The 125,436-nt window shown below is 41.6% G+C and overlaps 26 protein-coding genes and 2 long non-coding RNA genes across 41 annotated transcripts; 12 read left to right on the plus strand and 16 right to left on the minus strand.

Moving 5' to 3' along the window:
- Nucleotides 1-425: 425 nt before the first annotated feature.
- On the plus strand, nucleotides 426-1,404 carry LOC6495902. Its single transcript, XM_001959786.4, has one exon. It carries the CDS (start codon nucleotides 557-559, stop codon nucleotides 1,130-1,132), a length of 576 nt encoding a protein of 191 aa, XP_001959822.2. The 5' UTR covers nucleotides 426-556; the 3' UTR covers nucleotides 1,133-1,404.
- Nucleotides 1,405-11,319: 9,915 nt separating this feature from the next.
- Nucleotides 11,320-12,235, minus strand: LOC6494705. The gene is made up of 2 exons (XM_032451059.2): nucleotides 11,578-12,235; nucleotides 11,320-11,487 (listed from the first exon to the last, which is right to left on the minus strand). Exons 1-2 carry the CDS (start codon nucleotides 12,178-12,180, stop codon nucleotides 11,389-11,391), a joined length of 702 nt encoding a protein of 233 aa, XP_032306950.1. The 5' UTR covers nucleotides 12,181-12,235; the 3' UTR covers nucleotides 11,320-11,388.
- A 7,875-nt stretch (nucleotides 12,236-20,110) lies between these two features.
- LOC6494704 (ras-related protein RHN1) lies at nucleotides 20,111-23,845 on the minus strand. Of its 2 annotated transcripts, XM_001959788.4 has the most exons (3): nucleotides 23,455-23,845; nucleotides 22,390-22,523; nucleotides 20,111-21,242 (listed from the first exon to the last, which is right to left on the minus strand). In XM_001959788.4, exons 1-3 carry the CDS (start codon nucleotides 23,495-23,497, stop codon nucleotides 20,634-20,636), a joined length of 786 nt encoding a protein of 261 aa, XP_001959824.1. In that variant the 5' UTR covers nucleotides 23,498-23,845; the 3' UTR covers nucleotides 20,111-20,633. The 2 variants fall into 2 exon arrangements, with proteins under 2 accessions (XP_001959824.1, XP_014762925.1); XM_014907439.3 differs by lacking the exon at nucleotides 22,390-22,523.
- On the plus strand, nucleotides 22,863-23,415 carry LOC123257193. Its single transcript, XR_006507193.1, has 3 exons — nucleotides 22,863-22,990; nucleotides 23,098-23,129; nucleotides 23,202-23,415. It is a non-coding gene; the product is annotated as an uncharacterized LOC123257193 (long non-coding RNA).
- Nucleotides 23,846-24,077: 232 nt separating the features above from the next.
- LOC6495903 lies at nucleotides 24,078-28,478 on the plus strand. Its single transcript, XM_001959789.4, has 9 exons — nucleotides 24,078-24,396; nucleotides 24,597-24,669; nucleotides 24,725-25,767; nucleotides 25,830-25,964; nucleotides 26,025-26,159; nucleotides 26,223-26,284; nucleotides 26,341-26,951; nucleotides 27,101-27,261; nucleotides 27,324-28,478. The coding sequence occupies exons 2-9, from the start codon at nucleotides 24,598-24,600 to the stop codon at nucleotides 27,925-27,927; spliced, it is 2,823 nt and encodes a 940-aa protein (XP_001959825.1). The 5' UTR covers nucleotides 24,078-24,396; nucleotide 24,597; the 3' UTR covers nucleotides 27,928-28,478.
- LOC6494703 (protein brown) lies at nucleotides 28,262-31,143 on the minus strand. The gene is made up of 7 exons (XM_001959790.4): nucleotides 30,704-31,143; nucleotides 30,388-30,620; nucleotides 29,743-30,323; nucleotides 29,496-29,690; nucleotides 29,329-29,434; nucleotides 28,716-29,274; nucleotides 28,262-28,662 (listed from the first exon to the last, which is right to left on the minus strand). The coding sequence occupies exons 1-7, from the start codon at nucleotides 30,861-30,863 to the stop codon at nucleotides 28,475-28,477; spliced, it is 2,022 nt and encodes a 673-aa protein (XP_001959826.1). The 5' UTR covers nucleotides 30,864-31,143; the 3' UTR covers nucleotides 28,262-28,474.
- A 116-nt stretch (nucleotides 31,144-31,259) lies between these two features.
- Nucleotides 31,260-33,521, minus strand: LOC6494702 (sodium channel protein Nach). Its single transcript, XM_001959791.2, has 6 exons — nucleotides 32,830-33,521; nucleotides 32,667-32,763; nucleotides 32,499-32,602; nucleotides 32,341-32,419; nucleotides 31,620-31,974; nucleotides 31,260-31,558 (listed from the first exon to the last, which is right to left on the minus strand). Exons 1-6 carry the CDS (start codon nucleotides 33,519-33,521, stop codon nucleotides 31,278-31,280), a joined length of 1,608 nt encoding a protein of 535 aa, XP_001959827.1. The 3' UTR covers nucleotides 31,260-31,277.
- Nucleotides 33,522-33,696: 175 nt separating this feature from the next.
- LOC6494701 (putative gustatory receptor 59e) lies at nucleotides 33,697-35,009 on the minus strand. The gene is made up of 3 exons (XM_001959792.4): nucleotides 34,083-35,009; nucleotides 33,875-34,030; nucleotides 33,697-33,804 (listed from the first exon to the last, which is right to left on the minus strand). The coding sequence occupies exons 1-3, from the start codon at nucleotides 35,007-35,009 to the stop codon at nucleotides 33,697-33,699; spliced, it is 1,191 nt and encodes a 396-aa protein (XP_001959828.1).
- LOC6495904 (putative gustatory receptor 59f) lies at nucleotides 33,834-37,591 on the plus strand. 2 transcript variants are annotated; one of them, XM_001959793.4, is made up of 4 exons: nucleotides 33,834-35,204; nucleotides 35,258-36,167; nucleotides 36,222-36,374; nucleotides 37,464-37,591. In XM_001959793.4, the coding sequence occupies exons 1-4, from the start codon at nucleotides 35,140-35,142 to the stop codon at nucleotides 37,563-37,565; spliced, it is 1,230 nt and encodes a 409-aa protein (XP_001959829.2). In that variant the 5' UTR covers nucleotides 33,834-35,139; the 3' UTR covers nucleotides 37,566-37,591. The 2 variants fall into 2 exon arrangements, with proteins under 2 accessions (XP_001959829.2, XP_044571148.1); XM_044715213.1 differs by lacking the exon at nucleotides 37,464-37,591 and having other exon boundaries at nucleotides 33,834-35,034; nucleotides 35,089-35,204; nucleotides 36,222-36,622.
- Nucleotides 37,592-37,712: 121 nt separating this feature from the next.
- On the plus strand, nucleotides 37,713-38,993 carry LOC6495905 (eukaryotic translation elongation factor 1 epsilon-1). The gene is made up of 3 exons (XM_001959794.4): nucleotides 37,713-37,870; nucleotides 37,943-38,248; nucleotides 38,310-38,993. The coding sequence occupies exons 1-3, from the start codon at nucleotides 37,790-37,792 to the stop codon at nucleotides 38,460-38,462; spliced, it is 540 nt and encodes a 179-aa protein (XP_001959830.1). The 5' UTR covers nucleotides 37,713-37,789; the 3' UTR covers nucleotides 38,463-38,993.
- LOC6494700 (serine-threonine kinase receptor-associated protein) lies at nucleotides 38,504-41,805 on the minus strand. Its single transcript, XM_001959795.4, has 3 exons — nucleotides 41,239-41,805; nucleotides 39,004-39,669; nucleotides 38,504-38,942 (listed from the first exon to the last, which is right to left on the minus strand). The coding sequence occupies exons 1-3, from the start codon at nucleotides 41,357-41,359 to the stop codon at nucleotides 38,743-38,745; spliced, it is 987 nt and encodes a 328-aa protein (XP_001959831.1). The 5' UTR covers nucleotides 41,360-41,805; the 3' UTR covers nucleotides 38,504-38,742.
- Nucleotides 41,806-41,885: 80 nt separating this feature from the next.
- Nucleotides 41,886-42,731, plus strand: LOC6495906 (cytochrome c oxidase subunit 6A, mitochondrial). The gene is made up of 2 exons (XM_001959796.4): nucleotides 41,886-42,188; nucleotides 42,311-42,731. Exons 1-2 carry the CDS (start codon nucleotides 42,092-42,094, stop codon nucleotides 42,541-42,543), a joined length of 330 nt encoding a protein of 109 aa, XP_001959832.1. The 5' UTR covers nucleotides 41,886-42,091; the 3' UTR covers nucleotides 42,544-42,731.
- Nucleotides 42,732-42,923: 192 nt separating this feature from the next.
- On the minus strand, nucleotides 42,924-48,080 carry LOC6494699 (zinc finger protein 2). 2 transcript variants are annotated; one of them, XM_001959797.4, is made up of 3 exons: nucleotides 47,771-48,080; nucleotides 43,872-44,987; nucleotides 42,924-43,812 (listed from the first exon to the last, which is right to left on the minus strand). In XM_001959797.4, exons 1-3 carry the CDS (start codon nucleotides 47,930-47,932, stop codon nucleotides 42,991-42,993), a joined length of 2,100 nt encoding a protein of 699 aa, XP_001959833.1. In that variant the 5' UTR covers nucleotides 47,933-48,080; the 3' UTR covers nucleotides 42,924-42,990. The 2 variants fall into 2 exon arrangements, with proteins under 2 accessions (XP_001959833.1, XP_032306581.1); XM_032450690.1 differs by lacking the exon at nucleotides 47,771-48,080 and adding an exon at nucleotides 45,936-46,148.
- Nucleotides 45,124-47,412, plus strand: LOC6495907 (caspase-1). The gene is made up of 3 exons (XM_001959798.4): nucleotides 45,124-45,744; nucleotides 46,173-46,741; nucleotides 46,797-47,412. Exons 1-3 carry the CDS (start codon nucleotides 45,590-45,592, stop codon nucleotides 47,051-47,053), a joined length of 981 nt encoding a protein of 326 aa, XP_001959834.1. The 5' UTR covers nucleotides 45,124-45,589; the 3' UTR covers nucleotides 47,054-47,412.
- A 167-nt stretch (nucleotides 48,081-48,247) lies between the features above and the next one.
- On the minus strand, nucleotides 48,248-49,318 carry LOC6494698 (exosome complex component RRP4). Its single transcript, XM_001959799.4, has 2 exons — nucleotides 48,787-49,318; nucleotides 48,248-48,731 (listed from the first exon to the last, which is right to left on the minus strand). The coding sequence occupies exons 1-2, from the start codon at nucleotides 49,231-49,233 to the stop codon at nucleotides 48,282-48,284; spliced, it is 897 nt and encodes a 298-aa protein (XP_001959835.1). The 5' UTR covers nucleotides 49,234-49,318; the 3' UTR covers nucleotides 48,248-48,281.
- A 211-nt stretch (nucleotides 49,319-49,529) lies between these two features.
- LOC6495908 (phosphatidylinositol 3-kinase catalytic subunit type 3) lies at nucleotides 49,530-53,015 on the plus strand. Its single transcript, XM_001959800.4, has 7 exons — nucleotides 49,530-49,692; nucleotides 49,756-50,377; nucleotides 50,434-50,615; nucleotides 50,673-51,553; nucleotides 51,614-51,887; nucleotides 51,952-52,313; nucleotides 52,366-53,015. The coding sequence occupies exons 1-7, from the start codon at nucleotides 49,622-49,624 to the stop codon at nucleotides 52,809-52,811; spliced, it is 2,838 nt and encodes a 945-aa protein (XP_001959836.1). The 5' UTR covers nucleotides 49,530-49,621; the 3' UTR covers nucleotides 52,812-53,015.
- A 6-nt stretch (nucleotides 53,016-53,021) lies between these two features.
- Nucleotides 53,022-53,765, plus strand: LOC6495909. The gene has a single exon (XM_001959801.3). The coding sequence runs from the start codon at nucleotides 53,025-53,027 to the stop codon at nucleotides 53,709-53,711; it is 687 nt and encodes a 228-aa protein (XP_001959837.1). The 5' UTR covers nucleotides 53,022-53,024; the 3' UTR covers nucleotides 53,712-53,765.
- A 138-nt stretch (nucleotides 53,766-53,903) lies between these two features.
- On the plus strand, nucleotides 53,904-89,217 carry LOC6495910. Of its 4 annotated transcripts, none has more exons than XM_044715214.1 (5): nucleotides 53,904-54,068; nucleotides 86,744-86,849; nucleotides 86,916-87,176; nucleotides 87,243-87,489; nucleotides 87,552-89,217. In XM_044715214.1, exons 1-5 carry the CDS (start codon nucleotides 54,054-54,056, stop codon nucleotides 88,378-88,380), a joined length of 1,458 nt encoding a protein of 485 aa, XP_044571149.1. In that variant the 5' UTR covers nucleotides 53,904-54,053; the 3' UTR covers nucleotides 88,381-89,217. The 4 variants fall into 4 exon arrangements, with proteins under 4 accessions (XP_044571149.1, XP_044571150.1, XP_014763530.1 ...); XM_044715215.1 differs by lacking the exon at nucleotides 53,904-54,068 and adding an exon at nucleotides 58,015-58,142; XM_014908044.3 differs by lacking the exon at nucleotides 53,904-54,068 and adding an exon at nucleotides 70,539-70,912.
- A 170-nt stretch (nucleotides 89,218-89,387) lies between these two features.
- Nucleotides 89,388-89,898, minus strand: LOC6494696. The gene is made up of 3 exons (XM_014907437.2): nucleotides 89,793-89,898; nucleotides 89,677-89,740; nucleotides 89,388-89,620 (listed from the first exon to the last, which is right to left on the minus strand). Exons 1-3 carry the CDS (start codon nucleotides 89,861-89,863, stop codon nucleotides 89,489-89,491), a joined length of 267 nt encoding a protein of 88 aa, XP_014762923.1. The 5' UTR covers nucleotides 89,864-89,898; the 3' UTR covers nucleotides 89,388-89,488.
- On the minus strand, nucleotides 89,793-90,679 carry LOC26514755. Of its 2 annotated transcripts, XR_006507194.1 has the most exons (4): nucleotides 90,431-90,678; nucleotides 90,298-90,373; nucleotides 89,953-90,247; nucleotides 89,793-89,898 (listed from the first exon to the last, which is right to left on the minus strand). XR_006507194.1 is itself a non-coding variant. In XM_014908560.3 (3 exons), exons 1-3 carry the CDS (start codon nucleotides 90,628-90,630, stop codon nucleotides 90,035-90,037), a joined length of 489 nt encoding a protein of 162 aa, XP_014764046.1. In that variant the 5' UTR covers nucleotides 90,631-90,679; the 3' UTR covers nucleotides 89,793-90,034. The 2 variants fall into 2 exon arrangements, 1 of the variants encoding a protein (XP_014764046.1); XM_014908560.3 differs by having other exon boundaries at nucleotides 89,793-90,247; nucleotides 90,431-90,679.
- Nucleotides 90,680-90,754: 75 nt separating this feature from the next.
- On the minus strand, nucleotides 90,755-91,109 carry LOC123257194. Its single transcript, XM_044715216.1, has one exon. It carries the CDS (start codon nucleotides 91,107-91,109, stop codon nucleotides 90,921-90,923), a length of 189 nt encoding a protein of 62 aa, XP_044571151.1. The 3' UTR covers nucleotides 90,755-90,920.
- Nucleotides 90,755-91,845, minus strand: LOC6494695. Its single transcript, XM_001959804.4, has 3 exons — nucleotides 91,629-91,845; nucleotides 91,498-91,567; nucleotides 90,755-91,441 (listed from the first exon to the last, which is right to left on the minus strand). The coding sequence occupies exons 1-3, from the start codon at nucleotides 91,679-91,681 to the stop codon at nucleotides 91,190-91,192; spliced, it is 375 nt and encodes a 124-aa protein (XP_001959840.2). The 5' UTR covers nucleotides 91,682-91,845; the 3' UTR covers nucleotides 90,755-91,189.
- Nucleotides 91,846-91,993: 148 nt separating this feature from the next.
- Nucleotides 91,994-93,335, minus strand: LOC26514890. Of its 3 annotated transcripts, none has more exons than XM_032450331.1 (3): nucleotides 93,156-93,335; nucleotides 93,012-93,099; nucleotides 91,994-92,227 (listed from the first exon to the last, which is right to left on the minus strand). In XM_032450331.1, exons 1-3 carry the CDS (start codon nucleotides 93,215-93,217, stop codon nucleotides 92,033-92,035), a joined length of 345 nt encoding a protein of 114 aa, XP_032306222.1. In that variant the 5' UTR covers nucleotides 93,218-93,335; the 3' UTR covers nucleotides 91,994-92,032. The 3 variants fall into 3 exon arrangements, with proteins under 3 accessions (XP_032306222.1, XP_014764056.1, XP_014764057.1); XM_014908570.3 differs by lacking the exons at nucleotides 93,012-93,099; nucleotides 93,156-93,335 and adding exons at nucleotides 92,290-92,377; nucleotides 92,433-92,588; XM_014908571.3 differs by lacking the exon at nucleotides 91,994-92,227 and adding an exon at nucleotides 92,433-92,951 and having other exon boundaries at nucleotides 93,156-93,313.
- Nucleotides 93,336-93,417: 82 nt separating this feature from the next.
- On the plus strand, nucleotides 93,418-94,484 carry LOC6495911 (aquaporin-2). Its single transcript, XM_001959805.4, has 3 exons — nucleotides 93,418-93,720; nucleotides 93,776-94,178; nucleotides 94,232-94,484. Exons 1-3 carry the CDS (start codon nucleotides 93,596-93,598, stop codon nucleotides 94,430-94,432), a joined length of 729 nt encoding a protein of 242 aa, XP_001959841.1. The 5' UTR covers nucleotides 93,418-93,595; the 3' UTR covers nucleotides 94,433-94,484.
- A 161-nt stretch (nucleotides 94,485-94,645) lies between these two features.
- LOC6494694 (aquaporin) lies at nucleotides 94,646-108,379 on the minus strand. 2 transcript variants are annotated; one of them, XM_014907436.3, is made up of 3 exons: nucleotides 108,031-108,379; nucleotides 95,035-95,593; nucleotides 94,646-94,969 (listed from the first exon to the last, which is right to left on the minus strand). In XM_014907436.3, the coding sequence occupies exons 1-3, from the start codon at nucleotides 108,159-108,161 to the stop codon at nucleotides 94,745-94,747; spliced, it is 915 nt and encodes a 304-aa protein (XP_014762922.1). In that variant the 5' UTR covers nucleotides 108,162-108,379; the 3' UTR covers nucleotides 94,646-94,744. The 2 variants fall into 2 exon arrangements, with proteins under 2 accessions (XP_014762922.1, XP_001959842.1); XM_001959806.4 differs by lacking the exon at nucleotides 108,031-108,379 and adding an exon at nucleotides 95,791-95,934.
- LOC6494693 (aquaporin AQPcic) lies at nucleotides 96,076-98,108 on the minus strand. The gene is made up of 2 exons (XM_001959807.4): nucleotides 96,832-98,108; nucleotides 96,076-96,770 (listed from the first exon to the last, which is right to left on the minus strand). Exons 1-2 carry the CDS (start codon nucleotides 97,429-97,431, stop codon nucleotides 96,552-96,554), a joined length of 819 nt encoding a protein of 272 aa, XP_001959843.1. The 5' UTR covers nucleotides 97,432-98,108; the 3' UTR covers nucleotides 96,076-96,551.
- Nucleotides 98,235-105,893, minus strand: LOC6494692 (aquaporin AQPcic). Of its 4 annotated transcripts, none has more exons than XM_014907434.3 (3): nucleotides 105,763-105,893; nucleotides 98,699-99,248; nucleotides 98,235-98,640 (listed from the first exon to the last, which is right to left on the minus strand). In XM_014907434.3, the coding sequence occupies exons 2-3, from the start codon at nucleotides 99,227-99,229 to the stop codon at nucleotides 98,437-98,439; spliced, it is 735 nt and encodes a 244-aa protein (XP_014762920.1). In that variant the 5' UTR covers nucleotides 99,230-99,248; nucleotides 105,763-105,893; the 3' UTR covers nucleotides 98,235-98,436. The 4 variants fall into 4 exon arrangements, with proteins under 4 accessions (XP_014762920.1, XP_044571154.1, XP_044571153.1 ...); XM_044715219.1 differs by having other exon boundaries at nucleotides 105,730-105,774; XM_044715218.1 differs by lacking the exon at nucleotides 105,763-105,893 and adding an exon at nucleotides 100,085-100,235.
- A 6,192-nt stretch (nucleotides 108,380-114,571) lies between the features above and the next one.
- On the plus strand, nucleotides 114,572-116,515 carry LOC123257195. Its single transcript, XR_006507195.1, has 3 exons — nucleotides 114,572-114,754; nucleotides 115,700-115,933; nucleotides 116,009-116,515. It is a non-coding gene; the product is annotated as an uncharacterized LOC123257195 (long non-coding RNA).
- The last annotated feature ends 8,921 nt before the right edge of the window (nucleotides 116,516-125,436 follow it).

The following is a 125,436-nucleotide window of genomic DNA, read 5'->3' on the forward strand; positions in this document are numbered from 1 at the left end:
TATCTGCTATACCACCCTCCTGCCGACAAAGTAGAAACATTCAAATAAAATTAACCTTAATACGAAAATCGACAAAGTTTACTTTATTCATAAGCGTCAAGGGCTTGGGCAGTGCTTTTCTTTGGCAAATATTTGAACTTCAGCTTGAAAAACTATTCAGAAATCAGCGTAATTTCGAAATAGCTTATATACATAACTACTCCAAGTAGTTGATCCTAGTTAACTGACCGACTTCCATGAAGATCTTCGCTCCGATGCCCTCCGCAAATACCAATTTAAATTCAAATGCAGCCTCAAACTTCTGACACCGGCTGGTCAGAGATTTGCATTTTCCATATCTAAGATGTAATCACTTGTCCGGAATCCACAATCCGCTATCCGGTATCCAGATAGTTTTCAGTACCGCAGAGCAGGCGGCGATGCAAATATCCTCAACTCTCAAATAAAAGCAAACAAATTGACAGCCAGACGACAAACGAGCTGCAAAACTTTGATTGACGTTTCAATTAAATTATAGCCAAAGTCATTGCTATTTCATTTTCTGCGGCTGACGGGTATGTTTCGAGTGCAGAAAGTTTTGCTAGCCGAGTATGAGGAGATTTACGAGCCGGTCCTGGTGGAGAATCCCTTTACCATGGTGGACAACCGTGGCGAGGGACTGCGTCAATACCAGATAGGTCTCACCTGCAACCGGCTGCTCTTCGGCTGCGACAATTTCCGCAACTTCGAGGATAAACCGGACTTTTTGGGTCAAGGTGTGGATCCGGAGATCGAGTCCTTCGACTTGGTTAGCATGTTTCCACTGCAGTTCCTTCGCTTTCACTTCTACCGCAAAGGCACCCGATGCCTCATGATGCTAAGTGTGATCCAACCGCCGGGCCGACCCGTCCCCACCTCGGACAATCCAATGATCTTCGAGTTCGGTGGCGATGTCTACAGGCAGCACTTCTGGCACACCTGGCGTGAGCGGGTGGCCGCCATCCGGGTGATGCAGCCGCGTTACGGTCAGATTACAGGCTCCTCTCCCTTCTCCAGCACCGACGTCCAGCTGGATGATGAGCCCACAGTGGCTCAGGTCCATCAGCCGCCCAGGACTCCGTCCGTTTTCAGTTCATGCCATGCTGGTGTCTGAGATTCCGGCGAAAGTCTAAGTAGCTTTTGGGTTGAAACTTTTACTAATTCGGCCACAACTTTCATTTAGGCCAACCGACTGTTTATTTATTTATATTAAGAGGAAATGACTCTGGCCACCTTGAAAACGGATATTTTTTGCCAGTCCATCGAATCCTTTTAAGATATTTCTGGAAAATGTTTACAAAGTTAGTGGAATCTTTAAGGAAGGATGGTGTTGTCCTGTAATCATTAGCCTAATATTTCAATCATTTTAATTAAAGAATTATTTGGAACAAATCTAATTATTAATTTTAAGCTACATTACAATATTTACATTATTTTCCTTCGTGAGAAAGTAAACACTTGCCGTGTTAGGGTATTGACATTCAAGGATTCCACAGCTGTGACTGTGCTCTGATTTTTGTTATTGTTTAAGTCTATTTTTGTTGGTTAATGCAATCAGCCCAGAAGGACCCGAATCCAGACCCAGAAGGTGACCTAGCCCCTGGTTTCGGCGGCTTGTCCGCTTTGCTGTTTATTTGGGAATGGGTCTGGGGCGCCCATTCTGTGGCAGAAGAGAATAAACGGTAAAGAAACGGAAGCCGGAGGCAAAGGAATGTGGTATTGATGTGCCCAGGGTTTTTGGGCTATTTTTCCAACTCTCCACTTTCCGGTTGCGTTGCCCCCTCAACGTGGGCTTCGGTTGCCATTTCCACGGACAAGTTAACCAACAAAGTTTTCAATTTGCCGACAAACTTAAGCCGCAACCACAGAATTTGCGGGGGATCGGAAGTGGGCCTGGTCATGTCTGTCTCTGGCTGAGCGTGCAGCTGACACCAAAAATCAATTGCAATGAAATTCTGGGCAAATAAAAACAACAACCGGCCAGTCGAGGAATAAAATAGAGAACAAAACCAACAACCAAAAAAAAAAATAAAGGACCAAACATCAAGTCGTCATTGGCCGTATTTGGTTTAGGGCATTTAATGGTCAAAGTTTTTCAACTTGTCTGTAATTTATTTGATTTGCTTTTGGCTTGTGTTGTATGGTTGGGGGAGTCGCGTTGTCCCGCTTGGCTTTTGATAAATTACAATTTATTTAATGAAATGTGCTGAGCGCCGAGAGGCGCATTAATCATACGCCATGTGGTTCGCCCAAACAAATACAAACACATACACATAGCTAACATGGAATTACGGGAATTTAAAATTTGTTACCGCTTTAAACCCCTTTCATTTCCTTAAAATTCATTTCCCCGAAGCTATTCCGCGGTTTTTCCACACAAAATCCGTTTTCATGGCAACGCGGCATTGCGAAAAGTTAATTAAAGGCCATGGGGCTACGGTGGCAAGTCAATAAAAAGCATTTGTAGCACCCCATACAGGTTCATAAACATTAAGTATTGTCGGTGAGTTTCGTTTTTAACTTTATTATTGTTGTTGTTTTTTTTTTTTTTGTTTTTTTTTTTATATTAATTTTTAATACACCTGCTTGTGCTGGCAATTAAACGAGGACCTGTTCAATTTCATTTAATTAGCCATTAAGGCGCTTAAAAGGGGACAACCTTGACGGTGCTTCTTGGCGGCCAAACTGGCAATGTGGTAGATATTCAAAATGGAAATAGCTCCAAGAATTTTCGGGCAGGCTTTAAGTCTGCCTTTGCCTGCGTTCTGGACATTTTCTCTTTGTTATTTATTTAAATTTTTCTGTTTTTTTGTATTTTTTACATTGTATTTGATGAGTTCAAAGCTTCTAAGCAGCCACATCAAAGTCCCCAGCGCGTAATTGCTTCTGGAAAATTTGAATTTTTGGAGAAAGCGATGCGAACTGAACTGTCGGCGCCTTCAATTGGCCGAAAGAAAAATTTCAATTAAAGCGCTCGCCTACGAAATTCATTGACAGCATCGATAAGTAGATGGTACATATTTTGCACGGGCCCTCACTGCGTATACGCAATTTTGATGAGGGTTCTCTGTTTGTTTCGCTCTATATGGGTAGGTGGGGCTTTATTTCATTAGCACATCAGACACAAGCAAATACACCCACACATGCGGATATCTGGCATTTTATCCGAACTTTAAGCGCTGCGTTTACGGCGGATTTAAAGTGAGAGCTCCGGGTGCTTCGGGTGCAGCTTAAGCTGACAGTGATGAATGAGTTTCATATTTATTGAATACCGGCGGATGCCTCTTCAGTGTCGCCGGTCTGTCTCCGTGAGTCTGCATATATGCAAATTACAGAAGCTTAATAGCCAAAGCTGAATATCTACGCATAAATCGAATTTACACACTCGGGGAGTCTTCAGTCGGGATTTCCAGAGGATAAGAAGGTTTTCCAATGAATTGAATATTTCGTATGGATATTTTTTAATAAGAATTATGCCTTTAGTCCATTTATATTATTAAGCATGAATTGAATTCTTGATAAGTATTGTCTTTAACATTGCAATTAACTTAATAACTCCGCTCGATTACCCCGGGTCGAATAACGCCTGATATAACGTTTATAAAATAGTATTATAAGTACTTACTTTGTTTTTAAGTAACCTGCGAAGGAGTACGAGTTCAAAAGTTAACTAACCCATTTAGAAGTTTTCTCGACCAGTCGGTTGGAAAAATTGAAAATACCTGGAGCCCAGGCATTTCTTCTACACCGTCCACGTGTCGTGGGCTAATTGAATTTGATTTTTGCTTGCCGGTGCCTTGAAGTTTCAAACGAATCGAAACGTGCCGGGCATGTCGAGAGGTCGAGAGCGACCGCAAAGATGTTGGCCCAAGGACTTAACCCCGGGGCTGGCGCTTGAGGCTGATTTTTTGCGCTTTGTTTGTTTGCTTCGCAGCTTGGCTTTTATGTGGTTGCACTCGCCGAGCAGTTGAAAATAAACAGAGGCGCCCCGAAAGTGCGGCAGGAACTTATTAAGCAAACAGTTTGCGGCACTGTGGATGGATCCTATGAAAAATCGCAGTTTCCTAGATGCTCGTATTTGCTTTTGTGAAAAAGCGACTGCCGCGAAGTGAGTAAAAGCTGTTAATGTTTATGATAGAGATGACAGTGGATCCTTTCGTTTTATCCCCACTCACACACACAAGCGGACGCAGGGGCACAAGCAGGTATAGTGTTGCCAGGACACAGACACATTCCTCAAATTTATTGCATACTTTGCAGGGCGTGCATTAGCGTGGCAACTCGTCACGTCACGAATCTCCCTCAAAACCGGGGGAAAAACGAAAAAAAAATATATATATATAAGTACAGAGACATAGAGAGAGTGGGAAAAAAGAATCGTTGAGAAAGCCCAGAGAATCTAAGCGAGAACGTGACTTGGCGCCAGCATTGTGACAGGAGATCCTGACGAGGGTGCTCCTGATGATGGCCACACATCAAGCCAAATGGCTGAGTCATTAAAATTTAACCAAATAGCCGACTTTGTTGAAAGAGTTCTCCACAGCAATCATCGCACAATATATATGTATATATGTATGTTTATATGCTAGAACTATGATTGATGTGAATATAAACAAGAAACCCCGAAAATTAATTTGTTTCAATTATAAGCTTTTATGCAGATTGAAACGATTTTGCGGTTTAAATCAAAATGTCGGCACTGACGGGGTTTATAATTAAATTCAAATCCACGTCAAAAAATCAATCCAACACCAATTTACCAACAGACTCTGTGAGGTATCCCTAACAAGTTTCCACAATTCATCAGTATAGGACTTCTCGGAAATAGTAACCAATAGCTAGAAACAATTAAGTCAAGGATAAAATCGAAAGAGAGAATCTGCTGCAGATCTGTGGAGGAATTTTCCGGCTCATTGAACGCTTCTAAGTGCCTGGTCCGAACTGGTCGGAAAATTGGCCAACTTGAAATGCAATCGGATGCAAATCTCTGGGCGAAATGGAAGCCACACCTGGCCCAAGGGCACACTCCATTCCCCCGCACATCTGCTGCGGGCCAAATAAACAAATACAGGTCAAACGGTTGGAAGTTAGGAGCCTATTAAAATGCAAAACTTTAGACGTTGGACTGTTTGGGCGCAAATCTTTGGTCGCTTTCCGGTCAACTGACCCATTAAGTCGATTTCGGAGGCAGCTCGGAAACCGAGGAGAGATGGGAAACTGGTCAACAGGCTGCACTGTAAGTCCAAGATAAACTACCAACGAATGGAGAGCCATCCCGTCCTCCCTGGCACATGTTGGTATTTTCGATTCCCAGAATTGCATCCTCCTAGATGCCATTCTACGCACACATTTTTCTTCACAATGTGTTTGCAGTTGATGTTGCCCATTAAACGTCGACCAATCTGGATTCCTGGGAGGGCTAAGCCAGCACATGCAAAAATTATTAGAGTCTTTTCAACCAATAGTCTTTAAGGGTATTCTAATGCCTGGAGGGCCTTTAAAAATTTTAACTGAATGAAGCTTTAAACTGATTCTTTCCTAAAGAACTTGCTTAAAAAGTATATTCCTACAGTCAACTATTTTTTTCCAATGTATATGGATTGTGTGTGTGATTGGTTGACCTCCGGATGCGAAATCGTAAATGTTAATGGCTGCACGGATTTAATGTCCTAGGTTTCGGCTTGACTTTCGTTTATCCAAAAGGTTTGGAGCTCAATCGAAATATACCAGAGAGGCACAGGCTAAAGGCAAATGTTCGTTAATGCTCGCCTGGGATTTGGGACTTGGAGACCGGAGACCTGGGCTGGGGATTTGAATTCAAAGCAAGACGATGGGGTTGAGAGCTCTTGTTCGCCCCTCAGACAGTTGCAGCCGGCGGCATGCCTTAAAGCCACTCGACCATTTGCCTACTGGGCCTCAAAAGGGAAGATAATCAAACTTGAATTAGGATTTATGCCCCAACGATTGCAGTTTATTTGTCTTTCTTGTCGGAGATTTGGCCGAGATTTACAAGACACACATTCGTGCAGTACACACTCTCGAACATATTCGTCATAATTCATGCCGCTGGCCGACAGCGGTTGACACGATTGTTGCCATCACGTACACCAGGGCTAGATAAATCTCTCTTGGCCCAGTCCCTGGACCCTTTCGGCACTCAACGCCATTGTCGCCACCTTGTCCCTAGTACCATAAGCCCGCCCTGCCCCGCACAGCATCCTTCTTTTCTGGCAGCACGTGCACGCTTTTAACCTCAAAAATGCGCTACTAAAACATTTTTTAACACTCGCTGGCCGCTCGACACCTCGAAATACAATCCCTTTCCCGGTGCTTCTTTTTTTTGGCTAAAGCCAGACCAGACGGTCAACTTGGCTCAGTCCACAGAACATGACCGCAAGGGCGGAGCCAGGCCAGGCCACAACATCTAATCGCGCCGATGGCCAAGGACCAAGATCTGGGCGGCAAACTTGACCAAAAGCGTGGACAATCCTTTTCAGAGGACTGCCAGGCATACGTGTGTCCTGTACGTGAGTCGGATGACAAAGTGGTTCTGATAGTAAACGGATATACAGGGTATCTTAGCATCCTTGGGTATTAAGGGATAGAAAATTTGACTATAAAATACTTTAAAATTTTTTTATTTTTCGGAGAAAGTTTCTATTTGTGTCTCTTTTATCCATAAATGTTCCTAAAACCTTAATTGAAACGCACTAAACCTTAATCCTACCTCAATGACTTGAAAACCAGATCTAATCCCATTCTGGTCACCCTGTTACCGCTTTAGGGTCGTCAAAATATACGTGTGCGGTTTGGTGACGGAACGCCTGGCTCTACCCGACCCATCCCAGCCTGTCTTGGCCCCCAAACCCCCTGGTCAAACCCCAAACACACTTGCCTTCAAATTAATGACCAACAATGGAAAATGACCGTGGGTCCGCAGACGAAACGCGACGCGTGCCAAAGTCACGTAGCAACATATAAACGGGGCAAGAGTCCGAATAGGGCATCGTGGTCGAACGCCACGGGCCATGCTGCAAATTTTTAACGTTTTGCATGTAAAGTGCGGAAAAAAAAGCCAAACACTTTAAGGGGGCGCTGTGGCTTTAAGAGGACACTTTTAGGGAGCAGCGTGGATCTGGTGCCATTGTGAGCGGGCGGGACAGGGAAAACTGGCAGGGGCAGGGGAAGGGCACCCAAAACGACACACAAAGCTCCAGTTTATCTCGAGAACATTTATTTGCTTACCCTGTTCCCCATGGTTTCTTTTTTTTTAGTTTTTGTGCCATGGCCTGTAGGTTAAAATATTTGCGCTGGTTAGGAAAAGCAACGCCCGCATGGCTACTTTCCGAGATGGCCGGAGGGCAGGGAGGCAGGGAGATTGGGAAAACGAGGGGCAAGGCTTTTCCCAGAGAAAATAGTTAAGAGCCGAGGCAATGAGATAAGAGTCAACAGAAAAAATAATAATATTCCTGCTGGCAGGAGTTGCCAAACTTGAACTCATCTTACCAACTGTTCCGGGCCAAAACTATTTCAATGCCCCAATGAATAGGACTTTTTGTTTGTTGGCTTTGTGCTGGTGTTAGTGGTCGTTGCAGACGAAAAAAAGCAAAATAAAAACTGATAATTTCGGCCAAAAATTCCAATTTCATTATAATTACTTGTACATGTCCTTGTGCCAGAGGAAGTGTTCAAATCAGACTTTACAGTTTCCTCAAATTCCACACCATTGTCTCGGGCCTTTTAGCCGGCATCCTTCTCTTATGGCTTTTTTTGCGAAATTGTTCTGGCATGCTGCCAATTATTTGCCGTTGTTCTTGTTAAACATTTATGGAATTTAACCCGGCTATTAAGTTTGCTGCAAATTTAAGCTTCATAATAATTCATGTCTGGCGCAAATAACTGTTGGCACTTCACCTGCAGGTATCCCAGGGATTAAACACTTTTATAGGCTTTGCGTAAAACTTTACTCAATATTTTCAAAAAGTCGTTTTAGACCATAAAAGTTATCAACTGCACTTTGGACTTTAATCCTCTACATATATTTAAGTGAATTTTTAAGCGTATTTAATGATTTCTTGAATATGACCAACTCATTAATATCAAAATAGTGGGCGTGCATTGTTGGTCGCTTGAAAAAAAAAAAATTTCAGCGAACGACATATTTATGTATCCTGCCAGGATTTTTATCCATTTCCTTCACATACCACCATGTGGAGCCCATTAATTTATACATTATTGCCAGTCACTTAAAGCATTCTCGTTAAGAGTGCGAAACCGATTGAATGGCCACTTGGATTGGAATCTTGTCCTGAAATTTATAATTTATCAGCGACAGAATATGGCACTTGGGTTGGCCAATCGACAACTACAGATAAGCTGATTTTCGGTTGGATTCGGTTTCGGTTTCTGTTCCAACTGGACTTGTACAGCGCCAAAGGACCCCGCCAAAGGAGCCGGCGAGTGTCCGTGTAATGAGATTTGCTAGCCGATACTACGACGAAAAATTTATTTATGGCCAGTGGCCCGTGCAGTTTCACTTACCGATTCCGCCGAAGGGAACTTATTGGAGCACTGATAGCTGGGACCATAAATCTGAACTGTTATGAGAGCATTGAGGGGGAAAAGTTTTATCAACGAAACACATTATTTCAGCACATTTCAGCACAGATCGAATTCCCAATACTTACATCTACCCAAAGTGAGTAATAGAAATCGAAAAGTAGTTATGAGCAGATTGTGGATCAGCCTGCGGATATCCTTAAAATATTTCGCATTCGACGTGCAGGAAGCAACTCTGAATTATTTTCCCATTTGTTGCATTTTTCGAAGTCCTGAGCAACTTGCACTTGTTGGTGAAAGAAATCAATCAACTTAAATTGCATTTATTTCAAGAGAATCCGTTCGTTACTGTTATGGAATTTTGAAACAAATCTGGCCAACAATTTGCAGAGATCCATGATGCAATTTACCTCTTCCCCTGGCAATGAGGCATTTGTAGTCAATTTGTGCAAAATCTATTTTATATTTCTAATAAAAAAATTTTCAAAAGCCTAGTTCAAACTATAATTGATTTTTCAAATTATGTTAATCGTATAAAGTCAATTACTTGGTAGTGATGATTTTTAATTCGGTGAACCACAGCCATTTTCCTTAATTAAGATGATTCAATTTAGCTCTATAAATGATTCAATGTAAGCTTAATTATATTCAATTGAATTTTGATTGAGAGATTATTATTTCATCTATACTATATAATTAAAAGCTTGTTCAATTATTTCAGCTTATGAAGAACACTTTGTAAGCTCTAAATGAAAAAATGTGCAAATTTTTAAACTATTTTGACTTATTGATAAATTTAAGTAAATACTATTATACAAATAGAAATTCACGTTAATTAACTATTTCATTTCTGAATGCAAATTGTATGCTTGTTCATGAGGTATTTTTTATTTATTTTTGTTTGGCTTTTCTGGCGGTTTAATCTACTACATCGTCCAACAAGCCAGCTGACAGCGTAATGAATTCAATGACACGTAGAGCCCGCATTTATCCCCGTAAAAATCACAATGTACATACATATACATATTCTATATATACAGCTTTTGCAGAAGCTGAAATGGCTGGCGCACGTAAATATGCAACGATTTGTTTCGTCCCCCAGGACGAACCGAAAAAAAACAAAACGTCAGATAGGTAGACGTTCGGGCTCACAAGTAGATGGCCAAACATTTCACCATTTTGACCATCACAGAATGTAAGTGGTGTGCCAGAGAGTTTCGACTTGGAAAATACCCACAAAAATGGACAATAATATTTAATTCCTTATTAAAGGATATAAGATTTACAGAACTCTACTAAAAAAACTTGTAAAATGGTAATAACCTTCTCACACTGCAAATTTTAATCCTCTTTATAAAAAAGCAGAGTGACAAGTGACCCTCCTGGACCAGGCCCACCCTGCAGGATCAGGATATTAATTCCAAAAAAACCACAAGAAGCAGCAACCGTCGGCCTAAGTGTGTTAAAGGCAAAACAACTTGTCGGCATCATTCGCTTTCGTCCTGTCAGCATGTCCTTGTTCGGATGCCGAGTAATTCATTAACATTTAACTTGATTGACACACGAGCCGGGGGAGTCGTGGGCCGAGGAATTGGTTTTTTTTTCACTTCTCCTGTTATCCTGCCGAGGAGGCACGTATTTTGGGGAGGCGGTGGCACGCACAGGATTTGTTTATACAGTTATAATGCATAATGGCATCGGTTTTGGCCTGCTAAGGATAAGCTCGCACTAACACACACACAAACACCCACAGAGCAGTGGGGTTGTTACTTTGTTAATTTAATAAGAGGAAAGGCGACAACAGGTGCGGTACCGCATACTCCTGGCTGCGAGTCCTACGAATCCTGCTACGAAATGAAGTCACGTCGCAGGCATAAATCAATTGCTATGAGCAGGCATTTGTGCCGTTCAAATTGCACGATTGCATAGGTAAGGTACACAAAACAAGAGAGAGCGAGTCCTTGCTAAAGGTGGCAGTGGCAGTCCTTATGGCAGGAGCTTCCCAACGACAGCTGCCAGCTCGTAAATTGAGCGCAAGCAATGAAAGTGTAACGAGTCTTAATTCGTTTGCCAAGTGCCGCCAAGCGGCCAGAAATTTTGTGATAACCATTCAATAAGCCACTCCCCCTCAAAAAGACCAAAAATATGCTCCAAAGATAGATGGCAAATCAAATACCCAGCTGGGACTTGCCAGAAATGAGTATTTAGGGCAAAAGTGGAAGCTTCTATCCATGAAATGATTCAAAAATTGACAAATGGAAAATATATTACCATTTGAGGAAAGCATTTGTTTCAATTAGCTTTTAAATTTAATAAGATTCTTAGGAAATCTGTTACGCACACTTTGAAATGCCTCACAGGACTTTCCAGGAAATCAATTTAAACTCAAAGCTTTATTCCAAGAACACATGGAAATCCTTTGAGAGTTCGTCTGATAAAAGTCAGTTGACCTTAAAATAACCAACTGTAAGTATTCAGGAAGCAAAGAGAAAGTCGATTAAACATCTCCAACACGAGTCCCTCCTTCCGTTTCCCTCCGACACTTCCGCTGCAGTTACAAATTGATGACAATTATAAACGAAGCGAGCTGAAAAGGACCGACGAAAAACTTTTGACGTCCTGCCGAGCACAGTGGGCAGTATATCCGTTTGTTGTCCACCCCCTCTCCCCGCACTCGGCCTATTTTCAAGTTCCCAACCCAGGTGTCAAACATGAATGAATGAGTGCCCCCATGTGGAGCTGTTTGGATTCACTTGTTGCTATATTTGGTTTACATATAGAAGCGAGAGGCTTCCGTTCCAAGTGCCCATGTCACCAGGTGAAAATGGTCAGCATGCCCTTGAGTAGCTCCGGAATATCCCAGCCCTTGCGGCGTAGAGTGCGCAGAGGTTTAATTACATCCTTTTTGTTCTACATCATTAAATTATATAAATTTTAAGAAATTATAGTCAAAATTGGGCAACATTTAGGTTTAAGTGATCAAAAAACAAAACTACTCACAATATTGGCCTTCAAAGTGGCCTGGAATTCCTTCGAAGTTACGGCTTTTGTGAAATTGCCAAAGTTTGTGCCATTGGCCTGGGAAGCCACAATATAGTTGTGCACCTCAATTTGGGGCATCAAGTTCAAGACATCGTCGACAAAGCTATGACCCCTGATCGACTTGCAATCACAATCGGTATCCGGCTGCTGTACGGGAAGAATGATGCAGTAGAAGATTGCCGCCACACTCTCGACATCCACAGTATATACACTCGAGTTCTCGAGTTCCCTAAGGATCGTCTGATAGGCATCGGTGTCGGACAGCTGTTGGGTGACCTGCTCGAATGGTGTGGTGTTGTAATAGCGCATAGCCTTTCTGAATTTTCCATCGCAATTGTAATGCACTTGGATCAGCTGCTGCAGTTTTTCCTGATCCATCATATCCCGCAGATGCTGGAAATCGGGGCAGAGTTTATCTGACATCTTTGCATTGTTGTCGGTACCATTGTTGTTATTATTATTGTCAGGGGGACAGTCAATTTCCTCAATGGTATTGTTAGCTGCCAACGTTTGGCAGGCGAAAATGACCAGGGTCAGGAAACAAATGCTGAAGATCTTCATGTCCACCTCCAAACTGACCGAGATACGTTTCGAATATAGCCCGGACTGGGGACTTCCTACTCGTTTTTATAGCCATCGATAGTTCTGATAAGGGGCGCCACCTTTTACCAATTCAATTAGACAAATTTGTTTTGACCATTTTTGCAAGCTTCCGATAAGGGTCACAAAAAAACACTAAAAAACATTATCTCACTACTGTCTTACATATGTTTTAACTTACTTAGGCCTTTTTTGTTTTACCTGTATCTTTTCTGAGAATATTCGTGGTTTTTCTCCAGTGCTATTTTAATTAGATGAGAATTTCGTAAACTATCCAATAATCCCTGCGATGTGCGCTCCATAAATGGTTAATTATAATCCAAAAAGGAAACCCCCCTCTCGATGATATGCAAGTGACTTATGCACCTGATGCTCTCCATATCCGTTGTCATAAATGCCATATGCAATGGGAAGGGGATGCCTGGTGAGAGTAAGGATAATCCTCTCAGTCATTAGTTAGTTCTGACAAACAACACAAAACAATGGGCAAGGAATGGGGATATGGGCGATGGCCAACAAGTTTGTCAGTGCAGGACCAACATTTATCCACAGGACCATCAACAAAGTCGAGAGTGCAAATCACTTTTAGCAAGAGATGAAGAGGGGGAAGGTACAAGGCAGGGCCATATGATTCCCCTGGCATATGTCTCCATGCCCCAAACGGGTATCACTCTTTGGTCAGAGGTCCTGGGCTTCAGCTTGATTCATGGCCTTTTGTTTGGCCAGCATTTCATGGCAGATTCCGTTCGGCTTCAGTTTCAGTTTCACTCAGAGTTTCAGAGTTTGTGTGCAAACTTTCGAGCTCTCTAGTTGAGTTCAATTGTCTGAATGAAATTTTTTCAAATTCTTTTTATTCTTGTATCGTACATATGTATTTCCATGACAGAGACTGGAATTTCGAGACCCCACCACTCAGGTTAAATTATACTTTTTTGCGCCCCCGGGTCACTTTGCAAAATGGCATAAAGAATTCTTTTGTAATAATATTAATAAGCATACGCCCCGTTGCACGGCATTTGAATATACATTTCCACGATCTATCCACAAATGTCGTGGGGTTCGGGAATCTTTTCATACCCATCTTTGTTCGACTCTGTCAGGCAAACAAATGTTGCAAATATTTGCCAACCAATGAAGCGGAAATAGTTTTATTCATTTTTTCCCCTTTTACTTCATGTTTACAGCTTTTTTTCTTTATCAGGCAGGCCAGGGCAGGCAACGCAAATAACTAAATTGCAAATTTAGGAACATGAGAAAAATTCCAGTGTCAGATAACGACATGTGGACAATTTAAAATAGAGAAATGATTCAATTTTCCTGCTGTTGAACTTTGCCAAACGTGCGCTTAGAGGGCGATTTATTTCGGCAAATGGAATGTTGCTGGAGAAAGTACCAAAATTCGTGTTAGCAGTTACAGACTCCAATGAAGCAAATAAACTGCATGATGGTCGAAAACTTTTCCCAAGAGGTCTCGTTCAAAAACCGTTTTAAGTGCGCCAAACTTTTGCGGCGAAAAGGAGAGTTTGAAGTCACCTGGGTCCCTGCCCGAGATATATTATATTAGCCTAATTGCTTTGACCATGACGATATTTAGTTTTGGTTAAATTTCCGTTCCATTTAATTAGGTTTAACATCGAGCATTGGCAAAACAAACCACAACATTTAAGGACATGTCTACATCAGTTGAGGGTTTCTTTTAATGTTAATGCCTCCCTTTACCTCCAACCAGACTTTGCGCATCAACCACAAAGGATGTGTACTATACATTTGTATGGGAAATGATTTCTGTGTGACAATACCGCAGCATTTGCGCTTGCTTCCAGCTAACCATTTTCATTTCCCTCGATAATTTACTCAATTAGAGACGTAGTTGAAGGCTTTGCGGCATTTACGAGAATCGCTTTATTATTGCACTTAAGAGGCCTCCGACTCCCTACCCTGCGAACCCAGTCCCCAGCTCTCACACATGCAGATAGCCAAGTTAGTTAGCTGATAAAACTAAACTAAGCTGAAAACAGGGAGGGAGGGTGCTGGATGGATAAAAGGCTACGGAGCGAAAGTTGAACAGCTAACTTACTTCGATAAACAGGCTTAATTAGCGACCAAAGCTGAAAGCCGACAGACTGCCAACAGGAGCTGGCACTAGGTGCATTAGGCTCTACAGGATTCAGGACTTGGAAATCACCAACCAACAGGACTCACACATAAAGTGAGGCCCAGTTGGCAGCAGGACTAAAATCACAATCAAGTTTTATACAGTGGGAACTGAATGAAATAAAAGCAACCACTTATGGAATAAAAGAAACTACTTTTGGGAAAAAATATACAGAGTTAAATACATTTTTAAATACATAATACCTATCAGTAATTCGATTCAGTATTTAATTTAATATGACTGGCACTCATGTCGTATGAGTAATGCGATGTCACTTATACGCTATGGATTCCAGATGGATCTAGTAATAATTTTGGAATATTCGTAAATTTCTAAAATTAATAATACTTTTAGAAATTTAATCCAAAACACATCCTTATCGTTGAATAATTTGCCCCACAGTGGGTCATGCGGTTTGCTAAAGAGCTTCGTCGACTGTCCGACTTAATTATATGCAAGCAACAATGATATTTATATTATCAGCCAGTCAATGTCAAACGTCAGCACCGCCCACTGACCAACTGCCCATCATGCCGGCCATCTCCACATCCTTTCCATTACCTCGTGCACCCCGGGACACAGGATTAACATTAAGTCCGAAGACAAAGAAGCCGACCAAGGTATGAGAATATTGCTTGTACGCTGGGCAACTGGGACAAGGTGGGGCTTTTAATAGCTCCTCCATGTTTACCGATACGCCCTCCCGAGCAGGCCATAACCCGAAATTATATTCATGCGCACATGGCCCCCCAGAGTCACGATTGTACTCGATTTTCGGGGCTCGAGTAAGAAAATATGTGCATAAAAGACCATTCGAAGGGAGGGAAAGAGTTGATATGCTTGACCACCCCAGTTGAAAAATAAATGCAGATTCATTCCTGCCCAGTCAGCAGACAAATGATGTGTGCCGGAAAATCAGCCAAGTCGAAATATGCCAGGGATCGGAGAGGACGAATCAGAGGTCCTTGGCCCTCGGGCTTTTAAAGTTTTTAGCCCGAGCAGCAGACCATTTTAATTCCCGTCGATTTCGATTGTGACCTCGAACCTGTTGCAGGCCAAACCTGAACATTTTTATTTTTCGCTTCTGATTTTTCTTTTTATTTTCTCGTGGAGCACTCTCGAATCGCATCGAACTGGGGGAGTAGAACAAAAGAATTGTCCATCCATTGTGGTGCAGGTAAACAATTAAAAATGCCAAAAGGCTATGGTATGGGGGGAGGCGAGGACTCGACTCGTGGGAAGCGGGAAAAGGATCCAGGACATTAAAAGGGGCGAATAGAAGGTGACAGCACAAACACAATGCAAAAGTGTCGGCAGCACAAAAATGGCGCACACTCATATGGCAGTGACATCTCACAATTTTTATGACAGCTTCCCAAAGTGATGGTGAAAATAAGAGGATATGAGCGCAAAAAAAGATGAGAATAGGCGACCAATTATGTTCAAATATATTTGATACATCCTTTTTTTAATTCGTCCCATTTCTATTAAAGCAGTCTCTTTCGTATCGATGTAATCAATATATGGATGCACATTTCAAATTCATTACACAGCTGTCGAATAGCATAATCCAGCTGGGAAAATGTGAAAAATAAAATGAATCTGAAAATCGCAATTCAATATCTCTACAATCTCCACTTAACTGAATATGGAAAATGAAATTAAATACCAAAATACTATAAAGGGAGGGTGATGTTCCCCTATCTATACATCATTCACAGAGAAGTTTGTATGTTTGTATGGAGAGCAGAGATACCGGGTATCATATAGTCGAGATATTCAAATACCTACCAAAAATCTAGTAACATTATTTCTGTTTCCAGGGAAAAAAGTGAAAGAATATGGAAAAGACAAAGTCGTGCTGGTGTTTGTCCAGACAAATTGTGTCCTTGTACCTGCCACTCACACACACACAGCACTCCCTAGCAAGATGAGTGGGTGTACCTTTATGGGAGTGTGTGGCTTATCTGTTTAATGGCTGCCATATTTGTTCAGCCGCCATTCCTATTTCTCTACCTGAAAGTGCAAATTGGCAACATGAGTTGGCAGTACAGCATCGCCATCTGGTGCATGGGCATGGGAAGTAAGTAATTTGCTTGCAAATTATGATAAATCGTCTTACGAGGAACCAGACTCCGCGGTCTGCGGTACTCGGTACTCGGAGGTTTTCTCAGAAAACCGGAATTGCCATCAATTACTTACAGATATTTAAAGCCTGCCGCAGCAACTTTAGTTTCAATTTCGGTCAATGCGGATATCCCCACAATTTACGACTAAACAATTCCCATTTATATTGGCAGGATTGCAGCACTTATTAAATTAAATGCAAATCAAATAGTTTTCCATTCTATGCTCTGACTAGCATTCCCATAAATAACTCTGGGGGATTTTTTTTTTTGTTGTAGTTTTTCATTTTTATTTTGTGGGAATAAATTTAAAGACCCCACAAGACCAGACATTGGTCGAGCAGCTCAATTAAAATGAGACTAAATTGCATTTGATTCGCCTTGTCTTCTTCGTAGCTCTAGGTCGCCTTCACCCTTATTTCCCTTGGCTGGGATGGCCTTTTTGGGAAAATAGGAGCTACAGCACTGTGAGATGTTTAAGTTATAACTAGATTTTTGATTTAATAGAAAGTAAAGTATATAGAAAAAAAATAAGCTATAATATCAACATAAGGTCTAATTGAAGCTCTTATTCTAGGTAGTTAGGATTCATTACAGACACCTTTTTTTCTTTCAGTGCTGAAGAAAAAGCGACAGGACTAACAGCAGCAGCTGTCTATGCATTCGGGATTTGAGCTTGGAACAGACACGACGACACTCAAACTCAAACGACTTGCCCGCAGCGCCATCATCTTCAGCCTCAGCAGCAGCATCCTTTTTGTGTCCTTCGTTTTCGTCCCAGTCCTCGTCAGTCCTGCCAGCCACCCTACGTCCTGCCTCCTGCGTCCTGTGTCTGTATTTGCCTTTGCGATATTGTGAGCGTCTATGCATCCGCCGCTGTGGTATTTTCCATGTCGCTGCATTGCTTTCAGCACATCTGCCGGGCTGGTCGACTAGAATCCAGTCTGGCAGCCAAGCAGCCTGGCACTCTCGTAGACCAAGAACTTGGCATTTAAGGAATCTCTAGCAGGAGCATAAATTCGCCTTGTCTGTTTGCCTTTAACTCTGGCTGTTACATCGCCAAATGGGTGCTAATTAGTGTATTAATTTTAACAAAAAATTGACAAATGAGTACAATATAGTATTTTAATATATATTTAAAACAATATATTATTTTTAATTAAATAAAAATACAACACGTGACAAACAATATTGTTTTCCCCCAGGCTAGCCATTTTGATTTCGAATGCTGGAAATTCAATTTGATGTTATCTTGATAAAAAAAAAAATCAATTTGTTGGCTGTTCTGCGACAATTGCGGCGGAATATCCGTACAATTGTACATGCCGGATGCGATGGTGCATGTGAGTTTGTGAGCTTAAATGTCGATGGCTGGCGCATGATGTATTTGCTGGTCAGGTTAGTGGAAGTTCAGCTGAATCTCTAACAATGCCAACTAGTGCTATTCCCAAACACCCTCACACACCGTGCGCCATAAAGTATGCATCAGAAGCGTGAACACTGGGCAGCCCCAGGACGAGGCGCTTGATAAATATTCAAAATTATTTGCATGACCAGCGTCGCTGGATTCGTTGGCAGTAGCAGTGGCACGACAGTGGTACGGCAGGATGCTGGATACAGGAACAAAAGGAAAAATTGTACAAGTACCTTGCACACCAAAACACTCACACACACGATTCATCGTTTGCATACTTGATTTGTGTGGATGTGCCAGCAATTTATGTGGCATTGAGAACTTTAGTAGATTTGACATTCCAACGCTTACCGACCACACCCACACCCACATCCGAATCCGCATCCGCACACATACTCTCGGGGTAGACTTGCAAATATATGTATGGATTTGTATTTGCAGGGGGGTCGTAAATATGCCAGAACGACGTGTAATTCGATTTATATGCATGGTCCATATAAAAATATGGAACTGCCATGGCCCCGACTGACATCAGCAATTGACGCCTAACTAACTGAATTTATATGTACGTTATGTTTTGCCAAGTTATATATGCACGGGCCGAATTAAAACAAACATAAATCTGCATATATAAATTGAGATCAAACTGCCAACGGTTAGTAAGTCAAGGGATTAAAACTATGGCTTAATAAAAGTGATACGATACGTACAAAAATATGCAAAAAATTTATATTATTCACATTCAATGAACTTTGCGAATTTGAATAAAACATAACAAAGTTAAGAGATGGATTTAAAAATATTCTGATAAGGGATAATGGTTAAATGGGACATGCTTGTGATGCACCTGAAATAAGCCATTTATTCGGACATCATGCCTTTGACCGAAATTCCTACAGGCTGTCGCTTTTGTGGGAAGCTCTACACATATTTGCATATACTATATATGTATATGGGATATTTGCTCCTTCTGATGCTGTCCTACCTTGATTACATTGATGCATTTCTACATCATTAAGCCGTCTAAACACCATTAGCCGAGAGCCAAGATGTTAAGGTAGTTCTGTGTCGGTTTCTGTGTGGGTGTAAGTCAAGGATATCTGCCAGGCATCTACACCCCCACAATCGCACACTTAAAAACCGCTGTCAGGCATGGCAACACCCTCAGCTTGTGCGTGTGTGAGCATCACTTCCGGTTGAGTGCCTCGGCAAAGAGACAAACGAGTGGTTCATTTGCCACGGCCTAATGGTAAATCAATGGGCTGACTGAACCACAGGCGATCCCGATCTCCCCCAGTAAGTCCAGTTCTCGGCTATATATCCAAAGACCAAGAAAACTGAATCATCCAGCCATCTGTCCGCTAAACGCGTTGATGACACTTGAATGAGTTTTGCGTGGTGTCCTTTGCCGACTTCTTTTTTTTTTGTAGGCGCCTTACGCTAAATTGCACATATTATTTATACATAAGGATTCAACTGACCATAAGTTATGTATATTAGCTAATCGTTAAAGTTGCTTTCGGTGCTTTATGAACTTGCCAGGCAGGCTCTGGCTCTGGCTGGACTGACGAGCGGCCATTTAGCTATTCAATTTAACCTCCTGATGGCCAATCAATTTCGAACCAGAGTTCCAGGGGGCATGGTAGATTTTATTATTGGATTCTCTGCCATCATTTGGCCAGGGGGATTTTATTGATTTTATATCAATTAGACTGTCTGTCTATTGCTTTTGATGTTCACTCCCTAGGATTTATTTTTGGTTTAGTTTCCCACACATCGAATAAGACACAACAATGCAATTTCACTTTGAAATGATAAATAGCTCGTGGTCAAATCCTACATATATTTATATCCATTATCCTGGCTGACATTATCCCAAACTCATTAGCCATTTTACTGGCAAAAAAGCTTTCTTAATCTAAAGCACACGTTCATCTTAGTGCCCCCAAGTACCACAATGGGGTTAATAACAATACCAGGTCACGCTTCGAGGGGGGGCTCCCAAGTTAACGCTAAGGCATTCGGAGCTGGAAAAGCCAATACAATTGTAACCCTTGGCTTTGTTATGAGGGCATTAAATTCCAATTACATGTTAAGTTGCTGCGTTAATGGCCAAGTTAATGCACTTGCAGCGCTGTTAGCCCAATGATTCGACACTGGGGGCGTGCCATCCCCGAAATGACAAAGCACTCTGAATACGTTATTACATTTAGATTTATATATATATATGCATGCTGTATAAAATGCTTTGTACATGAATTGGTGTTTTTGTGAATGAGTGTAGGTTGGTTTGTGTTGTTCCCTGTGTTTGATTTTGTTTGTGAGTGGGCTGTGTGGGTTAATCTTACGACTGGTAGGTCGAAATGAGCTTAAAGCGACTGAAATATAATGTCATAATTTGCACGCGGCAATATCTGTATGCTCTTAGGATTATAGAATTATGATTACGATGTAGCGGTTACTCCGGGCGCCTTGTCAGTGGATCGAGCCAAATCCGCTCACTAGCCTAATCAGTGTATTAATACATAGCTTCAAGCCAAGCTTGCTGTTTGCTTTTGTGGCGACTGCTTTTGGTCTTTGCGTATAAATTGCTTAAACGATTCTTGGGATATTCGAACTAAAGTCTGGTTCTTTTCACATCACATTGTTGTTTTCCTTATTTCGTTTCACAGCAGCTGGGCTGCTTGAGATGGGTTTTTGGATCCCATGGATCTCTTTGCTAATAGCAGCACCAGCTGGGCCTCTCCACCTCGCCGAGGGCAATGTGCTCGATGCTCCAAGGCGGTGTTTCCAAACGACCCACTCCATTTGTCTTCACATCCTCGCCATCCACTGCTAGGCCGATATCCACGTAGGGCAGACGAAATGAAGCGTTTGCAGGATTCCTGGACAATGCGGCCACCGTATGACTGAAGGCAGTGTTAGTGTTGGTGTAGGCCAGCGAATCGCTTGACTCAAAGGAGCGCAGCGAATGACTCTTGCCCTCGTCCGCCAGCCGAACCAATCCCAGAGCCGTGGAGAGAAATACCTGCTCCAGTCCCTGGTCCGTTTCCGTGGAAGTTTCGAAGTAGGTGGCCCCAATGGAGGTGGCAAACACGAAAGCCTCGTCGCGGGAAACGGCACGCTGGGCCTGCATGTCCATCTTGTTGCCCACCAGTGTAAATATCATCGGATCCTGGACATTGCGATGCAGCTCCTGTATCCACGATTTGATTTCCGTAAAAGTTTTATATTGGGTTAGGTCGAACACTAAAATGGCAGCATTGGCATTTCGATAGTACATGGGCGCCACAGCCCGATATCTCTCCTGGCCAGCCGTATCCCAGATCTGCAAATAAAGAGTACCGAGTGGTTAGAGTTCGTTCGCCACTTGAACTTTAATTGAGTCATTCAACGCTTATTCTACAATTGTGCTTTTTATGGCCGCGCTTTCCCACAGCAATAACAATCATATTGGACGTGGGCTACGCTCCTCTCAGGTCTTCTTGGGTGGGGGATATGGACACTCATCTTTATGCGCTTGCCCATTCAAGGGCTTCATAAAAATTTTTGGGGCAACGACATGTTCATTGGCGAAACTAAATCGAATCGCACAAGAACCGCCAAGCGAGACAAAGAGCTGCAAATTCACGAATGCGAAACAAACAAGCTAAATCCGCATACAATATCCCATTATGTATTCAAATCCATTGTGCTCAGACGGGTGCTTCTGTTGGTCTAGTGAATATGCCACTTTCGGGATGAATGAAGGTCATTCGAGGGAGAAACATTTGTAATGTTTGAAATATACATTAAATTTGTAAATTCTGATTAATAGATATGACTGCGAATTTTGGTATTTCTCGTTTTAAAGATAAGGTTTAAAAACTTAAATTTTTTAGGCAAAATACTCCTACTTGTATCACCTTGTTCCTAATCTATTTAGGGTACAACATATTCGGGATCCAAGATCCAAAATCGTGTTATTTCAGTGGCCACTGTTATATGGTAACATATAAAATCGGAATCGCCCAAGAGAAAATATGCTAGACAGGGTAAAGTGGGTGGTAACCCCATCACATGGGAGAAGCTACTGCTACCGCCCACGCTTATCTTATCAATAAACTATAAAAAGAGAGTACGCGTTCTAAAAAAGACCAAACAAATAGCACACAAAGTGCAGTGGACGCAAAAATTGCAAAATAAAAAACAAATAAAGTGACCAAAACACTGGGGAGGAGTGGACAAATACAGGACCTCTTTCAGTGGCAGCAGCAGAATAAACCCAGATTAGCGTTTGGCCCCAACACCCTTCCGGCAGTCATGCTGCCAAATGGGATTAGTGGGTATGGTGGGCATGGCCTGGGGGCAAAGGCAAATTCCTTTGGCTTTGCTTTCGCCCAACGGCTTCCACTTTTTTACGAGGCAATTTCATTTGCCAAGGCACTGAAAGAGTTGTATGCACTGACTGTTACATATGCTGCTAGGATACGCACTTGCAATTTAATTTTGACCTCGTCCAGGAAGATGTTGCATGTGAAGAAGGACACGGCTATCGTGGGCACCTCGCTCTCGCTCCGGTGCAAGGTGTTCTTTATGTAGCGGATGACCAAACGCGTCTTGCCCACGCCTGCAAAGAAAAACAAATGGTCGGTTGATTACAAATTGTTTTTGTTTGAATAGTTTACCTACGAAATACCCCTTGACTTATCGGCTTTAATTCAATGAACGCGACACAAGGCACGCATTGTTTGCGCACTACTGATTACTGATTAATCATGCCAAAATAAACGAAATTGGAGACGCACTTTCTCAAAGGTAGTAAACACTGATAGGGAAGACCCGTAGCTGCCCACAAACTCTTTGTTTAAAATACATCTTGGCGGTATAGAATTCCCCGTGTCTGCTGTTGACAATCCGATAATGCATATGGTGCATTATTCTTGTGAATCATCTTCCAACCAAGGGAAGAACCTACAGATGTATGTATGTGTCTCCAGAAAATCTCCAGGCTTCTGATATCAAAAGCCCGTCATTGTGTGGCGATCGAGGCAAAATAATTTCATTTGTTTTATATGACACACCATATGCATATATGTAAGTACTATACGTATGTATATTTGTTTAGACACCTAGACACCTATGTAGGTAAACTTTAGCTGGCCTTAAGGCAAATTAAAATGTTTACATTACAAATGCAACAGCCGATCAGAAGTTGACAAACGCATGGAAATATGTAAGTACTTTAAAAATAATGCATCTATCTTTAGAGGTTTCGTTTAGCCAGTGCACACTGTATTTTCAACAGCAGATAAGAGGCCTTCAAACCAGACATTCCGACTATGCGACACGCCTCCTCTTGTAGCCTTGCAGGGAAACTCAGCGCAGCCACCGGACTCCGGATTTCGTTCGCACGGATTTAAAGGCTTTGGCTTATCAGCTGACCCCAGTAATTGGCTTATCAATTGAGAATGTCCCACAACCATTGGTATTTTACGGATCGCTTGTGAATGGAACCTTAAAGAGGCATTAAAATTAATAGCTTAATTAATGGGACTCACCTCGCGAGCCAAGAACCACCACTTTGCCTTCAATTCCTCGCATATTTTTCAACAGCAGCTAGATTATAGCATCGCATTCGCCTGGAAGACGTTTTTATTGGACTTGTGGGGTTTTTTGCTTCGTTGTTGTTTTTAATAAGGCCACTGGCGCAATTTTTCAGGTCAAAAGCCAAGCAATAAGAATTTTGTTCAGCGTGTACGGTTCAATTCCTGGGACTAAAGGGAGATTTTTTCAAATCGGTGGGGTTTTTGGAGCCGGCCGAAACGATTAAACGCGCTCTGCCACTTGCAAAAGATAAAATATTTAATGAATTGTAGGGCTTGTTGTTATTGTGTGTTGTTATACATAAATCAGCTGTTTACCAGGGCAGCCGATGCTTGTTCTAAAAAACTAGTGGCATTAGTTTCTAAAACGATATTTAGATCATGCCTCAATTTAGTACAAAAGAATATCGTTTTACATTATAGACAATTTTTGATGAAAGTTGGCTTCTAAAAAATGTAACACAGCTGCTTTTATTTTATTTCATACACTTTATTGACCTTATTAATTAGATTCTTTTGATTTATAAACAATTGTCTAAGTATGTGTTCTAGACTAGACGATAATCGATTTTTAACTATCGCCCATCTCTAGTTAGAAATTCACGACGCGTTAGCCCCACCGCCAAAACTGGGCAGATGTTCACGCCACAGAAAAGACGATATTATCATCGGTGTTATTCAAGTAATTAAATGAACTTTAAAAGTTTTAAAAGCAATGCTTATGATGAACTAATACCGAGTAAGGTCGCACGCATAACCCTACACTGCAAAGAGGTCCGCAGCGTGCGACTTTGACCCGTTAAATGCAAAAAAAACATCGGTATCTACGCGCGTTTTTCGCTTGGGCGCCTTACTTAGTTTTCCCCTCACCTGGGAAAAGTGCCACATTTCCAAAAGGTAAATGCACTTTCATTAAGATTGATGCACCGCTGATAAGACAACCGAGAGTGCCTGGCCCTATTACACTTTCGATTTCTTTTTCTAAACGCAGTGAATTAAAACTCGCTACGAAATCGGAGCAGCCTGTACAAAATGCCGCATGCCTAATGCAGGTCTCTACGAAAATACTACAACAATAATTCTATTTTTATTTAAAGAATGGCCACCACAAACTCGATAAAGAATAAAATAAACAACAGCTATGAATCGGAGCCATCTTCAGGAAGCGGGGTAAATTAATTGGACTTATTTCCAATAGAACTAACCATTTATTTCGGTTTATCAGTCTTCACTCAGTGAACATAACGAGGGTCACATATCTGACGAGGAGCACATGAATCTGCCCTATCTTTTAAATCCAAAACCACTGAGCCAACATCTCGAAAACAATCATCCAACTAAGGAAAATACCACATCGTCATCACAGAAACTTAGCAGCCAGGAATCCGAGTTCCGTGGATTCGACGACACTCCTTATGGTCAAGTGAACAAACGCCTCTACGGATCACAGCTTCAAAACCTTATGTTGCCCGAGGTGGAGGTGCCTGAAGCTCCGCGCCCCTCGCAGGGTATGGTAGTGTTTCCAAGGTTTTACGACTCTCTCATCGAGGAAAACAGCTGCAATGCAGTGGACATGCCCTTATCCGTCGCACCGACAGCAACTACAAGCACGGGTAGCCTCTCCTTCGATGGCAAAATCAAAAGTCTGACAGAAAAACCAGATGACCAGGAGAAACCTGGACCGTCCCGACTATCCTCCGTGTTAGAAACCTCATTGAACACCTCCCAGCAGAAGTATAACAACGAACGGTCGCCGGATCTCTTCGCCGACAGTGATGATGAGGACAACGACGATCAGACAGAGAAGGAACCCGCCACTCGACTTGAGGATCTGCCTGAAGTGCTAGAGGAGTCGCAGTGCACCAGCGATGTGCGGCCACGAAGCTCGCTTAATGCTCCCACGGAGTCAAGCTTCGTGGATGAGCAAACTATGGACACCTCTCAGTATACTGCCAACGATCCGCGTTCATATTTCTTGGAAAATTGTCGGCGGGAACGGGAAATCTACCGAAGGATACGACGCTGCTTGCAAGGCGTGCGTCCTCCACCGTCGGTCACAACGCCCGACATAGACGTCATCAAAATGGTACTAAACTTGAAGTCGAACATTCTCAATTTTCTCTCTAAGGACGCACCTACCTCAACGCCCACGATTGAGGACAGTGGGATCAGTGTAACCAATTCATTATTCCGCCCCAGCCACAGTCTTGCGGAAGCCAAGAACATGGGCTGGCGGGAAGTTCTAGGAGTGAGACACCATGGACTAAGGTGAGCTTACATAAGAATTCATTCTTAATCATTTTTATTCATAATTAAAACATCCTTCACAGCTATAATCTTAACAAGGCTTCGGAACAAAATGAATATCTCAGCATGTCGGTGGTGGATCGGTATGTGGGCGTGGAAACTGCCACATCCTATGTGAGATCCCCATCAAGTGCCAAGAAGCGAAACATGCGCATGAAGTGAGCATATATTTGGATAACTATATTTGCAAATCTAAAGTAATCTCTATTTTATTACAGAATGCTGACGCAATCGCCTGGCAACCGCCTGAGTCACTTGGCTAAGCGGCGAGCCATATTTTCTTCCGCGAACCTGGCAACCAACTCACAGAAGTTAAACAGCTCAATTGGACCACAAATATTGCTTGATAAGAAGTGGGTATTCCAACATATTTTGAAAATTGCATGTACTATTTCTTAAAAAATTTGTATCTTCAGAAAAGCACGTAACAAACGAAAGGCTACCCCAAAACGGAAGACTCCTGGTAGCAAAAAGAAAGGTAATCTAGAAGATAAGATAACAAAGTGCATATAAAACCCGATTTGTAATCTACAGCCCGCAAGACACCCTCTTCATCCGCCCGCAAGCGTCTCTATCGCACCGATCTCCCCAAGCCGGGGCCGTCGAGGGAAACCTCCAAACGTGCCCTGTTCCAAAGTCCCGCCAAGACGCTTCAACAGCAGCAACAGCTTATGCCGCCCAAACCTCTATTCAAACCCGAAATGGCAAATCGTGTGGAGCGATCAAAGCGGGCACTCTTTTCACCTGACAAAACGGGTGCCAGCCAACAGCTCGAGTCTCTTTTAAAGCGGAAACGGAATGCCTGCGATGACGAGGACACCGCAGAGTTGACGGGCCAGAGCAGCAAGCTGTTCCGGACTGACAGCAGCGGGGCCAGTGGACTGACGCCGCGTGCTCTTAAGATCAAGAGTCAGAGCTTCTGCATCGGGGCTGGTTCCTCCGCGGCAGTTGGCCAGGTCAAGGCGGCACAGCCTGCAGCTATTCCGTTCGGCCAATCACGGCTCAGTCATGGTCTGAGTGGCAGCAGTAGTAACCTTGTGGCTAGTTCATCCTCGAGCGGGACGCCTCTTGGTAACAAACTGCTTCGGGCGCACTCGGAGATGAGCGCAACGCCCAACAGCAGCATGACAGACAACCAACGAAAGGTAAATATATCTTTTTTAACCCATAAACAGTTCAATTACTTAATAACGACATCAGTTTTTATCAAAAAGTGCCGAAAAGAAATCCACCCTCTTTACTTTACCGTCCGTCATTTTGACATCTATAAAAATGATAATTTATTGTCTTGCAGAAACTTCTTTGGGCCGTTTCGCAGGCACTCCAGGAAAGAAAAATCACTGCCAAGCATGAGAATTTCCGTCAATATGCGTCGGACCTAACGCGCATTGTGAAACGCATTTTCCAGGAATTTTACCTGGGACACACAACCAGTAACAGTGAAACATTGCTACGGTGCGTATTGGGGGTTGGAAATATTCTCCTAATTCGCGTTATTTGACTTTTTTTTTCTACAGGCTTGCCAAGAAGTTTGCCTTCAGCGTTATTGCGGGAAAAAATGCTGATGATATTTACCTGCAGGCAAGGAGTCAGGAAAGTGAGGCGAAGAAACTGTCGAGTACTAGACTCTCGGGCTATATTGGTCCGGAAGAGTTTGCTCAGCGCAAGATGATACTGTCGCAGGCGTCAGCTGGAAGTTTGGCAACCGCAGGTTCCACCCGATCCTTGCACAATATGTTCGGTAGCGAAAACTCGATTGATTCATTTGGTCTGAGCCAAATGAGTCAACAAACGAATGCGTGCTCCGACACGCAATCGAGCTTGGTCGACCGCATTTCCGAGGATCTCTTCAGCAAGGAGCGACAGCCCATCCGACCTAACCCCACACTGCAGAACAGCTCGTCAAAGAGCAACCTGGGGAGCTTCGCCCTGCGCGAGAATGTAGACTGCGAACTGAGACGATCAGCGCAAAAGAACTTCACGGGAAAGGACCAAAAGAACATAAGTCCTTATTACGGAGGTGGAAGCAGCAACGGGTCGGCCCGAAAGTATCAAGTGCCTCTAGATAATGGCAACAGTTCTGGACAAAAGGCCAAGCGACAGATTTCCTTTGACAACTAGAAATGTTTTGCATCGTGAACTTGGAGAATCGATCAAATCTCAATCAAACAGTGGAAGCTTGGAATTGATGAGCGGAAATTCTTCACTTGCTCTTTTGGCATTGTAGACAGTTTTTTGTTTCAATTATTTTTTGGTTGTTTTAGCTTAATTTATTGAACTGCCCAGGTCTCTTAAAAAAATAAACCAAACCACTAACATGGCAGACAAACATAAGTACATATTTGTAAAATACATTCTGTATAGATCTTATAGATCGCTGTCCCCTAGCCCAAGATTTTTTTACAAAACACATTTAGTTACTTTTAAACTAAAAGATATTCACAATAATGGCATATAGGATCTATATGGGATTTATTTTATACGACTCGTTCGATGAATGCAATATTTTCCACTGAAGTTTAGATATAGAATTAACATTTTGTGCTTAAAAATTACAAATTTTAACTTAACTAAATTGCGTGTGTACTCAACTACAACTGAAATTAATCTGAAATCGAGTTCTATAAGAGTGTAAACTGAAATTAGTATAATAAATGTGTCCCCAATTTTAATAGTAACCGCTTCGATGAATATACCGCCTAACCAACTGGAAGGATACGATGTGAAAGATGACGGCCACCACCATCAGGCTGAAACAGTCCAGCCAGTAGGTGTAGTCCGCGGTGCGGAAGGAGCCCTGTTGCAGGACCTCCAGACCGCTTTTGATGCAGGGATGCTCCTCATTAACGGGGCAGTCTGAAAAAGGGGGATTATAATAAAATTTTTTGGATTAAATGCCTATTTCCCACCAATATTGTCGATGTCAATCCAGAATTTGTACATCAAAGCCTCATTGGAGTAGAAGAAAAGGGAGAAATACTTCAAGCCCGGCACCGAGTCCACATTCATGTAGGTGCCTCCAAATATCAAGAAGATCAAGTCGAAGGGAGCTGCACATTCTGAAGCCATCTTGTCTGTTTCGAAGAGACTGGAGAGGAAGACTCCGTAGCCAACGGCGGCCACCGCAGACAAACTCATCAGAAATCCCATGCTCAGGTATAGGAGGAAGCCGCGTGTATAATAAATTGAAGCGTAGATCACCGACAGGAAGACATATCCTTTGAAAAAAGCCACTGGCACGAACGAGAGCACCAGGGCCACGTAGTAGGCGGAAAGGCTGTAAGTACCTTCGCCCACTTCTCTCCTTATGATGGGCAACGCGGCTGGGAAGATGTAGGTTACTCCGTAGCTGAATGTGAAGATCATCTCGTTGCTGAGCATGAATATGGATCCACCCACATCCTGGACTGTGCGCTGCGTCAGCCCTCCAATGCCGGAATACATTAGGGATAGGGTAACAGCGGTTATCTGGATGGGAAATTCCTCATTATCCTTGTTGGGAGAGAAGCTATAGCTACTCACCATGAAAAACGCAAAGGCAATAAGGGCATCCTTGATATTTCGCACATCTTCGGTCATAAAGCGTATCATAAGGAGGTACACCTGCTGATACCAACGTATCTTCTTGCTGAAAAAAAGAACTGATTTGAAGCAAGGACTTTATTATTATCCTTTTTCTGATTACTCACAAATTCTGGATATGTTTTAAGTAATCCCCACTATAGTTGCGGGCCAGAAGCCAACTTCCTGAATAAAGTCCATCCGTTTCATGCTCGTATTTGGCTCTGACCAACGCCGCAGGATCTTCCTTTCCTTCTTTTTCCGCCAAGGTCTTGAGATAAAAGTCGGCGGGATTACAGTTCAAAGGAAGTTCATAGCCCAAGCTGAAACGCAGGATACTAGTTATGAATATACTTTGATTAGTGGACCACTTACTCTGTGAAAAACTTAGCCGCCTGCTCAGTGCGTCCTTGGTACACGATCCTTCCACCATCCATCAGTATAATGTGGGTGAACAACTCAAAAATGTCCGAGGTGGGCTGGTGGATGGAACAAATAGCCGCCTTCTTGTGCGATCCATTGGGGCTGATATTGAGGATGTCCAGCGTTGGAAGGTCACGCATCGACTGCAAGAGACTCTCGTGGGAATGACCCACAATTTCCATTTCGATAGAATTGCTTCCACTACTCTCGCCACTTGGAGTCTCAAAGGAATCTTTGCCGTAGACCTGGTTCAGGGAGTGCTTGGCAATGCGCCTCCTAGTGCACAAGTGCCTCAAAGTTTTGATCACTGAGTAGGCACTGAAGCTGTCCAGACCCGTGGTTGGCTCATCACAAAACAAAAAGATGGGATCAGTAATGAGCTCTTCCGCCAGACTGAGTCGTTTCCTCTCTCCGCCCGAGAGCTGCTGTATGCGGGTGTGGGCAGAGTCCCTTAATCCCACGGCCAGGAGGAGGTCCGCCACTCTCTGGCGCTTCTCCGCCTTGGTGGTGCGACGATGCATCTTAAAGTGGGACTGGCAAGACAGGGACATATTATTTAAGGCACTCGCCTCGGAAGGATTTGAATCCAGGACCCACCATAAAGTACAGATGCTCATAAGCCGTGAATGTCTTCACGTTGATCTCGAACTGAGGCAGAAAGCTGGAGATGCGCGTCATCTGATTCCGTTCCATGGCCATGCCGTTCAAAACCACATCCCCGGTCAGGTTACCGCGCAGCCGTTGCGAAATCGCCGCCAACAACGTGGTCTTGCCGGCACCGGATCCGCCCAAGATGGCGATGAGGTCGCCGGTCTTCATATGCCCGCTGGCTGGAAATCCAATCGAATGGAAGCGAAACCGCAAATCAGTCTCATTCCCACAACCCTACATCCTCCGGATCTAAAAGTCTTACCATCATGAAGGATCTGCAGCTCCCGCTTTTTGCGGCACTCATTCCAGAAGCTATAGTTGCTCTGCTCCTGAGCCGGCACGTAGTAGTTGAGCTGTTTCCACTCGAGGCACAAGGACGGACCCTGACCCTGTGGACTGTTGGCACCTTTTGCTTCCTGCATTGCATCAGTTCACTGACCCCCACCGAATGTTTCGGGCTTCTCCTCTGGTTTGATTTCTCGCTGTGTACTACCGGCGACCTGGCTTATCGTCACAAATGGGATGAGTTATCTTATCTGACGGACCGACGCCTACAATGTATTTGCATATCTGATGGGGATCTGGAGCGCGGGGAAACCTTAAATCTGTCGGCTGGGTCTGAGGGAAAATCGGAATCGCGGCCAGAAACCCACGACTGTTCGCGACTTACGTCTGTTCACGTTGAAGACTGAGTGGCAACTGGGCAATGTCGATGACGGCGACATGGTTTTCTACCCCCAGCGAATCACCCACACCTCCCATACCATACTCCACTCCCCCGCCCGAGTAACATTAAACTTTTGACCGCATTTGGGTTGCCAGCTAATTGTCGCTTATCAATTCACATAGTCGAACGGCGGCAGTTCAGCGGTGTCTGCCAAAGAGAGACGCTGTTGCTCCTCCTCCAGCTGATGGTGGTTCTTCAAGACATGGTGATGGATGCGGTTCGCCACCGATTTGCGGTTGCCTTTTTGGTAACAGTGCTTCAGTTGGGCGGACAGCCAGGAGACGAACGTAAACAAGTCCAGGAGAAGATTGTAAATGATCACGTGGCCCATCTCCACCAGACCCATCACGCTCACACCCACAAAAAGAGCCAGAACACCGCCAAAGGATACTGAAAGTAAAATGACATAAAGATCATAGTTGTTTTCAATTGTAGCACATGTAATACTTACCAACCAAGTCCTCAAAACTGTAGACCACATCCCGACGCAGTCTCACCTTGGGCGGAATCAGATCCCAGCGGAAACTGGAGGTGGCTGTCTCGCTGCTGACCACTTCTTCGTTGTTCTTGACGCCCCAGGAGCTCTTCTTCACCGTCTGCATGGTGTACTCGATCTCTGTACAGGTGGAGGGGCACTTGCAGATGTGTAGCGCCCAGATGGGCCACTTGAAGTCCAGCAGGCACTCGAATCCAGCCGGATTACAGCTAGGTCCTTCCACATAGGGATAGAAAAAGGGTACACAGTTGCACATTTCCAAGGCCATGACGGCTCGGCATCTAGCAAGGCATAGAGACTTGCTGTAGATCTGGGAAATGAGTTGAAGATAATACGTTTTATTAAAAAAGGAATGTCAATAAACTCCACTCCATTCTTAGTGCCAAAAATTTAACTACAATTATATCTTTTTAAAGTGATATTTGCAGAGATCAAATAAGGAATGCTATCTTGGGTAAATATATGTACAAAAAACGTGTTTTATGCAATATAGCACACGGCAGATATGAGTTTCTTGATCTGTAACTCGGTTCTTATCTGGAGCTGAACTTTTGACTCAAAAATTTGTTTATTCGCCCAACCGAAACGCAGGCCATCGCTCTATATCAGCATCTTCTGGTAATCTCTTTACTAAATATATATATTTGTATAAAAATATAGAAGTACTTCTATATACCTTCAGGTTGGATGTCTCCTCGTTGTTGAAAACACACTTACGCTGCGCCACGCTCAGTTGGCGTAAATTTTTCGATGCCCTGGGGATTAGGGAAAATATAAATCAATTCCTTTATAGTCTGGCTGCAGTCTGGATGAGATGGATAGTGGTCTACTTACACCGTTTCCAGCACCTTGAACGAGGCAGTTATCTCGTCGGACTTGTGCAACGCCACAATGTTCGCCTCAGAGGCTGAGACTTCAAACGGCGAATGGACATCCAGCTGCAAGGTTGTTCATTGGGATTTTGAATCCAAGTAATAATGGAAACCATTGTGAATCACTTACCACACCCGTGCTCTCATACAGATCCATGCGGATGTAGCACTGTTGCTTCCCATATTGGCAGGACAATGGCTGGGGCATCAGCTCATAGGCCACGGGTCTAAACAGGGTATAAAGTAAATATAAGCTTAATAAAAATAAAAAAAAGCTTAAAAGTTATACTCACTGGCCACTAAGCACGGTGGACATGGGCGAATTGATGGCATAGCAGGATCCTCGCTCTGTCATCACCATCTGGACGTGGACATCGAAATTCGCGTCGAAGCTACTGATGACCTGTTCAAATGGTCGATCCACTCTCGTGATCATCTCGTAGAGATCAATCGAATCAAAGCGCTCATCCTCCGCAAACTTCACCAGCTCCGCGTAGTTGCCGGCAGTGGCGTTCACCACCGCATAGAGGAAATCCATGAAGTAAAAGTAATCCTCATCGATGATGGACACGTTCCACACTTCCTGGATATACTCATTTGCCTTGAAGGAGTCGATGTGGTCGTAGTAACACAGGGTAACAGCTGGAAGGGATCCGTTCCAACCACGATAGTCCCGATCCACGGATATCACCGTCGGGGAGGTGAAGTACCGGCCCAGTTGGACATTGCTTATTATCAGGGCGGTAATGACACTGGCCAGAACGACGACCAGCCACAGAGCTCGCTCCATAAAGTGAAGCCGACGGTGGACGATTAAAGAAATGGCTAAAAGACCAGTTTCTGCTCCAGCCATTGCCATCACCTCCCTCATTCGGTTTGAACAGGCTTTCAAAATATCCATGAGTTTTCTCAGCAATGGTGTCAGACCGCGAATGACTCTGGCCGAGATCAGCCTCAACCACAGGCTTAGCCTTCTAGAAGCCATTTTGACCAAATGAATGTCAAAGCCAAGGAGAAAGCCCTTTTATTCAAATAGAAATTGAACAAAAAATAAAAACCAACAAAAGACCATCAGGACTCCATCAGGATATCACAAACATGTATTGAATGAGTACATAGTTTCTATAAAAAATGGATCTGTATATTTTTTGTGGACAAATTCAAACATACACCCAGTTGGATCTGTTCAAGGCCACTCCCATTAGCGATTTATTTCCAAGGCCGATTTGAATCAGGAATATAACAATGGCCATCAGGACTCCGATAAACTGTCAGAGGACAATGGGGTTAGACTAATTGTCCGAAAAAGGGTTAATTGTCAAATTTCCACAGACTTACCCCACCCACTTCAAGAGTGTCCAACGGAACGATTCCACATGCCACTGGCGGTTGACTCAGACTAGTTTGTAATTGAACCAGAAACCGATTAATAATGCGCTCCAAATGGGAACTGCATACCTCCAGTTCATTTAGCAGTTGGAACATATGACACTTCTATGGACAGAAGGATGAGAGTCCAACTTACAATGAACAAATTTTCATTTACCTTCTCCAAAATCCATGTATTGACCGACAGGATCAGCCAAATGCGTACACCATGCATAAATAACCAGAGTAGGCGATAAATTAGCAACAAGGACTCCTCCCAGAGTGGGGTCTCGAAAAAGTTGAAAATCAGATAGAGCTCAACGCAGAAGCTGGTCAGTGAGTTGGCGAAGTTCAGTAGAAGGAATATTCCAAACTTGTCCATCAGTTTCTTATGCAGTTGGTCTATTGTATTGCACATGGAGCGCAACTCCTCCAGAAGTAGACCAGAACAGCCGCCGGCGTTCACAAGAATTCCAAAAGCAGCTTCGTAGTCGGCGTCCAGTTTGGTGGCACTTATCGGTGGCCTCTGGCGCAACTTTAACTCCTCCAGGCGCTGCCTCAAATTCTCCAGCAAAAGCCCAAGGATATGGACAGGTTGGACATATTGGAGTACTCCCAAGCTTATCATCAGAGCTGGCAGATTGTAGATGCTGTTACTAAAAGCAGTTGCACACCAGTCGAAATTGAAGGATCCAATGTCCACCGCGGCACAAAGAAGATGGAAGGCTATAACCACACATAGAAGTTGATGGCTGCTCTGACAATGTCTCCGGTAGATAAGTTTAACTACGTTGGGGTCTAATCCACCAACAAAGCGATGGATCTGGAACTCTGTCTCCTGGCACCAGGGACGATTTTTTACGGCATAGTAAACCAAAAATCCATTCACTGCCATGTTACCTGGGAGCTCCATTAGATACAGAATCTTCTCGATAGTCGGAATTTCTGACTTAAAGGTCACGCATTTATAGATGCTAGAAATCCAAATATAGAGGAGCAGAGACAGGCACCAGAGGCAGTGAATCCATTGAATAGGACCCTTTCTTCCCAATGGAGCAACTCCAAGGAATCTACTCACAGTCAGGAGGCAATTCGAAGTGCTCATCTTGAAGCGTCAATGGTTAATGATGGTAAAAAGTAGAAGGGTTTCCGTTTAATTCAAATGATTAATGAAGCATATGAAGGAGCTAAATTAGGGAATAAAATGCAATGGAATTAATATTTCTCGGTCAGTTATGATGTGGAAATCAAAGAAAATATCATCCAGAAACTACAAGCTGAAGGCTTGGCTACGTAGAGGGTGAGTGAAGGTTTTTTAACTATTATTTTTAATAAAACATTTAACATTTACAGGCCACCCACTCAAATGCAGAAATATATGGAAAAATACCATGAACTTCAAAGGATCCTAAATACACTGCTCGTGATTTCTGTTATTTCTTGCACCGCACCGATATCCATACTGCGAAGCTGTCGAAGCAGAGCGCACTACCTTCTTCATTTGGTTTGGATGACGTTCTGGTATGGATTCTTCATCAGTGCCTCATATTGGGAATTCACACGGATCACCCTCCAAAAAGTTTCCCTCGATCGCTATTTGAACGCCGTAGAATCCGCGATCTATGTGATCCATATCGCTTCTATATTACTTCTGACACTGCAATGGAGAAACAGAATTTCGCATGTCCTGGAGGACATAGTTAAATCGGACATGGAACGAGGTTATAGCCTTGATTGCAACCGAAGCAGAAGATTCATTAGATTTCAACTCCTGCTAATCTGGACGTTTACATGCCTGGCAATATCCGTTGATTTCTGGAGCAAGAAATGTGATAAAATCAGAGCGGCTTTAAGCATCACCAGCTTTGTGATGCCCAATATTATCAGTGGTCTTTCTTTTGCCCAGTACTATGTCCTGCTTCGGGAAATTGCTTGGCGGCAGGAAAAGGTGACGGAGTGCTTGGAGCGGGAATTGTTTCTTTCCCCTTTACCACGGAAAGCGGAGATTCAGAAGTTTCGACTACAACACGCCGAGTTGACGCACTTCACCAGACTTGTCAACCGAAGCTATCAGTACTCCATTTTGCTGCTCTTCGTTGGATGTTTCCTGAACTTTAATTTGGTTCTGTTTCTGGCTTACCAAGGAGTGGAAAACCCAGGCCAAACTGACTGGCCCAATGGAATATATATGCTTCTTTGGTTAGCCATGCACATGGGAAAAGTTATAAGTATCCTTTATTTTAACCAAAAGGTTCTAGGAGAGGTGAGCTTAAAGTAGCGTTTCTCTTGAAATTACATTTAAAGTTTTGTATCCCAGCATTCCAGGTGCTTAATTGTATTGAACGAAGCCCCAAACCCACATAATGATCTCCAGGAGACCATCAACCACTTTATACTTCAGTTGAATACAGATGTGCGCCAGCATGTGGTAGCAGGTGTCATTTCGCTGGATCTGAAATTCTTAACAACTGTGAGCTTGAAACTAACTAACTTGTATATCCTGGCAGTAGTATTTTATCAAAGCGGATACCTTAATCGTGATGTGGATCGGTTCTCCAGCTATCAGCGATATCTTGGACATTATTTGACCGATTCCACAGCGGAATACCTTAAACGACTCGTAGATCGATTCTCCAGCAATCTGCATCAAAATCTGGGAACAAAATATTTTTTCGATTTTTTCTAAAATTTTCTGGGCCCATCCCCTTCAAAATGTGGAAAGTGCATGGGGAGCACAGTATGACCCCTTGCGATAGCCATATCTTGGCCATTATTTGACCGATTCTCCAGCGGAATACCTTAAACGACTTGTAGATCGATTCTCCAGCAATCTGCATCAAAATCTGGGAACAAAATATTTTTTCGATTTTTTCTAAAATTTTCTGGGCTATCCCCTTCAAAATGTGGAAAGGGCATAGGGAGCACATTATGACCCCTTGCGATAGCCATATCTTGGCCATTATTTGACCGATTCTCCAGCGGAATACCTTAAACGACTTGTAGATCGATTCTCCAGCAATCTGCATCAAAATCTGGAAACAAAATATTTTTTCGATTTTTTCTAAAATTTTCTGGGTCATCCCCTTCAAAATGTAGAAAGTGCATGGGGAACACTGTATGACCCCTTGCGATAGCCATATCTTGGCCATTATTTGACCGATTCTGCAGCGGAATACCTTAAACGACTTGTAGATCGATTCTCCAGCAATCTGCATCAAAATCTGGGAACAAAATATTTTTTCGATTTTTTCTAAAATTTTCTGGGCCATCCCCTTCAAAATGTGGAAAGTGCATGGGGAGCACAGTATGACCCCTTGCGATAGCCATATCTTGGCCATTATTTAACCGATTCTCCAGCGGAATACATACCTTAAACAATTAGTAGATCGATTCCCCATAAAAACTATTCAGACCCTACGCATAAGTAATTTTTTGTAACATTTTTTATAATTTATTTATAGACATAAATAATTAATATATAGTTGTTTCTTTTTATTGCACTGGCACCATATGAACGAATTTTGGTCTTTATATCCTCTTAATATCCTCTATTCCACAGCTTTTGGTGGCCTCTGCCGACTTTTTTATCTTCCTACTACAATATGATGTAACTTATGAAGCGTTAGCTAAATCTGTGCAGGGAAATATTACCAGAACATAAAATAAATTACTTCCTATGTAAAAAATGAACATGCTTTTAAAGATCTTATCAACATATCTAGTTTAATTTTTGAAATTTTAAAATTGCCCGCAAAGTGTGACCGTTGGTAGTGGAAATGGGCGTTGCCAGACTGTTCATGTGGGGCTCGAGCACTATCTAACCAACACTGGTAGCTTGTTGTATGTAATTTTTGCAAGCTACATAATTTTTTGATTATCCCCACCATGTGCGACGTTGCAACTGTACAAAAGATTGCCCACTGCCTGGGGGTGAATCCCGGCAAAGTGCAACTGAACGAAGAACAGGTATTACTTTTGAATTCCAATTAAACAGCCCTGGGTGCTCATGGCCGCATCAATTTATTTTCTGTTGTGAAGGTCGTAACCCGCACCAGTGGCCAAAAAAAGACCGTGGCTGGATTCGCCACTATCTTGGAGAGCCTGGCCAAGGAGTCGAAGTCGGAGACTGCCCAAAACAGCAAGGTGTCGCGTGAGGTGGAGGCGCAGGTCTATCAGTGGATTGAGTTCTCAGTTCTCTACGTGGCGCCTGGATCCAAGGACAAGCACGTGTCAAAACAACTGCTTTCCGACTTCAACAAACTCTTTGCCAGCAAATCCTACCTTGTAGGCCACTTCATCACTCTTGCCGACCTAGCTGTATACTATGCCATCTACGATCTTGTGGTGAGAGATAAGAAATTCATAGTAGCTTCGAGTTTCCAATACAAGATTTGAATCTTTTCAGAAATCCCTCTCTCCTGTGGACAAGGAGGCCTATCTGAACCTGTCCCGCTGGTTCGACCACCTCCAGAACCGTCCGGACATCCACCAGGGCGAAACCTTGCTCAACTTCACCACCATCTACCTGCACGGCTGGGCCACGGGCACCCACATCTAATTCCATTTTGTGCGACTTTTGCATTTATCCACTGTCACAACTGAGAAACTTAAGTTATTTATTTCTATTGCATTTCACAATGTAGTTTTTTGTGTGATTATCATTTAATGCCAATGAGAAGTTCAGCGTTGGAATATGAAATATCGTTGTTGTAGCCCACAAAAAACGAAAGTTGTTCTCACGTTCTGGGGGCAAAATGGATCTCAGCCGTAGCTCCGAATCACGTTCCCTTGCGATGGGCAACGTGGGGCGTGTAGCAGCGACTCTTGCTGCGCCAACATCAGTTTGCCTGCACCTCACGGGGCGAGTTAAGTGAGTTGCCCATGTCCGATGGCTCCGTGCACTTCCACAGGCCGTATGTTTTGCCAACAGTAGTCTGCCAAAGCCGGAGGGTGCCGTCCTCGGATCCGCTGGCATACAGCTCGCCATCGGGGCTGAATTTCACACTGTGCACGGGCCCAAAGTGTCCCTTAAAAGATTCTGTAAAGGAATGAGTCCCATTTAGCTTACATTATTGAACTTTTTAATATATTTTTCTTACCGATTTCATTTCCTGTGATAAAGTCAAACTTGTACATTTTGAAGTCCTCGCCGCCGCAGACAAAGACGTGCTTGTCCGGATGCAAACTGGCGGACGAAACGTTCGTCGGCACTTTCACCTCCTTTAGCTTCTTCATAGTATCGATCTCCCAGAAGCTGACCGACGATCCATGTGCGATCGTCAAGATGTGATTGTCACGTGATATCTCCAGGCTGTTGGGATTGTTGGGGAACTGCAGCCGCTGCACCTCGATGCCCGTCATGCGATCCCACAAACGCACCGTCTTGTCCTCGGCCGCCGAGATGATGCACTTGTCGCCGCGGCAGAAGAGCGCTCGCTTAATGGAGCCCGTGTGACCAGCGTACTCCTCCGGCTGTGCGTTCGGTTGCTCCAAGTTGAAGACCCTTACCAGCCTCTCATTGCTCCCGGTCACCACATTCTCGGAGTCTGCATCGAAGGCCACGCTCTTAACGATGTGCTTATGTTGAAAGCTGTGTATCTCGGCACCCGTCACCGCATTCCACACCTTTCCAGTAAAGTCCGCCGCTCCGGAGGCAGCCAATGTAGCATTCCGGTTGAGGGTGGCGTTCCAAACGGCACCCTTGTGGCCCTCAAAGGTGCCCACCCAATCACCGGTATCGCCATGACGCAGCATTGGACTGCCATCTGAAATAAAGTAATGTAATGGAATTTAAATAAGAATGTTAATTACGATTCGCACTTTAATTCGAGTCTAAGGAGAACACTTGGTTAGTTGCAGACACGTTCGCCGGGATGCTCGTGTGCATAAATTAGCGAATGAATCGGCGGCGGGTAGCGAGGAGCGGAACGGAAGCCACCTTGACTCAATGCCTTCCCCAAGGCCAACGACCCGACTGCCTGCCGCTCGCGAACGCTAAAATCATGTAAGCGGGCTGCCCAAGTTCACGTCACTTCCACTGCATTCGGCGGGGCCCGTGGGCAGATCGGAAATCGGAGGGTATGGCATTTTCACGACAGGTTGCTTGTTAGTTCGATCAATGCTACATGTTTTCACTTATTTGTTTGTCGAAATGCAAACTGTTATCAGTTTTTGATTATGTTTTTTGTTTTTAATGGCCTGGGAAGTCAATTCAAATAATTCATAAAGTGGGAATGCATTTGGAAAGCAAACAATATTAAAAAAAATTTATTTATTGAGGTCTTCTAGTCGCTTTAGTGGCCTTGTTTTAATTAAATGATTTCAATATCAGTCGTATCAAGTTATTGGAATTAGAAATAGTATGATTCTAGTAATGTTGGAGAAACATTATCCTCCTGAAAAGGGTATACTACAGTTGGAAGCATCCATACAGGCAACTTTTCTCTCCCGACTACAACCGAGCAGCTGCATACACACTGCATTATAAATATAGAAGTTTCAAGGTGCTTCCTGAACGCACAAAACGAGCAGTTTCGAAAAAGTTGCTAAACAAGGGGAAGCCAGTACGTTGAAAAGGCGATAACGAATTTAACTTGAACTTGCAATGGGAATATGTCAACTTGCGGCTCTTTCCGCATAAATACAACTCATTTAACGAAGCCAGTAAGTGCTAAGCACTAACAAAGTCACTAATATAGCCTATAGACTAGCCAGCCAGCCAGCCAGCCAGACATCTCAAGGCAAAGAACGTGAAATTTGTAGCATGCGAGTGGCGGGAAAAGGGTTCGCAGCAAACAGGTTTAGCTCGCAATGAATGACTTTGCATTTGGGTCAAGGCAACCAGCAGGCTAGACACACTGCCGAACCGTGTTTATTGGACCTTAATACAGCAGCATCTTATCTGTAAAATGTTATTAACAAAATGTTATTATTTTTAGATGAAAATATGACTTCAATGAAAGTTTGAAAGGAAAGATGTTCTATCTCAAGGCTTCGCTACTAAATAGTGATTAATTAATGAACATTTCAGTAGATTGTTTAGCAAACTTCCCTAACATTAAAAACTAGTTTCATTTCACCTCGCTTTTAAAATAAACAAACAACTCTGTGTTTAATAAACTACCGACGTTTTTTCTTAGAAAACACCTATTCATGCTTGAAAACAATTTACTGTCTGGATTGTTCGACAAACACTTGAAATTAAGTGAACATAATAAATAAAAATTTGGCGAGATTTTTTAGCAGAGCCGCGCACACTGTGCTTCGGCGGACATTGGCTATTAATAGACCGCGAGGACGGCGTGTCGCATGCGAGTTTCCTCCACTTTTCTCACCTTTGCACGCCGAGATGAGAAAGTAGCCGCTGTCACAGATGTCGCTGAAATCCAGGTGCACCACGGGTCGCGTGTGTCCGGAGCAAGTGAGCGGAATCTGTCGCAAGTTATTGGCAGCCATTGTAGCAAGTTTTTTTTTTTTTATTCTATAAGTTTCCTCTCCTTGAGGGGGTCTCTTTCTAATACTTTTCCGTTCCAATTTATTGGTATTGTCTACTGAGAATCTGTCTAAATTTGCACTTAGCTAGGCTTCTGGTGCCTGTATTATTAATTTCAGTTGGTTAATTAATTAAATGACTTTTCACTTTGCTTTCGATTTGCGATTTTCCCGTCCTTGCTGATATTTCAGTTTTGTCGACTGTCGGTTTTTTTTGCTTGCTTTTAAGGCCGTGGGGTTGCGCTCTTCCAGCGCTGTTGGTTCTACTTCTATGGTTAGCAGAAGCCAGGATGTGGATAAGGTTTATTTACAAGTTAATGCGCCGTTTTTTATCAACAATATGGGAAAATAATTACGCGACACGTTGTTGTTGTCGAATGTGAGGAGGCAAACAGAAGAAGCAGAGCTGGGAACCCACCAAGTATTTTCCAGCCCTAGCCAGGGGTGGGAAACCAAACCAGGGCTGCTAATTTAGTTTTTTTTAAACAATTTGGTGAATTAGTTTTAAATTATGGAAGTAAACCGATTTCATTGGCATAAATAATATTTTTTACCTATACTAAAACTGTTTTTATCTTATTTTTACTCAAGTTTTGTTAAATTTGTTATCGAAAAGTTCGATAGATTTCGTTCCGCCCATCACTATTTACTTGTCAAAATAGCAAATTTTCATTCTTACGGGAATCATATAGTAAGATGTCTGCTGTTTTAAATTACTCGATTCGTCGCCATTTAGGCGCAACTGCCGCCAGGAATATGTCCGGCACTGCCGCCGTAGCCGGTGAACACTCCGGTAAGTGTCCTCCGAAAGCCCATTCCCGGATTTTGTAAGGTTAAGGTTATGTAATTTGTTGGGCAAGATCGATGGATTGCTGGAGAGGTCCTCTTATAACATTGTTCCTTTTCTATTTGCAGGAGGCTACAAGGTGTGGAAGCGTCTGTCCTTCTTCGTGGCCGTGCCCGCCGTGGGTCTGTGCATGCTGAATGCCTACCTGAAGCACCAGGAGGAGCACGACAAGCCCCGCCAGGAGTTTGTCAAGTACGACTACCTGCGTCGTCGCGAGAAGCGCTTCCCTTGGGGCGAAGGCAACAAGAGCCTGTTCCACAACCCCCATGTCAACCCCCTTCCCGATGGCTATGAGCACTAAGTAGCCACCAATTCCGTTAATGGGGATACACTCGTTGGGTACTCTGCATTTCACAGCGGAGTCGTCCAGTATATAATCGTTAATGTAAACTGATCGTTAGGCGGAAATACAGTAAAAATTATCCAAAACACGAGATAATGTTGTCGCTTCAATAAAGAACAAATTCCGCGAGTGAATGACTTCAAGGAGCTGCAAGGCTATTTGTTATTAGTGCGAATGTGAGTGGATAATGATTGTTCTAATCTTGGAGCTCATTTGAGGACACATTTGTGGATATATAGGTAGCAATTCCTAGTCGTGATAGCCTTTTGAAAAATAGTATCCTCTTTTCTTAAAAGTAGTACCTTGACAACTTAATTAAAATCAAATAGAACCAAGGATCTGGGTTACATAAAAATATATTTCATATGTAGGCTAAAAACGAATACAATTGATGTGTATGTGGTATTAATTTTTCTGCCACTTTCCGTGCTTAACCACCAAACGCCCCTGTTTGGGAGAAACCTTCAATTCCTTCTTTGGAGCAGGCTTAGCCACGTCCTGACTGCGAGTCTTTCGCTTTTCTTCTTGGGGCACTTCAACTGGTTTGCCCTTAGCTGGACTCGGTTTGCGCCGTTTGGAGGGTGTCGGTGTAAAGGACGCATCGGAATCGTCAAGATCTTCGTCCAAAAACTCTTCCAAGAATTCCTCCTTGATTTCAAATTGCTCCTGTACCACTTCCTTTTGCACTTGCTCCAGTTCCTCCCCAACATCGGCTTCTCCTTCCCCTTCGCCGTCACCTTCTCCTTCTCCTTCTTCATCTTCATTGTAATATGGAACCATGTCCACCACATGATCGTCTTCAATGTGTTTCTGCGCCTGTGCCTGGCTCAAGAAGATATGGTCACAGAATTCGCAAGCGAATCGCTCGCTATCCCTGTGCAGCTGCATATGTGGTTCAACTCCATCGGCGTCGCCGATCTCCTCGCGGCAGAGTGGACACTTCAGCGTCATAGCCGCGTGGTGCGTCGAGTGCTCTAGCAAGCTGTCGTAGCTGGTATGCATCTCCCTGCATTCGCTGCACATGAATGACGAATCGGCAGTGGCCTGCTTGTGGGTTCGCAAGTGTCGGGACAGATGGTGGGACAACAAATACGATTTGGGACAATACTTGCAGGGATAAACCCTCTTGCCAGCGTGAGCCACCAAGTGACGCGCTAATTTGCAAGCCGTTGGGAAGGACCTGGGGCAGTGCTGGCACGGGAATGGCAGGTTCGATTGGTGAATGACCTACAAAATAAAATATGGATTAAAAATTGTCGAAGGCATTAGAGGAGTAAAGAACCCACCTCGTGACGCTCCAATCCCTGCTTGAAAGCAAACGACTTGCCGCAGACACCACATGGGAATGGGCGTTTCTTGGTATGCCGTTGGGCGTGCTTCTCCATCTCCTGGCGAGAAATGAAAGGACGTTCGCAGTAAACGCAGATGAATTTTGGAATGTCCGTGTGGGTGCGCTCGTGACGGTGGAGTAATGCCTTCCGGGTGAAGCCCTTGTCGCAAACAGTGCACTTGAACGGCCGCTCGCCGGTGTGGATGAAGGTGTGCTTGGCCATATCGTATTTGGAATAAAAGCTCTTGTCGCAGTCTGGGCACTGGAAGCTACGCTTTCGCGTATGGTTCAACCGATGGATATCGAGCAACTGCTGCAGCGGGAAGGAGCGCTCACAGTCCGGACAAGGAAACACATTGGTTGGAACTTGCTGTGCATTCTTCTTCAGATCCTCCTGCACCGTAAGGCTGTTGGGATCCAGGATCTCAGTAACAATGGCCACATTTCCGCTCTCATCCGTCTTTATTTGCGGCGTGGCTATGCGAGGCTCGATCGGAGCAGCGGGTCCCTTATTTAATATTCTGATCGAAGATTTGTTCAAAACCTTCGGTTTTTTGGGCGATAGTTGTGGCAAGTCATCTTTTTTCGGCGAAGAAATTTCATCTAGCTCATTGGCCATATCCTCCAGCATATTTTGCACATCATCCATGGAGAGCTCCTGGTTATTCTCCACCTTTAACTGATAGGGCTGCGATCGTGTGGTGCTAGTTGCGATCGTTGCCGTGGAATTGGGACTCAGATTGAGCAAAGACGTCTCCAAGATCTCGACATTTTCGATGACCACTTTGTTGGACTTGGCCATGGTGTTGAGTAGTTTTTTCGGTCTCGAAATGGGGGAAACCGGTGGTGGCAGATCTTTTGTCTGGATTGTTATCATCGGCGATTGGTTGGATTGGCCGGAGACCATTGGAGCTCTCGGTTTCTCCAGGGGAGCGGGCCATGTTCCGGTCAAAGGGAACTGGCGGAGCAACGTTTCCGCCCGCTTGCACATCTGCTTGAAGCGGTAGCAGTGCTCGAACAGGAGGCGGCATTCCAGGCATATGTAGGCAGGCATTCCATCCAGCTCGCCCACCTAAAAAGAAGAAAATTCAAATCATTAATTCAATTTTTACAAAAAATATGATTCCCAAATAGGCTAAGCAGGTTCAAAAACCGGCTAAGCGTAGTTCGCAACCGAAAAAGTGACCAGATGGCTTGGCGCGTTATCCGAGCCACTGATTAGCCCCACCTGGTCACACCGTAACCGTAATTTGTTGTTTTGAGTGGCGGCGAACACGCTTAACCTCCGGTAATTGATTGATTGAACACGGCAGACCCATAAAAGGACATTCGGCCACTTGTTACCGCTCGCACGACTTTCAGAGCAACTAAATTCTCAAAACAGCTGTGCTGTGTGCTGTGAAAGTTTGTTAAAGTTATCGCTAAAAGAACAATAGAGAAAAAGGGCGCAACAACTCGGCTGGAGAGGAGAAAAGGCTGAAAAGAAGGCGCTCCGTCCCAGTCAGTCCCGACAGGCAGACGAAGAACAAAAGCCAGAAAGCAAGAGCGGCGCGCACAAGGAGAAATAAACAATCAAAACAAGAACTGCTGAGTAGGAGGAGGAGGAACAGGCACAAGGAGAGTCGACCCTCGGATAAAATAAAAAAAAAAAATAAATAAAAGAGGGCATCCAATATGACGGACGAATGCATAACCAGAAACTTCAATGTTCTCAGCTCGAATGGAGCGGGAAATCGAAGCAGCATTATTGCTGATAATACCGATGCCAAGGGCTGCCCGGGGGGCGGTGTTGTTGTCGGCGGTGGCGGTGGTGCAGCAACTGCAGCGGGGTAAGTCCATGTGCGGCGTCAGTCTCTAAACTCTCTCTCTTACTCTCATTCCTCATTGCTCTCTGTTTTCCGTTTCTGTTGCTCATTCATTGCACTTTCCATGGTATTCCATGGTATTCCCTTATCAGTCTGCCTGCTTTAGTTCTTCAGCGCAGCCTACTACGACTCCTGTTTTGGACACTTCCATGTACCTGTTCTGGGAAAGTTATTCCCATGAATCACAGTTTATCCACTTAATTCTGTCCCTACTGTACTGTCCTTATAGCTGATGGCTAACTGATTCTAGACCGGAATAGGATTTACGTAAAACCCCAAACTAAACACATCATCTTTGATTAAAAGCTATTTTTGACCAAGGCTTATCTTATCGCCCACTTCGATTGTCAATTAACCACTAATATAATCATATATTCATCACTCCCCCTCAGCGCTCCGCCCGTTGTGGCCAACAAGTTGGTGGCCCGAATGCCGGTGGATCGTTACGCCTCCGAATACAATATGAATCACAAGAATCGCGGAGTGGCCCTAATCTTCAACCACGAATTCTTTGATATTCCCTCACTCAAGAGCCGTTCCGGCACCAATGTGGATTCCGCCGAACTGAAGTTGGCCCTGGAGGGTCTGGGCTTCAGTGTGTCGGTGCACAAGGACTGCAAGTTGCTGGACATCCTCAAGTACGTGGAGAAAGCAGCTTCCCAGGATCACACGGACAACGACTGCCTGGCAGTGGCCATTCTGTCGCATGGAGAACATGGCTATCTGTACGCCAAGGACACTCAGTACAAGCTGGACAACATCTGGCACTATTTCACGGCCAACTTCTGCCCCACGCTGGCCGGCAAACCAAAGCTGTTCTTCATCCAGGCCTGCCAGGGCGATCGTCTGGACGGCGGAATGACTCTCGAGAAGAGCACAACCGAAACGGATGGCGACTCCTCGATGAGCTACAAGATACCCATACATTCGGACTTTCTCTTCTCCTACTCCACCATTCCAGGTAAGGTTTATACAAAAATTAAATAATTCGATGACTAATTACGGCGTACTTAAAGGCTACTACTCCTGGCGCAACATCAACAACGGGTCCTGGTTTATGCAGTCCCTGATCCGAGAGCTCAACACCAATGGCAAGAAGTACGACATCCTCACCCTGCTCACATTCGTCAATCAGCGCGTCGCCATCGACTTTGAGTCGAACGTGCCCGGCACCCCCATGATGGATCGCCAGAAGCAGATACCGTGCCTCACCTCCATGCTGACGCGCATACTGCGCTTCAGTGACAAACCGAATGGCAACAAGGCTGGCTAAACGATCTCTTTTCTAGGCTAAGTTCAAAGACAACAACTGAAATTCCCAACAATCATTCACTTTGGATTCCAATTCACTTCAAGTCTAGTATAGGATGGACACGTGTGATTATCCTTGAGGATAAGGATCACCATTTCATAATTAATCCCCCCATCACACTCATTTAACACCCAACCCACCCACCCAATCCGGCCTTATGGATGACGAAATTCGTTTCCCACTTCATTTTATGATTTCCCTAAACGTAAGAACACTTGCCAATCAGCAAACCCACAAATTTTTGGATAAGATTATACAATGGAGATATATACAATTATATATATTTTATACGCATTTGAATAAACTGAATTGAATATTAATTTCGAATTTCAAATCTAGCGCCAAAAGCAGCTGTCATCTGTCAGTTCTAAGAAGAAGACTGAGCCCACACACACATGCATACATATGTTCCTTGGTACAGTTGTCACAACAATGGATGGAAATGGGTTTTTCACACTTTCCGGCCGGGCAAGCCCCAAAAAGGAAGTGACTAAACTTTGGGGCATGTCCTTGACCAGTGTTTGATGGACTCGGAGGGGGCTGGGAGGGGTGGCACGCCGAAATACAGCCGGGAAAACTTAGCCAAGACGCCAACGCAGTCAGTTCAGAAACCACCGAGTTAGATTCCTAGCCTGGTTCTGGGATTTAAGTTAGTGCAACCAGGAACCTGCCGCTTACCTCGATCGCCGTTATGGCCATTATCTGCAGCGGCAAATTAGCCGTCGTTTTAATGCGTGCATGTTGCCCGAAAATTGAGGTCAACTTCTGCTCCGAGAGGCAGAAGCGGCAGATTTTCTTTTCGCTCAGCTCCAATTCGCGCGCAATTGTGCTGTTGGCCATCTCAGAGATGTGTGTTCAGATATTATCTAATTACAACGTTTAATCACAAGCACAAAACCCACAAGAAGAAAGTTAAATTAACAAGGCGTCTTTATTTTGGAAGTAGGGTTTGATAACAAAATATCAATATATCGATATTTATTGTATTCTACTCGTGAGTAGACTATTTACTCGGTTGCGTCCATTTTTACATTCATTTTACATGGAATGTAAAGATTCAGGTGGAAGATTTTTAGAGCGCAGGATTTGAAATGAAAGTGGTTTCGATATCCACTGACTGAACCATCCCAGAGTCCTAGCATTAGACAGTCTATATGTTGTGGGAAAATATATATTTATGATCTAAGTCCTACTCGTCCGAGTCCCGCAGCCTAGACTGCGTTTGCTCGCCAATGTCATAGATGGCATTCTGTTGCAGCAGCTCGTGGGCCTCATACTTCAGAGACTCCTCGTAAGCGTATTGGATGCTGGTATCGTAGATCATTAGCTTGCACTTGGCCAGGGCCAGGACACAGTTCCTCAGGCGGGCAATCACCTCACGATCGTTTCGCGGCACATGTTCGTTTAAATTCTGTGCAAATCCGCCTTCGCCGCCGTCCTGCTCTTGCGCCTTTGTGGGTGCAATCCAGATGTAGCCGTTGTTTCCCAGGATCACGGAGGCTCCGCAGGGCAAGTTGTGGAAGTGCATCTTGCGTCGCTTGACGAGGGCGGGAAAGACCTTGACCAACAGGCCCTGGGACAGTTTTCCGTACTTCAAACTCCGCGTATAGAGCGATAGAGTGCCCTCCTCAAAGATGTTCTACCAGTAGGGAAAACCATTACTGAGAATACTTGGATGTGATGGGAATAGTTACCTGAACTTCGGCGGAAATGAGATCCCCTTCGTCCAGATACCGCCGCATCATCTGCTCATCCTCTGCCGATCTCCTCCTGAGCTCTCCACCCGGCAGATTCACGGACGAGAGCAGCAGAATCGAATCCAACCTCGAGTTGGTATCCACGCGCCAGCGCTTCTGTTGGACCTCAATGACCCGGGCCACTACCACATCGCCGATCTCACCCACGTAGCGGCTCTTTAATGGCCGAACGGAGATCAGTTTGTTAACCTTCTCGATCACGCCAGCCACAGAGGCCTTGATGGTCTCGTCCTCGACGAACGTTCCATGGCCTCGCATGAAACCAGCCTCCGGCATCAGCACTTCGCCGGGCGTGTAGACACGAGGAAGGTTTTCCGGATGGGCCGCCAAATCCCTCCAGTCGACCCGATCTAGGGCCAGTTCTATTGTGGCATTTGCAGTCATCTTGGTGGGATCGATGGATAAACAAAAAGTGAATTAATTAGGCGGCGTGCAACAGCTGGGGAACCACGCGGCTCTAGTTCGCCGCCCGGCGAATTCAAATGAATCAGTTTTGGTTCTTCGCCGCAAGTACAGTGGAAACAGAATAATAAAAAAAACTTTATAAGAAAATAAACATTATTCCATTGCTACTAATATAAATATTTAAAAATTTCAATTAAAATTTATTAAAATTTTTTAACTATAATAATCTAAATCATTTTTCGCCTGTTTTTTGGTTCGCCTTATGTAGAGACCACTGTGTCAGCTGTTCGATGTTGTGACCAATCGTTGTTGTACTGTCCGTGAAAATTACGCATAAATAAATGAAAAATTGAATTTGGAAGGGAAGATGGACCAACCGGATGACCATTTTCGCTACATACACAGCTCCTCCCTCCACGAACGGGTCCAAATCAAAGTGTAAGCGGAAAAAGTGGGGAAACCCCTGGAAAATGTGTACATAAAGTTTCCTTTCTCTTTCAGTGGGACGCTCGAGGGGAAAAAACGACAACCAGATTATGAAAAACTTCTGGAGGATCCAATTCTGAGGTTCTCGGGACTCTACTCCGAGGAACATCCTTCGTTTCAGGTGCGCCTCCAGGTGTTCAATCAGGGAAGGCCCTACTGCTTACCTGTTACCAGCTCGTACAAGGCCTTCGGCAAGCGATGGAGCTGGAACGAGTGGGTGACGCTGCCCCTTCAGTTCTCCGACCTGCCCCGGAGCGCAATGCTAGTCCTTTCCATCCTGGATTGTTCCGGAGCTGGCCAAACCACGGTCATAGGCGGCACCTCCATCTCGGTTTTCGGGAAGGACGGCATGTTCCGACAGGGAATGTACGACTTGAGGGTTTGGCTGGGCGTTGAGGGCGATGGTGGTTTCCCCAGTAAGACCCCCGGCAAGGGTAAGGAGTCCTCCAAGTCCCAAATGCAGCGTCTCGGAAAATTGGCCAAAAAGCACCGGAATGGCCAGGTCCAAAAGGTCGACTGGCTGGATCGTCTGACCTTCCGCGAAATCGAGGTGATCAATGAGCGGGAGAAGCGCATGTCCGACTACATGTTCCTTATGATCGAGTTTCCCGCCATAGTTGTGGATGATACTTATAATGTGAGTCACTAGAAGCCTTTAAACCTTCCAGGTTCTCATCTGTGTCTCTTTTTCAGTATGCGGTGGTCTATTTTGAACCGGAGGGCGATGTCAAGTACAAACTGCCAGCTAAACCCAAGCTGGTTTCCGTACCCGACTCGGAGATTCAGATGGAGAATTTAGTGGAAAGGAAGCACCATCGCCTAGCGCGTTCCGAGCGCTCGGGCATTTCCGATAGGGATGCTAAGCCCACGGCCAGGTAAGTCTATTGGTTGCTAATACTGTTTCTCCTCTTAAAATACCTATTCTTTTCCAGCATTCGGGATCAGTTACACACCATTGTGTACAGGTATCCATCGACATACGTACTGAGCAGCGAGGAGCAGGACATGGTCTGGAAGTTTCGTTTCTATTTATCTTCCCACAAGAAGGCGCTGACCAAGTTCCTCAAGTGCATCAACTGGAAGCTGGAGGATGAAGTGACGCAAGCTCTATGGATGCTGGCCAATTGGGCGCCCATGGACGTCGAGGATGCCCTGGAATTGTTGAGCCCCACGTTTACTCATCCGCAGGTGCGAAAGTATGCAGTCAGTCGATTGGCTCAGGCTCCGGACGAGGACCTACTCTTGTATCTGCTGCAATTGGTGCAAGCTCTGAAGTACGAGGATCCTCGCCACATCAACCATCTTCACGGCTGTATATTCCCCGATCGCGATGTCGTGCGGTCTATGCCGGATGATAGCTGCTCGCAGCTGGACCAGAGCAGTCTCTCGGATCTCAGTGCCACCAGCAGCGGCCTGCATGCCTCTGTGATTCCTGCGAATCAACGAGCTGCTAGTTTCCTGGCTGCCATCAAGGCTGACAAGTCCCTGAGCCCCGGATCAGCGGGCGGTAGTGGCGGATCAGTGATTGCGGCTGGTCCCTCAGTTCCTGGCACTCCTGGTGGCAGTTCCCTGCCCTGCGACTCCAACTCTAATGCCCTGATGCTGGCCGATGGCATCAGCTTTGGCAGTGTTCCCGCAAATCTCTGCACATTCCTGATTCAGCGCGCCTGCACAAATGCCACGCTGGCGAACTACTTCTATTGGTATTTGTCGATCGAGGTGGAGGAGACGGAGTCCGTGAGAAAGCAGGACGAGCGGGCCCACCACATGTACGAAATGGTTCTGAACATGTTCCAAAAGGTTCTGGAGAATGGTAGGTTTTAAATCGTATCTATTCCAAAGAAACGCCAAACTTATTTGTGATTTTTTTCAGGAAACTTTGAACTGAGAGGCATCTACTACCATCTTAAGAAGCAGCGTCGGTTCATCGACGAGCTGGTCAAGCTGGTCAAGTTGGTGGCCAAGGAGCCGGGCAATCGCAACAAGAAAACTGAAAAGTTCCAAAAGCTTCTTGCCGAGCAGGACAGCTTTAAGGTGAACTTTACCAACTTTGAACCGATTCCCTTCCCCCTAGACCCGGAGATCTATATTACCAAGATTGTCCCGATGCGGACTACTCTCTTCAAGAGTGCTCTTATGCCAGCCAAGTGAGTTGCGGAATAAGCAATACCTTCTTTTCTAGAATTTATTAATTAACTTCCGCTTTATTAGGCTGACTTTCGTCACGAACATTGCCCAGCACGAGTACGTGGCTATTTTCAAGCACGGCGACGATCTCCGCCAGGACCAGCTCATCCTGCAAATGATAACCCTGATGGATAAGTTGTTGCGCCGGGAAAACCTTGACTTGAAGCTGACTCCCTACAAGGTGCTGGCCACCAGCCCGAAGCACGGCTTCCTGCAGTACATTGACTCCTGCACGGTGGCGGAAGTCCTGGCTCGCGAAGGAAACATCCACAACTTCTTCCGGAAACACCACCCCTGTGATAACGGGCCCTATGGTATTTCCTCGGAGGTAATGGACACCTACATCAAGAGCTGTGCCGGCTACTGTGTCATCACCTATTTACTCGGTAAGGCGGTGATTAAAACATGATTCCTTTTTCTGATTTCAATCTCTTGCAGGCGTTGGGGATCGTCATCTGGACAACCTACTGCTGACCACCAACGGCAAGCTGTTTCACATTGACTTCGGGTACATTTTGGGCCGCGATCCCAAGCCCATGCCCCCGCCCATGAAGCTCAGCAAGGAGATGGTGGAAGCCATGGGCGGAATCAGTTCGGAGCACCACCATGAGTTCCGGAAACAGTGCTATACGGCGTACTTGCATCTGCGCCGGCACGCCAATGTGATGTTGAACTTGTTCTCGCTGATGGTGGACGCCACAGTTCCAGACATCGCTCTTGAGCCCGACAAGGCTGTGAAAAAGGTGGAGGAGAACCTCCAGCTGGGATTGACGGACGAGGAGGCGGTTCAGCATCTGCAAAGTCTACTGGATGTGTCGATTACGGCCGTAATGCCGGCACTGGTGGAGCAAATACATCGGTTCACCCAATATTGGAGGAAGTAGAAAGCTACTGGAAGTAGTCGGGATTACTTTTAGAGTATGTTTCGTCCATTGTTTTAGTGAATTGTAACCCCAGGAATTGGACGCAACATACTGTTCTTCAACTTGTACCCTAATTGTAAGATATGTTAGTCGTAGGAAACCTGTATGTATCAGTCTGTCTTTTGGAACTTAATATAATCCCTAACTGTTTTTTGTCCCACTCGATTCGACAAGATGGCTCAGTTCCGTTCCAAGAAGCCCGTATGGCTGTTCTTAAAGCTGACGGAGTTCCTTCTGAGCGGAGGATGTTGCTACATGCACTACTATTGCTTCATGACCGAGAAGATACCGCACATGTTCCTGCTCTGCGGCACTTACGGTGGCTCGTCGATAATGTGCTTCCTGGCCGTGATTGGAGTCTTCTACGCCGAGAAGCCGGCGATGAAATATGAAGCCGCCTTCTCCGCCATTCTGGGATCCATGTTCCTGTTGACCGTTTTCGCCCAAATGCACATGGCCACGATGAACAACTTCAAGCAGAAACACTGGGCGGGATTTTATGAGTGCTGCCGGGATAACTCCTTGATTGCTCTCTATGCCGCCGCCATCTTCTTCATACATTGCTCCTTTTCCCTGGACCTGATGTTGTCCCACGAACGCCTGCATGTCCATCCGTTGAGGAGCCAACGGCCTCTCCGACTGTACTTTCTCAGTCCGGGCATGGAGGCGTTCCTTAGCCGGTTCAAGTGGTTTAGAGGCATCTCCTCCCAAATACTAGACAGCACCCAAGGCTCCGATGAAAGCTCAGCGCCCGAATCTGACTCCGATGATGAGTCACATCAAACCCGTGTTCCAAGCACACGCCGCAGGACAACCAGGGTGTTTGAGCAGGACACGTCGATTAGTGCTTATGTGAAATAGTACTTATTGTTGCGTTAAAATTGTATAGGTTTCTATTCATTAAAGGAAAGTCTTTAAAAAGTGTCGTTTTTTTCATTCAAATTAACGTTATTCCCCCTTAAAGAAATCAATTGACTAAAAGCTTATTGCTATGAAACTCTGAAAGTGCCATCTCTAAGTCGATATCTTTTGTAGAAGTAATGTAGAATGTAAAATAATCGTGCCCGCGCACTTTGTCAGCTGTTTCGATTACGGTTTCTTTGAATTTTTGTTATTTCCGCATTTCCATTTACAAAGTTTGGGAATTACTTCGATTCCGTAATTTGTTGGGCTTATTGGAAAACTGTGGAAAACTGAAAACTAATGGCTAGCGGGGCGGTAAGTGGAAAATGTAATGGCGATGGCGATGGCGGGCGTCCAAGTGCCCATTGTTCGGATGCATTGCTGGATATTTCTGTCTGAAAACTTCTGATTTTCATAGTTCGATGCGTGGTACAAAGTTCTGCGGCAGGCCCTTGTGCCACTCTGCTTCTGGCTACCCTACCCGGTTGCCTGTGGTTTTAGTTAGTGGCAGGTATTCGAGCCAAAAACTTTTGCTAAAAGTTAGCCGGGCCACTAAAGTTGCCAGCCGACGCACCGCAAATACAAATACACACACACACACACTTGCAAAGCTGGATGCACACACACATACATACATTTATACAGAAGGTCCCTGGCGACCAACTAAGTTAGTCGTGCCAAAACCTCATTCTACAGTAGAGCTTCGCTAAGGTCGTCAGGAGATGAAACCAAAGAAGGGATAGAAGAGTGGGAAGATGTATGGGTGTCTGCTTAAAACTTCAGCCACATTTTTGATGCACTTTTTATTAAATTCATCTTATTGATTTTTTACTTTATTTATTTTTTAGATATTAAAAATTCAGCTTAGCCCCCATGGGATTATTAAAGTTATAGAAGCGTCATAGAGCGCTCTTATCAGCGCCACTCTCTCTCCCTCTCTCTTCCCGAAGAGAGCCGAGTGAGTGGGAGAGACCGGGCGAGTGACTCACTCACCGGTGCACTCAACTCGGCCTGTTGTTATTGTGGCTGCAAGCCAACGACCAAGCCCACCCCGCCACCCACTTGGGCCCAGCCCCTCTAATCCTCCCGCCCCACGTATCCTGCGGGCTAAGAGCAGCACGTGTTCATTTTCGTGTGGAAACCCAGTTGGAATGCCAAGTTGAAGTTATGTGTGCGCCTTTTTTATTTTTTTTGTCTGTTTTTGCAGACTATGTTGTTGTCAGTCAGTGTGCGCGAATATCTGGTGTGTGGGTGAGTGTGTGTGCATCTGTAAGATACAGTTTTCTAGATCACAGCATGTTTGGTTTAGTTGGCAGCTAAATTTCACTACGTGCAGTTTGCGGTGGGTGTCAAAGTTACGGAATGTACACTATGTTTTACAATAACAAGTTTGCCGGCTAACTAACTGACTAGCTTGCTAGAAAGTGGTGATAAAGATAACACGGCTACTTAACGAGTTGATTGAGTGAATAAGATGAATTCTTAGTGAATGATGAGTAAATTATGAATGTGCATTATCAAATGGCGAAGAGATAGAGTGAACTGCAGCTAAGATGATGTAATAGAAACTAGAGAACTTAAATCCATGAATCACAAACTATTATCCAAGTTATTGAAACAGAAAGAGTAATTCAAATATAATATAACATTAAAATATAAATTTCTAATCTGTCAAATATTTATGAAAGAAAAGTTTTTCCATCAAAATTTTCTTAAAAAGTATTCATAGTTTGAAAGTTGAAATTCAATCAAAATTTGAATGATTCAACTTTGAATGATGATTCCAAGTAGTAACCCATACATCCATAATATAAGAGTTATAAACTAGCACGTTCCATTAATTAGTAATCGCACACATTCTCTTTCAGTTTGTGCGACTTCTTGGAACAATATGATAGTTTTTGCTTATAATTTCACAACCCACCCATGGGCGTCCACTGAAATTGAAGTCTCAACTTTGACTTCCTATGTGCAATCGGTTTTAGCTGGAACTTTTTGGTTTCTAGAGTCGTTCTGTCTCGCCCGTTGGCCGAACTTAACTCCCAAAATGAAGGTTCCCAGAGTCTGTCGCCATAGCCCCTTCCGCCTCTTCCAGACCCCCAAAAACACTGGGTACGTGCCGCTTGTGCAGCTCCATAGATCGTCCGGTGGTAATCAGTTTACGCTGACGTCGTTTGCTTACCACTTTCCCCCCCAGCCACCACCCACAGAGGTGGTCAGTAAATTAGAATAAATATATTAAATTTCTCTTTATAATTTGTAACATTTTTACTATAGTATATGAACTATTAGAGATGTCCTTTGAGCCTTAAAAGGTGAGAACCTATAACGTCTTGATCAAAGTCTCCCCCTCAGTCTATATAAGCATGTACTCTTTTCTGTTTCTTACGGAACTAGTCTTTAAGATATCCTTAAGATGCCATATAACTTGAGGATCGGAAATACCGACTATATCTAGATGGGAAGATAGCACAACAGATACAGTTTCCTTTCAACTGATCCAAACATCACTACCTTAAAGATCATCAAACAAAATTATATATTTAACAAAGAATCGGTGGAATATATCTCTTATATAACTGAAAGATTCATCATTATAAAAATAAGTTCTTAAGAATGAGATCTTGAGATCTTTATTTGCAAAATGTATCTTAAAATTAGAAACCCTTTAAGGATATATAAGCTTTAGTTTCCCACGAACTGAACTTTGTTGGCTTACATTTGCATAATATTACAAAGAAACAAGTTATGTATTTTTTTAATTATAATTTTTTTGTTATAAGTATTAACCCCCTTATTATTTTGACCTCATGTGTAGTATGTTTGTGCATTCATATTTAAATCCGAGTGCAAGTCGTGTAGCTACATGCGAAACTCTATGTAAACCGAAATGGTTTAATTTTTTTGTATTTTTGCTCCCCATTTCTATTTTGCTGCTGTGGTGTTCGTTTTTCATGAACCGATACTAACACGAGTGCTACTATTTCAGTTGGTTACTAAACATTTAGAGCCCGTCCGGCTGGCCCAGCCCAGCCCAGCCCGCCCTCTCCCCAAAAGCGAGAAAAGCGGGCTGACTAAGCGAACGAGCTGCACAACGGCAGCGGATGAAATGTCGCGCCATATTAACCATATTGCTCAGCCGCAGAAGAGGGGGAGCTTGGCTGGATGGCTGGATGGCTAGAGCTATAGCTGCCCCTGCCCCACGATTTGAGGTTTTTGCCTACTTACCTCCTACCGCCAACTTGGCCCCTCTGAAGCCCTCCTTGGGTCCTCTATGGTGGCCCCCAGAGCCCGCATTCGATGCTTGGTAGTAAGCTGCAGTTGCTCCATTTGTTTGCAAGTATTGAGCAGCTGGAGAGCCCTCAAGTACAGTGAAGCTTAGTATGCAAACCATTATGATTATTAAATAAATTAATAATAAATATTTATTAGTTTTTAAGTAAAGTTTGCCCAAAGAAATAGACCTTTATTTATTTAGTAATTATTTTATTTATAATTTCATTAAAAGCTCTACTGTACTTGTGGCGCTGCTTTGTTGTTATTGTTGTTGTTGTTGTGTCCACAACGTGATAAAAACTTTAAACATTGAATTGTGATACTTCGTCACTTGGTTGTAAATTGAAATAAGACCACCTTCCTCCCATCCCCCCGCCTCCATTTCTTGGCCCTCTCCACTCGCTCCGACCCCCTTCCCAGCAAAACGCGAAACGCAAGCAAAAAATTAAAAAAAAAAAATCAAATAGATGGGAAAAACTAAATAAAAACAAAAATTCTCTTGCAATTGTCAGCAAATTTTCTTCAAATGCGAGACTTGCAAGGGTGGAGGAGGACTGGGAGGATGGGAGGATGGGAGCTGGGAGGTGTCTTTCCGAGACATTTGTTTAGTTAAGTTTCTGTTTTGTAAGTTTTATGATTTAAATGCAAACACACAGATACTCAGATACACAGATACATACTTAGATCGAAACACACTCATAGATACTAATGCATTATGTGTCCAAGACGGGCAGTGATTGTATTTGTGAATTCATTATTTATATGAAGCTTCGTCCGATTCCGTTTCCATATATTCCCCCGATTTTCCGATTCCATTTTTGCAAATTCAGTGCAGTTTCTGACGCCTTCGGTTTGGTTCTCTCTGAATTTTTGTAGTTTTTTTTTAATAGTTTTTTAAATAGTGACGTTTTTGAGGTGCTTCCTGTGAATCGGTTGTGTGTGTGTTGAGGGTGTGGTTGTGTGTGCTGCCAAATTTGTGCAAATTAAATAAATAATAAACGTGCCCGAAATTCTCAAAAAAAACTTCTTCAAAAGAAATCTCCTTCATAAATAAATTCCAACAAAAAAAAACTGAAAGAGTGCAAAAATTGCACAATTAATTCAGTTTTTATGGTGAGTTATAAAAATTGAAAATATATACTGTTTGATGATGAATTCTCGGTCTTATCGCCACTTCAAAATTATAATTATATTTTATGCATATTTCATCGTTATTTGGGTTATCGTTGTACTAGTTTCTTAGAACACATAATTTTCCTCTGGGAAAGCCCATTCATAGGAAATTATTTAATCTACTATTTCTTTAAAATGAAACAAGTCGTGAAGTCATCGTCTAAAATCATTGCAGAAATAGAGTTTTATGGTAAGTGAAATTACCGTTGCTAAGTTTATGGCTCTTGAGTCATGAGTTCCATCCATGTACCCCCACACTTGAGAGCACTGTTGGCCCAGAGTGCTTACCTTTGGCTCAATTATCTGATAAAGAAAAAGCTGGAGCCTCACTGGAGTCTTGAATGCGGTTATCCGCGGTTTGTTGACCTCTACCACGCTGATAAAGATTTCCTCTGTGGTGTTCTGTGTGCCGTCCTCTTCGGTTTGCAAAAAAAAAAAACAAAAAATAAACTTAACTTGCACGAAGATCATGTCAATAGAACTGGGAAAGGAACGAACGCTTTATGGCTAAGAAGCGGCTACTATGTGGTCTGACTATATGGTAATTAGGGGGCTAATAGGTAAAACCTGCACGTAGCCCAAATAAAAATGGTAACTGAAACGAAAACGAGTCAACAAACTAAGTGGAATTAACTCTTTTGAATCTTTGGTTTGGTTTAAAAAAAATATATTTCTTATATTTGAAATAGTATGTTTTTGAAACGAAGAATAAATTCTTCAATCTTCTATTCCTTCAAATATGTTTAGTTATTCTTAAAATCTATACTCTTAATAAAAATAATCAGTTCCTGGCAACTCCTATATGGTAATTGGATGTCTAATAAGTAAAAACCCGCACGTAGACCAAATAAAATTGGTAACAGAACCCGAACACGAGCTCCACAATTGGTGACAGTCACTTAAAGTCTTTCTGGCCACATTTTTAGAGGCCCCAAGGCCAGTGGCCAGTCGGATCTATCAGGTTAATTACCTGCCATTGTTAATCCTAGTACTCCCCCACGCCCTCCTAGTTCCCAATATTTTTTTTTTCTCGATGCCCATAATGAATTCAATTATTGTCACTCGAGTGCGTTAAGTATGCGGCGAAGGTATGTGCCTCGGTCCGTCCGGATATCTGTATCTGTGAGATACATTCGTATTTTAATACGTGCCCAGCCGCAGTCGCAAAAATCTAACGAAGAACAAGTCAAATAAAAAACTAATGCTTCGGAGTCACTTGAAATTAAAATGTTTTTGCAAAAATAACAACAATATTACAGAAATAAATGAAAATAAAGGCCTGAAAACTAGTTTTCGAGCGCATTTCGGAAACGGGGTATTCCGGGGTAACTTTGACAGCTTGGGGTTAAGATTATATACGAGGGGGGTTTCTAAAGTTATTATACATTATAAAAAAATAAAGAGAGATGAAGATTGATATGGAAATTATAAAGATAAACTAATATTATATGTCCAGAAATACTTTTAAGAAACATTTTGGTGCCACCTCTCGTTATTACTTAAGGAGCTCTGTTTATTTTTTTTTAAGTATTTAATCATTTAATTTGACTCCACCCTCGCCTACGTGATTATATTGCCATTCGACACCAAGGAACAAAAAGCCAAAAAAGAATTATTCACCCGCCATGATAAAAATTCGAATTTCGCCTCCAATTCGGTGTCTAATTTATTAATATCTCTTAATGTCTGACGGCCAGCTCTTGGCTTATTTGTTATTTGTTCTTTGGGGATGTGCCCCGCCCTAATCTTTACACAAAGCGAGAATGCTTACTTTTTTATGTATTTTTTTTAACAATTGTTTAGGCTGACTCTTTCTCTCTCTCGCGGGTTCTGGGGGTCTCAGTGTGCGTGTGGATTTGTTGCTTTTTTATAAACATGTTTTCGCATTAATAATACATTTTTATTCGCTAATTTAAATGTTGTTCACTTTTAACACAAAAACCAGTTAGTCTTTCGGGCCATATCAGCAATTATATACCGATATATACAGTAGGGGGGGCACTCATACAGAAGCAACATCTGGGTGGAGCCTAAAACTTTGATAATTTACTTAGTCTGTGGCTGTGCCGAGTGTGTGTGTTTGTGTGTCTGGGACTGGGACTGGAACTGGGCTTCATTCTTATTCGTTATTTATGCATTTGTTAAACTTAGACTTGGAAATCATTCGATGGCGATTTAAGAGTAGCTCTGGCTGTTAGAACACCGCCCCCTTGGGCCGCCAGAAAAGTTATCCCAACAATTGTTCCAACTTTCAACTGAAGAAAGGGGTGGCCTGGGTGGGAGTGGGCCGCATTGTGGGCGATTAAACCGCCCACAATCAACGCCTCAAACCGCAGCCCCCCAGCCTCCTTGCTGTTGTCCTTGTCAGCGCATTAAATAAATGTTGTCACACCCCCTGTGACCGCCTGTTCATATTTTGAATCCTTTTTTCGCCACCCATGCCCCATCCCATGCAAAAATATTAATTGATGCGAATAACTTGGCAAGGATACGGAATGTTGTAATCGGAAAAGCGAAGCCCATTCCTAATTTGAAGCTCTTTTTTTGTCACTAAACCTCTTCCAGATAGGGTTTCGTGAAACCAAAAACGATGTCCCAGTTCCATTTAAATAGGAATAGAAATAATTTGGGGCAGAATTGAGGCAAAAGGGTGACTGAGACTGAGTGGAGTGATTGAAACGCGACAATTTGTTGGCTCTCAAGTGCTCAAGTGAGCAATAAGCAATCGGAAAGATATAGCACTCGGCCACATAACACAACACCAATCAATCCGAATCGGAGCCAGCTGCCCTTTCGTCAAATTCGAATAAACAAAAGCCATTAGCCAATGTGTGTATCCGTAAGATTCGACGGCGACACTTGAGCTGGTGTAATCAAATCATAAACCCCATATATACACAACAAAAATATGAATAGATACGAGAATTTTCTCTCTGCGTCATATCCATTAGAGTTTCTAAGATTTGGATGTTCAGGCGGCGGAGTTTCGTAATTGGTTCAAGTATCTTATGCCGGTTGCAACCACAAAAAAGTATTTCAATCTATATCTGCATTTGTATCTGTATCTGTATCTGTTCGAATGGAAAAACTGTACTCTGTCGTTGACAATGGATTGTCAAAATCCAAAAAACCAGCTGGAGGTTGCAAACGAAACGGAAACAAACTCCTTTTCATCTTTCGCTTTAGATTGAGATTCAGATTCAGATTCAGATTCATTTACGTGTTCATCTCCGGCAGCAGCCAGCAGTATGGCAGTCTGGCTGGCTCCTTGAGTTCTGGGATTTATCTCAAACTATCTTCAGGCATTTTGCATCCCTTTGGCGCAACGCATCCCCTTTCGTTGCTTCCTGTTTGCCCGTTGTGTCCATTTCATCTAAGCAAGTTCATCTCTGCCGGTCTGTGGAGATTTTGTTTATTGTCTTTATACCCTTACTAAAATGTGAATCCTTTTGTTTATCCACAGGGTTTGCAGAAAAGGATATGTTCGAAAATAATTCGTAAGAGGCAAGAGGTCATAGAGAAAGTGTTTTAATCCAAGGATATGTCAAAATTTCTTTTTAATTTTAAGATTTGAAGGCAACCCTCTTGTGCTAGCCTGGGAATATGTTTTCAACAAAAAGTTCAAAAAAGTTTCCATACTAAAGGGTGTTACTCTGCATTGTTACTGGTTTAAAAAAGTATCTGTATCTGTATCTGGCTTACTCGTTTTCTCCCTCCATTTCCATTGTAATGGGTCCGAATTCAAAAAGTCGACAACGCGCATATTTTAAGAAATCATTTCTTGATTACGACGTTTGAAAACAATTTGTCTTTCACTCTTTCGGGTTGAGTTCTCAGTTCTCGGCTCGGCTGTTTGGTTATTTGGGTACCGGCCTTATATATACACAGTTATAGATAGATATACATATGTATATTGTATCTGGAGAGTACATAGGAGTGTGTGCTGGGCGAGAGATGTATTGTGTACTTAGCTCAAAGTTGTCTGACTTGTTGGGACTTTTTTTTATTATGCATTATTCTAGCGCCCATTTTGATTTCATTATTGTTGTTTTTTGTGCTTCGGTTTCTCTTGCCTTTTCTCATTGGCTTTCGTTAAAAAATAGACATAGAACGTTGAATAAATTGATGTGGTTGCTTTTTTGTTGAATGTTTCTTACTTTGCATTTGATTAAAATGATCTTATAATGGGAATTTATGTTTGCTTTTAAATGAAATCTAATTTATAACAGGGGTGGGGGTTCATAAGAGTACTTTACATCCTTACTTCATCCATGTTTCTTTATTTAAGGAATAAAAAAAAATAACATATTTAAATGAGAATATTTTGAATTTCCATTTTTGTCAATGAATTTTAATGAATTGTCGGGGTTGAAAGGGATAAGGAACAGCGGCATCGGCAGTCGTCACAACAAATGGCAACAACACCTGTTGAGGACACGCTCTCTCGTACACAGACACACACACACACACTCACGCATGCCGACAGGCGATTTCACACCAACACGCGCCACCATATCCGCACACAAAAAAGGACAACAGCACTATGGTGCTCACGTGCTGAGCAGAAGAGAGCGAGGGAAGCCAGCCGAGTGATAAAAGTGCAAAAAGAAAGCAGCAACATATGCTAAGAGAGAGGAGACGTCTGCATATTCCCCCCTAACTCCCCCTCCGCACATGTCTGCCCAACAACAGCAGCGAAGGTGAGCAACAGACTGTCCTTGCGATGGTCCTCTCTCCGCCTTTTGTTTACGTTTTGTTTTGGCCTCATATTCGTACGTGCGTGTGTGCAACTTTCGCAAAAGGGCGGCATAGGTCAGGTTCACAATTCGGGCAAAGGATCAGGATCAGGATCTGGATAACGATAGTGATCCAGGATCCCTATGGGAGAACGATGCAACATAATGGCATGTGTCCTTCTTGGGCAATTCGAAGAGGTGTCGCAGCCTGTCAAAATAAACTCCTCGCTACCCTCCTGGCTCTCACCGCTTTCTCTCCTGCTGCGTCTGCCTCCTGATGCTGATAAGAAGCAGGAAAGGAGGAAAGAAGGAGCGGGGCGGCGACCGCAACAGTAAATGTCAACAGTTGGCCGGCCGGGCCAAGGGGGAACACATGTTGAGATGGAAACGGAAAGGAAGCAAACGGAAAGAACATAAACATGCCACGGGGAAGAAGTGTGGGGCTATAATGTAGGGGAATGTAGGGCAACCAATAAAGAAACATAAAGGGGGTAATACTTGAAGGACATTCAATTAGAACAACCTTTAATTTTTAAGAATTTTATTTTAGTCTAAAAATAAATTAAATAATACATATTATTGTCTATAATATCCTTTACTTTTATTTCCATAAAATAAAATCCACCCTAAGCTTATGCTCCTGAGCCGTTTATAATCCTGAAAAATGCAAAATCAAAAATAATAATAGGAGTAGACAATTCCATGCTTTTCAGTTCAGTTAACACGAATAAATTCTATCTTCACCCTTGGGAGATGAACGGGGATTATGGCAGAGCGATCAAATAGCATTTCCGATCCCGAGATCAACTGTACTACTCCTCCCATAAATCCATTATAATAAAACACACGCAAAAACTCCGACCGAAACTAAATTCCAACCCATAGCCAAAGAGCTCAGTCAGTTCAAGTTGAAGTTGAACGAGAGAACACCCTAATAGTGGTTCTAGAAAGACTACCTACCTGAGCAATATGATTCGTACCTTGAGGCTCAGTTTTTGGATTTGTTTTATTTGTAGTTTGTTTTCCATGTTCCTGGTAAAAATTTTTGCGTCTTGTGCAAACAACACACACAGACAGTAAGAGACTGGGGAGAGATAACAATGGGAACACGTTATCCTTTTTTTCTTGTTAATGGTTTATGGTTTCCTTGTTTTGGTAATAGGAACAGGAATAGTAATGCGACTTGGCATAGGAGTATAGGAACCGGGGTGCACGAATGAATATAATAATAAGAGCGTCTAATGCCAGGGGAATCTGAGTATAACCACGTCTTAGGATAAATATACACAGCAAGAAAATCCTTCCAAACAAATCTTAAAATATAATTCTTAAACAGACTAGTCATGATTTTCTAAAACTCATAGTAATGACTCGCCTGATTACCTTATCTTCTTTTAAGAAGTTGTATCTCAAGATTCTCCAGTGTATCCTTAAACACAGACCCTAAACAAATGAAATACTTCTCGTCCTGACTGAAAAGCCAAAAAATGCGTCTTTGTTTCCGTCTTCCATCTGCCTTAGATGCGTAGTTTTAGGAACTAGTTTTTGGCCTTCGTCCTTCGGTTTGCCAAAAACTACGCAGCTGTGTCGGTCATGTCCTTTTGTTAGGAGATTATCAATGCGAATGCGAATGCGTAAGTCCTGGAGTGTGTCTCAGATTTTATTTTAAAAGCAGGAAGATTGAATTTCCATTTGAACAGGTGTCCCTTTCCTTTGATTTTTACTAATAATGATGCATGCACACAAAATCGAATCTGCAACCCCTGAGACCTGACTCTACGGAAACTGTAAGCCAGGGGATGCAACTATAATTAAACGGCTTTAAATCTCTGACAGTGACAATATTTAAAGCCCTTGGCAAAAAGTGGGTGGTGGACAGAGCTGTGCCATGGGAAGTATTTTTACGCATCTGGATATCTAAACGGCAACTGTACCGGCCGCCACCCGCCATTTGAAATTCAAATTGTTGGAATCTGTTGACGTTGGTGGCGTTGAAAAGCGTATTTCAATTTTCCCCCTTTTGTTGAGCGATTGCCAAATCACATCTCGCCGAACTCGGCTCTAAAGTTAGGCAAATGTATTTACATATTTAGTCAAGAAGCTGGATGAGGAGAAAAAAAAGTGACACAGCTCACGAGATACTTTTTAGTTGCTCGGTTGAGTTAAGCTGAGCGAGCAAAATCAGATACAGATACAAAAACAGAAAGCCAACGAGTTGAGATATTTATCCAGAGATCTGAAATAGAAATGGGTCGAGGGATGAGGAATGAGGAATGAGGGAAGGTCTAACCAAGGCAATAATCTAATGTATTCAAATTTATATCTGCACACTTCCACAGTGCGTCTATTTGTGTATTTATGGCTTTTTATGTAACTGTATTAATGGGCTAAGAATTCTTGATTACCATGAAGCCATTTGAATTGGTATTCAGCCCTCAGCCCTCAACAATTTCGATTTTTTATTAACGAACCGAAGTTCGCCTGCATCCGTGCCACCATCTCCCATCGATGTCCCCTTTTTTCATTACATCTTTTATACAGAAATCACAGCCATTGTCTTATGGGTTACAAATTTTCCATCAATTTTCCCGAACGCTTTTCAGCTTCAGCCGCTGAAAAGGGTCTCGCTGGTAAGTAAGTGAAATGGGGTTGTTGCTCGAATTTTGGGAGTAGGGCGGAAAGCTAAAATGATGCATTAAACGGCCGAAAGATGTGCGAATTAGTTGCGACCAGTTGGGAGTTGTGGGACGGGCCTCTAAACTTCAATGGCTAGTGGGGTGAATTACCATTAAATGGAGTTGTTGAAGCGGAATGATTGTCGAATGTGCTCTGGATCAGGAGGTACTTGAGCATAGTTCAAAAAGAAATAACTGATCCTGAATTAGAATTTTTAATCAACAGAGTTTCGTGAACTGGAACAAGTGAAATGAATTTAAAAGCCAATATAATATTGTACACACCCTGTTTTCGGTAGAATTCTATTCAAACTCAACTGCAGGATGCTGATAAATATAAAGAAAAGATTAGTAAAAAGAGAAATGTTCATAGTTAATGGGATTGTACCTTATCGTGAGGTAAGATCCCCAGTTGCCAGAAGTCCTTTTAGCCGTACCTCGAATTTCGTCAACTAAATGACAGGCATTCGTCCCCGAGACCTGACTCTCCCACCTCGTCATTGTTGTCCAATGTCTGGAGAGGCTACAATAATTAATTTTCTCAAATCCCGATATCAGACTTTATCTATGGAAAACGTTTTAAGACCATGCCCTGACCAGGAAAAAAAAAAAAGAAATGAGCAATGGAGACGGAGAACAAAACCAAACAAAAAACCAATGCGAACAATGAGAGATATTTTTAAATGGAAAATTTCGTATTTAATCCTCACTATGTCCCATACCTTTCTCACACATCCATCCGGGCTGTCCATACAATACATATATCCATCTATCTGTATCTGTCGGCTGGCTCTTAACTAACCCCAGCCTTAGAATACCTCGGATGTTGTTGTAATTCATCACCTACAAATCAATCATTTTGACGAAGAAACTCACTAAAAAAGAAACTCTGGTTCGAAGCCAGACCAAAAGAGCCAAACCAAGAGCCAAAGAACGAAGAAATAAAAGGAATCCTCACTAAGAACAGACCGTATAAAATGCGTTGAGGGAGCGAGAAGGAGCTCAGGGACAATAGATCAATGCTTCAATATCAAAGAGTCGGCTTGACCTTTTAGCGCTACGGAGGAGGCTCGACACGAAGGTGAGGCTGCGTGAGGGTTTCGGGAGATGCGAGATGGAAGCCTGTCTCTCAACTCGACTAATTGTCCCAATGGATCACCTCGCTGTAGAGACCTACACAGGAAGAAAGAATATATCCTTCAATAGACTTCTGTTTCCTACTCTCTTATATCTTTTTATAAGAATTTCTTCAAGTGTATCTTCTCGTATGCATGAAAAATGTTTTCATTTCATAGATTTATGTAGATAGTTCTTCCAAGGTGTGGTGTGTGTCTGTTAGATAGATGTGTGTTGGTGTGTATCTGTGTATTCTGGCACTTAATTTCTTGTTTTTGTATCTCTATGCTAGGGATAGTTTTTTGTGATCTTTTGACGATCCTTTCAGAATTGAAATTCTCATCTTGCCTTGTCTTGGCTTAGTTTACAATGCTCTTTTGATTAGGCCACGAAGGTAGGTGGCCCAACTCCCGACTCCCTCACCTATCTCCTCTACCTACTCCGTACGTGATTGGTATTATTCATCACTTGTCCTTCCTATCGCTGGTCTTCTGACTTATCGGCCAAGATTTGTTTAGGCTATCCAGTGTTTAATTTATATTTTAAGTATGTATCCAGGTATGAGGTAGGTAGAAATTCAATCTTTTTCTAAAACTTTATTTAGTTTGCCACAGGAAGTCGTAAAACATTTCTATCCAATGACTATGGATTTTCCAATTTGTCGTTTTTTTGTCCTTTAACCAAAAATTTCTAATTGATTTTTATGGATTTTTGTCTAGAAATTTTCAGGATACAGAGCTCAGAACTCAGGACGAAGAGAAAGTTTCCTCAATCAAAAGTGTGGGGATAGCTGTAAAGGGTTGGCAGCTGGGGCCAGGAGTGCCAGGAGTGCCAGGAGGGGTCAATAGCCAAAAACTGAAAAGTTTTACGTTTTAGCCCCAACAATGAATGCAGTCGATAAGTAGTAGTGGCATAAATACGATTTCATTCCTAGACACAAACACATTCCAACAAATACTTATTATAAGGGAAATGGCAGTCGAGCGATGAAATGGATTTTTGATTTTTAAACTAAAGGCGAATTTTTTAATACTCTTTAAACAGACTACTAAAGATTTAATATTTTTATTAAAATTATTAACTTTAAAGTCTGTTAAATATACTCTATACACATCCCTAAAAATATATATTTTTTTCTTTTATCCTTGAGTTCATAAATCCTTTGCAAGCTCCTTCACAAGTCAGGGTAAATTCAAAAGCTTCGTCTTGGCCCCTCCTGCCTTATCCTTCGACAAGGACTCAGCTCAAAGCACAGCTGTTGGAGAAGAAGCAGAAGTTGGATAAGAGAAGCGAGCAGAGAAAAGAAAAGAAAAGGACAACAGGCGGCGGCTGGATGGGGAGGTGGAGGTGGAGGCGAGTGGTCTCAAAATAGTCATTGTAATAAGAAAATTTTGATTTCATTTTTAGTATTTGTATAAAATTTAATAACGCCGCACAAGATGGCTGACTTGCAAGGGGCAGCAGAAGCAGCAACAATGAGCAGCCAGGATGACTGAAGGAAGGGACGCAAAAAGAGTGGGCCAGGACCACAAGGATGGGAGTAGGATGTGAGAGAGAGGGTAGTCCTGGGATGCCTGGTCCTGGGCCTGGGCTGTGGGGTAACTAAAACGCTTAAAACACACAATCTCGTTTCGGGTTCGGTTGGGATTTCGGGGTTACGCTTAAACTCTAAGTACATTTTAACTTAACTGCCTTTTTTGCCATTGTTGTTGTTGTTGTTGTTGTTTTTTGTTAGTTCGTCCTGCGTCCTGCGTCCTGTACCCGCCTTGTTATTCCTCCTTTTCCATAACGAATTGTAAGGCGAGAAGGCAAAAAACCCAGATGATGATGCCGATGCCAATGATGATTATTACGAATGATGGGGGGGTTCCATCAAGGGGTGGTGGTGACTTGGGTAGCTACTATAGGTGGTGGTTCCCGAACTTTCCGAACTTGACTTGGGTGACTGTATGCGTGTATAAGTGAATGTGTGTGCCAGTGTGTGTGTGTGTGTGTGCAAGTTCGTTCGCTTGAGTACAATTATAAATTTTTGGAATTGTTGTAATTTAGTTTGTTTGTTTGCCAGTTGGATATACTAGCTATGCTTTCTCTTTCTCTTTCGCCCTCGCCATATCCATCTCTTTCCATGGGCTAGTACGAGTTTATATTTGGCTTGGGGTTGGGGGTTTTAGGGTTTGGGTTTGGGTTTTTCCTTTGTTATATACTAGCTTTGATTATACGCTGGAAAGCAGGCATTCTGGTACCCCTTAATTAGTCAAGGATTCAGGGTAGTTACATTTTTAAATTTAGATTTTAAAAATATGAGTTTTTTTGATGTTTTTTTTTCTTTTGAAGTTTTTTTTTCCATTAACTAATTGCATTATAATAAAAAAATATAACTTCATGGGAAGTATTTTTTTTTTATTATAACCCCCTTAGTCATCTAAGTTCTTAAGATAACCCCGCATAATCCGGTACCCTTTGACGCTTCATACAAAAAAAAGTCCCATTCCGGGAATACCCTCTGACACCCTATTCATAACGGGTATAAAAACTTTTCTTCTAACTGCAATTTCCAACTGCTATTGCGACTGCTGCTGGTGTAGCTGCCTTTGCCTTTGCCTTTGCTGATTATCACGATAAAGCATAATGATTACATTTTTAGTAGCAGCAGCTTGTGCTGAGCGTGCAAGCAGGAGGCAAGGCATTATCCTTGCGAGAGAGTGTGAGCGAGAGCCAGGCATTCGTCCTGCCTTGTAATTGTTGTTTCCCAAAACGCCGAGTTTTTGAACTTGTTAGGATTGGAATCGAAATTGGGCTTGGGTTTGGGTTTGGTTCTGGGTCTGGGTTTGGATTTGGGCTACGGGCTTAGATTGTTCGTTTTGAGTCTCGAGATTCGGGAGGGTTGCTATTTGTGAGTGTTTCAGGGAGTTTTTAGCGGCATTGGCTTGCACTTGATTAATTGCGATTTATGCGCTGCTCTTGCGGCTTATGTACACTATATGCGATATGGAAGTTTTCTGTGTAATTACGGACGGGTTGATTCTGATTCTGATTCTGATTATTCTGATGATGGTGATGGTTGGCAACTGTAATAACGGTCGTTGACATGAGGGTTCGGGGCTACTTTCCTCTGAAATACAGGCTATGAAATATGAGCTATTAACGAACCGATTATATAAGAATTTGTGTGAGAAAGTAGGAGGATCCTTCGTACGCTCAAAATTATGCTATGCAGCTGCAGATGTCTTCTTTTCTAACCTCTTCCGTCCATTTGTGAGAAAAAAAAAGAATATCAGGCATATTTTCGTTGGCAGAGCAAATAATTTTGCGTCTTGTGTTGCTCCTTTTGTTTTGGGGAGAGAGAGAGACTGTTGCTGTTGTTGTAGCCGCATTTTTGCCTTTTTGTTTTGCTTGGCTCATTTGGCAGCCCCAACACCTCCTCTCATTCCGAGAGAGCGAGCGCCTAGAGAGCAAGAGAGAGAGAGAGTGGAATTGGCAATCAGCCAAAGCCATGGCTGAAACACGTTAACATTACAATGCCGCTATTCTCATTACTTTTGGCCCACATTCAAAGCCACTCTCCTGCTTCCACCCACACACACACACACACACACAGATGCAAAGAGAGCGCTGGCAACCCAAAGTTCTCTTTTTATATTCTCTTTCCACGAACACCAATACAAACCCGAAGTGCTCTCTGCACTTCGGCTGGCTAGCGTGTGCCTGTGTGTGTGTGCGTTTGTAATTGATTTTATTAGTTTTGGTTTTTGTTGTGTGTTTGCTGCTGCTGGCGTCGACGCCGGCAGCGTTGATGATTTTAAAAAAATTTTGAATTGCCCGCCCTTAAAACTAAACTAAACGTGCACCAGTGCGAACGTGCGAACGCGCAGCGGAAGAATTATTGTTTCCAGCGTCTCCGAAGACTGAAGCAGGACTTAAAGTCAGAACGGTTCGCAGAACGCGTGTTTCAGTGCTTTATCAATCAGTTATTGCCGAAAACAAACAGAAATACCAACTCCCCCTCAGTGAATATGTGAAAAAAACACTCTCCTCAAAACTTCAACTCACAAAAAACAAATAAGAAATAAGAAACTTTTTATATTCCTGCGTTTTGGGATTACCAGAGTCAGAAAGTTTCTCGGGATTACTTGGAAGGATTATTTGATAAAGGAGAACCCCATAACAACAGACAATCAAAATGGTAAATACTAATCCCTGTTTAGAGTTAGGAATTTGTAGTTATTCATTAATATTTCGGTTTAAAAATGCACTCCACAACTGTGTAACTCCCCACCGATAAGACCCGACAAAAAAAAAACAAAAATCCATTAAATTTGTATTTGCAAGTACGAGCGTTATAGTATTTCGTATACGTTGAATGAATCAGCTCGCCGGCTAATTTCTATTTTATTAGCTGACACTCCTTAGTCTTAGTCATTAGTCTTGGTATCTTTATGCTCCAAGAGTGTGTGGGTTAGATTGCATATTATAAAGTAAGATACCAGTGGAGATATTCCGATTTAGAATCGTATAATCGCACTTATTCGTTCTATTTGGCTGGCACGCACTCAACGCTGCGACGTACATATAAATTTATCTTAATCTCTTTGGCTGCATATTAATTTCTGCTCAATATTATTGGCATCGGTAATTTCTATAATTTCCGGCGCTGTTTAGCTCGACTGCACCCATAAAAGGCGACTCTGATTTGTATTTCGCGATTTTTATTCGCCCTGCCACACTGTATTGGGCCATAAAGCAATCCACGAAATACAATTAAGCCAGCAAATTGCTAAGATTGACGTAGCACCCTTCCGGATTTTATGTTATATACACACTGAAATTCTTAAAAGATATCGCTAAACGGATATCCTCCTAAGCACAAATGTCTTTAGGGGAAAACTAACATTCTTCTGATAAATAATAGGAATTTAGTAGAACCGGGTAACCACACAACATCATGTTTAATCTTCTATTTTATCTGAAATTGTAAAGTACGTTTCATTCACTCATTTTTAATTCATTGAGTCACTGAACTAAAGTAAAAAATAGATTAAATATGATGACTAACCTGGAAAAGCTAAGCTTAGTAGTTGAATCATTGTGGCATCTTCTAGAAAAGAAAAGGGTCAGATACCCCCCAGATACCCCTATACTCAAATTATTCAGTATTTCTTTTTCAAATTAATCGCAATAAATGCACAAATTAAAGAAAAATTGAAGAAAATTGTGGTTTGTGGTGGTCGGTGGGGTCGCATTTGAGAAATATCGAAAATGCTGCGCCATATGTGAGATACATTTGTATCCGTGTGACTGTGGCTATGCCAGTGTATGGGTAGGTTGTTGGCGGGATACAAATAAACTTTTTGGCACATTAAGAACGCCACAAAATGCGAAGAGTCAGCCAAATATGAAATTATGATTACGATTATGATTATGATGTTGTTATAATTAGAGAACAACGAAAGCGAAAAACGATTCATAATTATTCAAAAATTGACTTTAAGCAGTCGTCTTCGCAGACTACTCTCTACAGTTCCGCCAGCTGCCGTCGCCAGATCGTACAGAGATCGTTCAGATCGTTCATATCCATATGGGTTTTAGTTATGGTCTTAGTTGGGGGCTGCTATTTTTAAGTGCACGCACACACACACACACAATTATACAATTACACTTTAGGCACTCGAGTGCTTAATCAGAGACGAAGCGCGAGCGTCGAAACTTTTACACAAATCATATTCCTCCCTAATATTATATACCCCGCACTTGTCCCGCCCGATTTCCCACCTCTTGCAGGCCGCATTTTCCTGGGTTTTCCATTGAAAAGTCGGGTGCCGAAGACTGGGACTGGGGCGGAATGGGAACGATATGTTTCCACTCAAAATGCTCTAGCAAGAGATGAAACAACCACATTTGTTTTATTAATTGCCACTCTTACGAACACATGCTCACGACTCGTGGCCGATAATCGTGGAATACGTTATTATTACCATATATACAATATATATGATGTATGATGTATATATGTACATATATAAGGAATAATCATAATTGGCCCAAAAGTGGCTGTAATGAGCATTGCAGATTGAAATTACTTGCCTTCGCATTTGGAGCATGTTCTCTCAGAACAGAAAATCTCCTCATTAATTCGATTCCAAATATAAGGCTTCTTTTATGGGATGATGCATGTAATAAGTTGGATCTTTCAGCTGCTACGAATACTTGCAATTCCACTCGTATCTGATTTGAAAAGAAAATGCGAATATATTGTATATTCTGAAATGGTTTATGAGATACTTAAGTCAATGGTAATTTCTAAGATGGAATAATTAAATTGTCATTTACGGTACGTGGGGATATATGAAGGGGATTAAATAATGCATCTTAAAGATATACAGTCTTTTGTATAAGGTACTACTTTAGGTCTTCTTTAGTCTCTATGAGCTCTTTGTGAAATTCTGTTAATTCAAGTCAAATCAACTGCCAAACTTCCCCGCATTCCTTTTCCAATCGCCTGTCTATTGAAATGGCAATTATTTGAATTTATTTTTAATGCTCTCGCCATGCCACACACATGAGCCCCAGTGGGGCACAGGGCACAGGGCGGGAGAAATGGCTTCTATAGCTCATTTTCACCATCTGGAATGGGATTTGATCTGATTCCATGTGTCTATAGCTCTGCCTGACTACTTAATTTCCAAGTGCCATAAAAATTTCGATTTAGAATTTCAAATTGAAAGGTTGCCTTGTCTCCTTCATCTCGCTGCCCTTTATTTTTTTGATTATTTATTGTTTCTATGCTGATAAATATTTAAAAGGCTTCAAATGAAATAAACAATTAGTCCATCGGAGGACAGCTATGGCGATTCCCTTTAAAAGCCGATTGCTGAAAGGTCTCTGGATGGAGTGTTTATGGAAGTATTCCCAATATATCCCCATATCAGCTATCCAGTTGTATTCACGCATCAAATGTCGAATGCAAATTCGTTCCATCACTCACATAGTTTTTCCATAGTTTCCACCAGCGGAAAATTAATGCAAGTGTAAGAAAAGTGCTTGGGTCTGAGCCGCAAACAATGCTTGTCCATCTGTCCGTCAGTCATTCCAACATTCCCTCACTCCCTCAGTCAGTCAGTCAGTCAGTCAGTCAGTCAGTCAATCAGGCGACAGGCACAGCCGGTTCAGGTTGAGTCACCTTATGATATATTTTATGCTGATGGTGCTACATGGCTTATGGATATCCTTGCTGGCCGAGAGATGGCCCAATAAGTATTCAAACTCATTAAATCCTTTTTTTAGTTCCCTCTCAAAAATTCTATACTTATAATTCAAACAATAAAGTACTTAAGTGAACAAATATTGTTGAAACTTCAGCCATTCTGTGGCATCAGTCTTCATTTGGATTTCACGCTGGTGCGGGCCACACGCGACTGCCTCACGTGGCCATCTCCACAAAACACTCACGCAGACACAATGAGGCAGCGGCAGCGGCAGCTCCTCCCAGCCATGCTTAACAGTCTTTTGGGGTTCCGGGACCTAATCCCCCTGGCCCGGAGTCGAGACAATAAACTGGCAATCAATCAATGCACGTGTTTCATATTTTTGATATTACCGCTGACGAGAATTTTTTGGACAAATCAGTCAACACACGGGATTGGGACTTGGTTTGATGTTGCAACATCGAATGGGTCTTGGCTAGGCTAGCTATGTAGCTAGCTGGTCGGATGGAAAACAACGTGAATTCCTTAGAATTCCATAGAGAATAAATATCGAGATCCAAAGTCCGAGGCTTCACCCGAAAGTCACTCAATTAGAGACGATTTAAATTTATAGATACAGTTATACAGTTAGGCAATGCAGTCCATTCCAAGACGCATATACGATATATACTATGGATCCAATACATACACTTATACATGTATAACACGCTCGAGGAGAATGTCTTAATTAATTTTAATTATTTTCAATGAGCGACTATGAAATACAAAACATTTCCCCCAACTAAGAACGGCACTGGGTCGCTCGATAAGAGAAGCAATTAAGTAACGAATTAATAGCAATCGACTTATAAATATGATGGTACCCTCAGGCCGCAGTCTTTTCGGGTGTTCTCTCCTCTATATATGCCATATAAATTGTATTTAACCCGATCAGAGGGTTAGCCGCCCTCTTTTCGCGGTGTTCCCCCTTTTTTTTCGGGGGGTAACATCAACTTTTCACGCCACGAACTTTGCATTTTCCGAGCCGTGTGGTTTTCCATCTGCTTAGATGCGGGTTGTTGTTTTGTAGCAAAAAAAAAAGACCCGCTCAACTACTGTTTTCCTTCCACTCTTGTGGGCCATTAATTTATTTGTCTGCAACATGCAAACCAATTGACAATCAAACGCAATTAGTCACAATAATCGTGAAATGGAAACGCATTTTATGCTTACTCTGTCTAAGCCCCGAAAAGTATTTCATCTTGTGTTTTACGATTGCCTTGCAAAAATCTTTATGATTTTGTTTATAAATTATGATCTTGAAGAGAGGAGGAAATAAATCACATCAGGTAGCATTTGGGGACAACGCCCCATTTGTTGTCAACGGAATGACAGAAGGTCCTGAAAAGTGGGATGACTTTATATTAATTTATCATCCAAAATAAGAACAGAATGCCAAGTATCTATAGTATTAATATATTCGACCTTCAATATAAAATATAATCCATATTATTAGCCAAGACCGGAAACCTTAACTTGGCCCAGATTCAACTGGCTTTCGACCCTCGTAGAGATGCGTTTCGCAGAATTAATCGGAACTTCTTTCGCCTGATACCTAGATTAGCTAATGTTGATATATGGTTTGGGTATGGATGAGGGTCCAGTTCAGTTGGTGGTGCAAAAGTGGTGCAAAAAGAGCAAATTCAGGACTGGCAAAATACTGGCAGATAAAAAGGGGTTGCGAACGGAGCAGCGCGGCGCGTCATCATCGTCATAATGATCTTCATTGTCGTGGCAGCATTTTGCATGGCGTGCACTTAATAAAATAGGATTAAAATTTTATAGTAAGCCTTCCCTCTCCTCTCTCTCCCTGATTATGCCACTGTGTGTGTGTGTATCTGTGTGTGTGTGTGTTTGAGTTCTCCTTCTGGGTTCCTTTTGTACATACAACTTCAAACCAACAACTGCGCATTGCTGGCGTTTCTTTATTTGCGTTGCTCGCCGTCGTACGTCCCTATATCCGTATGTACGGATGTACGGATATGGTATGTGTGCCGTCCGTATGTACAACCAGTTATTGGAATAATGACAGCTGTGTGATATGAACTCAAAAACTCAAAAAAAAAAAATACTTCAGCCCGAAGGCCGCTTGTCCTTTGGAGCTAATTCATAAGGTCTAGGGGGTTTCCTTCCCAAATCGAGTTGAAACTTATACGAAAAACGCAAAGTGGTTGGTCCTGTGGTGTCTTGAAGGGAATCGAAATAATTTCGAAAACACTTAAAGGAACAATTAACCAGAATCCTAGGAATATTGCGCAATAATAATATTTTAATAATCACCCTAACAATAGTATCTTTGAGATGTAGAGTTGATTCTGTGATTCCAGCTGTACACACATTGATGATTGGCCTTGCAATTGCAGAGTGGCTGGGTGTTTGTGTATCTGTGAGATACTTTTTTATTCCCATCCTATGGCATAACTTATGCTTGAATGCGTACCATTTAAGCATAAATCGCGCTGTCACCCCGATCTGCCTTTTGTTATCATCATCAGACTTGCCGGATTGCTGGCTGGATGGCCTAACCCCCCCTGGGCTCCTACCACCTCGCTCTAGATACGCTCTCGCCCGCCCTCCTCCTCCTCCTCCGGATACCCTGTCTCCGCTGCTTATTCTTCTTATTGTTGGGTTTGATTGTTTCTGTTGTCGTTAAAATATTTTTTTTTGGGTGTGTTCTGTATTTTAATAGCTCGATGCCAAGAGAAGCCCAAATCGCTTGCGCATTGCTCCGCCACTTCCTTTCGTCTCGCACTCGTACACAGATACAAACTCACACACACACATACCACTTATAAACACACCCTTCCTACACCTTCTCCCCCCTCGATATTTTAGCTTGTTTAATTTCTTTCGAATTTGTCAAGACACACACAAAAAGAGGCGAGAAAAAGCGACCAAAATAAAAGTAACATGATTTCAGTTTTTACTTTAAGTAAATTGGTAGATACTTGGTAGACACTCACACAGATACAGATACCAACACCCATGCATTAGACTCGTTTCGACTGCTAATCCCTCGCACGTCTCATTTTCGAGAGGAGCGGAGAGATGGAGGAAGTCAGAGCGACTCACTTTGAATTATTAAAACGTAATCTTGATTCTACAATTTCTGTTTTTTAGGGTTCATTCAAAATTTCATTCTGTTGTTGAAGGGGACAGGCGGGCCGATGGATGGATTGGATGGATGGATGGTTGGTCTGTAGGATGGTGGGATTGAGAATGCATTGAGAGTGTGAGGGGGAGGATGTTATATATTTTAATACCAGTCGCCGATGCGATCGCACGATCGTCACAGACCCAGCCAGGTATGCGCGTTAAAATCAGGGATTTGATCACGAACCGAACCAACCAGCACTCCCCCACCTTGAGTTCTCGCTCGCTGGCTCTCTGACTTTAGTCTTGATTTTAGGATTAAAAATGTCGTCAGCATTTTTTATGCTGAATTCCGAATATACAATATATTCTTCTCCCCGTCATCCATTTGGCATTGATTAAAAAAAAAAGAAAAAAAACGATAAAGGAATAAAGAGAAAAAGACTATATAGCTAACACACCCTGAAGTCTGTTGTTTGTTCGCTCGGCGGCTTCCTTCTTGCCACTAATTTCTGGAGGTTTTGACAGTTGATTTGGGTATTCGATTAGGCCATAACTATTCATCATTTCAGTGGGTTTGCATTTTCCTTTGATTTGGAATTTCTTTGCTTAAATGGAAATATGTGTGCGCCAATTAAACTTTTGGCCAAGAGCAGTCATTAGCAGTTCGGTATCTTTAATATTTCATCTTAAAGATCCCCGATTATCCTGTTTACTGGAGAGTCTAAGCTTATATACATATATGATTATCAAAAGTATAGTCATACTGTAGAGTCACCCATTGAGGGCAACCTAAGGAAAAAGGCAAAAATTAATTTATTAAAATTTAGAGCGCATGACTTTTTGAGAAAACGGCAAACGGCAGCAGCCAGCAACAGCAACAGCTCAGCTACATACAACAAAAGCAATCAGTTGGCAAATAAATGGCTTTATGGGCTATATGGGTTATAAGTATGATTCATGCGTCACACTTGCGCATAATAATTGAGAGATGTGGAGCGAGAGACCTCGCAAGAGGGAGGTGGATAGGTGGTAGCACAGATGCAGATACTGGACCTACATCTATGACCCCCCCTAATTCTTTTGGGCTTCCAGCTCTAGCTCTAGCGCCAGCTCCAACTCCAGCTCCAGTTTCTGTATCAATGGATTTCGGCTGTTGTTGCCGGGCAGACTAGATTCTAGTATCTAGATACCCAACTGCGTCCAGGTGTGCACTACAAACAAATGGTTGGTTGGTTGGTTGTTGTTTTCCAGTCTTGTGGTTTTTCATTTTCGCGTACTTGGGCGCCTTTGGCTATTTTGTCACTTGAAAGAAATGCCAAGAATTCGGCCACTGATTCGGCCACTGGACAGCTTAATTAAGGTTATCTATCAAAAGTACTTAGTTTAGTTGAACTGCTGACCGATTGATAGTGCTTGGGACAGACACGTAAGCCCCCTAAACGATGCAATTAGCAATTAAATTTCAGTTGCCCTAATGCTAGGCAGAGACTTTTCGACTTATTTATCAATTACAGATACAAATACCAAGGTGTGCGACATCGATAAACAAAAGAGCTTTAAATTATGTGTAGTCTTAACATTTTGTTGTTGACTCGACTGAACAAACACACGCACACACTCCGCCCGAAGCGGTCTGCTTGGCTCGTTCCCATGACTTTAATTACAATTTAATATTTATTTAGTTCGATAAGGAGTCGTAGGTGATTATTTTTGGATACCAATGACTGCACCCAGTCTTTGTATAGATAGCTTCTATATACCTATGTATGAATGTCTATTTGTTTCTGTGAGACTATCAATTGGGCCTTAGTTGGGCGGGTAATCAAATGCTTAAGTAAATTTACTCAACAAATCACGGTAACCGGACACCACGAATGTGTATCTAATTAATAGTTAAGCCCCAAAATGGGTACGGAAATACGTTAAATAATTTTCAACGACTTTCCCATTACGCTCGTTGCCCGGCCTAAGTTGTTTTTTCTTCAATTATGGAATTAAAAACAAAAGTCTATACAGTATAAAGTATAGTACAGTTTCATAATCCAGAGAGAAATTCAAATCAAGTTCGCGGAACTGTTTCCGGTGTGGGGGTTTGATTTGAAGATGGTGGTTTAACTCACGCACCCATCCCTAGACAAAGGCACACCCGCTCTTTTCCAACAATTTACGTAAATTAGATACGATACATGGGGAATAATGGTGTTATAGAAGGCGAACGGGGGGCGGAAAATGAAAAGTTATAAACTATACAAAGAAGGCGTCAACAACAATGCCAAATGGGAGCGTTACTCTTGGCTTGGTTTCGTTTTTTATCAGACTTTTGGTTAAATTACCTTACCAAGAATTAGTTAACACATTTTCCAGAGCGAGTGGCTTCAGAGCCTAGAGCTCGGGCTCTGTTTGGCATAATTAAACAATTTTGTCTTTATGCGCAATTAATTTAATTTCTTCCTTTGGATTTAGCCGCCGCCGCCCCCTGATAAGTGAATAAACGAGCCCAAGACAAACATTTAAATTGCGATTGCAATGCAATGTCGGCAAAAGATACAGATACAGATATGTGTGCCAGGCAGAAAGGCAGGCTGGCAGGCAAAAAGATTCATGCGATATTTATGAGATATTAATTGTGCCAGTTTTTGGGCGAAGCAGCTGCAGTTTCCTGCCAGCTATGATTTCCTATTTCCCAGGAGCTGCTGGCCGTTTGCGGAATTGTCCATTTTAAGCCAAAATGCGTACGTGCAAAGTCATAAAGAATAAACAATGTGCCTCCTAAGGAATGGGGCGACAAAGTGAGCAATGAGTTCAGAAGTCGCAGCCCACAGCAGGCACAGAACACAGATACACAGTTACAGATATACAGATACAGCTGGACTATCTGTGAGATACTCGACAGTTGACAAGAGAGCTGTGCAAGTAATGTGCGTGGCTACTTTTTCATTCGCCTGGAATGAATAACATTCGTGTTCATGGATTGGATTAATGCCATGGCATAACTCAGATGCCAAATGCAAAATGTATCTTGAAAAGCGAAAATTAGCATTTGTCAATTGAATAAGAGAGGGCAGGGCTGAAGGGGGTTTCTGGACAATTTTTGGCCAAAGATTGCTGTGGAATCTGTCATAATGTCAGGCTTAGGTTGTCCTTCTTTTAGTTATCAAAACAATTCTTTAATTTAAATTCATTTGAGATTTATTATCTTGGTTTTCTTGAAGTTCAATTACTCAGATGAAAAGAAACCCCTTTCTTGTGGCTTTCTCCTTTGCCAAATTCTTTGCATATTCTTTTCAATAGAATCACCATATAGCCTCCAGTTAGATATCCGTAATGAGCGTGTTCATTTCATTTGAGATCCGAGTCTGGGACTATATAGCAAGTACTGATTAATGCTCGTGTTGCTGCCGAGTTCTGAGCACATTAAGATCAGATACAAAGATACATTATCGCCGATTCGAGCTTTGTGGTAGTTGTAGGCGGTCGTCAGTCAGTCAGCTCTGGCCGAAGCATTGGCGCAATTAAAACGCTTAAGGGGCCAAGTCAGAGTCAGATCAGTGAGCTGTTGTTGTAGGCTTTGCTACTTAAAGATACTTGCCACACAAGCACGCATCCAGATGGAGACTCGATCGTGAGTGTATGTCTCTAGATATAAATAAGCGATACGTGTAATTCGGGTCACTAACCGTTAACAATAAATTTCATTTGTTTAAAAAATAAAAGAGAAAAAAACTCGAGCCTGAGGGCTGATGGAGCGGCAGGCTGTAAAATAATATCGCCATAAAAATTGACATCTGATCATTTGTAATTATTATGGGGCATTGCGACATGACAAGGCGTCGGCTACTTGTTGCTTGCCTTTGGGCGTGGCCATCGCCGATACTTGGCTTTGGCTATTGGTCGGCCAAAGTCTCACTCGATATAAGTACAGAGACAGTATATAATATATGGGGAAATAAAGAAGGCAGAGATCGGAGCTGAGCAGAGCAGATCTGATCACAAATCATTCTAAATGGTTCGTGTCTCATTCGCATTCGAAGATCTCCGCCGACTCATTCGCCCTCTAATGGTAATCACAGTGCCATAATTTACATTGCCGGGCAACTTCTCGATCCCCCACTCTCTGATCTGATCCTCGGTTCGTTCAACTCGTTCAATCAATCTTAGATTCGGTTCATGGAACAATTAATGCCAAAAAAAAAAACGAGAAATATGTAGAAAAAGAGCCAAGAAACCTTTACTTACTATGGGTGCTGATGGCAGGGGAAGGGCTTTCTTTCTTTCGGGTTTTTTTTTATTTTTTGGGCAAGTTGTGTTGTCTACTTGAAGAGTTTCAGTTTTCAGTTTTCGTTTTAAGTCCAACTTAAATGGAACCAGAAATTATTTTGAACGCCTTCAAGTGCCATACAACAAAAATACATTTAAAAAAGCGGGGAGAGGTAGGAGTTGGGGGCAAATAAAAAAAAAACCAAAGTTGATTCGAAGTTTGGGGCGCAATCATGACTTGATGCGATTATAAAGAAGTATTTTTTTTTGTTCGGGAGAGTCGAGACTGAAAGCATTAATGCCCAACACAAATAGAAATTAGATACAGACCCACACACACACACATACACGTGTGTATATTCGATATGCCACAAGCACATATGGATACTTAAACAATTTCAATATTCAAATGAATTTTTGGAAAATGACTAAACCAAAAATGCCGCAACTGAACTCAACTGAACTGTTTAGAATTGTTTTCTTTTCTCTCGACGGTTTTTTGGTTGTGGGGCTTCAAGTCTGCCAGCTAGAGAGTTATAAATAATAATAATAACAATCAAATCAGACACATGGAGCTGAGTCTTAACCCACATCAAGTGGCTTGAAATCTTGAAAGCATACTTTGCCCCTTTCCTTTGCCCCATCTCACTCAATCCCAGATACTTTTGAATGTCTCGCTTAGAAATTAAAACAACAATATATTTATTGGCTGTTGACTTGCAACTGGGTTTTGGCCAGAAGGAGTAAAGGGTTGACTTGGCTTAAACAGAGAAATCTGCCTTATAGATTTGCTAAAAGAAGAACCTCCATAGGTCTTTCCGGAAGATTACACAATTTGCATGGAAGTTCTTCCAGTCAGTCAGAACACGCTTTTATGATCGCTCCATTCCGCCTTTATTTGCCCATTTAACAAGTCGAGTGACAAACCAATTTTCATTCTACGAATGGCATAAAGACAATAACAATTGGTTGGTCGGTCGGTCGGAGGCCCCCCCTTATAAGGCAGTTGGCAGCAGCAGCTCTCAGAGTTTTGGTGGATTGGATGGATGGAACAGAGTAATGAACTTGTCAGCCATGTTTTCATGGGTGTGCTCCAAGAAAGTTGACTTAAAATACAAGTACGGCTCCATATACTTATATGCTATGTATGTACAAATAAGAAAAGGCGGAGTGCTCCAATTGTGTTTCTTTTGCGGGCCATAGCATAGCGGGGGTGTACGGGGAATCAAAGATAAAGGTAATCCATTTGACTTGACGATATCTACGACTGTCACACACCGTCACAGTACTGTGTTTCTTTTTAGAGTTCGGAGGGGGAGCTCTGTGATTTGAAAACTATGCACAGCTGCGCAATTTTGTATGCGAGAGGTTTGGCCAGGGCCTGGGCTTTTGGTTATTCGGTGATTCGACAATTCGACGATTCGGGTTTTCTGTTTCAGAGCTGACTAATGAAACCGAACAATAATAATTTAGTAAGTCTTGAGTACCGAGTCTAGACCTACGCATGCGCAAAGGTGGGAGGAGGTGGGGCGGCCCATTCGATGGCAATTGTCACAGCACAAAACGCAATTTGTCGTCGTTGCCCGTTGTTGTCCCAGACGAGGAGTGGAAGTCACTGAACCCGCTCGAGCCAAGCTTTTTTCTATTACTTTTTCTTCACTCTCTATACGTTTAAGTCTATCTCCATGCACAGGGAGAAAATATTGAGGAAATTATTAAATATATACGGATAGTTGTCTAGGAAAAAGATCTTCTTAAGCCTCCCATTGATGGCTTAAATATATTAAGTATATAAATATTTTCAACTCTTTTGTAGGCATATTACTCTCCATTTTTAAAGAGCTACTATCACCAAATCATAATTTAAACCCCATTTCTCCCTGTGCATTTCTTTCTCTCCCAAACTCTGTATTTTTTGGGTGTAGGCCCTGTCTGCTGTAAACAAAGGCAAGCTTGACAAAGAAAAATCTTACTATTTTTTTTTGTAACTAGTTACAATTGTAAGTAGCACACCAAAAATAAAAATAACACCAACAGATATTTTTGCTGACAACTGCGCAGGCGCGCGTGTGCGTCATGAAATTAGTTTATTTGTTTGCATAAATGTGCCAAATGGTCTACATGTCTCTATGTGTGTGTTTGTGTGTAATTTCTGTGTGCAACAAATTTCTAATAAATTTGTTGTTTCGGCACCCGTGTCATGCACACCTGGAGCATAATATTCGCCCTCAGCCGCCTCAGCCGCACCAAGCCAAAGCCAAAAACCAAAACGAAAACCGAACCGATCCAAGCCATGAACTGAGCCATGAGTCAATTTCCGTCAGCTGCGCCAGCTGAGCAGCCTTTGCCAGTTGTCAGAGAGCACAAAAAACTGCAACGACAAAATATATTCATTATTATAATTTAAAATAAATCAAAAATCTATAATGTGTACCTCAAATTAGTTTCCTCCTTGAACAATCCATGCAGAAGGGATACTCCACTTCATCCATGGGATACTTATTTTTTCCCCTATTTTTCGATAAGACTCCCAAAAATATTGACTTTCCATCCAACGTGATTTAAACAAAACAAATTTTTATAAGCAAACCCACTTGAGTATTACGAGAAGTACCAAAAATTGTTCAGCATCTCGAATTAAGGCTAAGAGCTGCCGGGCCGGGGCCGGGCTGGGCCACTTAGGCCTGAAACTACTCCGACCAAATGTTAGAACAATAAACAGCGCACAACAAATTCTTTTCTTTTGATTTTTTTGTACGATTATATATTTTTTTCCCCCTGATTTCCTGATTTAAGCAAAGCCGCAACGCAACGCACATTCGAATCAATAGGAATGCTATTCCATGCCATGCCCTAACTGCCTGGCAGGCACTCGAAAGACTCGAAAATAACGCAGGATGGGGAGCTCTTTTCGGCCACTTGAACGTTCGATGACATTTCGTTTTTAGTTTTCTCCGCATAATTATTATAATACATAAATTTATGCTACACGGCAGCCTGAAAAAAAAATTTGTAAAATCATTTCAAGTGCTTGAAAGTTTAACGATTCTCTAGGTTCAGTTTTTTTTTCCTGGCTTCGGATTCTGATTTAGATTTATAGAGACAGGGCAGTGTACTCGACTACCTACAATAATAATATGAATAATGTGTGCTCCACTTATTCCCCGTATTCCCCACATTAACAGTACCCTACCCTTTACCTTTAGCATTTTTACTTTGAACTATAACGCTGGCAGTGTTGGCCACTGGCTGCCAGTTGATGACAAAAATAGTTGAGCTCACTAAGGCATGCCGCAGAATACTCGCCACATTATAAGTTGTTTGTTAATTTGTAGTAATTACCCAAACCCAAACCCAGAGACGGAGACGCCTGCTCGGGCATTGGATTCCGCTTCGGAATACGTACTTATATCGGGCATGATGGCTTCTGGTCTATAAGTCCCATATATTTCTGGTTGTGGGCAAAGTCGGCAACAATGCCTTGCTTTATTTTAAGGCACAAGGTTGACTTTTGTTGCTCCACTAGCTGGGTAGCTCCATAGCTCCATGGCTTCGTGTGTAGGTTCACAATTGTTAAACTTCGAGTAAAGCATGTAGATTCAGTAATTATTTTTCGTTTTTATATTAACTGCCCACAAAAGGCAGAAATAGATAGATAACAAAACCGAGTCATACACTCGCACACCAATGCCCAAAATCTAAACCAGTTTGCTTATTTAATTTCAATGCTTAGTCTTGAAGTCGCATTGATTGGAGTGATTATTTTTATGAATGTGAGGTTGTCAGTGTCGAAAATAAAGTGTTAGAGGAACGATGTATGATTTGCGTCACTTGGCTCAACCTTAAGAGGTATCGAGCTCAAAGCTATTTGCATTTTATGAGGGAGATCCTTTTTTTTAAAGAATTTCTCACTGTTTCCAACTGAAAACTTCATCTTTGACTAACTTGGTCGCAGAGGCCCCACCCTCTTCAAATAGTACGCACTTGACTCGAATTTAAATGATTCTCCGCCATTCGCAATTCTTTTTGTGGGGAGTCATGACTAAAATTTAAACATTACCTCAATAATTAATTGTTTGTTAATAAATATGAATGTGTCTACATTTTCGCATCAAAATAAATAGGAAGAGTGTGAATAAAAAATAATAATAAGCGCACGCGCCACGTTCGTTCGTATATTCGCCAATGACTAAGTTTCCTTTGACTTCCATAGACATTTTTTTTTTAACAAATGCGATAAATACGAATGTAAATACATATATTTATCTTTATGTGAGTGCCACATACATGCATACTATATAAATTGTAAATCAGATACGGTATAAATATTGAACACATGGCGCAGTTTCTACACCCAAGACTTGTGGGTGTTTTTGGTAGTCATCGGGTGGGGAGGAGGAGCCTCCGGCCCGGCGAGCGAGTGAACAAAATTGAAATTGGAATAAAATAAAGCACAATAAAACGTACTTAAGATTGACGATTGTGTAGATTGGGGGAAACGGGAACGGGCGATCAATGAAAGAGTTTATTTTATTTCTGGGGAGAATCCGAATACATATACCAAGTACAGTTGAGTATCCCCATTTGGGGAGATAATGCTTAAAATATGTAATATTCTTGGGTATCTCCCTCAAATAGATTCGTAAAAAAACCTATTGTAGAGCGTGTTTCTTTGGCATCGGCTTGTGTGTACTTGATTTAATATAATTGGCTGTCAATACGGCTCTTGATTGTCTCACTCAAACAGAAACCAGTATAATCGAGCCAATACACAGACACATTCTGAAACAAAATGTCGGCAGCTGGCAGTGTTTTTTTAGCTTATAAATTAAAACGCGTTTCATGGCACTCATTTTCTGTTCGATTGTTCGAAATCATATTCATATCTTACGGAGGGAAGAAGCCTGGAAGCATTTGCTCACACCCCTCTTGGCCAGCTCATCTGTCCGCCTGTCTGCTAATTGAAAATCAATTAATGTGACTGCATCTATAGCTATATCAACATCAACATCAACATCAACATCCGTGGCTGAAGCATTCATGTCAAAGTCAGATATCATCCAGGAATAATTCCAAAGAAAACAAAAGTAATAAGGGGCTTGCTCGAAATCCTTTTGTTTTTTTCACTGAATTTATATTTAATTGATCGGTCAGAAGTATATATGAGAATACAAAAACAAAGTTAGCTTTGTGATTGTGTTCGATTTTGTATGAATTCATCATCAGGTTCATTGAATTTTCGAGTACGTCTCCGAAAAGCACTTTCGTATGGTTGGGAATGTGGCACAAGATTTGCATGCTCAAGTGCCTGACATCCGATGTGGGGCTTATAAGTCAGATTTACCTGTAATTTGAAGACTAATCACTAAGCATTCTCCGATTTATCAACTTATTCTTTTATTTTTCGCTTTATTTAACAGGTCAACAAACAGTATACGGCCAACGATCTGGAGGCTTTTATGAAGATCGCCGCCAACTGGCAAAATTCCAATCACAACTTGCTGGAGGGCGTCGACTTGAAGACAGGTATGCTTAACAAATCGATCTCTCTTTTTCTATCTATATAGTAATTCGAAATATCCGCCTTTGCAGAAATGACACAGTACATGAACAGTCCGTCGATGAACATGTACAAGAAACGAGAACGCACCCAGAACTGGAATCATCAGGAGAAGAAGTATCTCCTAGATTTGTGCCGCAAGGATATGCGAATCATAGAGAACAAGCGTCTGGATGCCGGACTGACTGCCGTGAAGAACAAGGCCTGGAAAATCATACATCAAAAGTTTTCCAATCAATTCGGCACCGATCGCACTTGTAATCGCCTCAAGGAACAATGGCGGCGCATGAAAGGTGGGTGTTGATTATAAATGAGTTCAAAGAATATAAAATTCTAATTTAAATATTTATTTCGCTTAGCCTGCACTCGCAATGAGATCCTGGACTATAACAATCGCCTGGCCAGGTTCGGAGCCGAGGTTGCTGATCGCAAGAAGCCGTCGCCTTTCACTTTCGAGGTCTGGGATTTCATGCAGGAGGCCAAGAAGGCCTGCAAATCAGAGGCCCTGGATGGCATCGACTACTCAAAGATACCCTTGGCCCTGGAGGAGGGCTTCGAGTATCGGGAGGACTACAAATTCAATGCCGATGAGCATGATATGGATGAGTAAGTGTCAGAGTTAAGTTCTTTATAAGTTCTAAGACTAACCAAATTATTTTTTCGAGCAGCAGCCGCACACCACCACAGGAACTGTGCGATGTGGACATCAAGGAGGAGGAGACCAATGAGACCTTTAACGAGACCTTCAACAATCACCACCTGAATCAGAGCGACATCCATGGAGCCAGTGGCGAGCGGCTAAGTGTGTCGCCGAATCACAGCCGGAACGGCATCCACGAGGCCGAGAGTCCTGCCACAGTTTCCACCGCCGTCTCTGCCCTGGACGCCAGTGGTAGCGGCGGTTATATGGCCGGCGGAGCTGATATGTCCTGCTTTGGTGGTAACTTCAGCGTGAACAACATATCCGCCACGCTGGAGGCCCTCAATGCCCTGCGTACCGGCCAGTTTCCGAGTGCAGCAGCAGCGGCTGCAGCCGCCATCCAGCAGCATCATCAGGCTGCGGCACTGCAGCATCAGCACGGCAACAACAACAACAATAACGAGGAGGACGATGATGTTATGAAGCCACTGGCCAAGAGGCAACGCACCAGTAGTGGCAGTGTTTTGGGTAGCGAGGATCAGCCACAATCCCTGGCAGCCGCAACACTGCCCAATTCGTCAGATTGCCAGGCCTTGGAGCGATCCAGTGCCGCCAGCAGCAGCAGCAATGGAGCCGCTGTGGGTACCAACAACAACAACAACAGTAGCAGCAGCAGCCAGAACAACTTTGAGCTGCGGATGTTTATGGAAATGCAGAGCAAGGAGCACATGATGCGAATGAAGATCCTGGAGGTGCAGTTGCAGGCGGCCAAGCACAGTCGCGATTTGGTGGAGATCAACAAGACGCTGGCGCTGCAAAAGCTGCAGGAGCTGGCCAGCAAGCGGCTGCCCAGTTAGGAGGCAGTGCAGCAACCATACAGCCACTATCATGTTTCGTGTTACATTAGTTTATAGAAAGAAAATTACAAGAACAAAACCATCTCCTACGCCATGTTCGCGGGCAGATTGGCTATATAGTTTAGCCCATAGTTTTAGTAATAAGTTGAAAGCAGGATTCACCGAAAAACAAACACAAAACACACAGACACAGAGACACCGAGTTGTATGCTACACAACATTCCTGGCATTTTGATGATCAGTATTTAAAATGAAAAGCTAGAAGCGAATCCACCCGACTCACGTTTGTTCACAGAGAGGAGCAGGGGGCGCTCGGAAGTATGCCATAATCTAAAGCCCAATCAGCCTACCTCACACACACACAGACACAGTTACAAAACAAACACATGAACACACACCAGCACACTCTCTTCTGGCCTAACCAGCACTTGACCAAGTCAAGTCAAGTTTAGTTAGTTTCTAGTTTTTAGTTTGTACGGCAATCACTCTCCAAGTTGCTCAACTACCACAAATGTATTGTACTTATGTTTTTTGACTCTGCTCTACCACTAACGATTCAAGCATACCTCAGGGTATCGTAAAAAGAAAGCACAAATATATATTTTTCATAGTCCTTAAGTTAATTTGATCGATATATACACCATTTTATCTATATATATATTATTATATATGACTATGCAGCACTACAATCGGCAACTGTCTCTGATTTTGATTTGTACTAGTAATTTGTATTTATTTTTATCTTTGTATAGACTATGTTGATATGATATATGAACCCTCTGCATAATATATGTATATGTTTGTTTGAATGCCATATTAAATGAAAGTTCATTTTAACGTTTTATTTCCCATTTGCGCTGCAAAACAAATTGTTACCATGTATGAAATATGTACACTTTACGTATAAGAAACCACCCGCTCTGACGGGTTTGTCGTAGAAGGCTTCTTTGTAAAGCGTGTAAATGAAAGATACAAATTATTTTAAATAAAAAATATATGACAAAACATTTTGAGAATCTGCCACACTTTTCTTTATTCTCAGAAAAAAAAAGAAAATAAGATTTTCCACTCGCCCGTCCTGGTAGAAATAATGCTCCTTTTTGCAAATTTAGTTTTCCTTTCGTTTGGCATCGGATTTTTCCAACGTTGAAATCTTCTCATCCACTTGGTTGAGCTTCGAGTTCACCATTTTCTTTTGGCTCAGAATCTTTTGGCGAAGAGACTTCAATTGTTCCCTTTGCTAAAAAAAATTAAATCGAACCAAGATCGAACCGTGTTGAATTTCTAAAGACATACCAGTTTCAGGAAGTGAATATTTTCCTCAGCTTTGCCCCGTTCATATAAATGTCTGGATATATTTCTTGGAAATGGCAATGGATTAAACTGAAACTATACTGGATTTAGTCACTTACTTGTTAAATTGGGCAAACAAGCATATTTTCGGACGGCATAATCGCATTAGAGTACCAAGGACTGGAATCATTATACTTCTTCTGTTAGGCCAGTGTTATAAAGAATCTAAGCTATCAATTTTACAATTCCAAAAAATAATATGTATTAATTTTGTTTTACCAAAGACTGCTTGTATGTATGAGGCAAAAAGCCGACTAATATTATTGGAGTTTCAATGTCCAGGCCCGCAAAATGACAGCTTTCACATGCCCTTCTTGTCATTTTCGAGACTCTTTTTGAATTGTTCCAGTAGGCCCTTCAGATTCTGGATGTCCTGTACAAGCTTTTCTTTCAAGCGTTTCGATTTGTAGCTGGTGTTTTTCTCCAATTTCTTGATCTCCTCATTCAATTGCTCAATATCCTCGGAAATTTCGCTAATACGATTAGCCCTGATTTTTGCGAGTTGTTCTCGAGCCTATTTTAAAGATATTTTATAAGCTTTGTTTTGTCTTGAGAATTACTTACGAGCTTGAGGAAGTAATTGAGCTCATCGCCTCGTCCTTTTTCTGTGAACTTATCGCTCCGCATTTGCCGCTTATGGCTTTTAATATTTGTATTATATTCCATGACACTAAAGACTCCTTTAAATTATACTTACATCATCAATACATTCGGGTTTCTTAAAAGGAAATATGCTCTGCAAGTGTAAGACTTGTCTTTCTTGTTTGGAGGTCTTTGCTTATTGGGGGCATTCTGTGGCTGTCGACTGGCGGAGGCAACAGGCGTTCTAAAATAACCCAAAGTGGCTGTCAATTGAGTAAAATGTGGCTGAGAAATCCTGTTGACCGTCGAAAACATTTTCTAACTAAAGAAAAACATTAAATTTTGTTAAAAACTATAAAAAAGTAATAACTTTTGCCTAAATTTAAAAAATAAATGACAGGTTCGGAAAAGCGTGACATTTAATGAAAATAATATACGATTTCTTATTTCAAACATTTTTATTAACCTTTCCTAATCGAAATAGCTTACAATAAATTTTCCTTTTAAAAGCATACATAGCTGATTAGTTATTGGTTTGGTTCCTAATATTGATAAGAATTGAAAAACACCGACTTTCCATTTTTTTTTGTTGTTGTTAAACTAAACTAAGCGTACATGGTCCTGGGCTGATTTGGAGGCCTCGGGATCGGTGAATCGTATATTATAGGACGTTGAGGTGCGCGTGGAGGGGAGGCCAAGCTGGGAGCGAGCAGGCAACCGATTATGGCCATCAGCAGGCAGGCGATTCCGTAGAACTTCATCTTGGCAATGGGTGTCGATTTCTGATAGTTCATCTTTGGCGGAGTGGGGCTTTTATAGCCGATCACCTGGTGCCAGCGCAGATAGGCTGGGAAGTACTTCGGGGGAATTTTTTCTAGTCGCTGAAATCACTGACTTTGGGTGATTTCTTATCGCTGGCTGGGGCAGCATTCACTGGACCGCTCCCCGGCTTCTGTTGATCTTCCTCGCATGTTTCATCTTTCCTTTGCTTCTTCTGGCGCTCAGAGTTCACCTTTAAATCGAACTCCAAGCCCCTGATGCAGCGCGTTAAATCGGTCAGCATATATTCAATACGCTTCTGTTCGGTATGAAGTTCCCTCGACCTCTTGTCCATTATTCCACGTTCCTGTTAGAAAAATAATAATACATATATTACATTTTCAAAATATTTCACAACCTTACCGATCGTAAATCCTCTAGCACCAATGGTTTCCGAATTCCATCATAATCGGGAAATATAACCAAATAACGCCTAATTCCAATTCCAATTTGTTATGTAAAAGTATTTGGAATATAGCTCGTATAATACTTACCGAATAGTTGGACCTCTAAAGTGATTAATAATACTGCGAATTAACTGGTTCATAATAGCGATAAAAATTGGTAAAATTTTTATTATTACGAAAATTTTAATTTGTTAAAAATTTGATCGGGTTTTCAGAGTTTGCTGTATTTTTGTAAATGAGTTAAAAAGGGGCTTCTAAAATGATTTTCTGTAATTTTGAATTTTTATTTTGATGAAAATGAATACATTGTTCCTTATGTCAGCTACAGTTTGACAGTTTTTCTTTTTTAATATTTTCGTTAAGCCATTAAGTATGCTATGAAAAAGTTGCGTTTATCACGTATACGTACCGTAGGCATAATGGCAACGCATGTAAGTAAAAACAATGTAAAATGGTTTTATTATGTTTTTATTTATGCAAGAAAAGAACACTTATTCATTTTTCATTCTCAATTGTACTAGGGCCTTTTTAATATCTTGCAGAAGAACCTTTAGTACGGCTGCGGCTGCCTTGGCCTTGGCTGACTTGGCTTTTTCAAGAGACTTGATTTTCATCTGAAGAGCTTCGATTCGTGTGATCAATTCTATAATTTTTGCTTCCTTTCCCTTGGGAACTTGATGTACTTTCTGGATGGGAAAATACCTTTTTGTATTTAATGAATTTAAATTTGTTAAATACATTTACATACAACATGGTAGGCGTCACACCCGGTTGTTTCTCCAGCAATTTTGGAAAGATCCCCGCCATTGTCAATTGGGTCACAGTTACCCTTTTTTCTGTTAAACTTAAAACTATATTTCTGATTAAAAGAAAATGGAAATTTAAACCTACCTAAAAAAAGAACTAGCCAAGACCTTTTTAGCGCATATCAAATTTAAAGTCTTTCGAAACATTCCTATTACCAAAATTTTTACTTTAAACCTTTTTGATCTGATAAAACTGATATAGTTTGAATTGCTTACTTTGATATTCTCATCAAGGCTTGGAAATCAATTTATAAAATTATTCTTTAAGCCATTAAGTATGCTATGAACATGCGTTTATTACGTATACGTACCGTGTGCTTACAGCTAACGCATGTAAATAACGTCAAATTTATGTTAAAGAATGTCATATCAGTTTGTTATGGTTTTATTTATACAAGAATTAAAAAGCTTATTTATTACTCATTCTCAATTGCCGAAGGGCGGCTTTGAGATCCTTAAGAATCACCTGTAGTTCCGCTACAGCTGCCTTGGCCTCGGCAGACTTTGCTTTCTCAAGAGACTTGATTTTCATTTGAAGAGCCTCGATTTGTGCGGTAAGTTCCATAATTTTAGCCTCCTTTCCCTTGTTTACTTGAAGTATTTTCTGAATGGACAATACATTTTGGATTTAATGGTTCTTAATTTGTTACAAATATTTACATACAACATGGTAGGCGTCCACACCGCCTGTTTCTCCAGCAATTTTGGATAGATCTCCTCCTTTATCAATTTTGTCAAAGTTACCCTTATTCCTATAAAATATAACGCTTTATTTTTGATTAAAAGAAAATATTAAAGGGCAACCTACCTGAAAATAGAACTAGATAATACATTTTTACTAAATATAAAATTTAAAGTTCTTCGAAACATTTCGACTACCAAAATTTTTTATTTTAAACAGTTTTGATCTAAAAAGTAAAAAGTTTAGTAAAAACTGATAGACTTTGAAATGCTTACTTTGATTTTCTCCAGAAGTCTTTCAAATAAATGAATTATTTTGTTTTCATCGCAGCAAGCCCAACTTTCTATGTTAGTATTTGAATTATTAAGGATATTTTCAGTTTATTAGTAAATGTAGATAGATAAGTATTCACATTTAGTAATTGTTAGTTATCGGGAACAGAATAAACACAAGATACACAAGAGCGTTTGCTAAGGTTTATAATTTCGTTTATAATTTTGAACTTAAATTAAATCGTTGGTGAAACACATCCAAACCAGCTTAGGAGATTAGGATATTAGGCAAATATGATTTGGGACTGGTTTACCTTTGTACGAGTTCTGAGTGAGTTTTGCGCCACGACTTTATTGATGCTTCTGGGTTGCATGGGCGATGCGGTCAACAAGGCGAATGGCGGATCCTTTTGGAACAGGTAATTGTCTTCATTATAATTGTTTGTTATGTGTATTGAGATATTTATCAATCAGCATACATTATGGATTGGCTGTGATGATCATTATGCACGTTTTTGGCTTCGTTTCGGGTGCCCATGCCAATCCTTGCATCACGCTTTCGTGCTATTTCATGGGCTACATTGCCACAGATACGATGTTCTTGTATCTGGCATGCCAGATGGTTGGGGGGTTCTTCGGCTATTCTATGCTGCTTCTAATGCTGCCAAAGGAGATCTTGGATAATAATAAGCCAGCAGTTTGCTTAATCGAACCGATGAGCAGCCTCTCTTCCATTCAAATCGTGGCAATTGAGGGTGTCCTTACCGCAATTCTACTCCTGGGCTGGTGCGCCTTGTGGGATGTTAGAAATGGTCGATTCCTGGATTCAGTCAGTATACGTATGGGTTTCCTTGTTACCGCCTGCGGTTTCGCCGGAGTAAGTAAATACTTATTTTCATATTTCAGCTGTTAAAATGAAGTTATTTTAAGGCCCAGTTAACCGGAGCAATACTAAATCCAACCAAAACTCTAATACCAGCTATTTTTGAAGGACATCCCGATAAAATTTTAATGCAAGTAACTGGCCAGGTGTTGGCCGCCATTTCGGTTCCCTTTCTTTGGCATTACGGGTTTACGCCCCGTTACAAGCCCCTAGACGAACCCAACCCCCGTTGCCGCATCAATTATTAGATCATATAATTCCCCAGAAAGTGTGGCAATAAACGTGAGATTCTCATTCGTGGCTACTGTGTGTGGTTTATTTGATCAAGTGTATGTCCCCCATTAAATAATACCCGATAAGCAGCATTCCGCCGCAGTGGCATTAAAATAATCTTGCTTTCAGATAAGTCCATGACATTTACATTAGATTATTGATGTAGACGCCACTACTTAGCTTCTTGATTGTATTTTTTATGTTTTTATTTTTTTGCAACTTAAATACTAAACCGCATTCAACTTAAACGATAATCTTTTCTTAAGGGAGTGGAGAGCTGCTTAAATCTAGGCGAGGTCTGCCTCAGAGTTTCTTTTTGTGGATAATGTGGTTTCTTCGTTCTCGAGATCGTCATTCTCTCGAGACCGAAAGACGTACTTGTAAACCAGTGAGGAAACTAATGCTCCAGCCATGGGTCCCACCCAGTAGATCCAGTGATTCTCCCAGGCTCCATTCCATACGGCTGGAGCGAAGGATCTGGCAGGATTCATGCTGGCTCCTGTTAGCTGTCCCTGTGAGGGAAAATAGTCGAATTTGAATGGGAAAACTCCGCAAAGTGTTAAAAAAAATAACTTACCGCTGTTAGTGAAAGACAGGAGATAGCCAGGCCAAAACGCACAGCCACAGAGTCCGTATTTTTGGCATTCCTGGGATCCCAGACACCGCAGCAAATGGCAATGAGGACGCAGGTGATCAGGAACTCAACAGTCACGCCTTGCCAGCTAGTCAGAGTGCTGTTGAGGGCCGTAATGCAAACACCATTCGGCGTGTCCGAACTATAGATAGCACTGTCCGGCAGAACGGCTTTCAGTAGGCCATAACCGATGAAAGCCCCCACCATTTGGGCCACAAAGTAGGCCAGTGCCATGGGCAGCGAGATCATGTTGTAGATATACTGGGCCAAGGTAACAGCCGGATTTAAGTGAGCTCCGCACACACAGCCAAAACACTGAATACAGATTAGCACTACGAATCCGAAGTTAAGGGATCCCTGGAAGTTGGAGTTAATAATCACGGCATTCTGGACACAACCCATGCAGCCCAGGAACATCAGCATGGCAGTGGCAATCATTTCGGCGAAAACTATGGAGATATTGTCCAACTGGCGTCGCTGAAAGAGCCAGCAGGATGTGCGACTGAAAAAAAGGATAATTTTTTTTTAGTTTTTAATTTATTGTTTTTTAAATTTATTTAAAAGCGTGTCACTCCGACAATACAAAAAATGATAATAAAATTGCGCCATATTGCGCAAATACATAACTCTGAAGATGGTTATTATTGTATCACTTTAAAACTTTTACTATTTATATATAATATTTTTCATTTCAATCACCTCGTAGTTGTGGCCATTTGTTCTGATCGTGAAAGATGACAGTGTCGAATAACCCAAACGGGAACGTGGTTCAAATCGGACTGGAGTGCACTCCAAGTGCGAATTGCTAACTCTATTGCCTGGGCTCTTAATCGCCGGCAATCTCATACTGGAATTATCAGAGCCTCTAATCACCCAAGTCGGTTATCAGAGCAGCTAGTCCTATATAAAAGTATACCTAGTATTTACTTAAGTTTTTTTTGCCGAACCCCATTTCGGGTTTACGGTTCCATTCACTTCAGTTAAGTGCGTGGGGCCATTTTTTTGATATAAGTAGCGTACATGTACACTTTATGGCTGTTAGTCTAGTCCAACTCGGAGACAACCTAGAGTTTGATAAGTCACTTGCCATAAACAATTCAATTGATATGATTTAAGTCATATTCGAGTGGCTTGCTTTGAATAAAGTGTTTTGCGTCGGAAAGATTTATTCGAAAGCGCCCTCAGCAAATTATTCTTTTGTGTGTTAATAGTTATCAAAATTTAAGGAATTTCAAGATTTTTTAATCAAAATCTTGATCAGTAGTTATTGTTTATGATTGCGAGCCAAAAACAAAAAAATACGAGCCCCCAAAATAGACCATCCCAAATGTATGCTACAAAGTAAAGTAATAGTTTTCTATTTCAATTTTGACCTACATTTTATTTTTCAGATTCCTTTAATAAAACTAAAGGAATAACAATAATAACATTACCAACGACAAATTAAGAAAATAATATACTTATTGCACTACAACCTCTCCTATCATTCGTATTTTGGCGTTTGAACTTCCCAACTCTATCATTTCCTCGCCTTGAAAGGCGTATTTATAGACCAGAGAAGTGACAGCTCCTGCCAGCAAAGGACCCACCCAATAAATCCAATGATTAGACCAAGAATTGTTCCAAACCGCAGGACCCAAGGACCGAGTGGGATTCATACTGGCGCCCGTGAAAAGACCCTGAAATATAAGAGGTTATTCAAGTATTGAAGACTCATTTAGGAAATGTTAGGTAACCAACCGCTGTTAGGATCAAACAGGATACGGCTAGACCAAATCTCACAGGAACCGAGTCCTGAAACTTGCTGTTTCGAGGATCCCATACGGAACAGGCCACCATCACCAGACAACAGGTGATCAGGAACTCGATAAACACGCCTTGGACTTCATTAATTCCAGTTGCCAGGACGGTGACACAAACTCCGGCCGGATTGTCGACACCTTTGATGGCATTCTGTGGCATAACAGCCACCAATAAGCCATAGCCAATAAGAGCACCCAGGGCCTGGGCCACGAAATACGCCAAGGCCTTTGCCCAGCCAATGACTCCGCAAATCCAGGCCGCCAAGGTGACAGCCGGATTGAGATGGGCGCCGGACACCATTCCAAAGCATTGGGTAGCGATGAGGATGGCCAGGCCGAAGGTCAGGCCACTTTGAAAATGCGTATTGGTCAAAAGTGGAGTCTGGACACAGCCCATGCAGGCAATGAAGACAAACATCGCAGTGGCCATTAGTTCGCCAAAGAATGATGCAATGGCTATTCTCCTTTTTTGGCTCAATTGCCACCTTTCGGGGGGATTGGAATTGAACTGGGACTCCTTGGACTTTTGTTGCGCCATAATGACCGAGCTGAACTGTGCTGTTCTGGGAACAAGGAACTACTGCCACCCAATTACTCGGGAGCTGGGCAAGTGACCCACCCACCCAGCCAAAAAACCAAAAGCAGACACCAAATTGCTGGCAATCAATCAATATCAATTATAAAACCTTAATGCTAATTATCGTCTGCAGATTTTATTAGCAGCCCCCGTCCACCCATTTAGGATAGATCAATTCATCAATAGGCATTTTTCGGGGGGCTTTGCTCAGCCGTAATTATCGGCCTGATAAGTAGCGCCACTACCGATTTGCGCTCAATCTTATCACTTCAGATTTTTATCGACGAGCCTTGGACAACACTGTTTCTTAGCCAGTTTTGGCCTGATTCGTGTGCCAATAAGCCTGGAATTTCATCAGCAGCACTCGTGTCTCTTTTTCCACGAATTTCAAATTTGCATACCCAAAACCCCGAGTCCATAGGTCTCTTCAAATACCATAATATGCTATAATTCGATACAATATGTATACCATCTATAGTCGGTTGTGTCAGGTGGGTATTAGAAGGGGTCTCCCAATCATAGCCACCAGACTGATAACAAATTTTTAGTGGGTGTGGTCTGAATACAATAATTCTCAAGTAAATCAGTTTTAATACAATGATATATCTATGTATTAAAGAATGATACTGTACAATTATGAAAGTAACTTTGTGGCCAACAAGTTTTTAAACAACTTTGACGACATAATATGATTATTGTGTGGAAAGGACATGTGATATTCAAACTCTCCATAATTTTAAATAAAGAAATAAAACAATTTCGTGTAATTTAAAAATCTCGATGTTCTTTATTTGACAGCAATTAAGGCAAAACTTTATGTGGTTTAAAAACCAAAGAAGAACACCTTAATCATATTCAGTAGCGTAAAATGAATGGATTTAGTATAAAATTCGGCATCTTAGCTTAATAGTAAATTAGTTAAGGCTTTGTGTGTGTTTTTTCCTAAAGCAATGTCTTTGGTAACTATTAGCGGATTTCCCGCAACTTCTCATCGGTGGACGCCTCTGCCTGGACGACCTCACGGCGGAGGACGATCTTGTAGGCGTAGGCGGTGATGGCGGCGGAGGACAGAGGGGCTACCCAATAGATCCAGTGGTGTTCGAAGTGAGCGTTCCAGAGGGCGGGACCAAAGGACCTGGCCGGGTTCATGCTAGCGCCGGTGAAAGGACCCTGAAAAAGATGTGGATTAATAATAGCACCAGAAGATAATATGTAGAGGTTAACTTACAGCAGCACAAGCCAAACCGGCAACTGCCAGGCCAAAGCGAATGGGAACCGAATCGTGGAACTTGGAGTTACGCGGATCCCAGACACCGCAGCAAACCAGAATTAGAATAGAGGTGACCACAAACTCAATTCCAAAGGCCTGGGCAACAGTGACCTCAGTGTGGGGCAATGTCACACAAAGACCAGCCCCAACTTCAACGACACTGGTGGGCATTAGAAGCTTGAGGAGTCCGTATCCAATGAATGCACCCAGCAACTGGGCCACAAAGTAGACAAGGGCCATCTTGACAGTGATCATGTCGTAGATTAGGGCAGCCACGGTCACGGCAGGATTGACATGGGCACCGGAAACACATCCAACGCACTGGATGGCAATTAAGACGGCGAAACCGAAGTTCAGGATAATCTGTAGATGGGTGTTGGCAAAGATGGGCGAGTTGATGCAACCCATACAGCCCAGGAAGACAAGGATTCCGGTGCCGATAAGTTCGCCCAGAAAGGCGCAGATTTTGTCCAGCGTCGATCCCTTCATTTTGAATACCTTACAGCAACTGAAAGAGGGCGCAAAAGGAAGTTAGAATTTTGTCCATAAGTATTCAAATAAATAACAACACACCACCCCTTTCTCACTCTCTCACGCTCTTCTCGTCTCTATAACATTCATCAATCATAGCCGGTATCTTTGAAGTCTAGTAGTTTCTTTGAGCTTTTCAATTTGTATCTTACTCTGCTTTTGGCTTACAATTATAAGTTGTTTGTATTCTGCTATTCTTTACCCATTTCTGTTCTCTCCTTCAGGAACAAATGATTCTACGGCCAAAAAACTTCCCGTCAAGGTTTCCATCCCTTGTAGAGAATTCATCCCTTGACGTTCTTGTTCCATATCATCGATTTTTTTCGTCGAACTTCTTGATTATAGAGCTTTGTACAGTGTTGTATAGACACTCCATACACCCATTTTATAGACCCTATACAATAAATTAGATGTCGACACCACGATGCACCCTTTATGATTGACGGAAGAAGACTGAACGAGTTCGATTTTTGTGCGTATTGGCACTGGAGTAGCGTGTTGGCCCGGGGGTATTAAATATATATTAATTACAATCAAATATAGATGATAGCTACTTCCATGACTACTTGTTTAACTGCCAAATGGGTTCATAGATCAATTACCGTAAAAAAAAAATTAGAAAACAAAGAAATCAAAGAATGGCCATAAAACAATAGAACCAATCTTTGTCGCTCTTATCAGGGAGGAGGCCACCACTTGAGAGTCTATTTTTAATGTAGATTCGCAAAATTTTATTGTTAATCCAATTGTTCAGATATCATATACACTTTAAACTTAATTTTCCGATTTGATTATTTTTTACTAAATATTTACCCTTTTCTAAATTCTTCACTCATTTTTAACACTTATTTTTAATGTTTTTAAATTTGAATTATTTTTTTTATTTTATAAATAATTTGTATATAATTTTTTAAACTTTGCTCCTTTCCCGACACGACTATATACCGAACGACCAGCAAGACTGTCAATGTCAATCTGAGGCGTTGGAGTAGCCATAGACAAATATTTATATCTATATCTATATAATATTGCGTAAATCAAAAGCCCATTTTTAGCCCCCGAGAGAGTAACACACAGACACACATAAAAAACAGAAATTAGCAGATCCTACTGGGGGCGAGCATAAAAAAGTCAAGTGTCCAGAATTTATAAGCATCTTAACGCTCGTTTGCCGCTCTCTTGGCCGTTTTATCTCTTTATTGGTCATAATCTCTGGAGCGATGCTCTCTCCTGCTCTCCCTTCCTCAATATTTTAAATAAATATGAAATATCCATATGTATAAGTTTAGGGTAGCTCATAATGATTAACCGGGATTTACTAGAGCGTCATTGGGCCCTCGCTTAGAATTGCGAAGCTTAGATGATAAGAAAAACATGTACATAATATTAGCTAAGTCACTCCGAAATTGACAGATTTGTGAAATATACACTCCTTAGCATGCAAATATTTCATTCTAACATATTTTTGTAATAATCTGATCCTTTATCCTAACAGGTTAAATTTTGATGTTTTTAGTTTACAGGTGCAAGGAATCCCTTAGATATACATAATAAATTGTGTCCAAAAAGTCATCTCAATGCCGCCCTTTATGCATACAATATTTAAATCTGGGATGGGCAATTATTGCTTTTTTATGATGTTAAAAAAGAGTAAATATTGTAATTAGAATTGTGATTACTATGGATCATTACGATGATGTGCAAATGCGTGACGTGAAACGTGTCAATTGAAACTCCTCGGTGCAGATTGATAACAAACTGGCCAACTATCAATTACCATGGCCGAGCCCCATTCAATTGCATGATGAATTGTTGCAATTGCAATCACGGCTCCCAGTTGCATTGCGTGCTATTTGTGCTACGCAATGTGGCAAACAACAAATCACGGCAATTCTCAGTCCAACTGTCGATCAAATTGCACGCAATTTGTAGTATTAAATGTCTCAATCATTAATTGGAGCGGCAGCTCAATGGCAATAATAAAAAATATTAAAAATAAATACAAACATTGCATAAGCTTAGAAACGCATGAGAGCCCTGGCGATGACTAGGTTGTGTGATTAAAGTAGAGTATTTTCTGACCCCCACTGACCTTGCCATAATATTTAGTCATAATTTTGTTTTAACCTATTCATTGCTTTTGTGGCGTTTTAGGTCGAAGTCTGTGTCCATTACTAGACCGCCCATATAGAGAAAACGAAGCAAAAACGTTTTGGCCCTTGGCCAAGAAGATAATGTCTAACCAAGTCATTGACAGTTGGCCAGGACGGAGAGAGCCACACGTTTTGGCATCGAAAAATTCGTCAAAGAGACCAAAAGTCAAAACAATAAACACGCGATGGATCACCGAATGTTAAAAATAAATCACACCGATTTGATGATCTGCTTCTCTGAATCGAATGTTAATAATTTAATTACCACCTGCTCCCCCCAAGCACGGAATTATACATATTTATAAAAATATGACATGATATTTTCCAAATGCCCAGAAGGATCACGTATCATCCATGGGTGAGGTGCATGGGCCACGATTTTCGAATATCGCCAATACCACCCAATGCCCAGGGGCCCTAATTGATGATGATAGCTCTTTATTGTGATTATTTATTTACATTTTTTGTCTAAGTGGCAGAACGTGTCGGGGAGTGTTAATGGGCATATAAGCCATATATCTCAGCGCCGGAAGTTTGCACTGTTAATTAGCAGAGCGATAAGTGATATCTCCGAGAGTCCTCACTGGAGCTTTCATTCGAGTAGCTTTAGCTTTTGGGTAGAGTTACCTGCAGGACTGTGAGCTTTTATAGAAGCTTCGATCGCTCCACTTTCGCATAAAGCTTTTTTTTATAAAAAGCTTGCGATTTGAAAGAGCTTGCTTATCACTTGCTCGGCTATTAAAGGTTAATTATGACTAAGAAGCCGAGTTATCAGCCATAAAAGTTTAGCCAGAAGTTCATCGTAAAGTAGAAAAAAAACCTGTTGACTTGAAGAACCCGTTAATCAATCGCTGTCGATAAGTCTGATACGTGAACCTGGCCTGCTTAAGAAGTGATTTTTTTATTTACCGACTAGCCCTAAAATTTTGTGGCACCAAAAACCCATAAACCAAAGCCCACTGTGTGTCAGCCAAGCTGATAAGAACAACTCGAACAATACTCAATGATGGGAAATTGGGATTGGAGGTGTCTGTAGTGGCTTAATTTACCTATAATTGGGCCAACTCAAATCGGATTTACTCGTCAGACTTTTGACATTGCCCCGCATTTATGGCAATTCCCAAAGTCCGATAATGATTGAAGTGAGCCTACAAATATAATAGTTTTATTGGATTTTTTTTTTGTGTATCGCATACCGATAGCCGACTGTTGCCATCTGGATCGTAATTAAATTTCGTAATTACACTCTCACCGGAAGTTTTAGATCCCACATTGATCTTGTTTCACGGCAGCCTCCGAATATACTATATAATTTATATATATTTTAAAGTTCTTATCTTTTGGGCTTATCAGGCAAGCAGCCAACAATCCATTGCGCAACTAGGTTGAAGGCGTTCTACAGCTCCAACTTCCAGAAAAAATAAATAAGCAATGTGCATGGTCTTTTTGCCAAGTAATTTATGGGTGTGTATGGTATATGGCCAGTGATTAAGGCCCGTCCCCCAAAAATACAAGATCCAAATGTCGAGGGTCTAGAGAACAAGTCGCGTGGATCACGGAATAATAAAGTGTGGCGCCCAGACAGTTTTTTCCACCTTATTTATGGAATTTTTGGCTCACACGATTATCTCACTAACAAGACAGCACTTCAAAATGAAGTACTCAGACAGAGTACTCAAAGTATTCATGTCTGCCTTTAAACATATAATATTTCCAGAAATATTTCATGCTACTGCTTAAAAGTCTTTTAATAACATATTTTTATCTATATAACCCAGTACAGTCATAGACGCCTGAAGGTTCCTAATAATTTGAACTTATCAGTGGACACGAGGTGGGCCCACTTGAAACTTGATTGTTCATATTAATTGTGTGGAAAGGTTTGTAATTATTTGCCCATTCCAGATCAGACAATTTGTTAATAATTAGATGAGCCGACTTCAGAAAGAAGGGGGCTCACTAATGTTATCAGTTAATTGGAAATTATTCCGTTCAACATTGACCTAGGCTAAGTATTCCTCCCGTTAATTTATGGTCCGATGTGTTTTCTAATCAAAAAGTGCCGTTCGAGTGCCCATTTCTTTGGCTATTTTTAACCATTTCTACAATATAATGGTGTATATATTGTTTATATGCAGCTCATCTGATAATCCAAAGTGTGCAGTGGCGATAAGAAGTGAGTGACACCTAAGCCAGCCCATGAATTATGCAACAGGAGAGTGCGCAAAGAATTCCAAAACTAAACTTTGCTCAATGGCGGCTGAGACTTGATTGATAACCTTTGCACAGCGAAGATCAGTATAGAGCCCAGAGCCCGCAGCCCGGAGTCCAAAGCCTTATCAAGACTGCTAAGAGTAACTAACTTAATCGCATCATTTCCTTGTGGCAGCCACATTTTTGTTACGGTTTGCCAAGCACAAATATAACAAGATTGTTGGCTTTCGTGTGGGATTGAATGACATCAACCAACTGTGAAAAGTCACAGGGTTATTTGTTGTTTGTGGCTTTGGATCCCAAACTGGATTAGTTAAATACAATTAGCATAGTATTTTGGCCCAGGTTGAACCTGTGATATAGCCTGCAGAAATTGTTCCGTGTAGATCATATGATGACGTTATAATTAATAGTCAAATCCGTTTAATAGAGTTGCTAACGTGTCGATGGGGCACGCGATTCCCCGCTTGATTGATTTATCAGACTTGATTAGCACAAATTATCGGGTAACTCGTGCCACATCATAATCAAATTCATGTGTCAGCTTATATAAAATCTGGATTTCGTTAGTTTCCATTCACAGAATGTGCTTAAAAATGCGATCATAGCTGATCTCAGGCCCAAAAGGGGAAAAAACGAAATCGTTTATCGAAATATTTAACCTTCAAGATACAAAAAACCAAAAAGTATGTATGGTTTTTGAGGTTTTGCTGTTTTTCTGTTCTTTTGTGGGAGTACTCAGATAAAAATTCAAACAAGAATTGCTTTGGTATGTGTACACAACCATTTGGAAGTACTTTAACACACGGGCTTCCAGAGTATCACAAAATGATCAATTTAAGTTTTACGTGGGCGCTATGCAAAATCGTCTGATCCGCTAGAACTTACGTGGAATGTCGTTTGTTTACTTATCAGGGCTTTTATACATATATTTTATTGAATCGAGTGACCCCGCCAATCGACTTGCCATACTTATTTTTCAATGATAATTCTGATAAGACTGCCCGCACGAGCTGCGGTCTAATTAGTATAAAAAGAAAAACAACAAAATAATAAAAAGAGACACTTGGTGCTGTTTAAAAAAAGCTAAATGCTAAAGTAGAACATTTGGACAAATGTATTCGCACATACAATGGAAACGTTTTCCAAAAAAAACCAAAAACCATACGAACAAGACTGGCACACTTTTTAAAAATAAACATTTCGAGGTAGAGCCAGTATTGCAGCACAAGTGTTAAATGAATGTCAAATGGAGAAATTGAAGATCAGAATTATTATGGTAAATAAATACCAATCGTGGCTAAGGCTAAATCTTAATTACAATTTGTATCCCAGTATCCCAGTAATTACCCCGTTGTGTAATCGTGGGACCAGAATTGCTTACCACGTGCCCCACTAGCTTGCCCCAGAGGCTATAATCAGGTGCATCGGGGCACTTAAATGGTAAATAATGCACATAATTATAAGTCAATAATGCGGCAGTCGATGAAAAAATCAACAGCGATATGAATTAATGTGCAAGCAATGTGCTTAGGTGTTTTGCGATTGTCCCGAGCTTGTTTGATCAGCGATCACTATTCAAAGCAGCCCAGTGGCGCAGTGGGAGTGGAAGCCCAGTCACTATGTATTTTTTATGGGGTATATAGACATCCCAGACCGGGACTGGAACCGGGACCAACACTGGGACTGAATTTCAGATAAGTCTCCCACTGAAATGGAAAGTTAGGCAAGATAAATGCCTCGAAAACCCAGACCCAGACAATGTTTAATATTTGAATAAAATTAACATTTACAAGCACACCGCACACACTTCGAGTGGAACTCACAATTTGTTGTTTTTAATTAAAAAATCGTTCGAATAAATTTGTAATAAATTTGGCCAAAAAATTTTCGCCAAGCAATTCAAAACGCGTTATGCAAAAGACATTTGTGATCAGTCAACGCACTGCAACCCATTTATAAGGAGAAAATCTCAGTATCCTAGTGTCTTTACTTTTTTTTTAATGAAATTTTAAGACAAGTTTGCTAATTAATTTAAAACCACACACACACTTTAGCAGAAATGGGCACTCAAAAATCACGTATACGCACTGGCGGAGTGGCAAGACCAGAGTCGAAACTAACCTGCGTCGTGGTCGATCGTTTGTTAGCTATTGAGTGAAAAAAAGCGCCTGGAGCTGAAATACGGCCGCGCGATCGACTTCCAATTCGACTGAACGCCGGCAGCGCAGCTACCCCTCGTACACCATGGCGTATTATTGTTATTGCTACTATCAAGCAGCGAAGCGGCTGCCAACAAGAAGCAGCGCTGCCAGCAAAAGCGGCAAGCAGTTCTGTCGGCGCCCCGAAGTTTCGTGCTTATCATCGGCAGTCGGCAGTGCAGTTGGCAGCGCAGTCGACGCCGGCGCTGTGTGCTTGTTTACGCCAGTGATGCGAGCTTTCTGATAGCGATAGTAACAATTTTAGCGCGCAAATATTAGCTTAGCTTTAAATCATGAGGCCACTAATAAGTTGGGATAAGAAAGCCAAAAACGGATAAAAAAAATCTGGTAACTAAGAGCTTTAACTAACTATAGTTTTAGTTTTTTGATCTAAAAATTATGGAAATTTTTAAAATTATTCAGTCACCATAAATATCGGCAGAAAATTAATTAAATAAATATATGGAAAAATATTTATAATTTATTTGAAAAGTAATCTGCAAGATCTAATGTCATGTTAGCGTGTTTTAATATTTAACAAACTAACACAATGTATGTTTTTGTTCTCTTTGGCCTAATATTCAATAATTATAAAATAATTGCTTGTTTTTTACATAAAAATTAGAGCAAAATTATCAGTTAACAAAAATCAAATGACCGGAAGTGCTTAATATCAATTCATGAATTTCAAACAAAGGTTTTAAAATGAAAATAATTATTTTAATCTTATACTTTAATTTAATAATAATATATACTAAATTATTAATTATATTTCTTTAGGGAATTTAAATTATCATTCCTAATGAGCACCTCTAATTTTTTATACTGTGCATTGTATATGAAAAATTAAAGCCGCACGTGTGTGATTTAAAGTTTTAGTGTTTATATTTAGAAAGTCAAAAGTCACGCACTGTGCTGTAATTTACAATTTTTAAACGATTACAGAACCTTTAATCCCCATCTTTTGTTGATTTCGCACATTAGTAACCGAAATAGAATGAACTTTAAATATGAGAGTCAGCAGTCATTCCCTTCAATTATCAACTCAATTAGAAGACCGTCATTAAACTTGAATCACCATGTGACAAAATCCATGCCAAATAAACCATAATCGAATTGATTATAAGCTGAGAACAAAAACACTTGAATTGCTTTTAAGTGGTGCGCCCTTTTTGATAGCTAGACAGAGAGAGCGAACTATGAATAGAAAGAGAAAGCTATTGTGCCCCCCCGCACCGGCTATTGTTTATGTTTTTTGTTCCTGAACACTTACCTTCAAGGTTGCTGAGATTTCAAAACTTACCCAATGAGCCATCCAAGAACAGTTTTATTGAACACACTATAGATAACATTTATCACTCGGCCGCGATTTGGATTTCCATGACGCCTTGGGCGGTGGATTTCCTTGTGGCCCTGACATTCATATCACTTGACACCGAATGCTTAGCGTTATGACGCGCACCGTACGAGCACGGTCGTATGCACTGATCTATAGACTTGCGATTTGCATAGACCGCTCCGATCATCCGTCGGCGGATCTCATTTGAAGTTTGATAATAAATTATCTACACCAATGATGCCAGCTATCGAGGTAGAAGCAATTTGGCAAGCTAGATTAATAAATAAATTCAATGAAACCATCATGGCATCATGGAATCAAATCAAAGAAGTGCCATGAAGCAAGGCGACGGATGTCTAGATTTTTATCGATTTGCTAACGGCAATCGTAAAACTCCCGCGCATGTGACACAGTGTTCGATCCACTTTCGGTTAATACATTATATTCGATTCATGGTTTCTCGTCCAGGCCAGACTCCCATGATTTATGGGCACATCATTTGTGTCTAGCGTTTCTCGTTAACTGTTTCGCCGAGTCTTTGACTGAAAAACTCAAAAACTGGTTAAACTTGCTGCGAAAAATTCAAAGCAAATAAATCCACGGTATTTGTTTTTATACTTGCGTCTGGGTTCTGAATTTTTGTTTTTTCTTCACTCATTTGGTTAAAAATACACTTTTTGAGTTTTCGGTTTTCTCTGTTTATATATTTTTTTCTCGTTTCTCGGCGGCAACCGAAAAAAAGCACTTGTGCACACACGTGACGTATACGCAACGTGGCACCGAAAGTGTGTCAAATCAAATATAGTATTTATACGCAATAAATTTTGTAACAATTAGCAAATTATTTCGCACCTTTTGGACTTTTGTTTAACACCAGTAGACATTGTTGTTGCTGCTGCACCTCCTCCTCCTCCTCGTAGACCTCCCGTTGCAACTCCTTCGCTTCCCGGCTTTTGTTGTTCAGTGTTGATTTGCATTGTCATTTCTTTGCACTTTTACTTTAACGACCCGAAGTACACTTTTCTTGTCGGTTGTGTGGACAACTTTTAAATTGAATTTCCCGTTTGCAATGGTAATTTTCCTGTCTCGGATTCCGGGCACAACTTCAACGCGTATACAGTATATGTATCTGGCGGATCGAAGCGAAGCGGAGCGAGTACGAGTATCTGTATCTGCATGCGTTTTGCGATTGACTGAGAGTAAACTCTGTCGCCGTTTAACAAACCGCGAAGCGCCCATCAAAATCAAATATCGCAAAAGGCAGGCTATAAAAGCGAGGCAGCAAAAACCATAAGTGCCATTATACACGATACCCAATCACGTCGAGGGTATATTCGATGCGCGTCAATCTAGATAATGCCGCTAGTGTGCCGTGTGCCTTAGTTTCCTCCATTTATATATGTTTGTAAATATGTATATTTGTAGTGCTTATTTTGCCAATTCCCTTATGATAGAAAACCTTTATCGTTCCGACATCCAGGGTACTTTAGCCATCCATCACATAGTGTCTGCATGGTATCCGGTTAGTCGAGTTCAAAAAATTTCCGCTCCCTTGTGTCGGTTTTTTATTTCAGTTTTTGTTTTGATTCTACAGATTTTCGATGAACTATTGCGACAGTAGGTCATGATGAATGGCTGTGATCTCTTTGTACATTTTTTTGGTCAACAATTCTAATTGATCACCTCAATTGCCCAAAAACCTATAGTAATCAACCCATTGTTTTTAACAGTGCATGCTAGTTAGTTTTTTTTATCTATATGGATTTATATAAAGCAAGGTATATCCAAATATCAACCCATTGACGCAACGATCGGGTCTCTATTTGATCGTTTTCGATTGCTTGTGGGTGTTTAAGGGCTCCGCTCTAGGGGTTCCATTTATCCACTCTAAATTAGACGCCGGAGGGTGTTATCAGTTATTGGATACCAATTTATTGGGGGTGTATTTCCTATGCGATAAGAGCAATTCACAAAAAATAATGGACTATGAACAGACTACCGAAAAACTGCATATATGGTGTTTACTGAATTTATGAGAATTCATAAAAAATACCTGTTTATCAGCGAACACGAGAGAAAATGGGCGCTACCTTGGTTACCGTTATAAAAACTAAGGTTCATTTTCGGAATTCAAAATGTTTAGCATACTTTAAAGCGCATGTCTTCTGGAAATGCGTGCTTTCAGGCACACCCGATCACGACAAGGAGAAAATTATAAGTTAGTATTTCCTTAACACCAAAACTCTTCAATACAATTGATCCCTTTACATTGTGTTTCACAAAACGTGCATGGGGGACAAAATAAGATCCACTTCGAATGCCATATCTTAGCCAACATTTATCCGATTGTTGAGCGAAGTACCTCAAACGATTTGTAGATCGATTCCCCATCAATCTGCATCAAAATCTGGAAACAAATTATTTTTTCAATTTTTTGTCAAATTTTCTGGGCCTATCCCCTTCAAAATGTGGAAAGTACATGGGGGGCCATACATGATCCACTGCGAATTCCATATCTTAGCCAATACTGAACAGAATCTTAAGCAGAGTACCTTAAACGATTTGTAGATCGATTCCCCATCAATCTGCATCAAAATCTGGAAACAAATTATTTTTTCAATTTTTTGTCAAATTTTCTGGACCATCGCCTTCAAAATGTGGAAAGTGCATGTGGGGCCATATATAATGCACTGCGAATGTCATATCTTAGCCAATACTGAACAGAATCTTAAGCAGAGTACCTTAAACGATTTGTAGATCGATTCCCCATCAATCTGCATCAAAATCTGGAAACAAATTATTTTTTCAATTTTTTGTCAAATTTTCTGGACCATCCCCTTCAAAATGTGGAAAGTGCATGGGGGGCCATATATGATCCACTGCGAACTCCATATCTTTGCCAATATTTATCAGATTCTTAAGCGGAGTACCTTAAACGATTCGTGGATCAATTCTCCAGCAATCTGCATCAAAATCTGGAAACAAATTATTTTTTCAATTTTTTGTCAAATTTTCTGGACCGTCGATTCCCCATCAATCTGCATCAAAATATGGAAACAAATTATTTTTCAATTTTTTGTCAAATTTTCTGGGCCCATCCCCTTCAAAATGTGGAAAGTGCATGGGGGGCCATATATGATCCACTGCGAACTCCATATCTTAGCCAATATTTATCAGATTCTTAAGCGGAGTACCTTAAACGATTTGTGGATCAATTCTCCAGCAATCTGCATCAAAATCTGGAAACAAATTATTTTTTCAATTTTTTGTCAAATTTTCTGGACCATCCCCTTCAAAATGTGGAAAGTGCATGGGGGGCCATACATGATCCACTGCGAATGCCATATCTTAGCCAATACTGATCGGAATCTTAAGCGGAGTACCTTAACCCATTCGTAGATCGATTCAAAATCTGGAAACAAATTATTTTTTCAATTTTTTGTCAAATGTTGGGGCCGTCCCCTTCAAAATGTGGGAAGTGCATGGGGGGCAAAGTATGACCCACTGTATCTTTGCCAATAATTGGTAGTTTTTAAACGGAATGCTCAGTGTGATTAATGAATAGATTCTCTATCAACTTCTATTATAATGTGATTTTTTATTAATATTTTTCTATATTAATTTATTTAATAAAAAGACCCCAAGTTTCCTTGATTTTATGTAATATAATGTTCGCGCCATCTACAGTTGGTTGACAGTAACATGATTTTCTACACGTATTTTACTTATGTTCTTACATGTAAGTAAAAAATAACTCACCACAGCTTGGAGTCTCATTTATAAAAATGATTATCAATCAAAAAAATCATACAAACTAAAAACAAAATGAGTTATTAAAATTTTTTATCTAATTTAAAACACACATTAAATGGATAATATATTATTTTCACAAATACTTTTAATATAAACTTCAAAACTGAAACGTTAAACTTAAACTTGACATAAAATTTTACTTAATTCAAAAACTTTGAAGTTCGTTTTGGAAATAAAATAATAAAATTAAAAAAATTTAATTGTTGGACGAAAAACTTTCAGCTCCTTCTGTTTCTATTTAATATTTTTGTTAAACTTTTAAAAGAATTGGCTCAGGAGAATTATTTTGATCAAATGTATGTATATTGATGAAAAAAATAATTAATAAAATAATATGATAATATGTTTTCTTGTACAAAATTCGATCTTTTACTTAAATTTATGAGATTACTAGTAGCTATTAATTAAAAGTATAAATAAGAGATTTTAGACAAATTTGAAAGGTGAACAGAGCTACTTCCGGTTGTCCATTGTTGGACCGGGTTAATATTAAATACTACTATTTTTATACGAAAACCCCCCGTGAATATGGAAGAAATTAAATATTAGTAAGACCCAACCCCTTCTCTATCAATATCAAATATCATGCCATGGTCGGGAGATCAAAAACAACCGGCTGGCGACGATTAACAGGAATTAACATGTATCGCTAAAGTTTGTCAAATATTGACAGTTGGCCGAACCGAGTGACGACTATCGGATATATCCGGTCCAGTGATGAATCTGGAGGAGAAGACGCGAGGGATTGGGGGGTCACTTGGCTAGAGGCCCTGTCTGGTTAATGTGAGTAAGTATAATCGATTTCACACTACTTTTTAATCACTACAAAACATTTATTGTTTGCCCGCAGCGAGAAAAGTCAAACAAAAAGAGGCAACGAGTCGAATGAGGAGTCGACGTTAACGTCGGAATGGGTCGAACGCTGAACAAATTGACTTGGCCACATAATTAGGCACTTGGCCATGTCCAATACTATCCAGGGTATGTGTATCTACGGCCGATCCCATGCAGTCGAAAGTATCTCACGCAGTTGTTGGACAAAAGGTTTTTATTGTGCGTACCCGTTGACAGCTTCAATCGCCGGGTTCGGGGGTCCCGGCTTTAAGTTTAACTTTAGCTTTGGACCGCTCCGATTGCCAGTCGGGTCGTTTGTTATATTTGTTATTTATTTTGCGGTTATAATACTTATGCATTTGGGTGCCGGACGGGAAAATATTGGCATCCATTCAGCGGGACAAAACATCACGCCGTTTTTACAGTTTCGTTGGGACCGACGAAATGATAAATTAGCTTTGTACGTAAATTCAAAATGGAAAATCTGTATGTGAAAATATCCCCAGTATCCGAGTCGAGTAATTGTGTAAATATCTTGGCTCTGCATGACAATAACTTGCCCTCACCCATCCATCCATCCTCTTCCCGTTGCCCCATCTTTCTTTGACGGACAATGAATGCCACATTATTATTTTGTAGTTTGTCAACTCGGCTGAGACTGAGACTGAGACTGGCTCGACTGAGAAGCTGAACCCAACCCCAGTAAAAATGAAAAAAAAATACATTGAAATGAGATGAGAGCAATGTGATAATTCAATGTCGCTCGGCCAGCGCACGGATGCAGATACAATATCTTTTTATACACATGATCTTTGTGCGGCGATGACCGCGGTGGTGGCTTATTATTGTATATACAAGCCAAAGGAATTGTAATTACCTGGTTGTCGCCTGGCTTATATGAACATAAATTTGTATCTTCATTTGGGAATCTTTATCTGGCGAGACATCAGCATAACAAAGCACCAATTGCTATAAGCTCCACCCCTCCGCCTAATAGGCATTGAAAAAAGCGCCTAAATAGCAGCAATGATTAATTGCTTTTGTGATTAGATGGAAATTTAATAGATTTTTTTATTGTAGTCCAAATGTAATTGAAATTCTATCAAGGTGCGAGTGACTTTCAGGTATCTGTATCTTTGTATCTGTATCTGTCTGTGCAGCATCATTATTACCCTTGGCACAACTCGCTTAAGTTCAGTTATTTGTCAGTTTTTATTTGCTCTGCTACCGCGCCCAGCCAAACAACCCGAGACCAAAAAGGGCCGCATCATTGTTACCAATTTCGAATTCAAATTGAAATTCACACGCGTCACGGTGCCCGTGCAAGAAAGTGCAAGAAACGCTTGATTTTGGCTCCTTTTTTCAACTTGTTAGCACGAGCTGTGGCACTCACACTCACACCCACCTACTACCACTGGAATTCCTCTTATATTAAATGTAATGCCACCGCAAAAATCCCCCAAAGCCGGCCGAGACCACAGAGAAACGGAAATAGATACCTAGTTGTAGAAAGCTGAAGTCCTTCGTTACCAATCTGTTGAAATCCCACACAAAGTCGGCAAAAGAAAATACACATATTGAAAGGGGAAATTCAAGTGGAAATTACTCAATTACAACTACAAGTCCCAGTCCGAGGCGACTCGGGGGTTGACTTTCCGGTTATCCTGCTGATGTGATGATAGTCCGTCCGTTCGAGGTGAAACCCTACAAATCGAAGACGATATACGATGTGTGCGCGATAATTACACTGCATAAAAGTTGAGGGGGAGTCCGATATACATACAACAATGCAACGACAATTATGTAACCCGATAAGCGGCGGACAAATGTGGAAAACTCAGACAGAACTTGTGAAATTAATAACTCACCTTCAAGACTTCAGTCGGTCGGACGTTCAGGCGTTCTGACATTCAGGACTCCCCCAGAGATCTCCCCCTCAATGGCCGAAACATATTTATTACAAATAAAGAGACAAACACAAAAGGCAAACAAATAAACACCAGACATGCCAAAAGCGAAGACGGTACAACAAAGCGTTTAGGTTTGGAGCATTTAATAGGCTTAACTAAGCGGGAAGTGGGGGAACTGGAGTGGCTAAGACGAAATTTGGTAAGAGGTATGGAGGGTCTTCCTAAGTGTTGACTTATTCGTGGAGCAGAAAACTCAATTTAGATGCAATTATATTGGATCTCCTGCGATTGCTTTGATCAGGTTTTGAGCACGTAAGCCGGCTTGGGCTGTGCTCTATTGGTTTTCGGATTAATTAACACATGTGGAAATGGCTTGGAATTAAAAAAGAAATATTATTCGATTTGTAGGTAGAATCAATTTTATGTAGGCCTCTAATCGACGTGGTTTCAGACTAATAGATACATTTTTTTATACGATTTATTTATCTATCTTATAACTCTCTATATATTATCCAACAACACCTGATATATATCTTATATTGAAGCCTCTGATTGGCCAGAAAAAGTGGTTAGATTAGATACTTCAGCCCTCGAGATATGGCTGAGTCAGCGCGAGATGCAAATGTATATTAATTCCACCCCCGCCCCACGGCGAATTCCACCCACTAACCCCCACCCACCCACAAATGTATCTGCAAGTTGGGATTGCTTCGTTTCGATTCCAAGCATTTCCAATTTCAATTCCGATTCCAATTCCAATCCCAATTCAAATTGTGTGCGCACGCTCTCGCTCGCTGGCTGCCTGTATCTGTATCTGTAGCCGTATTCGTATCCGTATCTGTATCTGTGGCCATAGCGGTATCTGTGTGTGCGCGATATGGGTACTGGTGTGTGTTTATGCGCCGCTATCTCTTTCCAGCAGTCGCACCCATCGAACTATGGCGCCTGCTGGCCCGCTCGCTCCTCGATTATTTTATCTGCTCCGTAGGCAACCAATCGGATGGTCGTTTCATTGCCAGGTGAGCTATCTGAAAATAACAACAGTTTATACCACACCTCAATCACACACAGCGAGGGGTGGTCGGCGAGTTCTATGGGAAATTTCACTGCTCGTTTTATGGCCCCAACACCTGCAGTGGCCAGGAGCACCGGCCAGACTTCATAAATTCGTTTTACGCTCTTTTAATTGAGTTAGCTAATTAAACGTTGGCCCAACCGCTCTTGGCCATGTCCTCCCCCCGGCAGCCGCACTGTGGGAACTGCCACAGCTTCGGCGAGCATAAAAATGTGCTCCTTAATTGTTGGTTGCATTTAATTGTGATTGGACACCACGGAAAAAGCTCCGGCCGTATATCACTAAAACGAAAATTCAACAAATCTAAGAAGGTTTTTGTTTATTTTTAAGTTTTTGAAAAGATTTTCAAGTGGTGGTGAATAGGATGAAGTATATTTTTTAAATTTGTTATCTATTATTAATTTTTGATATTTAGAAATAGCTATGGTTGCCAAGAAATTAAAGATTTCTTTTAAAAAGAGTTCAAAACATTTTATTAAATTTATTAAAGTTTCGTAGCATACTTTTTAGAATATTATGGCGAAAATTCACTTCGCTGATATCAACTGTTTTATATATTTATTTAAATTTTAAAAAGTGGTGAAATCATTTTTATAAAATAGACTTTCCCTAACAAAAATTATGTTTAATAAAAACTGAACTAGAATCACTACAATAATCATAATAAAATACAAATTTCTTTAACATTTTTTGTCCCAAAAATTATGAACATTACTGATTAAAAACCTCTTAACCTCACCATTAAAATAAAATATCATTCCATATCCCATGTTATAAGTGCTTTTTTTTGGGGCTAGGAAAAAAACCACTAATTATGAGAAGCGTCTTCCCAAAAAACGCATACCTGCAAATCATATGTAACCTGTGCAACTTTTTCACATTTTCCCAGGCCCCAGTAATTGCTGTGCACACACACCCCCGCCCTCAGATCCAGTTCCAGCCGCCCCCACCGCGCCCCTGGCCACTTTCGGGCTACGATAATTTCACGCAGTGCTAATTAATTGCCCAACAATCGAAGCGTTTTGGAATGCAGGCTTAAAGAGCGTGGGAACTAACCGAAAATATGAATGAAATCACGGCTGAGAGGGGTCAGAGGAAGTTGTCGCCTCAGTTTGGACAAGCCGTAAGACTTTTCACACCTGTTGGCGGGCCAATTGATTAAACCTCTTTTTCCTATTTCCTATTTTTTATTGAATAGATCGAATAAACTGGAAATCCCAGAGCTGGGAAGCCAGGAAGGCCAGCGGAGGCAGCCAAATTCAATTAGTAATAAACAAGACTTTGATATATGGAGGAATATCTACCCGCAGGCCACAATCGATCGATTCAACGAAGGTGGTGTATCCCACCCGGCTTCCCAGATTCCAGATTTCAGATTCTAGATTCCAGATCCACACATGTGTGTGACTATAAAATTTATTAAAGCCCAGGGGCTGGGCAGGGGCAACAAATAGTTGCGTGGGCATCTGTGGGGATCTGAAGTTAGCAGTTGCAGTTGCACTTCCAGTTGCCATTCAGTCGGTGCATAATAAAGCAATTCAGAGAAATCATTTGGGAGGCCATTTGAAGTGCGCCTATTAAATGCGGCAAGAAATCACAGCCAAGGCGCAACAAGCTGTAAACTTGTTGCAGATAAAAAAAAATTTGAAAGATATTCGCAAAAGGGTATGGTACTATATGGGTCGCAAGAATAGATCTTATTGAATTTAAAAATATATAAAATTAAATAAAAATCCCAAACAGTGTTTTATTGACTTTAGGAAGCTAGGAAAAAAAAGGACCTTTAGGTAAGTTTATGAATCAAAGGTTATTAGTAGTTACTGTAGATTAGTTTTCATTTATTACTAAGATTAAAGTTTAAAATAAAGTTTTGTATTAAAAATTAATCAAAAATTATTAATTTAACCTTATCTGTATATAAATTTCAAATAGGGAGCCCTGATGGCAAAGGGCGAGGCACCAACGCAGCGTATAGAGATCAAAATGAAAACATTTTGAGAGCTGGAGAACCGAAAGAATCAGGGAGCAGAGGCCACGGACCAGGGACCCTGAAGCCTCCAGCTCCTTTCTTTGCGATTCCCAATTCCTTTGCCTCTCCGCCCTGATCCCTGAAATGTTTCTGTGTGTCTGTGTAAATCATCGGGGGGCGTATAACGCAGCTCTTTGCTCTTCATTTGTTGTATTTTATGCGTACATGTTCGCAGAAAACTCGTAAAATTATTAAAAATCGTTTAAGTATTTCGGCATCTTTCATCGCTGGCACAGCGGAAGCAAAATGCCCGAATCCCCGCCAACACCCCACTCGCCCTCGCCGGAATGGGAGCTGTGGAGTAAGAGTCGCAACTACAACAATGTTTTTCACAATCATTTCACTGCTCCACCCAAAAATGTCCCCCTCATTCCGCTCCAGACCGCTGCGATCGCTTCTCAAGTTTTTCCCGCTGCTGCTGCCGCCTCTGAGTCTGTTGGCGAAGAACGAACAGTGCGGGTGTCAAGTGATCGATGTGATGTAGAACATATATATGGAGTTGGCCCAATAGACGTCCACAAGGCAATCGGAGGGGAAAGGGCAACCGACGACCTGCCCTCCAGCTTGTTAAATACATGTTATTAATGTTGTTATAAATCGATTTTCCTCCTGACCCACTCTCTGGAGTGCTCCAGTTCTGGTTCTTCCCACAGATCCGACGACTTTCCTCATCTTCTAATCTAATGATCCTATAAATGTGTGTTAATTAATGATATTAGGCTTTCAAAGAAAGCGATGGAGTGTGGAACGATTTACAGTTTCGGTTTTTGGAATTTATGAGAGGCTTTATAATATTTTATTTATGCTTTTCGGTTTTTCAGGTCTTCTAAACAATAAAATCTTTTTCCTATAAAACCATAATAATTTCTTAAGAAATTATACAAGTATTACATTGCAGGACTGGCCAGGCTTGGCAAGAAATACGTGAGGAATTCGAGATGCTGGGCAAGACTGGGACTATCAAAAGGCGATTTCTAGTCGCAAATTACCATGAGAGTGAACTCTGTACCCGGTTGCTCGGTCGGTTACTTGATGGGCGAGCAGTTTTGCGGTTTTTTTCGCCAACATTTCAGCCTCAGACCCGAACACACACACTCCTCACAGGGCACAGATGTGCGGTGTGTGGTGTATGCATAAACACGCTCGTACGTTTTAATATTTAGTGTTAATATGTTGACGGATTTCTGGTCATAAAAAATTTTGTGTGGAACGGTCCACCTCGTCGTCATCCTTCTCCACATTCCCTCTCACTCTACCCCCATCGCCCCATCTCTCTTTCACTCTTTCTTCTGTCTTCCTCCAGCACGCCCTTCCTCTCTTACTCCTCGTCGCATTACAGCCACTTGGCTATAATTTTCTTTAATGATGAAAGTTGGGCTTGAGTCGAACTCAAAACTTGGACCCCAAGTTGAAGTTACAGAGCGAAAAAATATCATAATAATTAAAAAACGGCTATTAAGTTTTATTGAAATTTTTGTGACACATTTTTTGTAGGTTTTCAATAAGCCTTATGAAATTAGTCTTAATATACTTGAAGTTATTCATAATTTTACGAAGCTTTTATTTATTACCAGCTTGTGAGTCTATTTTTTGAAAATATACTTTAATAAATAGAATCCTATGCCCATATACATTCTTCTATAATACATTATGTGATTTAAATTAAATAACTTATTAAATAAATGTTAAATAAATCACAGAAATAAATATGAAATCTATCGAGTTTTCTTTAAAAGTTTTATGGACTTTATTAAAACTTTGTCCATGATTTTTATAAAACTTTCCCCCGTAAAATAAATAGATTTTAAATAAAACAAAACCAATTTTAAAAATTAAATCCACCAATATATATATCATAAATATTTCCTTCTTGTGTAGAACCAAAGATGTCTGAAGCCGAGCCTTGGGAGTTCATTAACATAACAAACATTGTGATGTTTTGGGGCCTGACTTGGGCCGAGCTTGAGTTAAAGCTGAGACTGAGACTGGGGCTAAGGCTAAAGCCAAAGTTGGGGAGGTGGAGCCTACGCATTATAACAATAGTACGAAACCTATTAACGACAACAATTTTAACTGCAGCTCCGACGAATGGCGACGTTACATACAATTGTACATACAATCCCATCCCACATCCCCATACATATACTATATAGTGTTGTGGTATTGTGGGTCTGGGAGTCCGATTCGCTGCGCATCGCTGCATTTCATATTTCGCAAACGGCACGCACATGAAATGACATAAATTATGTGGCAATCAATTATCGAACTGATGATCGCGAGCAAAAGCGTTTACGGCAGCAGCCAGCTGGAGCGGCCCCCTTTCAAGGGGGCTGGGCAGTGGAGGGGTGGGCTGGAGGGCTGGAGGGAATAGCGAGGTGTTTGGATCCCTGAACCTATTTGCAATCGATCAGCATCAGAGCCAAGAGCGATGGGCTGCTGTCCAGCCCACCGATCAGCTTTAAAACTCTCACCCAACAACCAGCCTCCAGTCCCCAATATTCATTAAAGCACAAAAAGAAAAAAACGCCACTAAGTTTTTGTTTCCTTTGTTTTTTTTGCTTACAATGTAACCTGAGCATGTGCTTGTGCATTTTTAAGCATAAAACATAAAAAGCGAACGAACCAACGAAAAAGCTTAAAATACATCATGCATATTCATAGCGCAGTGTGATTTTCCATTTGACAAAAAGTGCAGCAAGAGCAATCGCCCATTGTGGCTACAGTGGGTTAAGGATTGTGAAAATTTTTTTAATATTATAAGGTATTATTATATAGTACTATTATATCATATAGTATGCAGGATATCATTATGTATGTGGTGTTCAAAAAATTATAATGAATTTATAGATAAAATTTAATATATTTCACGAATAGCAGTAAACGTTTTTTAATGAAAACTCTCATGAACCTTTTGCTCTCATTATCAAAAAGATTCTTCTAAAATTCAATATTTTTCACTTCTATCTACTTTTTGAAAACTTAACACATTGAAAAGTTTTTAAGAAAAGCCAGAACTTATTAGTAAAACAGAACTCCATTTAATTCTTTAAAATCTTAACTAACAACTTTCCCAAATCATAAATTAGGTCAAAATGACTGACATTCGATAATTTGAGTTCTTGTGTCGCTATTTTTTTCAAAGTTTTTTTTCTGACATTTTAGTTAGTTTAATTAACTAACAAGAAGAGTCTTACTGGGTCCCACGGTGCACATAATTTAGTGCATAAGTTTTTCAGCCTGTTTTAGCCTTTTGCCGGGCATCCAATCATCCGGTCTCTTTCACTCTGTGCCTCCATCTCACTTGCTCTTTGGAAGCTCAATGGATTGTATCAAGAGGTTCGATGGATGGATATGGATATGGATATGGATGTGGATGTAAAAAGTTATTCGCAGTTCGTTGCTGTCTATTATTTATTGCCGTTGAAACGACGACGTTTATTATAATTCGTATTTTGAAGTCTTTTGATTTTCGGTCTTTGTTTTTTTTTGCCTTTTTTTCGTCTCTGTTTCGGTTTTTTGTTGTAGTTGAAGTGTTGTTGGGGCCGAAGTTGGGCTAAGGCGGCCATTTTTGACTGCAACATTTTAATATGCGGTTGTAAATTTAATACGCCCCGTTGTCCATAAACACATAAACACATATCAATAAGTGTAAAGGGGCAGACGACTCCGACACAAAGCAAAACTCGACGTTTCTCCCACTTGGCCATTGTAGTTTTTGCAATTAATTGCTTTGTACATTAATTAAGAGACTGACTTACCGGCTGGCTAAGATGAGCTGAGCCGAGCCGACCCATGGCAGTTGGCAGTTGGCGACACGAAAGGTCAAAGGCCACTAATAAGCGTTAGACAAGTTAATTTGAATGTGTTTTTGTATTTATTTGCAAGTAGATATGTATGGAAACGAAATACATTCGTAAGTAGAACGCAAATAGATGCAACAAACCAAATAAAATGGCAATTCCTCCGCGAATCCGCTGTTGAAAATGGATTAGGGGGCATTAGTGCTAATCGCTGGTCATTGCGCAAGCCTGGCAACACACAACCCCAGATACCTATTTAAAGTGGATAAAAATAAATTAGGAAAACAACCTGGAACAAGAACACAACCAGAAATTAATCATACGAGCTTTTATTCAACAAGCTCTTTTGAATTAATTTATCAAAGTGTCAAATTAAAAGGTATTCTCTCGCAGTGGCATTGGGAATTATTTTGATAAATAAAATCGCTGAAAATCCGAGTTGTTGTTCTATTTGGAAGAAAATTCAAACATTATGTGATATGTAGCGATTTATAAAAGTCACCGAAATTAAATGTGCTGCAGGGAATGGACAGCAGCAGATGCTGGATTGTTTGTTGTTATGCTATATGGGGATTTGATTTCAGTGGCCGAGAGATGCCTTGATTCCAGCGAAGAGCCATCCAAGGCGTGGGTGTGATTAGTACAACTTCCTGCTTCGTTAAAACAGATAAATAGATAGTGGAATGGATTAACCGACAGATAGATATTTGCAAAATATCCGAAGCCTTTGGTGTGTGGGCGCCGCAAAAGTGTCAGCCAGCCATCAGATGAATTAATCAACGTGTGTCGCTGGCGCTGTCGTCAATCTTATGTGAGTGTTCTTTTTTTTGGTCTTCTCTTCTCGATTCGAATGGATCTACCGCCTGGCTAATTTATTTATTTCGGTTTAGTTTCTATTCTATTCAGATTTTTTGTTGTTTTTGGTCTGTTTGTTTTCCTGGCGAACGGACGTCAACAGCTGGACTTGTTCGCCGCTCTCCTCGGCTCGCATTCGATTCAATTTAAAATTTAATTTCCATCCCCATACCCTATCGAAATAGTTTAGTTTTCTCACATGACACACTCGAGTGTGTGCGTGTGCGTCATTTGGCATCGAATCGATGGCACAACGTGTCGTATGCGCGATGTTTGCGCGATGAATCCAAATACTTGGCCAGCCACTGCACAGAAGCCCCGCAAGTGAACGGGGCAGGGCATTATTATTGTTATTATATTTATATTGTCATTTGTCTTGGCCCGGCCCGTCCCGTCCCGGCTCGATAAAAGCACTAGCACAATAAATATATGCTGAAACAAAAGCAGGCTACAAATTCAATGTCATTATTGATGTCATGTGAGCAATAATCGCCGATGTGTTTTGTCTTTGCTTTGGGTAATAGCCTTAAGAATGGTAATGTTATGTGGCCTAAAAACACATCATCAGCAGCAGAAATCCTTTTGAAAAAAGCCTCTTTAATGACTTTACTCCTTCAGATTTCTCATGAATCAAAAAAGGCATATCCTCTTTTTGCAAAACACAACAAAAAATCCCGGCGAAAAACCAAAACGAAATCAATGCCCATAATCCAATTTGGTTTATTGTGTGGAGGTTGAAATTAACCGCGAACCATGTGTTTTTTTGAGTTCAGGAATACATATAGATATATGTATATTTTTTAATTTATTGCATTTCAGCCGGGATCCGCTTCAATCAAATCTTTTATGTCAGAGATTAACGATTAAGGTCATTAGCAGTTAAGATCGAGATCAGTCAAACAGTTGATGTGTCGTCCGGGCGGACAGAAATCTGAATGCATATACTATATAGAACCATATGTGTGTATATATTTATATATACACATGTATGCAGCAGACAAAAGGCAATACAGTTCATTCTTTTATCGCTTTTGGCATTTTTAATGCCATGTCTGAGGTTGTGGCCGAGAGCCTGAGGTAAATCTCGAAGCTGGATCTGGATCTGGGGAATGCCTTCAGTTGGGTTTTAGGTTTATTGTTTCCCCACTCGGGGCAGGACGAATATTAAAAGGGCAAAGTTATAAAACATTAGCGCATATTAATCATTTTTCTTTGGGTGCTCTTGTGCACAGAAATCCATTTATTCAGAGACCTTGATGAGTTGCAGTCACTCCGAGAGCGAAATTCAATTAAAGTTTTTGATGTAACCATTCCCGTTTGCCCAGATCCTCAGATCCCCATTCTCCAGCCGCCCAGCCCCCATTCCCCATTCCCCGGAATATTAAATCGAGGTTGGGGTGGAGGTTTTTTATTTTTCTGGCCTGGCGGTGGTTCGGTGGTTTGCGTTAGGCAGCGAGAACTGTCAAAATATTGACAGCGGCATCCGTTATGCTTTTTGCCCAAATTGATATTCTATTTTTGAATGCGTTGCTGCTCCCGCTCCCGCTCCCAGACTTTTCTGACTTCGTTGAGACTTCATTAAAAATCGGATGCCCCCAAAAATAGGGAAAGAATCTAAATAAATATGAGGAGTATGAATGTGGCCGAGTTAATGATTCCGGTGAGCCACAACCACAGCCACATCCACAGCCATAATGGAGACACTCTTTCCCCCTTGACAAGCTCTTGACAGTTACCCTGGCTGCAGTTTATGAATGAATTTTTGTCAGTTTTTATTTTTGGTGTGTGAGTCTCGTTTTTCGCCGATTACTTCTAACTGTCTATTTGTGGATTTCCACTTCCACAAGCTCCGAGGTTTGGCCACTAAACAAATTATTAATGGAGCTTAGTTTAGTCCGGACTCCGGACACCGGAGGCCCCAAGCGAAAAATGTGTGGCCTGTGTGTGAGGCTACGATCCCCGGATCCCATCGGATCCAATGCGATCCATCGGCCATATTGCCAAGTATCATCAATTATCGCCGTCGCTCGCCGGTTCATTCATATTGAATGTTCGATGTTGATCTGGTCAATCAATTTGGCTTTAAGTCTATCACTGTCTCTCTCCCCATCTCTGTTTCTGTCTCAGTCTCAGTCAGAGTCTCAGGTCTATCTCTAGCCCTGAGTTTTTGTACCTTAGCCCAAGGGCTAGAGGAACCGGCAACCGCCAACAGACAGGTAAAGATTGTTGGTTCAACAGCAGAAAATCGCTTTCTCACACATCGATCGACTTGTGGATTGACAAATTGCATTTCCTGGATTAATGATCGCTTAAATGGCATTTAATTAATTGATCGTCTTACCCCTCTCCCCCTGTGTTGAAACTGTAAATTGCCGGCTAATTATATATAATTATATTCGCATTTTTTATCTGTCCGTTTCGTCCGTAGGATGATCTACATTCACAGTGTGAATTAATTTATGCAATCAATTAATTAGTCATTAATTTTCTATCGGTTTAAGCCCTTTTCTTGATGATTTGGGATTTCTTAGAAAGCTGATTTCAAATAGTTACAGAGTAAATATTAAAATATGGTGCTCTAAGCCATTGATCCGACCGCGACACTTAGTCAGCAGCGTATCGAGTTCCGAAAATATCATTTCTAGGTTTTCTCTGAACTTCACACACAAAATACCGGTGGGGGGGAACACAAAAAAAAAGGCACCAGATAAAAAACTAGAGGAACGGAGAAAACATTTATGTCAAATGTGTAATTCCCAAATCACTTAATACTCATCAACTAATGAGGCCTAAAAGCTTCGAGCGCCGACGGATGTGTTGGACAATAACAACTTCAACTAATATCCATATCTATATGAATATACCTCGGTCGGGACTGTGTAAATTATTCGTGTGTGTGCTGGTGTGTGCTTCGACTCTATCTCATTTATTTATTTTGAAATTGTTGCCAGTACATATTTCATTTTTTGTGATGTCTTCCCCCCTTCCGTCACCGTCTCCAGCAAGAGAGTCTCATTTTTTCGGCTAAAACACAAAATGCAGGAAATGGACGTGTTGACAAATAAACGATGTTCCCTGTCCAATATTTGCCAATATGTGTATCTATGCCTGTATCCATGAATTAAACACAAATTTCACTAACGCTTCAAGTCGTTTTCAGAGGTAGAGGCTACGTTGTTTGAAAATCAAATAGATGTACACCTCACTCACTAACAACTAACAAAAAACCAAAATAAAAAAAAAGGCAAAAATGAAAGTTAATAATGACAAATTCGTGCGAAATATGTTATTTTCACAATTGTCTTGAACAGGGCTTAGGATATTCCCCGGGTGTGACTTTGCTTTAATTACTTTAAATTGAACAAAAATCTATACTCCCCTTTGGGTATATACTCGTATATTTGTTTGTAGTTCAACTTCCCTTAAATCGCACCACCTCGCCGCCCTCGCCCATCGATTTTGCCCCACGAATTTGACGTCGTCTCATTAGTCACATTTAAAATTGTATTTAATTACTTTCTCACTTCATCATCAGTCAAGTTTGTGGGTCGGACGACGCCTCGTCATTGGCGTTTCTTTTTTTGGGCGGCTGCCAGGGGGTGGTGGGGCGGTGCCCCTGCTTTTGGGGAGGGGGTTGCTGCTGCTGCTGCACTTGGTAGGGTAGGGTAGCTTCCCCTACGCATACCCAGATACGAATACATGCCACAGCGTTTGCTGCTTGTTTGTTTCCCGGACAACTCGGCGAAAATTGATATTCCGCCTGCAGAGAAAATAAAAATGTGTAAAAATGTTTTTAAATAAAATTAAACAGGTTATATTTTTGATATTTAAGAAATTAAGGAGAGTTGGTTCTGTAAAATAAGTACTTCAATGAGTACAAGTTATTGTATTAAATATATTTATGTAACTTACAATTTAAATACTTATTTTAAACATATTCTC

Source organism: Drosophila ananassae, chromosome 3L (assembly GCF_017639315.1).
Source record: "Drosophila ananassae strain 14024-0371.13 chromosome 3L, ASM1763931v2, whole genome shotgun sequence".
Lineage (NCBI taxonomy): Eukaryota > Metazoa > Arthropoda > Insecta > Diptera > Drosophilidae > Drosophila > Drosophila ananassae.

What these genes read in the sequence shown, in the direction of transcription:
- LOC6495902 (XM_001959786.4), top strand. Translation starts at nt 557, where the DNA reads ATGTTTCGAGTGCAGAAAGTTTTGCTAGCCGAGTATGAGGAGATTTAC.
- LOC6494705 (XM_032451059.2), bottom strand. Translation starts at nt 12,180, where the DNA reads ATGAAGATCTTCAGCATTTGTTTCCTGACCCTGGTCATTTTCGCCTGC. An exon ending in CCACTTTGAAGGCCAATATT is followed by an intron (nt 11,488 to 11,577) that starts GTGAGTAGTTTT and finishes TTAATGATGTAG; the next exon opens with AACAAAAAGGATGTAATTAA.
- LOC6494704 (XM_001959788.4), bottom strand. Translation starts at nt 23,497, where the DNA reads ATGCGAGGAATTGAAGGCAAAGTGGTGGTTCTTGGCTCGCGAG. An exon ending in GGTGGTTCTTGGCTCGCGAG is followed by an intron (nt 22,524 to 23,454) that starts GTGAGTCCCATT and finishes TTTTCTTTGCAG; the next exon opens with GCGTGGGCAAGACGCGTTTG. An exon ending in AGGTCAAAATTAAATTGCAA is followed by an intron (nt 21,243 to 22,389) that starts GTGCGTATCCTA and finishes CTTTATTTGCAG; the next exon opens with ATCTGGGATACGGCTGGCCA.
- LOC6495903 (XM_001959789.4), top strand. Translation starts at nt 24,598, where the DNA reads ATGGCCACCACAAACTCGATAAAGAATAAAATAAACAACAGCTATGAA. An exon ending in AGCCATCTTCAGGAAGCGGG is followed by an intron (nt 24,670 to 24,724) that starts GTAAATTAATTG and finishes TCGGTTTATCAG; the next exon opens with TCTTCACTCAGTGAACATAA. An exon ending in GTGAGACACCATGGACTAAG is followed by an intron (nt 25,768 to 25,829) that starts GTGAGCTTACAT and finishes CATCCTTCACAG; the next exon opens with CTATAATCTTAACAAGGCTT.
- LOC6494703 (XM_001959790.4), bottom strand. Translation starts at nt 30,863, where the DNA reads ATGCAGGAAGCAAAAGGTGCCAACAGTCCACAGGGTCAGGGTCCGTCC. An exon ending in ATGAGCATCTGTACTTTATG is followed by an intron (nt 30,324 to 30,387) that starts GTGGGTCCTGGA and finishes CTGTCTTGCCAG; the next exon opens with TCCCACTTTAAGATGCATCG. An exon ending in GCGGCTAAGTTTTTCACAGA is followed by an intron (nt 29,691 to 29,742) that starts GTAAGTGGTCCA and finishes CCTGCGTTTCAG; the next exon opens with CTTGGGCTATGAACTTCCTT.
- LOC6494702 (XM_001959791.2), bottom strand. Translation starts at nt 33,521, where the DNA reads ATGGCTTCTAGAAGGCTAAGCCTGTGGTTGAGGCTGATCTCGGCCAGA. An exon ending in TTCAAGGTGCTGGAAACGGT is followed by an intron (nt 32,420 to 32,498) that starts GTAAGTAGACCA and finishes CCTAATCCCCAG; the next exon opens with GGCATCGAAAAATTTACGCC. An exon ending in CAGTTTTGAGGACTTGGTTG is followed by an intron (nt 31,559 to 31,619) that starts GTAAGTATTACA and finishes TTTTACTTTCAG; the next exon opens with TATCCTTTGGCGGTGTTCTG.
- LOC6494701 (XM_001959792.4), bottom strand. Translation starts at nt 35,009, where the DNA reads ATGAGCACTTCGAATTGCCTCCTGACTGTGAGTAGATTCCTTGGAGTT. An exon ending in ATACATGGATTTTGGAGAAG is followed by an intron (nt 34,031 to 34,082) that starts GTAAATGAAAAT and finishes TTCTGTCCATAG; the next exon opens with AAGTGTCATATGTTCCAACT. An exon ending in ACACTCTTGAAGTGGGTGGG is followed by an intron (nt 33,805 to 33,874) that starts GTAAGTCTGTGG and finishes GTCCTCTGACAG; the next exon opens with TTTATCGGAGTCCTGATGGC.
- LOC6495904 (XM_044715213.1), top strand. Translation starts at nt 35,140, where the DNA reads ATGATGTGGAAATCAAAGAAAATATCATCCAGAAACTACAAGCTGAAG. An exon ending in AAGGCTTGGCTACGTAGAGG is followed by an intron (nt 35,205 to 35,257) that starts GTGAGTGAAGGT and finishes TAACATTTACAG; the next exon opens with GCCACCCACTCAAATGCAGA. An exon ending in ACCAAAAGGTTCTAGGAGAG is followed by an intron (nt 36,168 to 36,221) that starts GTGAGCTTAAAG and finishes TTTGTATCCCAG; the next exon opens with CATTCCAGGTGCTTAATTGT.
- LOC6495905 (XM_001959794.4), top strand. Translation starts at nt 37,790, where the DNA reads ATGTGCGACGTTGCAACTGTACAAAAGATTGCCCACTGCCTGGGGGTG. An exon ending in TGCAACTGAACGAAGAACAG is followed by an intron (nt 37,871 to 37,942) that starts GTATTACTTTTG and finishes TCTGTTGTGAAG; the next exon opens with GTCGTAACCCGCACCAGTGG. An exon ending in ATGCCATCTACGATCTTGTG is followed by an intron (nt 38,249 to 38,309) that starts GTGAGAGATAAG and finishes GAATCTTTTCAG; the next exon opens with AAATCCCTCTCTCCTGTGGA.
- LOC6494700 (XM_001959795.4), bottom strand. Translation starts at nt 41,359, where the DNA reads ATGGCTGCCAATAACTTGCGACAGATTCCGCTCACTTGCTCCGGACAC. An exon ending in TCTCATCTCGGCGTGCAAAG is followed by an intron (nt 39,670 to 41,238) that starts GTGAGAAAAGTG and finishes ACTTTATTTCAG; the next exon opens with ATGGCAGTCCAATGCTGCGT. An exon ending in TATCACAGGAAATGAAATCG is followed by an intron (nt 38,943 to 39,003) that starts GTAAGAAAAATA and finishes ATTCCTTTACAG; the next exon opens with AATCTTTTAAGGGACACTTT.
- LOC6495906 (XM_001959796.4), top strand. Translation starts at nt 42,092, where the DNA reads ATGTCTGCTGTTTTAAATTACTCGATTCGTCGCCATTTAGGCGCAACT. An exon ending in CGTAGCCGGTGAACACTCCG is followed by an intron (nt 42,189 to 42,310) that starts GTAAGTGTCCTC and finishes TTCTATTTGCAG; the next exon opens with GAGGCTACAAGGTGTGGAAG.
- LOC6495907 (XM_001959798.4), top strand. Translation starts at nt 45,590, where the DNA reads ATGACGGACGAATGCATAACCAGAAACTTCAATGTTCTCAGCTCGAAT. An exon ending in GGTGCAGCAACTGCAGCGGG is followed by an intron (nt 45,745 to 46,172) that starts GTAAGTCCATGT and finishes ACTCCCCCTCAG; the next exon opens with CGCTCCGCCCGTTGTGGCCA. An exon ending in CTCCTACTCCACCATTCCAG is followed by an intron (nt 46,742 to 46,796) that starts GTAAGGTTTATA and finishes GCGTACTTAAAG; the next exon opens with GCTACTACTCCTGGCGCAAC.
- LOC6494699 (XM_001959797.4), bottom strand. Translation starts at nt 47,932, where the DNA reads ATGGCCAACAGCACAATTGCGCGCGAATTGGAGCTGAGCGAAAAGAAA. An exon ending in TGGCCATAACGGCGATCGAG is followed by an intron (nt 44,988 to 47,770) that starts GTAAGCGGCAGG and finishes TCTTCTTTTTAG; the next exon opens with GTGGGCGAGCTGGATGGAAT. An exon ending in AGGGATTGGAGCGTCACGAG is followed by an intron (nt 43,813 to 43,871) that starts GTGGGTTCTTTA and finishes TTTATTTTGTAG; the next exon opens with GTCATTCACCAATCGAACCT.
- LOC6494698 (XM_001959799.4), bottom strand. Translation starts at nt 49,233, where the DNA reads ATGACTGCAAATGCCACAATAGAACTGGCCCTAGATCGGGTCGACTGG. An exon ending in TCATTTCCGCCGAAGTTCAG is followed by an intron (nt 48,732 to 48,786) that starts GTAACTATTCCC and finishes CCCTACTGGTAG; the next exon opens with AACATCTTTGAGGAGGGCAC.
- LOC6495908 (XM_001959800.4), top strand. Translation starts at nt 49,622, where the DNA reads ATGGACCAACCGGATGACCATTTTCGCTACATACACAGCTCCTCCCTC. An exon ending in GAACGGGTCCAAATCAAAGT is followed by an intron (nt 49,693 to 49,755) that starts GTAAGCGGAAAA and finishes TTTCTCTTTCAG; the next exon opens with TGGGACGCTCGAGGGGAAAA. An exon ending in AGTGCTCTTATGCCAGCCAA is followed by an intron (nt 51,888 to 51,951) that starts GTGAGTTGCGGA and finishes CCGCTTTATTAG; the next exon opens with GCTGACTTTCGTCACGAACA.
- LOC6495909 (XM_001959801.3), top strand. Translation starts at nt 53,025, where the DNA reads ATGGCTCAGTTCCGTTCCAAGAAGCCCGTATGGCTGTTCTTAAAGCTG.
- LOC6495910 (XM_014908045.3), top strand. Translation starts at nt 86,592, where the DNA reads ATGGTTGGGAATGTGGCACAAGATTTGCATGCTCAAGTGCCTGACATC. An exon ending in CTTATAAGTCAGATTTACCT is followed by an intron (nt 86,670 to 86,743) that starts GTAATTTGAAGA and finishes TTTATTTAACAG; the next exon opens with GTCAACAAACAGTATACGGC. An exon ending in GGGCGTCGACTTGAAGACAG is followed by an intron (nt 86,850 to 86,915) that starts GTATGCTTAACA and finishes CCGCCTTTGCAG; the next exon opens with AAATGACACAGTACATGAAC.
- LOC6494696 (XM_014907437.2), bottom strand. Translation starts at nt 89,863, where the DNA reads ATGATTCCAGTCCTTGGTACTCTAATGCGATTATGCCGTCCGAAAATA. An exon ending in TTGTTTGCCCAATTTAACAA is followed by an intron (nt 89,741 to 89,792) that starts GTAAGTGACTAA and finishes GCCATTTCCAAG; the next exon opens with AAATATATCCAGACATTTAT. An exon ending in ATATTCACTTCCTGAAACTG is followed by an intron (nt 89,621 to 89,676) that starts GTATGTCTTTAG and finishes AATTTTTTTTAG; the next exon opens with CAAAGGGAACAATTGAAGTC.
- LOC26514755 (XM_014908560.3), bottom strand. Translation starts at nt 90,630, where the DNA reads ATGTTTTCGACGGTCAACAGGATTTCTCAGCCACATTTTACTCAATTG. An exon ending in AACCCGAATGTATTGATGAT is followed by an intron (nt 90,374 to 90,430) that starts GTAAGTATAATT and finishes AAATATTAAAAG; the next exon opens with CCATAAGCGGCAAATGCGGA. An exon ending in TCAATTACTTCCTCAAGCTC is followed by an intron (nt 90,248 to 90,297) that starts GTAAGTAATTCT and finishes TCTTTAAAATAG; the next exon opens with GCTCGAGAACAACTCGCAAA.
- LOC123257194 (XM_044715216.1), bottom strand. Translation starts at nt 91,109, where the DNA reads ATGAACTATCAGAAATCGACACCCATTGCCAAGATGAAGTTCTACGGA.
- LOC6494695 (XM_001959804.4), bottom strand. Translation starts at nt 91,681, where the DNA reads ATGAACCAGTTAATTCGCAGTATTATTAATCACTTTAGAGGTCCAACT. An exon ending in TTTAGAGGTCCAACTATTCG is followed by an intron (nt 91,568 to 91,628) that starts GTAAGTATTATA and finishes AATTGGAATTAG; the next exon opens with GCGTTATTTGGTTATATTTC. An exon ending in TGCTAGAGGATTTACGATCG is followed by an intron (nt 91,442 to 91,497) that starts GTAAGGTTGTGA and finishes TTTTTCTAACAG; the next exon opens with GAACGTGGAATAATGGACAA.
- LOC26514890 (XM_032450331.1), bottom strand. Translation starts at nt 93,217, where the DNA reads ATGTTTCGAAGAACTTTAAATTTTATATTTAGTAAAAATGTATTATCT. An exon ending in TTATCTAGTTCTATTTTCAG is followed by an intron (nt 93,100 to 93,155) that starts GTAGGTTGCCCT and finishes TATATTTTATAG; the next exon opens with GAATAAGGGTAACTTTGACA. An exon ending in GTGTGGACGCCTACCATGTT is followed by an intron (nt 92,228 to 93,011) that starts GTATGTAAATAT and finishes TTTCCCATCCAG; the next exon opens with AAAGTACATCAAGTTCCCAA.
- LOC6495911 (XM_001959805.4), top strand. Translation starts at nt 93,596, where the DNA reads ATGATTTGGGACTGGTTTACCTTTGTACGAGTTCTGAGTGAGTTTTGC. An exon ending in GGCGGATCCTTTTGGAACAG is followed by an intron (nt 93,721 to 93,775) that starts GTAATTGTCTTC and finishes TTTATCAATCAG; the next exon opens with CATACATTATGGATTGGCTG. An exon ending in CCGCCTGCGGTTTCGCCGGA is followed by an intron (nt 94,179 to 94,231) that starts GTAAGTAAATAC and finishes AGTTATTTTAAG; the next exon opens with GCCCAGTTAACCGGAGCAAT.
- LOC6494693 (XM_001959807.4), bottom strand. Translation starts at nt 97,431, where the DNA reads ATGGCGCAACAAAAGTCCAAGGAGTCCCAGTTCAATTCCAATCCCCCC. An exon ending in CCTGTTTGATCCTAACAGCG is followed by an intron (nt 96,771 to 96,831) that starts GTTGGTTACCTA and finishes CTTATATTTCAG; the next exon opens with GGTCTTTTCACGGGCGCCAG.
- LOC6494692 (XM_044715217.1), bottom strand. Translation starts at nt 99,580, where the DNA reads ATGGAACAAGAACGTCAAGGGATGAATTCTCTACAAGGGATGGAAACC. An exon ending in GAAGGAGAGAACAGAAATGG is followed by an intron (nt 99,249 to 99,473) that starts GTAAAGAATAGC and finishes GCCCTCTTTCAG; the next exon opens with TTGCTGTAAGGTATTCAAAA. An exon ending in CCGGTTTGGCTTGTGCTGCT is followed by an intron (nt 98,641 to 98,698) that starts GTAAGTTAACCT and finishes CATCTTTTTCAG; the next exon opens with GGTCCTTTCACCGGCGCTAG.
- LOC6494694 (XM_014907436.3), bottom strand. Translation starts at nt 108,161, where the DNA reads ATGACAATGCAAATCAACACTGAACAACAAAAGCCGGGAAGCGAAGGA. An exon ending in GTTAAACAAAAGTCCAAAAG is followed by an intron (nt 95,594 to 108,030) that starts GTGCGAAATAAT and finishes CCTTTTTTTCAG; the next exon opens with TCGCACATCCTGCTGGCTCT. An exon ending in CCTGTCTTTCACTAACAGCG is followed by an intron (nt 94,970 to 95,034) that starts GTAAGTTATTTT and finishes TTTCCCTCACAG; the next exon opens with GGACAGCTAACAGGAGCCAG.